The 130781-nt window shown below is 34.2% G+C and overlaps 9 protein-coding genes, 7 long non-coding RNA genes and 1 other non-coding gene across 20 annotated transcripts; 8 read left to right on the forward strand and 9 right to left on the reverse strand.

Moving 5' to 3' along the window:
- Nucleotides 1–1667: 1667 nt before the first annotated feature.
- On the reverse strand, nt 1668–2983 carry LOC103868139 (pectinesterase inhibitor 9). Its single transcript, XM_009146244.3, has one exon. It carries the CDS (start codon nt 2489–2491, stop codon nt 1871–1873), a length of 621 nt encoding a protein of 206 aa, XP_009144492.1. The 5' UTR covers nt 2492–2983; the 3' UTR covers nt 1668–1870.
- Nucleotides 2984–4171: 1188 nt separating this feature from the next.
- LOC103868138 (F-box protein At4g00893-like) lies at nt 4172–6027 on the reverse strand. The gene is made up of 2 exons (XM_009146243.3): nt 5846–6027; nt 4172–5433 (listed from the first exon to the last, which is right to left on the reverse strand). Exons 1-2 carry the CDS (start codon nt 5872–5874, stop codon nt 4326–4328), a joined length of 1137 nt encoding a protein of 378 aa, XP_009144491.1. The 5' UTR covers nt 5875–6027; the 3' UTR covers nt 4172–4325.
- A 1516-nt stretch (nt 6028–7543) lies between these two features.
- On the forward strand, nt 7544–11044 carry LOC103868137. The gene is made up of 3 exons (XM_009146242.3): nt 7544–7942; nt 9440–9478; nt 9870–11044. The coding sequence occupies exons 1-3, from the start codon at nt 7603–7605 to the stop codon at nt 9962–9964; spliced, it is 474 nt and encodes a 157-aa protein (XP_009144490.1). The 5' UTR covers nt 7544–7602; the 3' UTR covers nt 9965–11044.
- A 4220-nt stretch (nt 11045–15264) lies between these two features.
- Nucleotides 15265–16538, forward strand: LOC103868135. The gene is made up of 2 exons (XM_009146241.3): nt 15265–15435; nt 15777–16538. The coding sequence occupies exon 2, from the start codon at nt 15796–15798 to the stop codon at nt 16312–16314; it is 519 nt and encodes a 172-aa protein (XP_009144489.1). The 5' UTR covers nt 15265–15435; nt 15777–15795; the 3' UTR covers nt 16315–16538.
- A 14329-nt stretch (nt 16539–30867) lies between these two features.
- On the forward strand, nt 30868–33328 carry LOC103868134 (flavonoid 3'-monooxygenase CYP75B137). 2 transcript variants are annotated; one of them, XM_009146240.3, is made up of 3 exons: nt 30868–32046; nt 32209–32840; nt 32909–33328. In XM_009146240.3, exons 1-2 carry the CDS (start codon nt 31120–31122, stop codon nt 32830–32832), a joined length of 1551 nt encoding a protein of 516 aa, XP_009144488.1. In that variant the 5' UTR covers nt 30868–31119; the 3' UTR covers nt 32833–32840; nt 32909–33328. The 2 variants fall into 2 exon arrangements, with proteins under 2 accessions (XP_009144488.1, XP_033141506.1); XM_033285615.1 differs by having other exon boundaries at nt 32209–32975.
- Nucleotides 33329–41658: 8330 nt separating this feature from the next.
- LOC117132087 lies at nt 41659–43810 on the reverse strand. Its single transcript, XR_004455579.1, has 2 exons — nt 43639–43810; nt 41659–42787 (listed from the first exon to the last, which is right to left on the reverse strand). It is a non-coding gene; the product is annotated as an uncharacterized LOC117132087 (long non-coding RNA).
- A 1407-nt stretch (nt 43811–45217) lies between these two features.
- LOC103868133 (primary amine oxidase) lies at nt 45218–48049 on the reverse strand. The gene is made up of 4 exons (XM_009146238.3): nt 46600–48049; nt 46358–46471; nt 45679–46241; nt 45218–45596 (listed from the first exon to the last, which is right to left on the reverse strand). The coding sequence occupies exons 1-4, from the start codon at nt 47938–47940 to the stop codon at nt 45383–45385; spliced, it is 2232 nt and encodes a 743-aa protein (XP_009144486.1). The 5' UTR covers nt 47941–48049; the 3' UTR covers nt 45218–45382.
- A 9719-nt stretch (nt 48050–57768) lies between these two features.
- Nucleotides 57769–62261, reverse strand: LOC117132092. Its single transcript, XR_004455585.1, has 2 exons — nt 60697–62261; nt 57769–60613 (listed from the first exon to the last, which is right to left on the reverse strand). It is a non-coding gene; the product is annotated as an uncharacterized LOC117132092 (long non-coding RNA).
- Nucleotides 62262–63451: 1190 nt separating this feature from the next.
- LOC108871915 lies at nt 63452–65226 on the forward strand. Its single transcript, XR_004455575.1, has 7 exons — nt 63452–63492; nt 63577–63701; nt 63922–64002; nt 64092–64203; nt 64282–64439; nt 64508–64628; nt 64690–65226. It is a non-coding gene; the product is annotated as an uncharacterized LOC108871915 (long non-coding RNA).
- Nucleotides 65227–70880: 5654 nt separating this feature from the next.
- On the forward strand, nt 70881–72024 carry LOC117132090. Its single transcript, XR_004455583.1, has 2 exons — nt 70881–71560; nt 71799–72024. It is a non-coding gene; the product is annotated as an uncharacterized LOC117132090 (long non-coding RNA).
- Nucleotides 72025–72114: 90 nt separating this feature from the next.
- On the reverse strand, nt 72115–73210 carry LOC103868129. Of its 2 annotated transcripts, none has more exons than XR_004455576.1 (2): nt 72784–73192; nt 72115–72554 (listed from the first exon to the last, which is right to left on the reverse strand). It is a non-coding gene; the product is annotated as an uncharacterized LOC103868129 (long non-coding RNA). The 2 variants fall into 2 exon arrangements; XR_632806.3 differs by having other exon boundaries at nt 72118–72554; nt 72731–73210.
- Nucleotides 73211–77549: 4339 nt separating this feature from the next.
- On the forward strand, nt 77550–79454 carry LOC103853481. Its single transcript, XR_630253.3, has 3 exons — nt 77550–78315; nt 78388–78460; nt 78691–79454. It is a non-coding gene; the product is annotated as an uncharacterized LOC103853481 (long non-coding RNA).
- An 8139-nt stretch (nt 79455–87593) lies between these two features.
- On the forward strand, nt 87594–91323 carry LOC103853482 (UDP-glucuronate 4-epimerase 5). Its single transcript, XM_009130381.3, has one exon. It carries the CDS (start codon nt 89672–89674, stop codon nt 90959–90961), a length of 1290 nt encoding a protein of 429 aa, XP_009128629.1. The 5' UTR covers nt 87594–89671; the 3' UTR covers nt 90962–91323.
- An 8692-nt stretch (nt 91324–100015) lies between these two features.
- Nucleotides 100016–104085, reverse strand: LOC103853483 (methylsterol monooxygenase 1-1). Of its 2 annotated transcripts, XR_004455574.1 has the most exons (6): nt 102078–104085; nt 101673–101995; nt 100985–101132; nt 100855–100887; nt 100663–100769; nt 100016–100530 (listed from the first exon to the last, which is right to left on the reverse strand). XR_004455574.1 is itself a non-coding variant. In XM_009130382.3 (5 exons), exons 1-5 carry the CDS (start codon nt 102411–102413, stop codon nt 100713–100715), a joined length of 897 nt encoding a protein of 298 aa, XP_009128630.2. In that variant the 5' UTR covers nt 102414–104085; the 3' UTR covers nt 100293–100712. The 2 variants fall into 2 exon arrangements, 1 of the variants encoding a protein (XP_009128630.2); XM_009130382.3 differs by having other exon boundaries at nt 100293–100769.
- Nucleotides 100199–100271, reverse strand: TRNAK-CUU. Its single transcript has one exon. It is a non-coding gene; the product is annotated as a tRNA-Lys (tRNA).
- Nucleotides 104086–104360: 275 nt separating the features above from the next.
- LOC117132088 lies at nt 104361–112033 on the forward strand. The gene is made up of 2 exons (XR_004455580.1): nt 104361–105282; nt 105388–112033. It is a non-coding gene; the product is annotated as an uncharacterized LOC117132088 (long non-coding RNA).
- Nucleotides 112034–112882: 849 nt separating this feature from the next.
- Nucleotides 112883–114011, reverse strand: LOC117131967 (malate synthase, glyoxysomal-like). Its single transcript, XM_033285230.1, has 3 exons — nt 113946–114011; nt 113807–113852; nt 112883–113545 (listed from the first exon to the last, which is right to left on the reverse strand). Exons 1-3 carry the CDS (start codon nt 114009–114011, stop codon nt 113130–113132), a joined length of 528 nt encoding a protein of 175 aa, XP_033141121.1. The 3' UTR covers nt 112883–113129.
- Between the last annotated feature and the right edge of the window lie 16770 nt (nt 114012–130781).

Consider the following 130781-nt stretch of genomic DNA (forward strand, 5'->3'; position numbering starts at 1 on the left):
GTTGTAAGAATTAGCTTCATTCGAGGTGGTCAAAAAGGTAAAAATAGTTAATTTGAACGATTCAAAAATATAAAATTCCCAGCATATATGTTCATTTGAAAGTATATATCCTCTAGAGGACGAGCCAATAGAGTTCAGGCTTTATCTCAGCGACTCAGCCCCCGGAGAGTTTTAGGTTAGTTTTAGGCATGTCCCCAAAAAATTTCTCCATTCTGCATAGATCCAAAAGTATATGTATTTGATTACTGAGATTACAATTCCTATTCTAATTGTTAACTCAAATATGAATATATAAATGGAATAAAACCGATTAGATTAAGAAAATTGTGCAATTATGTTTCCTAGTTGTGCAGTTATGTGTCCTAGTTTGTAGGATTGAGTATCCTCTTATGTTTCATTTTTGTGTATGAAGACCTCAATGCCAAGGTAATGAGTCAGACTTAGTTAAAAGTAAACTTGTTATATTACATAACTTGAAAACGGCCATTTCATATCCAATATATCGCAACATGTTCAATTCATACCGACTTTATCACTGCACAAAAACATACCTAAACTTTCAAAATTTTTAAAATAACATACATGTTGTTTATCTTTTTGGCGAAATCATACACAGGTCTTCACATTAGCTGTCATGTCATCTAATTTTGCTAACGTGGATGCTAAGTCATCTAATTTTACTAACAATGATACCACATGTACAATCGTTTTCCAAAAAATAACAAAAATAATCGTTTTATAGAAAAAAAATTAGAAAATGTAAAATTTATAAAATTTTATATTTAGTAGAAATAACAAAAAGATAACTACATAATAAATTTTAATCTTATATGAGAGATATGTTTGTAAATCTTATATAATCAATTTACATCATAAATTCATTAAATGTAGTGTTCGGGTACCCGTTAGGTTCAGATCGGATTTTCTTCCACATCTTAGAAATCATAAAGTAACACATCCTACGACTCATACTGATATTTTTGTAAGTATGGATCGAAATCGGATATAACACATCGGCTTGGATCGGTTTTCTTCCACATCTTAGAAATCATAAAGTAACCATATATTATTCGGATTCGGGTTATATCGGATCAACTCAGATCACCCAAAGTAAAATCTAAATTTTTTAAGAAAATCATAAAAAACACTTATGAAGAACCAATAGCATTGCATTTGAATCATTACAATATATATATATAATTCTTATAAGGACGATATTGTGATAGGATCATAAAATTTACAAATATACCGCTTGTATAATATTAATATTTTTTATTTTTTTAATTTAACTAAATAATATAAATTTATAAAAAATTTTATATTTTCTAATAACTTTTTTTTATAAATTAATTATTTTGTCTTTTTTTATAAAAAAATTGTACACGTGGTATTCTCGTTGGCAAAATGAGATGACGTAGCGTGTGATGTGTCGACTAGTGTATGATTTCAGGAAAAAAATAAATAACATGTATGTTATTTGAAATTTTTGAAATTTCAGATATGTTTTCGCATGGTGGTATAAATTAAGTATTAAGTGAAATGACATATTGCGATATATTAGATATGAAATAACCGTTTTACCACTCACTTTGTAGCATTGGAAACAAAATGTTTTAGCAAACGGTATTTTAAATATCGAAATATTTTCTGTGAGAAGTAAACAAAACTACTCTTAATTTGTGGCCATTTTTTCCATAAACTCAACATATATAATCGTTATCTCTACTCAAACCATGACAAAAGCATAATATTGCAAGACTACAAATAAATACAAACTATCATAAAGAAACAAAAGCGAAACAGAAGAAAAAGGAAGATATGACAAAAAGTAATTAAGGACCGAATACTCTTTTGATTTTTTTACTTGAATCTATGATTTATGACGAGACGCGAACCGGTTTACAAGAGCCAATGCATTACCAGTAACTCGAGCCACATGCACCACTCGTCTTCTAATCGCCATTTTCACCACACCATCCATAAACTTCCCATCAAAGCCATCAAGACACGTTGTCTCATCTGTTAAAGCAGCGCTAACCCAAGTCTCAACGTTACTCAGCCGCCACAAGAATTCTTCCCGACCACGACCGGATCGACCCACTCGTTTCATTTCCCTCATCGACTGAGCCAACATCGTTAAGCCATCTCCAAGATTCTCCACACAATCTTTCACTGCTAAGTACTCTCTGCGTTTGACACGTCTTGCTTTAGTCAGCTTAGCTAAGTAGGCCGTCGTGGACCGAACCCGGACTAAAGTAACGGCTAGACCGGTTTGAGCTAACCGGTTTTCGTTACAGCGGATTTTGCTGGCGAAAGCTGCGAGGCATTTGACGCAGAGAGTAGGGTAACGCGTGGTGCGGCATGAGGATACGATGAAGTTGATATTGTTGCTATGGTTTGGTGATGATGAAGGATTGGCTATGGCGGATTGAGAGAGTAGTGGAAGAAAAACTAGAAGGCAATAGCAAAGATGTGTCAGCTTTGGTTCCATTGTGTGTGTGGGGCTTTTCGTTCAATGTGTGGAGTGATTAAGACTTTAAAGGCATGTGTGTGGTATTATTTATAGACTACTCTTATTTATAGGAGAGCCTCATCTATTGTTTTTCTCTGTAGATAGTGTTTACAAAAACGATCCATTAAAATATATTAATCAGGATTTTAATTTTTTTTCTTAATATAGAAAATTACTTTTATTCTAAAATATCAATCGATCTCGACATAAACTGAGTGTAATACAATTTATTGTTGATTTTGTAGTACCATAAGGTTATACGTAGGCCTGAACATTTTATCTGCATCCGATAATACAGATAGAGGTCTAGATCTATGCTAAAGTACATGTTGGGTCATCTTTTTTTAGACCTGCATATCTTGGTTTGGATTTAGGTTCTATCTGAGATCCGATCGGATACACGAACTGCTCTAAACTTATTGTATATAGATTAGATATATTTGAGTATTTCAGTATATTAATTTTTATATACTTTGGGGTAAATTTTTTGATTTTCAGAAATCAAATTCTGGTGTTCAAGTAAAAAATTTATGTATTTTCAGGTTTTTGGATCAGATTTCGAATATTTGGGTATATATTTTCGGGTATATAAATATATCTTTTTTGACCTTTCACAACCGCATCATGTAATATAATTGTATTAGTTTTGTCTCAAACATCACTTTACTATGTGACCTTTAAGCTCCGCATGTAATGTTTTTCCAGTTGAGATAGCAACACTAAATTTTTTTCCTCTTCATCTTATCAACTGCAATACTTCAATGAGAATAACACCATCCTGTTAGTATCCAGGCCAGACTCGGGAGTAAGATCATTTACAAAATGTATCATCAATATACTCTAAAAATCAAACGATGAGGAATAACTGAGGGATACATTACTAATCTATTTCAGAGCAAACTAAAACTCATCTCTGAAGTTAAAAAATATAATACAGTATAGAATAATTATGTCTATCTCTCTACCACAAATATATGTAATAGGGGATATGGTGGTCACATGTCTTCTTTTTGGTCCTTTAATAGCTTTTGAATGTTTTATCATCTTTTCGTATCTTATTTAAGTGCTTCTAATATCAGCTTTATATTTCAGACAAGAACTCTGATACTACCCGAGATCTACTTTTTGAGTAAACACTTTCATAGTTCCGTAAGTGATGTAGTGTCAAACTTTTCCAAGTTTACAAATTGTGATATATACCAGTAAGATTTTTCTCATCGTAAATTTATATGAACAAACGATTCATATTTGACAGAACCACAATTTATAGTCTAAATATTAAGAGTTTTAAAAAGTAAAAACGAAGAGGTGGTTTGTATTTGGAAGTCATACAAACGAGTTATTGGGTGTGTAGTAGGTATAAAGCTAAGGTCTCTTCTTCACACGGGAACAGCTGTCGGAGACTACCTTTAAATATTGTATGTTATTGCATTGTCAAATCCACTACAACGGCTTCAGAAATTAGTGGTGAATTAAAAAATAGCATATTGCGTAACTTTGTAGAAATATATATTGGTCATGACGTCACCTTGGAAATTCAAGAAAAGCAACATGCTCAAATCACTTCCAAACTCCAGAACTATCACTGGTTCTATGTCTACCATCAATGGTAGGGACAGAAACGGATATGTTCACCATTACCACAAGTTTATCACTCAGAGAATAAAAAAATCAAATCTTTATAATTAGATTAAAAAAAGTAGATAAACATAATAAATAAAGCAAGTATCTCAGCTGGTCCAAAGCAATAAAAAAGAAGAGAGAAACGTCTTAAGATAAATGAAATGATCTGACACTCACCATTGCGCTAGCTTCACATGTACTCTATAGCTTTCTTATGTGGCCTTATCCAAAGATTCTCAACAGGACATAAGTCCTCCTGTTCCTGCCACTGCTTACGCGGGAAGTACCTCTCTTCATCAAACGAATACGATACACAACACTTGTTGCTTAAACGAACCTTCGGGAAGTAAACACTATGCCTCATCCATGGGAGATTAACTCTCATCTCATAAGAATAAAGACTCGTGAAAATTGTCAAGCCATCAAGCGTAGTACTATTGATCTCCTCCCAGTCCGAAAATTTATCCAGTTTATACACCATAGGTTTCTCACCTCCGCATGTATATATTGTAAAGAACACTCCTTTACGCACCGCCAAGAAAACTCTTTTCTTCTTTCGCTCATATCTAGCAGAGATATAAGGACACGGCGGTGAATACGTGTAACTAAAAGACCATTCTCGAGAAGACGGTTCAAAGTAATATAAGCGTCCTTTATCGTCTAGGCAATAGAAGCGACGGTTTGCATAGACAATATTGCTGTGCTTAAGTGAATCACTTCTATAACGAAGATAACAAACTAAACCTTCAGTAACCCACTCGGTTGCTTCCGGATGGCAAGTGCTCGTAGTGACGGTACCATACTCAACATTCTTAAACGCTAGCACAACACAAGTACCTGATGTAGGTGCACACGAGAAAGCAATTGCATCGTATGATAACTCAAGCTTTGGTAAGTTTATGAGCTTACGGGTAAACGGATTGAAGAAAAATATTTGGTGTGAAGCGGTCTTGCGCATAAGTAACCATCCGTCTCTTGAGTAACACACTGTGGATTTAGATAGCTCAGGTAGATTCAGTGTGTACATCTTCTTTTGCAATGGGTCGTACATTTCAAACGAGTTGCCACGTTTCGGTAAGTACATTAGCCAAGGAGGCTTGTCTACTAACCGGACATATAGACCGGCTTCGCGCCATATTTTGCAGGCAGCGGAGGCGCGTATGTTATCTTTTAAGTCAAGTTGAGATATTATTACTTCCAGGAGGCATAATGGAAGGTCAGCAAAACTTGGATTTGCTGCTTCTTTGCTCACTTTCTTGCGCTCAAGAAACCCATTTCCTTTGACATCTACGGTTGACCTATGGAAGAGGTTTTGATCAAGACAACAGTGAGCTTTATTAATCTTTATGAGTAAAGAATAAGACATCCAAGTACAAAAATCTATGCAAACCAAAGTTAGCTCGAATTGAAAGCTGTGATGTGTAAAGGGTTCACAGATCAGAGTTAAACTGTGTTTTAACAATATAATGTCAGGAATCTCTATAACATTTCAGGTCCTATAAACCTGATAATTTTCACAAAATTACACAGAAATGAAATATCACAAAAGGTTCTATAAAATCTTATGGATGTCCTAATTATCTTTAGGTTAAGATTCCCCCCAGTGTGTGCATAGCTTAAGAAACGTATAGCATCTCAGAACTTCAAAGACGCTTGAAAGGAACCCAAGAAATGTTTCATGATCAGAGTATAAAGAAGATGGAAACTCACGAGTAAAGCGTCCCTTTCCGGCCAGCCATAGTGATAGACGAGAGAGACGAAGGAGTTGAATATTTGTAGCACGAGCCATATATTAAAAAAAATAACAGCAAGCAAAAAATGCAGCATCCAGAAGAAAGGCCAAGTCCACTCGTAGCCCTTATATATTACTTCAAAAACCCTAATTGGTGCGCAGGGGCGGAGCTAGAGAAAAAGTTTGTAGTGGGCATAATTAAAACTGTTCATAAAACTAAGTACAGATTTGTTAAAACAGAGGGGCATATTTAGAATTAGTCAATACTTTACATGGGATTTTCAAAATGAGTTGGAGGCAGATACCCCCTGTTACTCCATGTGCCTCCGCCACTGTTGGTGCGACCAAATCAAAGGAGCCATCGGCTAAATTGTTAAGTCCGGTTCGGCTGACTTGGCAAAACATTGAATGCGCCCTTGTAACGGGCGAAATACGAACGTAAAGTGTCAACACTAGGTCCCATCATTTATTATTTTTATTCAAATGTTATTATTTCAATATAAATTATAAAAATGACTAGATTGGTGACCAAAGAAACGTGAAAGAACACTATATTCTTTAATATTCCTTAATTTTTTTACCATTCATGAGGAATGGATTTTCCTTATTATTCCCTTTCATTCCTTTGTTAGTAGAGAATTATAGAACAAATATATTCCTCATTAATTTTGACAAAGAACCATCATTCCTAAACTTTTATTCCTACTCATTCCTTTCCTATCCGTTCATATTGTTCCTATGATGGTTACCAGTCACACAAAATAAACTTTAACATTAACTAAACCACCTCTTCTTAGACCAACCCTTCTTTGATTAATAAAATGACATTTTGATGTTAAGAAGAAATAACATAACATAACATAAACCAAACCAAATTATGTTTATATTATGATTCAAAATTAAGTTTATATTATGGTTAGAAAATATCTTCAAAATTATTTGGAAACTTAATATTAAACCTAAACAGAAAATATATTTTAGCAACAACATGTACCCAACCAAACAAAGCAATCACGGTTGAACCATTCCAACAAGCCGGCCCAATTAATAAAACAATGCATATCATTTTGTTGTCTAAATATCTAAAAGCAATATACTAACACAATATAAACATAATCAAAAATTATGATCAATCTTAATTTGGTCTTTGAAAGTAAACATTTACTCGTGCGGACACATGTCAAAATCTAGTTATAATTAAACTTCATCTCTCCTTTTTTTATAAATAAACTTTTAATTATTACTCTTTCAGTTTCAGTGTTATTTTAACTTTTTTTTTGTTACAAAAAAATGTCATTTTAGAATTTCAATACAATTTTCAGCTTAATATTAATTAAAAATGCATTGATTTTATAACTAATTTCATTTATCTAAAATACTATTTATTGAATAAGTGTAATTAATAAAAACTTAAATGCATTTCAATCATTTTCTTAGTATGTGTGGAAAATGTCAAAGTGACATTTTTTATGAAAATGAGAGAGTATAAATTAATATGTAGACCGAGTTATTCAAACAAATATTTCCACTGGATACATATCCATCATAGAGAAAACTCTGAAATATTAAAATGTACGTGCCTATTAGTGTTACTCCACGAATAAAGGAATAATTATTTGTTAACACTGATTATAAAAAAAAACGGAATAATTATTTCCACGGTTGTGTTGTATATATAAAATACCGAGTAACCAAAAAAACAGAACAATAATAAACAATCCTACGGCCAGAAATCATGGCTCAAACCACCACCGTGATCTTCATCCTAGCCACATTGTTAGTGCCCGCTACGGTTGTTTCAGGACAGACACCACCTAGTCCCGTAGCTCCTAGTCCTACAATAAACGAAGCTATGAACTGTGCAGCAGGTTTGACTGTTTGTTTGCCGGCATTTGCTCAAGGAGGAACTCCGTCGAAGGAATGTTGTACGGCGGTGAAAACGCAGCAATCGTGTCTTTGCGGCTTTATCAAGGCCCCAGTGCTAGTGGTCCCTTTCAATATCACTGCCTTCAGTGCTCTTATCTCCAAGTCTTGTGGAATCAATACCAATCTCAACTTGTGTTCAGAAACTCCCGGTAAAGTGTTGCCTTTAGCCCTCTTATTTGCTAAAAAAAAAAAAAAAGACTTGCGGGAAAATCGCAAGTAATCTGTTTATTAAAAAAATAATAATCTGTATCTCATTTTTTCCAGTAACAAAGAGTTTTCGAGCATCCTTAACATATACTCCCTCCGTCTGAGTTTAATTAGTTTTGTAGCATAAAATTTTTGTTTTAATATAAATATCGTTTTAAAATTTTAATGCAAAATTTATTAACAATATTTTCTAATTTATTTTTTTATTGGTTGAAATATGGTTGGGTGTATAGGTAATTATGTTTTTATTTTGAAAATATGTAAAATTAAATATTTTTATAATCTGTGTGAATAAATCTAAAACGACAATTAAAATGAACGGAGAAAGTACGTTATTGTTATTTGATCCGATAGCAAGTCAATTAACGTTAATATCTTGATGTTTGTTTAAAAAGAAAATTTTCATGGTTACCATTTTTTTGGTACTCTTATTCATATTTACCACCACTAAAAAGACATTTAAAAAAAAAATATTTTTCATTAAGTGGCAAAAAATCTATTATACCCTTGTTCTATATATATAATAAATAATTAAAAATAAAAAATAAATTTTTTTTTTGATGTTTTTGAATTATACTTTTCAAATTTGAACTTTTTTGTAAAGATTTTTTATTTTTTTTTCAATTTGGTTTTTTAAAATCTAAAATTTTTTTTGAAGCTTTTTTTTTAAATTGTTTTAAGTATTTATTTATATATTTATTAGAATTCTAAATTTCACATTCTAAAAACTCTACCTCACCCCTCAACTCTAAACTCTAAACTCTAAGTCTAGATTAACCCAATAATATAAATAATTTTTACCATTCATTAAAGATAAATTCCATAAAATAGCCCTTTTTAATTTTTTGTCACAAAATAGCCCTCAATGAGAAAAATGACAAAAAAGAAGTTTTATTAAAGAGTAAAAATGCATTTATACCCTAGGGTTAACTAATCTAGACTTATGATTTAGAGTTAAAGGGTAGAGTTTTGAGGATAGGATTTTAAATTTTAAAAATAAAAATAAATATTAAAATTTTCAGAATAAAAATGAGTTATTTTGGTCATTTTTTTTATTGAATGTCATTTTTGTGGCAAAAACTTAAAATAACTATTTGAGAGGATTATTCTTCATTAAAAATGAAGATAAAAATGGTTAGTATAAACATGAAAAGTGGTAATATAAATGTGATATTTATATTGTTGGCAATTTTCCTTCTTTAAATCACACATAAAATATTATTTATCCACGGTTTTGTCATCTTTCGTTTGTCAATTCAAGATGAATTTTTTTTTTCAACTGCTCAAAGTTTAGTGATTTTTATATAGACTGAATAACCATACATTGTGAATATATTTTAATGTGTTTTAAATAAAACCAAGATATAATACTTGATAATCAGATCAAAATATAATATATTTTTTCTATAGGCAATTTGATTCTTTCTTTTTTTTCCTAGCTCAAGCTCCATTGCCGCATATGACAGCACCACCTTCAGGTAAGAAACAATTAAAGTTTTTTTTTTTAAGGAGAGGGAGGGGAGGTATAATAACAATTCTGGCGTTCCAACTGAAAATTAATAAATATTGTAACGAATAATAATCTTAGCAATTTTTTTCTATTTTTTCCTTGTCGCAAAAAAAAATCATTTTAACATTTTTATATGAATTAAGAATAATTAATTATATTTATTTAATCAATATCATTTATTTGAGCATTAAATTTAAAATAAATATAAATTATCTTGGAATTTTAAAATAACACTTTTTAATGTAATAAAAAGTGTCAAAATAACTCATTTTGGTGGAAAGTATAAAAAACTGAGGGTTTAGAAATATTTCTTTAACTACTTAGTATTTCGTAACTAAAATTTGATTCATGATTTCTAGGTGCACCCAAAACTGACAAGGATGCTGCAAGCAAACCCGCAGAAACTGGTTTGGTCGGAATCGTCCTGATCATGATCTCTGCGTTATTTTATTAACATATCCATGTAAAAGTTAAAATTGGTTTGGTTCGTTTTGATGGCTTTGTAAGTTGATTTTTAAATTCAAGATTACGAGTTTTTGTGGGATTCGGCTTCTATTCAATTTTTTTTTCTTATTTTTATTGTGATTTTCACAACTTTTTGGTTACGAAATTTATTTTCTACAAGTTAAAGTACTATTTTCTCACACTTATAAGAAAATATTTGGTTTGAGCTTCTCTCTAAAAAATGTATGAGCACATAAAGTTAAAATTTCTTAGTCAAAAACTTATTTTCAAAAAAATTGGCTAATTATGAGTTTATGACATATCCAAATTAAACTTGTCCCCTTATACATTTGGATCTTTTTTTTATTATCACAAAACACCTTTGAATTTAAATATAAAATTAACCCTCTAACCCCTATTTAATTAGATAAATAATAGATTAACATTACATAATTAAATATGCATATAGTATGTATTTAATTAATTAATAAAATGAATCCTAAATATTTAACCTCTCACTCTCTCTAACAAACATTTTTTTCTCTTTCTCAAAAACTATGCATTTGGATTATCTATCTATTATTCTGGTCAACTCTCTGGCGATACCGACCAACTATCTTCGGCCACTCTCGTTGTTCTCCTATTAGTAGTTTTTTTTTCTCCTCTTTCAAGAATTGTTCCTGCGCTTCTTCTCATTCATTTCTTCAATTGTTTTGCCTTTCTCTTCAACGATTCCTTTACGTTCCTCAGTCATCATCTTCATCTGTCTGCCTAATCTTCCATTACAGTTGATTCACAACTTCTGAATATAACCTCGTTGAATAAAAAAAATTGAATTCAACATAATTCAGTGTAATTCAACGTCGAGATCAAGATAAGTTTAAATAAAATTAGTTACGATTGCTTTCAAGATTTTCTCAGTTTAAAAAACATAAAGTAACCAAAAATATAGAATACATATTCTAAAATGATAGATTACTGACATAATGTTAGAATACAAATTCTAACTTGTCTAGAGCATAGTATACATGTGTAAGAATTAGTTGTTTTATCTACGACAGATGATAGAGTAAATGATAGAACATAAAAAGAAATGAAAATCTTACTATATGTATTGTATGTTAGAAATACAAACAGTTTTAGTTAGAATCGAAGCACACATATTCTATATTTAGACAAATTATTGAGAAGATTTTACAATACGAATTTTAAACCTTCATAAAACGTAGAAGATAAATTGGAAGATATATTTTATCTTTATAAAAAGGGTTATAATATATATTCTGACAAATCTACATTAACATATATAAATTATTTTTTGAATTCAATTATTATACGACAAAACATGTACCATTTTCTCATAGTTGTATTGATTTTTTTTTCATATTTTTCTGGGTTAGATTCAATTTTTAATAATTATTTTTGTTATTATAAAAGTAATTATGTCCAAAACTAATCAATTAATGCAAAAGTACAGATAGACAAATACATTCTTTAATGTGAACTATTTTTTAATTTTCTCTTTTTGTTTTTTTTTTTTGTCATCAACAAAACAGACTCATACTAGCTCTCTAGACCAAATCGGGAGCTCCGCATCCATGTAAATGGCAAAAGACGTATGTTTCCCAACAGTACGTGCTAGACTATCCGCCTTTGAATTTTGCATTCGTGGTACATGAATGATCTCTGAGTTTAGGAAGCTTTTTTTCAGTGCATTGATATATTCCAAATAATTTACAAAAGCGACCATTCTTCTGGTTCTGAAACATCTTCACCAATTGAGAAAAATCCGTTGCAAACGTGACCTGAAATTGACGCAAATTCCTCATACACTCCATTGCCCAAAGTAACGCTTCCACCTCCGTATGAAGAGGGGAGAGACTAGCCCCGACATTTCTTGCCCCGATCAAACCATCAAAACTTTCTAGAGTACTATACCAACCTTGTCCTGAAAAATAAATAAGACAAATTCTATCTGTCTACAAGCAAATTAATTCATGAAAGAATATGAAGTTCGATAATTTGATCACACACTTTTGTCGATGATAAAAAGTAACACATTGTAAATTTGAAATATAATTGAATTTTACAAATAAAGTAATCATGTACTTTAACCGGGGCTTCTAGCTCTAGTGGTAAAGGGCTTACAGCTGTGAGTACCGCCACCTGGGTTCGAAACCCGACCACTGGGAAATTAACATTTCGGCATCGCCAGGGACAGAGGACCGACACGTGGCAACATGTGACTAGTCTGGATCACTTCTGTGGGGCCAGGATACCTCTGTATAATTCAAAAAAAAAAACGCGAATCAAAATCTAGTCTAATGTATTAAAAAAAATTTGGTTTCTTTTCTTTGACTTTTTGTTTACGAGATTATTCTTGAGTTATTAACACTTAGAGGCAGTTTTCATGTTTTTATTACAACGTCATAAGGCAGTTTCAGCTACTAAGATATTTTTTTGTAACTAAAACCAAACAGTTGTTGACTAAGTTAATTCATGTGACTAAGATGGTCCAGCAACTTGGATTATCCCTCTTCTCTCTCTCTATCTGATTATTACATCATTTTTCTTCTTCCTTTTGACAAATTTGTTTGGCTTCTTCTTTATTTTACCATGTAAATCACATTCTTTTCTGTAAATCATTTCTTTTTATACATCATAATTTCATCTTCTCTTTTATTTTCTTTATCACTAACTAACTTTTTTTTTTTATTGCAAATCTACAGATCTAAAAAATCAATGCAAACTTATATGCTTTCTCTCTTTCCGCTTCCCAGATATGTGATGAAACGGTGATACATCGGATGAACGGATCTTCTTTTATCATCACCATCAGATAACTTTCTTGGAGAAAATGAAGTTCTAGACCCAGTATACCCAAACTCCAAGCTTTTGCTTAGCAAGTAAATGCACCTTAGAAGATATGTCATCTTATATGGCAATTAATTACAGGGCATGTAGCGGCCACAAGGAATCTAGTCCGCCGCAATATGTGATGTGATAACTATTGTCCAAGATGTGGAGAGCCAGAAGAAATCGTTACTCATGCGATCTTTGAATGCCCACCAGCCTTACAAGCATTGCCATTATCATCTACTCCATCAAGCCCGCAAACATTCCTTATCTTGAGTATCTATGCCAATATGGACTATCTTTTTGGAGGAAGAACAATATTCTAAAGCAGGAACATGATAGAGATCCTTATCCTTGGATAATGTAGTATATTTGGAAGGCTAAGAATGATAAGCTATTCAGAGGACCCATCGGAGCTTTTCAAGAGAGTGAGTGTCAGGCTTGGTACAATGCAAAGGAAAAAATACATGCTCCCCCACAGGCACAAATCGTTGAAGAACCGCAAGTCTTAAGCTTGGGTAATATTTGTATGGTGAATGGTTCATGGACCTCTACAACTCAATTCAGTGGAAGTAGATGGGTATGGAAGGATAGTATGGGAAAGATGCAGCTTATAGGGACACAAAACTTAAGAAGCCGTGAGTCGGCATTGGATTCACAACTGGAAGCGCTAAGATGGGCAATGGAGAGCATGCTACAACATTCGACATGTCAAAGTTTTGGGACAGATTGCAAGGACATGATTGCAATGATAAAGAACCCACAAGCTTAGCCAAACTTCTCAACAGAGCTGGAGGTCATTCAAACTCTTCATATATGCTTCCCGGACTTCAAGATCTCCTACATTCCAAGGGCGCAAAACAAAATTGTTGATTTGCTAGATAGGACTGCTCGCTCATTTCACATAAATCTTTGTTTTATTAGTTGTTCTATTCCCGTCTGGTTACTAAGACCACCTCAAGTTTGCGTAATAGAATAATTGTTTCCTGGCAAAAAAAAAGAGATAAAGATTGCAATAAGACCTCACCTTAGCATAGATCTGCGAATCAAAGGATGAACAGAGTAGATATGTGTTCTACGGCTCCGCACGAACCAGATCTACAAATACAAGGGTTGGTTTCCATCCAAACCCTAGATCAGAGATCTAGAAGAAAAAAGAGACAAAGAAGAACAAAGAGAGAGTGTGATTAGGGGTTTCCTTACCTTCACTAGTAGCTGGATCCAGAAAAAAAACGACGAGAAGGGATCGAAACACGGCGAGATCTCCTCTCAGGTGAGACTTCACGGTGGCTGGCGGTTCTCCGATGACCCATGGTGGCTCTGGTTGCTTCTCCTCCATCACGGCTACTCTCTCTTCATTCGAGCTGGGTTTTACTACGCTTTGCTTCTCTGCAAAAACATTTAGGGGCTACCTCATTTTTATTGAAGAGAAAAGAGAAAACTTTAGGGTTTTCTTATGAGCCAAATCATCATAGGCCTTCTTCTCATTCAAGATTGGGCTCGGATCCGTGATGTGACAAATCTTCTCGTAACTGATGGTAGGACTTCGTGGTGATTTCACGGAAGACCATGACCATACTAGTCTTGGTACATGTATTGCAAGGGACTTTGGGTCTTACTCAACGAAATCATCGAGGACAGTGTCGAGATATGATCACATAGCTTGTCGGGATGTTGCTTGTTATAGACTTGGAGGTAAACACCAAATATTCCATTTTTCGTCTGATTCAAAAACAGAGAAACAAAAATTGTATCAATGAGAGAAACAATAGGCTCAAGTTGGAACTAAAATCAAGAACTAAAGTTTGAAATATTTTTCTCTTCTAAGACATTTATCATTTTGAAACAGATGGAGTATATTAGATAGATTTGTGCTGACTCACTACAGTTTGTATAGTAAAAAATTCAAATTCAATAATATATATTTCAAAAATATAAAAATATTTAATTTTATTTATTTAAATAATTATTTATATTTATAAATTAAATGTATATGGCTATTTAACCAAAAAAAATTGATGATATTTTGTGAGTTTTTTTTTGGTAAAAAAAAATCTATTTTATTGATATTTGAGAAAATTATCCTATTTTATATCAAAAGATTCAAAACATCTGATTATAATTTATGTTTTCGTGAAACCCTCCTTAGTCCAGTGGTTTGACTAAGGGTTCACTAATGCTTCTACACCCGGAGTTCTGGGATTCAAATCCCAGAAAACACAAATTGTGCAAATTACGGAGAAAAAATGTTACAAGAGATCTTCAACATGGTGTATGGCGTACTATCAGATGTAGATTTCATAGGGCGGTTCAGAGTAACGATGGTAGAAGTGTCAGCCGTAGATTCATCTATATATATTTTTCATCGTTGTAACAGCATAATTAACCGAACATTAAAAAAAAAAGTATGTTTTCAGTTGACCCAAAACTACAATTAGGGCCTTATAAGCCCATTAAAATAAGTTTGGGTTCAATTTAATATTATATGCCCACGCCTTTTCGAATCAGCGTCCTATCGCACGAAGTTCCTCTCTCGTCTTCCTTTTCACAGCTGTGACGAGAGGATCGCCGTCGCCGTCGCCGTCGCCGTTCCCCTAATCCTTGTCGATCTTTTCCTACTATCAGGTATCGTCTCCGTCTTTGTTTTCCATGTCGATTTTGGTTTTGGATGCTTCGTGTAAGATTCTAGGGTTCTTAGCCTTGTATCATCCACAGCTTTCTTCTTTTTCCAATCTCGAAGAATCACCCGTTTTTGTTTCTGCGCGATGCAGTTGTTACATTCACATATTGCTATTAGCCTATGAAAGGCTGCTATCGTTTAATTTCATGTCTATTTGCTTTCGTGTATCGATGTTCTGTTTCATCGATTTGAAGATCTTGAAATGCTCCTTGAGTCAGTATTAGATTTTGACGATATACTGTTGTTTACTAAGTTTGTGTGATGTGATGTGGATTTCATCTTCCAGGTTGTTCAAACTCGTTAAAATGGGCGATTACACAATTCAGATAAGTTCAAGGCTGATCAATCAGTTAGCTGAAGGCGACAATCAACCAAAGAGGAAGGCCAAGAAAACCAAACCCAAAGTCTCACCACAGAGCAACGCAGACCAAGCGAAGACACACCACGATGCCGAGAAACCAAAGCCAATAGCAGAACTACCGACGCAGCCACCATTCTTCTTCCCAGTACCGCAACAAGCAGCGGCAAACACGGAGCTGGAATCGATAAAATCCATTTTGAGAGAGGGTGAGAAGGTTCTTGAGAAGGTGGAGAGGCAAGAACGGAGCATCGTTCATGAAGTGACAGAGAGAGCCAAAGATCTGAGGGAGAAAGAGTTTAAGATCCCGGAATCGAAACCAATGCCTTGCTCTTCAGATCACGAAGCGTGGAAGAAATGCTACGAGGAGAATGTTGACAACCCTTTGAAATGTAGCAGTCTGGTTATGAGATTCCAGGATTGCGCCCGCCGGTTCAGACAGCAAGTGCGTTCTAAGGAAACGTAGAGACAACAAAGATTCAAAGAAAAAAAAACATTATGAGATAAGAAGAGAACGAGATGAATGTGTAGAAGAATTGAACTTGTTTCCTTTTTTATCATTCGAATAAAAAAATAGGAGGAACCAATAAGCAGAATCTGTGATTTACATTCATGAGATCTAAACTGTGCTCTTGAATTCTTTAAATTTTTTTCTTCTTTTTTTTTGGATGAATGTGAAGTTTTTTTTTTTTTGTCATCCAAAACATTCATTCCAAACTTAAAAGGGTTCATACAAGCTAGCCTCTATAGCTAGCCTAATCGGATCCTTTACTTCATAGAAGCTGAAGCATTGCTCGCGTGCTCGGGCCTCTTTGGCAAGAGTATCCGCACGGACATTTGCTGATCGAGAGATAAACATAAGAGATAAGTCTTTAAAGAGAGCATTCATAGCTTTAATTTCGTCCAAAACCGGTTCTAGAGCAGGCCACTGTTTCTTCCGTTGTATTATGTGCACGAGCTGTTGACAATCAGATTCAAAGTTTATGCGCAGGCATCCCCGGTTGTTTACTTCTTTCATCGCCCAACATAAGCTCTCGGCCTCTGCGTGTAGTGGCGTCTCTGTTTGTGGTCCTTTGCACCGGCCTCTTAATACCTCCACTTCCTGTTCAAACAAGACAAAACCCATTCCTATTCCATCGCTTGCCTCCACCCAAGACAAAACCCATTCCTTTTGGATGAATGTGAAGTTAGTTTCACTAATTTACCTTTTCAATTTCACAAAAAGTTCTACTTTGACATTTTTCTCACAAATTAAAAAAAATGATTGAATGCATTTATGTTTTGGGAAAATTGCATTAAATACATTCAAATTGGAATGCACTCATATTTTAAACCTTTAGTTATTTGACTACTCATATTTTAAACCTTTAGTTATTTGACTATCACTTTTAAGTTTTAACTTTCAAAGTAGCATTTCTATAAAAAAAAAGACATCGAAACTAAATTGCTTTTAAAATTATTATATAAATAGTTAATGATTATAGGAGTAGGAAGTAATGTTAACTTTGTTAATATTTCCATTGATTAACCTATAATTATTTTGCTAGTTGAAGAGCTAATGTCAAATATTTTTTTTTTTGTAATCAACTCCAAAGAGTTTCGTAAAAGGTTAATAGAATTCATTTGTTGTGCATATATTTTGATATTTTATTAAACATTATCCTAAAAAGAACCATAAGTATTTTAATTATCAATAAATAGGGTTTAGGGTTGTTTAAAATAAAAAGGAACATTGTTAAGGATTTGTGTGTTTGGGGTTAGAATACAATAATGTTTTGTGGATTCAAAATAAGTTTATGTGTATAATGAAACTATTTCGCACCATATAGATGAAAAATATATTAAGAGTTGGTTTTTAAACCGATAATAAATAATTGTGTAAAAGAGTTGGTCCACGTTTTGTATTTAAAATTTAACTGCGCTACAGCGCCGCTATTTGTTTTTAGTTTTATATACATACATATATATTTATTTTAGACATTTTTAACGTTAATCATATATTTAAAATTTTATATAACTATTTCAAATAAAATAATTTTATAGTTAACATATTGTAATAATCAATTGTTTAAAATCGGTACATGTATTTATTGCTTTTTATTATATATTTATCTTATTGTATTTGAATTTAATTATCAAACAAATTAATATGTGCATGAAAAAACATATTTGAAAATTATTTGTATTTAATTTATGCTAAATTTTTACCTGCCCTTCAAAACTGAATTCTTTTTAGCGATATTTTCTACATTTATTCATTTTGTATATACAACGGTCTAAGATATGTTAATTTTTATACATGTATTATATAGTTTGCTAATATTAAGTTGTTCTGTCATCGTATTATATTTTTAATATAAATATTTATATTTACGAAAATAAAATTTATAAATTTATCAATATAATATAATTTTATCATATTTTTTTTTTAAAACTGACATATCACTATTGACTATGTTGGTTTCTCACATAACCCTTAACAATGAAGTTTTTTGACATATCTCTTACAATTCATTGAAAATGACAGCATATATGTCAATAATGATATTTTTAACAACCCTCATCGTCAACGATGATATGCATAACACATGCTTTACACTAACTTTAAAGGATGGAATGTGGCTTTGCTGGTTGTCAAAAACATTTTTATTTGTCAAAACATCGTTATTGACATATTTTCCATTTTAAATGATGGTTGTCGAAAATATCGTTATTGCCATATCTATCGTCATTTTTAACGATGATGATGTCGGAAACTACCATCAAAGATATGTAAGAACCACTAACAATGATGGAATTCATGAGATTAATTTTATTCAAAAAAGTTGTAGCCTTGTAGGTGAAACAATATACTCAATGCCATTGACCAGGAGAAGGACTTGGAGACTAGTTTGTTGTTTGTATAACAATATATCTATCTATGTATCTATCAATTTAACAAAGTAAATCGTATGGGCTTTCCAAACCTTATAATTTTTTAAGACTTATTCTTAGGTCCACCCCTTAGGGTGAACTTATAGGTTCACCAACCAATAAAATTGTCTTATTTTATATTCTATATTTTTTAAAAAAGGAAACAAAATATTGTTAAATTATATTATGTTTTTAAAATTAAAAGATAAAAAAAAAAATTACAAAAAAAAATATTTTACGTCGTCACCATAACATTAAACCCTAAATTCTAATCCCTAAACCCTTAATCCTAAACCTTAAACCCTTGGATAAACCCTAAACTCTAGGATAGATCCTAAACTCTAAGATAAATCCTTAACTCTAAATCAAAATCACTATACACTAAAACATTCAAGCGTTTAAGGTTTAGGGTTTTAGTCATTTTTTATTTAGAGTTTAGGATTTATCCAAGGGTTTAGGGTTTACCCAAGGGTTTAGGATTTACCCAAGGGTTTAGGGTTTACCCAGGAATTTAGGGTTTAGGATTTAGGGTTTAGGGATTAGGATTTAGGGTTTAGTGTTTTGTTGACAACATTAAATTTTTTTTTTTAATTCTTTTTTCTGTAACTATTATCTTTTTTTATTTTTTTTTATTTTAAAAACATAATATAATTTGAGAATATTTTGTTTCCTTTTTTAAAAGATATCGAATTTGAAATAATGAAATCCTATTGGTTGGTGAACTTAGAGGTTCACCCTAGGGGATGAACTCAAGAATGACTCATTTTTTAATCTCGTATTAGTTGTGAAGCAACTCAGGTATTTAATTAATCATCCCTCCTTTCTTTTGGACCGAGTTTTCAAGGGAAGATATTTTTCTCATTCAAATCTGATAGATGTCTATAAAATCAAATTAATTTCCTTGATACTAGAGTGTGGGATGAACTATGGATTCCGTAGGTTCGGATGAAACCAACACGTTGTAATTAAGTGATCCATATCTTCATGTTAACAAATCTCAGCGACGCAGAGAATGATAATCCAGCGATGTAAGGCACTAGAATATGATACCACGGTTCACAAATTATCAAAGAATGATATTTTTATCTAATATATTAGCACTCCATTATCACATGTTCTGTAGACAAGGACTACATATAAATTTTTCAAAATTATCATTTTTTTTCTTCAGAAAACGACCGATACCTATTTTACGACTAATTATAACCAGACAAGTAAAATCATAGTCCTCTCGCAAAATATCTTATTTTCGAAAGATGTGTCTTGTCACAACTTTCAAATGCCTTGTATTTATGGGAATCTTATAGCATGTCATTCTTCAAAGATCTTTGAGCATATGGGTTCGACTTCTTGTGCCCCTATAGCTGAGAAAGAAATTACTCCATCTGTTTCATAAAAATGTTTTTTATGTTTTTTATTTTGTTTCAAAATAAGTGTCATCTTACAATTCCAATGTAAATTTGTACATTAAACTTACTATTTACCCATTTGAATAACCAATAGATTTTTTTTTAAATTTATTTCATTTAATTAATCATACATTAAATGATATATATTTGTCTGTTATACAATTTTTTTATTCTCCGTGAAAAAATCAAAATGATACTTACAGTGAAACATATGGAGTAATAATGTCGACATGTATCTATATAGCACAAGAAATTGTCTTTCACAATGTAGGCAAATTAAATTATTTCAAGACTGAGTACTTTAAGGTCCTGATAACTTATTACCCAAAAAAGCAAGCCTGATTTTTTTTTTTTTTTTTTTGACAGCAAACATTTACAGACTCATATTGACCCTGTAAACCAAATTGGTAACTCTGCATCCATGTGAACGACGAAAGACGGTTGTTTCCTAGCACTCCGTGCTAAGCTATCCGCCCGTAGGTTCTCCGTCCGTGGTACATGAACGATGTCTGAGTTGAAAAAACTTCTTCTCAAAAGCTTTATGTCCTCCAGGTAACTTCCAAATGATGGCCATTCTTCTGGTTCCGAAACCATCTTCACCAATTGAGAACAATCCGTTGCAAACGTAACCTGAAACTGTCTTAAATTCTTCATACATTCCATTGCCCAAATTAATGCCTCCACCTCCGAATGGAGAGGTGAAAGACATGCCCTTACATTCCTGGCCCCTAGTAAACCATCAAATCCTGGTAAAGTGCTATACCAGCCTTGTCCTGAAAATAATTCCTTATCCTTCCATGAACCATCTATGAAGCACCATCGTCCTAAGTTCGGTTCTGTGGATCTGTTCTGGACCTGATGTTCCCTCATTTGATTCTTGGCTACCTGTGCCTCAGCCCACAGTGTCGATTCCAATTCTGCTATTTTCAATGTATCCGTTGGGTCAATATCCAGATTGCTAAACACTTTGTTGTTCCGACCTTTCCATATATACCATAATATCCATGCAAACTGGTGGTCATCCATCTTTGGATTGACTCTCCAGAATAAATAATCCATATTGGCGAAAAAAGAACTACTAGGGAAAATATTGGGATTCGATGGTATCTTAGATAAAGCCCAGACTTGACGTGCTGGAGGACATTCAAAAAACACATGGTTGATTGATTCCTCCGGGTCTCCACAGCGAGCACAACATATATCTCCTTGTATTCCCCTAGTTTGTAGATTTTTCATCACCGCTATACATCCTGAGATAATTTGCCATAAGAAATGTTGGATCTTCGGGGGACACCTCACTTTCCAGCAGAAAGCTTTTAATATATCCACCGTAGGTCCAATCAAATCTGGTGGTTTTTCCCTGTCAGGATAGACTCGTTCCACTTGATAGCCCGATTGAACCGAGTATTTCCCATTTTTTGTGAAATGCCATCCATTTCTATCTTCCATCGTAATTCTACTTAAAGGTATACTTTCTATGAGTTTTACATCATTAGGATCCACCAAAGCCCTGATTGCCTGTAAATTCCATGTTCGGGATTCCGATATAATAAGAGAATCCACTGTGAGGTCTGGGTAACTGTTTTGAAGGTTTTTGTTTGCTGGTCTCGGGCGAGTGGCTGGGATCCAAGGATCATTCCATACTGAAATAGATGAACCTGTTCCCACCCTTTTAATTAGTCCTTTACAAACCAAAGATCTAGCAGAAATCATACTCCTCCAGCCATATGACGGAGAGTATGAACGGATCGGTTCCAGGGGTGAAGCATTCCTGTAGTACCGTCCTTTGAAAACTCTTGAAAAAAGAGTATTTGGCTTCTCAATCAGCCTCCATAATTGCTTTCCAAGCATCGCCGTATTAAAATCCATCAGATCCTTAAAGCCTAGTCCACCATTATCTTTAGGATCACATAATTTATCCCAAGATTTCCAATGCATGCCTTTTGTGTTTCCTCCTGGACTCCACCAAAACTTAGCTACTGCACTAGTTAACTTTTTCACTGTAGCCTTTGGTAACCGATAAACAGACATCACATGGTTTGGTAATGCCATAACTACCGATTTGATAATCACCTCTTTCCCTCCTTTAGTAAAGAAACGGAAGGTCCATCCATTAACCCTATTATTCAAACGCTCTTGTACAAAGCCAAAAACTTGTACTTTGGATCCTCCAAGGCTTTCTGGTAAACCTAGATAAGATCCCATTCCTCCTGTATTCTGAATGCCCAAAATATCTCTCAATTCTTGACGGTTGGATTCTTCAATTTTATGTCCAAATTGAATTGAGGATTTCTGAAAATTAATTTGTTGTCCTGAGACCGTTTCATATTCCTTTAGAATCCTGAGAATGGTTTGACATTCCTCCTTATTTGCCTTACAAAAAAAAAGGCTGTCATCTGCAAATAGCAAATGCGAAATTGCTGGACAAGCCCGTGCTACCTTCAAACCAGTTAATTGTTTCATTCTTTCCGCCTTCTTAATATTTACAATTAATGCCTCAGTGCACATGATAAATAAATAAGGAGACAAAGGGTCTCCTTGCCGCAATCCCCGCTGGGGAGTAATGAGACCTCGTGGCTGCCCATTGAGAAGCACCCTATATTGAACTGACGATATACACTCCAACATTATATTAATCCATCGAATATCAAAACCCATTTTGTGCAGAAGAGCCCCAATAAAACTCCATTCTATCCTATCATACGCCTTGCTCATATCTGTTTTGATCGCCATAAACTTGTTTTGGCAAGACTTATTGGTTCTCAATCCATGAAACATTTCCTGCGCAATAAGAATATTATCCGATATTAACCTGCCTGCCACAAAAGCCGATTGTGTCTCCGAGATTAGTCTTGGTAGATAAATTTTTAATCTTTGACACAAAACCTTTGAGATGATCTTATATCCAACATTACACAGGCTAATCGGCCTAAGCTCTGTCATCCTTGTAGGTCTCTCCGTTTTCGGAATCATACAAATATTAGTAATATTTAATCGAGGATCCATTTCTCCTGTAACCAGAAAATTATTAACCATCTCCACCACATCTTCCTTAATAACATGCCAGGAATGTTGAAAAAAGAGAGCTGTCATTCCATCCGGCCATGGCGCTTTCTCCGGATGCATCATAAATAGAGCTTGCCGAACCTCTTCCTCCGTTGCTACTCTTAATAAAGTTTGATTCATTTGAGGAGAAATAGATGGAACTATCTCCTCCAAAAAACTATCAAATTCCGTTGGGCTAGTAGTACGAAACAAATCATCAAAATAATCAACCGCCACCTTCTCAACTCCGTTCTCCTCTGTTACCCAATTCCCCCTTTCGTCATGTAGGCCCACAATTTTATTGCGAATCCTACGTTGCTTTGTTAAGGCATGATAAAACTTAGTATTAAGATCCCCCGATGAATACCACATATTTCGGCTTTTCTGGTGCCAATATTCCTCCTCATCCTTATAAGCCTCTTGTAACTTTTTGGAAACCTCAAGAATCTCCTCTTGTGTTCTATTATTATCCATTTGAACTTCTTCCAGTGCTTGTTGAAGATCTTTAATTTTGTCCTTCCCATATGGTTGGTTATCTTTTCGCCATGAAGATATTTCATGGCGGCACTTGGTAATTTTTGTAACTATATCCACCCTTTGTTCTCCTTGATTTTCTGTCCAGCCTGCCACTATTGATTCCATAAGACCCTCCTGTCCAACCCATCTCTTATCAAATCTAAATTGTCCCTTCCTCTTTTGTGATAGATTATCCTCCAGCACAGCGACTACAGGACGATGATCAGAACCTACCATCTTTAGGTACTCTGTATAAGAGCATGGAAAAAGTGTATGCCATTCCTCATTTGCCAATGCTCGATCCAGTCGACATCTGACCATCACTGCTCCTTTTCCCTTACCCCTCCTTCCTTGCCAAGATAATTTATTACCTCGAGCCGGAAATTCCAGTAAACCACTATTTCTTATCATGTTGTTAAAAGGAATGAAGGAAGTTGTACATCTTAGGGCTCCCCCATCCTTTTCATGATTCCCCGTAATCTCATTAAGATCGCCAATAATAAACCATGGATCAGATCGTGATAAACCAAACCGAGTTAGTCTCTCCCATACATGTTTAATTCTTGTACTGGATCTCCATAGACAAAAGTAAGGAAAACTTGCTTTCCTTTGACCACCGCCTCGATGTCTATCATCCTATTACTAGAATATAAGATTTTAACTTGATATTCATTGTTATAGAAAAGAGCTAAACCACCACTCCTCCCATTAGGGTCCACAGTAACCAAATAATCATATCCAAAGTGTGCCTGAACCCCTTGAACGAATTCAAAATCCTGTTTCGTTTCAGATAAAAATAAAAATTCTGGTTTATGTTTATGCCAAATCTCCCGAAGATAACTTATTGTCCAATGACTTCCTAGTCCTCTAACATTCCAACTTAGTATCTTCATATATAAAAAATTTGAAATGGTCTATCGAGCCATAGAATACAGGTTTAATGAGACCCAATAATATTCTAACATCAATACCCCACCACCACCATATCAGAGCCACATCCACGTATTGGCCCACAGATCCTCTTCCTACAATCCTTCTTTGTAACCTGTGGAATTTTACCCACAGATTGTCCACTCTCCTCGACTCCTGCCATGTAAGGACAAAGTGTCTACGAACATATACAAGCTGAAACAAAACTCCGTTTATGGTTACAGATATCTCCCTCTTCCATTGTCCACATACCATTGATTCCATATTACAATTAAAAGCATTCCCTCTATATGAATCACCAGCATGTTCAAAGTATAATTTCCAAATATAAGAACCATCACCAACGACTAAACCACTGACTCCATAAGAACCAAAACACCATGAAAACCAAGAAACATTATTATTCCAAAGCATGAGAACACAGCGAAATAAAAATGCAAAAGCGACTTCCCTTCTACCCACATAATTAAATAAATCCGCAATACTCAAATAGTTTATAACTCGCACCAATAAAACACATCGACTACAGCACTGCCATCTCACGTAACGAGGCCTTATAATGATAATTATAAATCTATATTGATCGAAGCTAACGTCACAAACCATAGATAACATAGTTAACTCCCTAATAAAATAGCACACCTTAATTTCCCGAGTACACTCTATTGAAACCAACCACGATGCAATTTTACATGACTTATCCTCAATATTTTTTATTGGATTATGAAAATTCACAACGTCAGTAAAAGTACATTTCTCAAGTCTCACCACCATTATTAAAACATTTGACCCATATCTGGAACCCTTAGGACTCCCGTGACCAAAGTAAATCGTACTATAGGTAAGCCCACTCCAACTTGCAAGAAACTTGTACCATAGCCTCCCTGAACTTCCCAAGCCAACTGCCATCTCTTTTGTAGAACAAACCATGAACAGAACTTTCGTAACACTCCTCACCACAGCTACCTTGAACCACACCCTCTCAACCACTTGCTTACCCAAATAACCGAAACCTAACGCCCTGTTCATCTCCAGTTCTGCTTTCTGTAACTGGTTGGAAGAGACCAGTTTAGGAGCAAGCCTCATAATACACTGACCAAGCCAATCGATCCAAATCTCTAACCAGGTACCCGAGCAAACTCCTACACCAATGTTCCCATTATATAACCTGAAGTGATCGCAAAACTCAAGTAAAACTACACCAGTAACCAAAAGCGCTTTGACGTCTTGCTCCATCGGGTTCATGCACCTCCCTCTCAAGGTCTTGGAATAACTCTTAATCAGGTCAGAGTTATCGGAGATCTTCAGTCGTTTTCGGTTTCCTTCCCCATTCTTCATATCACCGCCATTCCCAAGAAGCTGACTTTGAGACATCCTCACCAAAACCAGAAGAGAACAGAAAAGATTGTTAAACTTTTGCAAGAATAGATTGGAAGGTTTGATGCTACGCTCAATACTCTCACGATCTCTTTTATATTGGTTCCCGAGACCCACATCCCCACGTAAAGAATCCAAACCATGAATGCAATATCCTCCATCAGTGATTCGAAAAATCATAATCCCAGATTCAACAAGACCAGCCAAACTTTCCAAAAAACCACCAAAAATCAAATACATTAACCCAATAATCCCCTCATCATAATGAATCAATCGGATCTGATTAACCCAAATCCCTAAAATAATCGAGGGAGGTCTCGCGTTGATGAAAACGAAAACCGTACCTCGAATATCTTGTACAAGATCCTCTGGATTCCGCATCCCTTTCGAAGAGCTTGGTGAATCTCGAATCCTGCCAATCCCGACCCGAATAAACCCTTGCAAATCCTCAATTAAACTTTTTTCCAAGATTCCTTTTGGAATCCATATCCTTATGATCGTATCTTTCCGGTAAACACCCGATCGAGTCCTTGAGTCCCCGAGAATGCCCGGATCCCATCCTCGAAACAGCATCGAAAAACCCTAGTGTTTTGTCGCCATCGCCAAATATTACCTTTTTGTCATTAAGATGAACATAAAAAGTGTTAATAAAAAGCAAGCCTGATTTTTACCCAAAAAAGCAAGCCTGATTTTTACTAGCAATCAATCTTGCCATACAAAGTCTCTTTTCCAGACTGGGTCCACGTAGAGAGTTTTTTATGGCCTTAAAAAGTTTCAAAATTTGTGACCATATGTACAGAACTACAGATGCATTTAATTTTTATGATTTAAAAAGATTTTTCTTATAATTTTTTTTGAGATATCGTCCGATAAAACTTTCTCAAAGAGTTCCAGAGATGATCTTTTAAAACGTTTACTAGATTTTGACCCGCCCTTTCAAAGGGCGGGATTTATGTCCTTTTCAAATTCTATAAATTCTAAAATTTTAAGTTCTATTATGTCATAGGTAGCTAATCTTCTCAACGGCTACACAAAGCCATGCCTAAAAGTCATTCTTCTCATGCATTATTTTGGGGTCACAAATTTTTAAAAATTATAGTTTAATGGTTTAGACTTTTTGTTGTAAAAAACACTTCGAGGAGAGTTCAACTAATTCACTTTCTGAAATTAACTATTTTATCTATATGATATAAGCATATTTATATTATAAAATTATTTTTAACAGTTTTAGATTTGTGTATTTGGTGAAAATGATATATATATATATAAGTTATATATAGTTATAAATAAGTTTTTTTTTGAAACTTGCCTTTAAGTCCTAAAATCATTCTCATGGCACTGCGGCTAGGTCTCATGTCTTCCGTAGGAGTGACGGTGAATGTTGCTTCGATCTTCTTGAAGAAGTCCGAGATGTGATTCCAAAATATGCTCATCTTCACTGTTCTTTTCTTAAAATACTTCGGTTCGCGGTTTAGAACCTCAACTCCACTACTATGAAACATATAAATTAATTAAGGGTTTTCATCGTTGATCAAGAAACAAAAAAATGAAAGTTGGAAGTTAGTTAAGGGTCATTTACCTGCAGTAAATGAGAACGAATCATGATTGTAGGCTTGTAGCACTTCCATTCTCTCTTCCTGGTAAATATTTAATTGATTCGTCTTCAGGAGATTCTATGTCAGCACCTCCATTAAAAGAACCGTGTAGCATTGATAGAAAATATATCGAAGATTTTAACACTGCCCTTCTATATGTTTTTGTAAGTACTGTATATGTTTTGTGGGTTTGATTATAATCCTCTATCGATGAATGTGTTTATATAGAGAGAGACTTCAGTGCAATTTTCTTAAAATAATGGTCAATATATTATAGGAATAGAATCATTTAGTTTAGGAAGTCCCTATATTATTGGTGATACAATATATTTTAAAATAGCTTAAAATATAAAACTAATAATTGATACTAATCTCATGAGCAAAATCATAACTACTATATATGGTTTCAAGTTACTATAAAATAGGAACAGCGATATTTAATTTAAATATTCCTACAGTATTTAATGGTGTAGTTAATACTTAAATTGTTACCCAAGTTGAAAATCGTGGATTTTAAAACGTCTTGTCTATGATTGGTCGAATATATAATTGTAATATTTAAAAATACATCTAAAAATGGCAGTGGCATTCTATTGTAAATAACTTCAAAAAATAAGGGTATAATCCTATTAGGGATTCTGCTTTAATAGTATAGATGGCCTCAGCTTCTGTTTTCAATATGCTCTTAATCTGTTTTGTATTTCTTTTTACCAACTTTTTGTATATATATTTTTTGGTCAAACCAACTTTTTGTATTTCTTCTCTTTTTCATGCTTTAGTAATTTGTGATTTTCAGATCATAATGTAATTTTCAAGATAATTAGTTAATTAGATGATAATCGAGTGATTTTTTTTAAATATATTGTACTTAAATATTATAAATAATATACATTTTCAGATCATAGTGTAATTTTCAAGATAATTAGTTTACATTTGATTAGAAGTGAACATTCGAGTACCATTTGGTTCAATTCAGATCTTTGAAGATTTGGTTCGGTTCAGATCTTTGCGGGTTTGGTTTCGATTTGTTTTTCGATAACCTATTTAAATTTTTTTCAAAAATTAAAGTTCATATATACTTTAAATTTTTCAAAATCTAAAAATAAAAATAATATATAACATATAAATTTGAATAATATATGTCAAAGAACTTAAACTTAACATAAAAATTGGTTTAGCTTAAATATTTGAATAGGAAACCAATAGATATTTTAAGTATTTTAGGTATTGTAAGTATCATTTAGCTATTTTAAACATGTACTTATAACTATTTGTATATATTTCTAAGTATTTTGGACAACTTAAAAACATCTTATATGTGTATTATTTTAGATATTAAATTTAAAAATAATTAATATATTTAAGTATATAAATCTTGTTCAGATATATTTGGATACCTAAAATATTACGGTTTGGATCAGGTTTGGTTCTGGTTCTCTAGATACCAAAATTTTAAACCCATTCAGATATCTAACCAATTTTGGTTAAAGTCCAGTACTATTCTTTGGATCGGCCTTGGTTCGGTTTTTTGGGTTATGATTTTTTGTCGAACCCTATTTTTATTATTGTGACAAAATTTTAACGAAAATGATGATGGTTCATATTGATTTTAGGTATGCAACAATTTTTAAACCAAGACACATTTTACTATGTATGTGCCCATTTAGTTAATTATTAAAAAGTGTTTGTGGCCCATTTAAGAAAAACAATGGGCTGAACTTTAAAAAAACGTTACCATTTCAGATTGTCAATCGAGACTTCCAAATATTATATGTCGGTGTTGTGACGAATAGAAAGGGGATTAGGTTAGGAAAGAATATTTGTTGTGCAATCCATGTTCTCGCTAGGTTGATTTCAATAACTTCTAAATAAACCTTAGTTATATCGATCTCTTATAAGATTTTTGAACAATATTAATTAATAAAATCTTGCATTTGCTAAAGTAATCAATTGTTTCTCAATTAATATATAGGAGATTATAGTAATCACATAAATCAAAATAGTACATCTTGTTTATTTACAATATATTTATGGTAAATAATTCAAAATAATTATTTTATTTATTTTTATGGTATATAATTATATTTCAAATATATTGACATAAATATATAGTATATTTTAATATAAATATTTATTATTGAGACTTCTTACTTATATGGTTTTATTAACATTTGTATATTTGATGTAACAAAAAATTTAAACCATTAATTTCAAAATCTTCGATGTGGTATTTTTCGATGCAAATTTTAAAATTAAAATATTAAGGTCTCAATACTCTTTCAATGCAAATTTCAAAATTAACTTATTTTTGTATTTTTAAATGGTACATAGTTTAATTTAAACGATAATATGTATATATATATATTTAACACGAATATCTATTAAATAAAAAATTTATATTAATACGATTGTATGATCATTTTGATCTTGTTATAACAAAAAATTAAGCCATTGACCACAAAATTTTCAAAAGGATTTTTAACATTTTTGTAATTTAAAGTTGTTTTAAAAATTCAAAATATAACATATAAAAAAATCTAATTTTTTTTATTATTATATGGTTAATGTGATTGTTTAATTTCTTTTAATAATATAAAATTATACAAAAATGAGGAAAGATGCAAAAATTGTTATCAAATTTTTATTATTCATAATTATTAATCGACATATATATGTTAATCATAATAGGTAACTTCATAGCTTTTATTTAAGGAAAAAATACATGGTTCTTATATTTTGGGTTAATATAATGTTCGCTAGTAATTAGATTTTGGACCAATATCTTTTTCAATTGATTATTAAGTTGACACGTAAGTTCAATTGTTATTCTAGTTAAGTGACACATAAACAAGGTTTCTTTTTAATTAGTATAAATTTAAAGTTACAATTTTTAAATGATTATCAATTAATATTTAGGGGATGAAAACATTTATAATAAAAAAATAATTTTTTTTGTCACAACTATATACATTGCAACTTTTGATTAAAAAAAAAAGACAATGGAGACTAATATTATCCGCTCAAATGTTTTTTTTTTGACGTCGAACGATCATTCTATTACTCAAACTTGAGGTAGTTTGGATAACCAGACCGGAATACAACAACCAATAAAAAGTAACTCCCTACGAAAGGTTTTAGTAGTCTTAGCTAAAAAATCTGAAAACTGATAGCGCACTCGTGGCACATAGGTGATTTCAAAGTCCGGGAAACAAATCTGCATCGTCTCTATCTTCTCTAATTCTGTCGTGAAACTTGACCACTTCTGGAATTTTTTTACTATTGTAATCAGCTTTTTGCTGTTTGTTCCAAAGTTATGGTATGGTGAGTGTTGAAGCATATCCGCTGAGATGTTATCATATTCATTTCCACTATTATTATAATAAATTATCTTCTTGTTGTATGTAATAAGATGATGCTGTAACCGTATATAAAAACATTATACCAGTCTTGACAATCTCATAGTTCGTACGAACAGCGGTAGAAACAATGTCTCTGATATCGGATCTCCTCGCCGACAACACAGCCACTCTTACTCCTTATGCAATCCTCATCCTCACTGCTATATTTACGGTTCTCTGGTTCCTCTTCAAACGCTCGCCGCAACCGCCTCTACCGCCTGGACCGCGAGGCCTACCTATTGTCGGAAGCCTCCCGTTTCTTGACCCAGACCTTCACACCTACTTCACAAACCTCTCTCATGAACACGGTCCAATCTTCAAACTCAATCTTGGCTCAAAACTAACTGTTGTGGTCAACTCTCCATCGCTGGCTCGAGAGATCTTCAAAGATCAAGACATCAACTTCTCAAACCATGATGTCCCACTCACGGCAAGAATCGTTACCTACGGTGGCCTCGACCTTGTATGGCTACCATACGGTGCCGAATGGAGGATGCTTAGAAAAGTTTGTGTTCTCAAGCTTCTTAGCCGCAAAACTTTGGATTCATTCTACGAGCTTCGACGCAAAGAAATCCGAGAAAGAACGAGATTTTTATACGAGAAAAGTCAACAAGGATCGGCGGTGAACGTCGGAGACCAGTTGTTCTTGACGATGATGAATCTAACGATGAATATGTTATGGGGAGGGTCGGTAAGAGCAGAGGATATGGAGAGTGTTGGAAAAGAGTTTAAAGGAGTTATTTCTGAGATTACTAGGCTTTTGGGTGAGCCTAATGTTTCTGATTTCTTTCCGTGGCTAGCGAGGTTCGATCTTCAAGGGCTTGTGAAGAAGATGCGTGTGTCTGCTCACGAGCTTGATGCCATATTCGATAGAGCTATCGAACAGATGCATAAGCTAAGAAGTAGCGACGATGGTGAATGTAAAGACTTTTTGCAACATTTGATGAAGTTAAAGGACCAAGAAGGCGATTCGGAGGTTCCCATTACAGTTAACCATGTCAAAGCCGTACTCGCGGTAACTAATGGTTTCAGTTTCGTTACTTAGTTCATGAGAGTGATTTGGTATCATAGCTCTTTAAATACCAAAAATATAATTTATATATATATATATGTTTGTGGTTTTTTGTTCGTGAGAGTGATTTGATTAAAGTGTTTGTTATATACTGTATATGTGAAGGATATGGTAGTTGGTGGTACCGAGACATCTACAAACACAATAGAGTTTGCGATGGCGGAGCTTATAAGTAACCCAAAGTTGATGAAGAGAGCGCAACAAGAGCTAGACGAAGTTGTTGGAAAAGAACACATTGTCGAAGAATCGCACATCACTAGACTTCCGTACATACTAGCCATTATGAAGGAAACACTTAGACTTCACCCAACCATTCCTTTGTTAGTCCCTCATCGTCCAACTGAAACTGCTGTGGTGGGAGGTTACACCGTCCCTAAAGACACTAAGGTCTTCATCAATGTTTGGTCTATTCAAAGAGACCCAAACGTGTGGGAGAATCCGACGGAGTTTTGTCCCGAGAGGTTTCTTGATAATAAATCTTGTGATTTCAGTGGAACCGATTACAGCTTTCTTCCGTTTGGATCAGGCAGGAGAATTTGCGCGGGTGTAGCACTCGCTGAGAGGATGGTTTTGTACACTCTCGCCACCCTATTACACTCGTTCGACTGGAAGATTCCAGAGGGACAAGTTTTGGGTCTGGAAGAGAAGTTTGGAATTGTCTTGAAGCTCAAGACCGCTCTTGTTGCCTTGCCCGTTCCTAGGTTGTCCGGTTCGAATCTTTATCAATAGAAGCTAAGGTCGTTACATTTGGTAATTCATATATTATTCCCAAATATACTATCGTTATAAAAGTTTTGTAATGCAGAATACTTATCAAGGTATTAAGAAAGAAGCCTTTTGGCTTTGGCACTTCCATCTATGAACTTTGTAAAGAAAGGAACTGAAGAATGCATACTACCAGTGCGGGCCCAGTGAATATAAGGGCCACAAGCCCCGGAAAACTATGGACTGTTTAGTTAAAATAATTTGAAGGATAAGGAGATTGGATACCACTACCATTAGGTTACAAAAAACTATTGTCAATGTCAGGACTAAGCAGCGTTTGAGAATATTTCGAGTTCACTCTCTTTATAAGTATTTAATGTCAGTGTCTTAGATCTCATTCTAATATTTATAAGTATGGGTTTTACCGTTTTAGTCATATAATAACACTCCAGTTATAATTTGTAATACATCCTAAAATTTGTAAAGTATATGCCTCAAAAAAAAATCCATACAATAACCATATATGTGATTCTATTTCTATATATATATATATTATTAGTATTATTAGTATTATTATTATTATTATTATCATAATACTAAAAGCCAAATATGCTCAACATATAGACTGTCCACGTCACTTAATTAAATAGAACTATTCCTTTTGCCATGTCAAATTATCTTTCACTTTAACGGGCCATTCGTGTAGATGCTAAAGATTTCAAAATAGGCCCATTCAACTAGGTCGCAAGCTTGACTTTTCCGCTTCGTAGTCAATCATCATCGTTTTGAATCTCTGCATAATCAATGATATTCTTTATTCTATTATTTATGATTTCTTCCATCTTCCTTTGTTTCTCCTCCTATTTAAGTCTCTTCGTCCAATGTTTGGTGAAACCAAAACCTACTACCTCCACAAAAGAAGATAAAATCATGGCCATAAAATCTGTTAGATTTACCGTGAAGTCTACCTTCGTCTCCGTAAAGTTTCCCGTCTCCGACAGCTCTATTGACTGCAGCCTTCCTATGAAGTATCCAGAGAAACTCCACTGACAAAACACTACAATTGATCTTCCTCATCTGAGTGTACCGTGAATAGCTTAAACATGGCAAATCCTTTTGTGATCCGTCACGAGGAGTGACTTCGATTGAGGCAAAACGATCTTGCATGTTTGGAAACCGGAAGCGAGAAAGAGGTATTGCATCGTACAATCTGTTTAGTGATCCTTTCATAATATATGGGCTTCACATGTTTTTTTTTCTGCAGCCTTTGAAATAAATGATTTTGAGTATTGATGGTTACTTTGAGCTTGCTTAATCTGCTGTGGGTACTCCTGGCTACTTTTAGGAACATGTGCGTACTAATCTTGGTGTATGCATATCTTTTAGTCAATAGAATGATTTGTATTGGACTGGGTTTGTTATTGAGTCAGGAAAAAAACACGCTATACAAATCTATTTCTGCATAATAACTATGTTTTAATTGAACTCATTGTAGAAATTCTATCTTTTAATGCTGAGCAATCTCAGGTGAGAGACTGATCACTATGTTGCTTCATGTTAATACGTTTTGTAAGGTCTTCAAATGTCGTGTAATTTTGGGTACTGACTTCTTTACACCTGTACCTATATATGAAATTATTAGTTATGTTTCTATAAATAGTTCCTTGCATATGGTTCTGGCTTTTAATATCATCCCGTGACAATATCAATCACACGTTGATGTTGGGTTTGATTTGAATTATTTTGCTTCTTTTTGTTGTTGTCTGATTTTTTCTTTTTTTTTTCTTTTCAGTTTATTTTTGTTTAATAGTATTTAGCAATTTCTTTAATTACATATGTGAGTTTATTTAGTTGAACAATTCATTTAGCATGATTAATGGTCCAGGTGCAATTTTCCCTAAATGAGTATTTTCCAGTATCATTCTGAGTTTTACTACCGCTTGGTTTTTCGATCAATTATTATATCATGTGTTTCCCCTTCACATTTGCAGTAATTATCCAAAGAAAATTATTGCTGGGTAAATCCTTTTGTTTCTCAATTATGTTATACACCTAATATTTTGATATTAAAATTTCACATAATTAACGTGTTGTAGTCTTTGCTGATTTCATCTGCTTATGATATACTGAGTTCTAGAATTAATAGGTTCATTTTGATTCAAAAAGTATCATAGATAATTCAATAGAAAATATGCTTGGAACACCAACAGACGTTGCTAATGTCTATGTGTTAACCATCCCTCCAAATAGAGTGGCAATGTTGCACCGAACCCCATGTCTTCATCAAGAGTTTTCATTGACAAGGATGTGCCTCCGACAATTGATTACCTCTCTTGGTATGTGTTTCTGTGGCAATGAATTTTACACTTCAAAACTCTTATCTGATTCAGAGTTCATGTTCCAGGTTGGCTGAGAAGTGAGGACCCATATGTTGCTTCCATGTTTATTGCATTAGAGGTCACCAAGGTTGAAACCCTTACTATAGGTGAGATCGATGCCTTCCTCAGACAGGAACCTATTCAGGTAGTTTGAAAACTGTTACAACACAAATAACCATCAAAATTTACTATAATTAGTGCTTGCTCTTAACCAAATGCAGGTAACCTTTTTAACTGCATGCCTTTTATAACCATGGATCCTCATCATGAGATGGCAACTCCACAGTGGCTGTTGGATACAATTGGCCAAACCCACAATGTCAAAGTGAAGGTTTCTGACCGCAGCTTCACTGAAAAATACCATAACTGTTTCAAAGGTTGTATGTCCTCCAGTCTTGCCAGATGTAAGAACCACCTGTGCAGATCAGTCACCGCAGACATTAAAGGTGAGCAATTTTCTGGGCCAATTGTAACATGTAACTCTGCCTTTGGTGAAACCTTTTACATTGGGTCTTCTTATGGTGGAAGTGTTCCAACTAATGACAGTGAAGTGGAGCAGGAAGCCAAGCATCCAAGATTTAGTAGCTAATACCTGTCAAATCTCAGCTCCATGTTGCTTTAGTTCTGCCATTATCTATGTCGCTTAAGTTTATGTACTTCTCTAGGATTTCCTTCTGCATATCCGAACATAATCTTTTCGTTTTTTACCCGTTGGAAATACATAACTTACTTTGAGTTGAACTTATTTTACTTAAAGCAAATTCTCTCCAGATAATGTAAGCATTTGATAAACTCTTATTCTGACAGATTGACACAGTGATTGTGTTTGGTTTTTTGGGTTGATAGATTCACAGATCTGATTACCTATACAAAGGTACTGCTCTGCATCTCGCGGCTCAAATAGACATCCTTGATGTAGCAGGATATTGCTTTCCGAGTGTATACCAGTGTCTCAATTGCTGGAGCCCGTTGATGGATAACAAATCCTTAGTTGCTGGATTTGTTCAAAAGGTTTTGATAGTGTTTAGAAAGAGTTAAAGCTTATGGCTTCAGTTCTCATGATTAGCTGAAGATGTCTTTTAACCACAAAGTGATATTTAGAGCATCAGATGGAGGAACAACACACAAAGAGACGTTGCAGTTACTCATGAATTTGGGAACTTCTGTTGCTCAGTTTACTGTGGAAGATGGAACCACAATAGATCTTATAGGTTATTATCATATTACCCGATTGATGCTGAGATTCTGAAGGGAGAGGCTAAACTCTAGCTTATTGTTTCCCTTTGTCTCTTTCGTTTTGTATTGAAGGTGCTAAGAGTACAATTCTCCATTATGCTTCATATGGCGGAGACATGTCTCCAATGCTCAACCAAATAATGGAACAACATGGTTACTCTTTCTGAAAGTTCAGTGTAAAATTCAGATATGAATTCGTTTGCTATTTGTATTTATCAGCTATGATCGACAAGAGTACCTCTTTGGCTGCCATTAACTCTAATAGGTTCACTTTTTCTCTGTTTCTATGTCTGCCAAACTCAATATAACAATTTATATAATACCACATTTTCTTTATTCATTTCTTTTTATTGGTTTCAGATAGACTCCATGGATGGTTTCTTGCTCATGGCATCAGAACTAGCTCGAAGAAACACTAAACCCAACCAGAGAACAGGCACATAACCATCAACACATATCTCTACTAAACCCAACTGCTGGTGGAAAAAAAAAAGAATTGTTAAACATCAATGCTGAAAACGAACTCATTAGAACTCCTAAATCCTGAAAAAAAACCTCATAAAAATAATATTTAACTGAGAACAACATATAGAAAAATAACATTTGGTAGACATATCTGGTATTCAAGACATATAAACTTCATGAAAACCATTTTATTTTTCTCAACTTTTCAGAAAATATACAACAAGCAATTAACTGTCTACCTTTTATCAATGTATTAAACCAGATTTTTTCTGATGTAAAACTATTTTGAATAAGTATGTGTGTTTTTATTATTGTTTACGTTTACATTCTAATAATTTAAACTTCATTTTAATACTTTTTATTTGTCATTGTTTCCAATATATATAAGTTAAATATACCAATATAAATAACTTAATATATAAAAGCAACTACAGTAGTTTGATAATATTTAGTAAAATTATATCTAAAACGATGTAACAATTATATGAAATATAAAAATATACACCAAATAAAATAATAAAATTATTATGAAATTTAAATTTCTAAAATTTAAATAATGTACATATGGTAAAGTCAAATATTTTTTTATTTTATAAATAAAAATATTTAAAAATAGAAAAAAATTGAATAAGAAATTTTTCATAAATTATTATTTTTATAAATTAATAAAATTTCAAAATCCCAGCAATATTAATTTATAGAGATTTTACTGTAACAATTTATAAACTAAACCCGGGCGTAGCCCGGAAAAATCTCTAGTTATTATTATTATTATTATTATTATTATTATTATTATTATTATTATTATGTAATAAAAGGAGAATATAAGTCTCAGATAGGTTGTCCACGTAGGATATGAAAATCAACCAATAAGAAAGCTCGAAGTTGCCACGTCATCTCATTTATTTTTTCGTAAAAAATGAAAAAACAATGCGAAGGAAATGATCGAACTCATGTTAGTATGACATAAATATATGGCAGTTACCACTAAGCCATTTAAACTTTCTTGGACACATATACAAGAATCACTAAGTATGTAATCACAAACTTTTATGTACAGTTACAATAATATGAATTCAACTTTTTCAAGACTCCGATACTTTGTTTTGTAAAGAAAAATAAGTAAGTGATTAAGCTAATATATTCTTTGAAAGTGTGAGAACATTGACAAATATGAAAAAGCATAGATTCTTGTTGTCGTGACAAAGTTAAGAATTTTGTAAAAGTAAGTTTAACATATAAATTTTCGTGACAAATATGAAAATACATAGATTTTTGTACAATTTTGACAAAACAACTCAAGCCATGGTTCTCTAATGTCTTATTATTTAAGGATGCAATAATTAAATATATCAATTCAGTAAATTTTGTAATTTATAGACAAAACAATAACACAAAAAAATTAGAAACACTTGTTTAACCTATCGATTTCTTTTCATGAGAATCTAACTAAACAAGATAAAAAAAACAATTAGATTTACAAATATTTAATTACCATTTTATACAATTTTGATTAATTTCAAATTTTAATAATTTATCTTTTTGAAGTTACAAAAAATAATGTTCTTTCTTTATTACACTAGTATTATACTCCCTTTGTTTCAAAATACTTGATGTTTTAAGTGAATACACAAGAATTAAGGCATACTCTTTTTTCTAAAAAGTAACATTAAAAATATAAAGTAAAACTAATTCAGCCAATCATAAAAATAACTATAAAACATCATTGGTGGCACAGTTTTCTGTAAAATTAAAAGTAATATAAAAATATCAAAACATCAAGTATTTTGAAACATTTTAAACTCTCCAAAACATCATCTATTTTGAAACGGAGGGAGTATATGGATTCTATATACATAAATAAATATAATATAACAACATAAGCTTGTTTTTCCCGATTCATATAAACATTTTTTAAGTTATCCACCAACGCAAATTAATTAAATCAATCAAATTGTTAAAATACAACAAATTAAAATATAATTTTATTTTAAATTAAATTATTTAAAAAGTGTATTTTCATTAAAAACAAAATAATAAATAAGTAAAACTGATTTGATAGTAATTTTTATGACATATATATATATGGAAATAGAAGCTTAATATGGAAAAAAATCTTAAATAAAAAAAACTCTATAAATTAACAAAAAAACTAATAAAAATTAAACTATGATATCACTTGAAAGCTTCTTAGAAAATATTAATAAAATATTTAAGCGATAATTAGACAAATTTGATTTTTTTTTTGCCAGCCAAAAGTTTATTATTAATTAGCATCAGTTATTTCAAGATGTTTAAAAAATGATGGACAAAAAAAATAGGATGAACATAAATGATATATGAACTTTGAATAGTACTTTGTAAAGCTGACTTAGATAACACATCTGCACATCCATTTCCAGTCTTTTTTATGCCTAAATTCAATTTCTTCAGAGCCGTTATTCCACAAAGAGATCGTATGAGATATTGTTTGATATTCAGATATGTTTCTTGACTCTTAAGAAGATTCATAACTGTAAAAATGTCTCCTTCGAATAATATGTTTATAACCGAGTTTCCAAGTCGTATCCCATTGTATGCCTCTTTCTCTTAAATTTTTTTTTGTAACCTCTATACATCCTAATACCAATTGCCATAAAAAGTGTTTCATCTTAGGTGGACATCTACTTTCCAGCAGAAAGCCTTCAATGGAGCGACCGAATGACCAAACTCTGGTAGCGTTCTTTCTCTATCTGGGTACACTTGTTCTATTTGATATCCTGATTAGTCGTGTATTACCATTATTAGTAAAATGTTATCCTTCACGGTCTACTGTCGATATTCGACTTAGTGGTATACTATAAATTATTTTCACATCATGATGATCCACCAGATTCCGAATTATTTTCACATCAGGATCCACCTGATTCCGAATTACCAGTAAATTCCATTGATGAGAGAATCTTCTGTAAGATCCAGGTAAAGATTGTGTTGATTTTTATTTGCTGGTCTCGGGCGAGTGGATGGGAGTCAAGGATCGTTTCATACTGAGATAGATGATCCTGATCTCACCCTTTTACTTAGTCATTCGCTAACAAGAGATCTAGCAGAGACAATACTGCGCCAGCTGTAGGATGACGAGTATGATCTAATTGCTTCTAGGACTGATGTCTTCCTGAAATATCTTCCTTTCAACACACGAGAGAAAAATGTGTTCGCTTTCTCTATCAAACTCCAAAATTGCTTACTAAGCATAGCTGTATTAAAGTCCGCGAGGTATTTAAACCCTAAACCTCTTTCGTCCTTAAGACTATACTAGAGATTGATCTGCGCACCCGCACGAGTATTGGTACTTACATTTTTATATATTGATATTTATTTTTCATAATTAGTGTTATATATTTTAAATAGATCGTAATAGAACTAATTGTATTCAAAAGATCTGGATCGAATCGGGTAATATGGTTATTTTGGTACAAATATCTGAACCCGTTTCTGATACATTTTTTATTTAGATATTTTTAGGTTCATATACATCAGAACCAAACTCATCTAGATCCAGAAGGACCCAACTCAAAATCCACACATAAATTTATAATATCCAAGTGGGGCCTAATTTTATAACAAAAAAAAATGATACCCAATAAAAACAACACGTACCTAAGTGGATAGCTAATGGTCATGCCTAATTGATTTTATAAACTAATAAAAATGACTTTTTCTACGTATTTTGGCTAAATTAATTGAAATATAAAAGGTTTTTAATTTAGTAAAATAATTATATGGAATGAAAAATGGGGTTTTTGTAAATATGACTCAATATTTGAAGTCAAACATAAAACCAACCTATATTTTTTTTTTGAACTTTGACTTGCCTCTTTCATCCCCAAAGTTCAGATAATTCATGAAAATGTCATCACTTTTTTTTCTTTTTTTTTTGAAAATGCATATTTTACTCTATCACCCTCATCTTCCTCAAGTATTCACAATATTGCCATTGCCATCAATATACCAACCACCATGAACAACCAATTTGAAGCTCTTAATGCACCTAAAAATTGATTTACACTCTTTCTTTGTCAATTCTTATGAACTAAAAACAATATCTCTTTCACTTTCTCTCCATATTCATCCAAAAAACCCAAGATTTTGATTCTAAATTTTTTTATGGTTCATAGAGCCATTGAAGCTTACGATTCTTGGTGGCTCACTTTTGTTTGAGATCATGAGTGCTTGGAAAAGAATTATGTGTGCTAAACAAGTTATCTCACTGGTTGAAACTAGGAAATCAGCTTTTTTTTCCCAGATATGTTCGTCCAGAAAACTTACATGTAAGTCGTCTGGTTGTAGACGACTTACATGGAAGTCTTCTGGTCAATGCAGATGTTAGTTTTGCAATTGACTTTTAATTGTGTTTTTATAAACGACTTACATGGAAGTCGTCCATCTTTGTTTGTTAAAAAAAAATTCGAGACGACTTCCATGTAAGTCGTCTAGGGTAAACGAGTAAGTTTTGAATTTGACCGGATTGTGTCAGAAATTTGAGTTTTCTTGGACGACTTACATGGAAGTCGTCTCAGGTTAGTTTTGCAATTGAAAAATAAAACAAAATAAATATTTTTTTCTAGACGACTTACATGGAAGTCGTCCGTCCGACGACTTACATTGAAGTCGTCCATGATTTTATTTCGAGATTCTGGTCAAACCTTGCTTATCTTGGACGACTTTCATGTAAGTCGTCGGACGGACGACTTCCGTGTAAGTCATCTAGAAAAAATATTTTTTTTGTTTCATTTTTCAATTGCAAAACGAACCTGAGACAACTTTCATGTAAGTCGTCTAGGTATAAAAAAATATTGTTTTTTTAATCTTCTATTGGACGACTTACGTGTAAGTCGTCCAGGAAAAGTCAAATTTTTGACACAATCCGGTGAAATGCATAACTAATCCGTTTTCCCTAGACGACTTACATGTAAGTTGTCTCGAGTTTTTTTTTTAACAAACAAAGATGGACGACTTCCATGTAAGTCGTCTAGGTTAAAAATCAATTGCAAAACTAACCTAAATGGACGCTACTAGACGATCTACGTAGAAGTCGTCTGCGCCAATGTTTAATAAACTTTCTTTTTTTCTAAAACTATAAAGACTTTTTAATTTTTTTTTGTTAATTCATGTATATTAATCAATATTGGGGCTACTGAATGAAATTTATAACTTAATTGGTGATATTTATGAGGTTACCAACATTCATGTTTAGTGAAGTTTCTACCTAATTGTGAAGACTTTTGTAGAAGTCTTCTATGTTAGTTTTCGTAAATTTGTTAAGTAACTTTAAGATATGTTTATTTAATTTTCAAAAGTGTTAAGTAATTTCAAGAATATCAAGTAACATGGTTTAATGTGTCTTCTCAGATTATAAGATATACTTTTTACTTATGTATCTAATGAAAGTGTTATAGCTTTGAACTTATGTAATGTTTTATTTTTTGTGAATTTGACTAAGTTTTCTTGAGAATTCTTCTCCATTAATTGTAATAAATTTGATTAATTTTTGTGTTATTGTGTTTTTCTATTGAAGTTGTATCAATAAATTCAATTATGTCAAGTAACTTAAGCAAGATAATATTGTGGAAAATGAACATATGTACCAAAATTTTTCATTAATATATTTTCAAACTTACAAAAAAAAAAAATCACAACTAAAGGAGTACACATGCAAATCACAAATCATACCACAAACAAAACTATTATAGATCATTCCTCTACAAAGACATGCTTAGACTCCACTTGATATGGAAGAAGACCCGTCAGAAGACTTCCTGGAAGTCGTCTGGAAGTCTTCTAGCGCATTATATTTTAGAAGACTTTCGAGAAGACTTCCGAAAAGACTTTCCATAGGTCTTCCAAAGTCTGATCCAGATCTGAAAAACATATATATCAAACCAAGATATGAAAACATGTATATCATATCAAAAAACGTTCAAATGGCTTAAAATATAGAAAATAAGTGGAAAATTATATAGACATACTTATATAGAACACACAAAGTACATATTTAAGGGGAAGATGATAACCATCTGATTAAAAATCTGCAACAAAAAGATATATTCGTGAGAAAGACATGAGTCAAAAATAAAAAATTCAGATAAAGTTTAGTGTTTTTAAGTCAAAGAGATTAGAGTGGGTTTGGAAAGTTTTAACTTGGTAAAAGGTATGAACTTTATGCAACATGAGGTTACCAAATGAAGAAAAATCAGACATAAAAACTTACCAAAACACTCATAATTATTATTTTGATTTAAGTTATTATTTTATTCACAAAAACATGTCTTTGAATTATATTTTTGACTACATAATTTTACACCGATTGAAACTAAAATAAATAAAAAATTATTAAAACAAATTAAACAGAACGTTTAACCATATAAGAATCCACTTATTTTACATTTTTTATTTTATAATTGGCACAAAGTTAATGTTGATTAACTAATAAATAAAAATCTACTATTATTATTATGATAATATAATTAATGATTTGATCTATTGTTAAGATAATATAATTAATAAAATTGTTAAACTCAGTGAAATATGAAAAACAATTAATGTATTTATATTAATGAAATTACTAAAATGATATTATATATATTTTATACCGCTATCCATGTTTCTAAACAATTCTCATTTATATTGTTATCTATGTTTCCAAACAGTATCAAAAAGTACTTCTGTTTTAATAATATAGATAGTTTATCTCATGATTTCATGTGCATACCTTTGGTATTTCCCCTGGTCTCCACCAAAATTGTGCCACTAGACTTGTTAGCTTCTTCATCACCATTTTTGATATGCGGAAGCAGAACATTACATGGTTTGGTAAAACCGTTACCACAGATTTTATTATCACATTCTTTCTTCCCTTAGTAAAAACCTTGAAATTCCATCCATTTACTCAATTATTCAACCGATCTCGTACAAAACCAAATTGAAAAATTAAAATTTTAAATAATAAATAATATTATTTCTAATGTGAAAATTTGGTGTAATGATTGAAAATAAAAAATAAAATATAACACCAAAACATTAAATTTAGCATTGAAAACACCAAATTTGGCATAATAGTCGGAGTTGTCTTTCGTGTTTGATTTAAAAATTATCGGTTGGGTTAAAGTTTTTCTGATACAATCATTACCAAAAACGTTAAAAGGAACAAATAGGTATTTTGAGAATGTTAATTTTTTTACAAAAATTATCATTTCAGCAATTCAAAATATCAAAAGAGACAAGGTCCCATAGAAAGTTAAATTTAAAAGTATATCAACAATTATTAAAATCTTTACTTTAATCCCTTCCGTTTCGAGCTCTTTTGTGGGGACCGGCGTGCGGCGGCTTAGATAGCGCTGGCGTCGGTTCCTTGTTGTGGGTAGTGTTGTTTTTAGGCTTTACTGTTTTTATTGTTGTAGATCTGAGATTCCCGCTGGTCCTCGTTTGATTTGTTGGGTTTGAAGTTTTAATGGGCAGATATGCTTCGATTGGTGAGGGTCTTTATTGGTTTGGCCAGATCTGTTGATTTGTGCTGTTTAGCTGTTCATAGCCTGATTTCATTGGTCCTTGTATATCCTGTTTTGGGCTTTGATCTCTCCTCTTCTCAACGAGTGATTTTTGTCGGGTTTTATCTCTTTCTTTGTAGTCAGGTTTAAGAGTTCTCTATGATTAGTGTTTGACAGTTTCTCCTGCAGAATTTCTTTCCTATTGTGGTGGATGCAATGATTTCTTGTTGATTTGATCTGTTCTTGACTGTATTGATGGTGGTTTCGATCGACGAGGCTTAGTTTCTTGTGGAGTTTTATGATGGCTTCTATCTAGGTTAAAAAATAAGACGTCATGGAGTGCGTCGTAATCGTATCCGGAAGATGTGGTGGATCGTGAAGCGGTTCTTCTTGTCGGGTTATGAAGTCTTGGTTCTTGGTTACTATTGAGGATGCTATCGCTTGGCAGGCCATAGGCGGCAGCGTTAGATCCGGGTTAAGAAGACTTGGAGTCTGGATTACTAGAAGTGGATGGAATCGTTGGGCTTGCCGAGGGCAGCAGCGATTAATCTGAATCATTGCTTGCTGCTATAGGTTTGGTTGGATGCTTGGAGTTGTCATAGTCTTTGAGTAGATGGATGTCTTTTGTTCCTGTTTTAGTTGCGGACTATAGTATTTATCTGTGTGTTCAATTTAACTCGTAAGTTACCCCGGAGTGGGTTTTAGCTGCCTGTTCTTTGGATTCTTGTCTCTGGAGATGTATGTTATTCGCCAGCTTATGTACTAAACTATCGTATGAATGAATTTCAATTTGGGAAAAAAAAATAATAGTAAAAGGTCACACACACATATACATTTGCATATACTGATATACGTATATACATCCGGTTTCCAGTTTACATCTCGCAACAAACATTGTTTTGACTAATTAAAGCACCACGAAAATACAGAAGGAAAAATCTATAAGTTTTATTCCGTACTTCACTCATTTCAAGCAGATACATATTTAACTTCACAAACCGGGAGATCATGTTCGAAGTTTGGAGCGGCCCTAAGGATTGGATTGCGCTCGAAGAAATTTGCGGGTTTCAAATCAAAACTCGAAGAAACTGTAGGCATTATTGGAAAGTCTTCTTGACATGGAACGTGATGGAATCCGAGTGTGTACCACACAACTATATCCGTGTTCTCTATGTCTCTATCCCTGCATAGCACCAATATTAAATTAAACAAAACAATCAAATCTTAACTATATGATGAATAATTAAAACTTTCATTTAATTTACCTGTCTGACCAAACTGCTAGAGTATCATCTCCATGGCTTTGGTAAGTGAACAAACCGGCAGCCCATTTCTCGGTCTTATTATACGGTGTCACCCAAATTTGATTATTGGTAAAAGCTGCTCTCTTCTGCGGAGGATCATCATGGTCAAGCAAACTAGCCGCCGTGGCTCTAGGGACGATCTTGTAACCCGTGGGGTTACCGACCCGGGTGGTTTTAGCAGAATTGACAACGTGGAATTCAGATGGATCGTACAAACTAAGTTTGATCTGAGCGTCCTTTTCGGTTTTCACAATGTTCTTAACCGCTTTCATGTAACTCTTCCTTGGAGACTCGCCTGGCTCAGTCATCTGCCTCTTGAGGTTCACTTTGAGAAATGAATTGTCCGGGCCATCGACGTCGAGGTCAAGGTAGAAAGTGACATAGTGATCATGAATTACTCCTATTATATTTTCAGCCAGAAGCGTGCCGTGAAGCTCTTCTTCGTTACCTTCTTTATCTTTATTCACTTGATTTTTGTTTTGATATGATGTCCCTTTCACCATTAGAATTCCACTAAGTCCCACCTAGTCATTGTCCATACATTTGTGTGGTTTGTGACAAAAACGAATATTCATTGTTCCACGGAACTTAAAAAAAATCTTTATTTTTGAAAGATATTGTAAAGTAGAAATTATAGTACCTTAGCTTTGATTAGCCCATCAGTTTGGAACTCATAATCAATGATGTAATCATAGTTACCTACCGAAGCTGCCATTCGTACCACTAACGTCACCTTTGGTCTCACTTCCTTTATCTATTTAATCAAAATGTAACTTATCTTAAGTGTAAGTAACACCATCAAGTTTTTTAATTGAATCATTATAACCATAAATTATTTCTACGTAAATTTTGAATTATAAACAGCTAAGCAAATGGACTAACCGGTAAACCGCTGATGGGGCTTTCCGAGTGACGCCAACCAATATCTCCGGCGTAACGCTCGAAGATACAAATCATATTCTCTCTCACAAACGGCGTTCCATCAGCCGTCGTGAAAACTCCGTCCATATAGGCTGCGTTTCGTGGACAATCATTAAGCGGTACAAGTGGCATGGCTTGTAAACCAAACCCGTATTCACCTGCGTCCATGTAAGTCTTGAAGTACCACGCGTCCGATGGATCCATGTACGGAACAAAAAGCTCCGACACGAACCCTTGGTACATCACTTCACGTGTCTCTTGTGTGTCAGGATCATGTACTCTAACTTGTGATAATACCACACCTGCTCTCGGGTCAGGCTTTAGATGAAATTCCCAATTTGCCCATTTCACTAGATGGTTGTCTTCTATTACGAAGCTTGGACCACGTGGCTGCTCGATCGAGATCGGGTTAAGACCTCGTGTTTTGTCAGTGGTCCCTAGGTTTTTGAAGCGGTATTCAGTATTGGCTGAACCGGGTATGGGAATATTCGGACCGGTATCAACTATCTCGATCACTTGCTTTGTATCTAAATCGATAAGAATAGTTAAACCTTCGATGGGTCGCATGTAGAAGTTAGCAGTACCTTGGCTTGAGTAACACTGACTTTTAATAACCCTTTTATTTTCTTCTTTTCTACCGTACCAGCCACTTGATAACGGGAAGCAATACACATCCGTCAGATTAACTCCACCAGAAACAATCGTACGGTTCACATCAGCGCTTGAAAACGGTGCGAACGTCACTTCGTTCATTTCTTCTAGAGTCATCATCGGGTAACCCGAAACAGGAACCGGACTATCCACTATGTCCACCCGACCAGAAGAAAGGTCAACGGTTAGCACGTGCGTGTCGGGGCCAACGCGTGCGATGACGGAAGCTTTTCTCGGAGGAAGTGGGTTTCCTTTTTCCCATGCTCTAACGAGATTCTTCTCCGGCTCTTCAAGAACGATGGAGTGGAACGCGTGTGGTGCGCCTGTGGAGAAGAGCGCGTCAGAGGAGAGAAGAGATCGGACTTTGTTAAACTCCATGACAGTGAGTGGGTCCAGAGGGTGGTTTAATGTGTCAGACAAGTGGTCATGGTTCTTGGGTTTTGGTTTAGGATCTTGTTTAGAAAATTGTGGTTTTTGTTTGTTGAAGAGGAAGTTTCTTGATGCACAAAGAGGTGAAGAGGAAGAGTCGGTGCAGTCAAGAAGCCCCGTGGTAGACGACGGCGCGTGGGGGAAGTTAGTGGAAGTGAAAGAGATGATGAAACCGGCGGTGACTATGAGAAAAATCAAACGGAAGAAAGTTTTTGGCTCCATGTGTTGTTTTTTGTTTCTTTAGTGAGGTAGATCAAAGTAGCCATCGCATTATATAGAAGAAAAAAAGGAAACAAGTGAGCTTAGTTAATTACGTCACTGATCACCAGTATTGAAAATAGACAAATCGTCCAAAAGATAAAATATCGAACCCCTAGGAAGTAGGATCTTATCTTTGACGATGGAAGATTAAGACAAACAAAATTCGTCCACACATTGAAACTTTCAGTGTGATGTACTGTGCCGTGGTAGTGTGGTACATGCATGAGTGAAAAGTGTATAAACTATGGTGGATCGTTAGACGGGCTTTGTCGTAGATTGTTTTAACATGAAATATGATCAAGGCCCGTTTGTTGTAAGACTGAAAACCGTACTAAAAAGTTAGAGGGTCCAAGAGGTTTTTAAGACGCCTAAATCACAACAAAATTTTAAAATAATAATATATAGAAACGTTTTGAACTTCTTTAGGGAAACAAATATAGGCGAGGAGATAAAAATATTTGAATATCAAGATACAATTGTGTGATACTATTTCGAAACACAAATATACAAATTCATATTACATACTAAAGCTTAGGAAAAGGTGTGAAAAGATTTATGTGAAATCTCTAAAATAATTTGCTAGAATTAGACTAATATTATTGACAGTAAATATAATAAATACAAAGAACAAATTACAAGATAAAAACTTTTAAGTCTCAAGTGAGAAAGCCAAAAAGCGTGTATCAAATGATGGTATTAATGTTCATCTAAGTTCAACTACTCTATATATCTAAGACGCAATCGTACTTTTCCCAGAGATCTCGGCTGGTTATGTAACTGCTTGACCGCGACGTGGCCAGATCTTGGTTGTTATCGGTAGACTCGGAGCTCACTACAGCGGCGAAGTAGTCTTTTGGACCGGAATAGTTGGGCTTCACCAATGGATCATGGGGTTCATTACCAATTTAGCTTGTTTCAATTGGGTCTTTACTGGATAAGATTTTGTGTGCAAAATCCCGCTATAACAGTTGCTCCCAGCCCATTAACTGACACATAGTCATCTTTAATGGGCGGAAACACCTGAAGACGTGACTCTTCAATCTCATCTGTCGGATTAGTAATGATTATCCTTAAAGATTGACGATGCATAAGCTAAGCCGTAGAAACATCACTTTTGCGAGAGGTAGATTCCCACGGGTCTCGTCTGTGTCTTGCAGAGAGACCAGTGATTTCTTCTTCTAGGAAGCAGAAGGATGAATCACGGTGTGCGCAAATCGCTATGTGAACCGGATGCCGGTTTTTAGTGCTCTTAAGGCCGTACTATCATTTGGTTTCATGATTCGATATCTTACCTCTTTGAACATATCGATGTAGGACCTAAGCATCTCATTGTGCCCTTATATTCTTGCAGAAAGGGCTTCTCCGAGACCTTCTCTTCCATGTAGAAGGAGTAATGTTTCAGAAAGGTGGTTATAGATGTGTGAAATTATCTATGAATTTTTCTTCTAAGCAAGCAAACCACGCAAGCACGGGTTCAGTGAGATTTTTGACAAAAATCCTACAATGACCTATTTCTTTCTCCTCATCCTTGAGGTGGGCTCGGGCTATCACAAGTTTAAAAGTGCGTATGTGAGCCTTAGGGTCGGATCTCCCTAAGAACTATGAGAACTTTGTTTTCCCATTGTCTCATCGACGAGTGTTGGCTATCCGGTTTATAAACTAAGTTTGACGCAGCTATTCTATTATGTGATTTAGTTTGGGCGCTGAACTAGTGTCCATATGGATCCCTTAGTTCAGTTGCATTATATTAGTGTTGGTTTGCTTGACATATCTTTAAGAAGATTTGAAGTCAGTCGATCCATGTTCCATTGATATGTGGCAGTGGATTTGAAGTACTCAGCCGTTAATCAGAGTTGCATAAGGCAGCTCCTCATGGGTCACCTGAGGTGGTATGTTGTCTTGAGGGTCAAACTCTCAAGCGGGGTTTTGATGTGGAACGTGTGAGTTTGATGTGAATGCTGATACTTAGTGATGCTACTTCCTGTTTGTGATGCCATGGAAGATAGGTTAAGATGTTTTCGAAAAGGAGAATTAGGATCGGCCAATTAACTAGCTCCATCGACTGTCCCGCTTTGGAGTATTGGATATTGAGATTTTTGTAGATGGTGATCGTGCCTCTTGAGACAAGCCTCAAAGGTTCGAGCAGCTGTCTCATGTCGATGCGTTTGATCTTTGAGTGAGATGAGCATCCCTTGGATCTTTACTAGCTTGTTCGATGAAGACGGAAGAACAGAGATCCGTCACTTACTCGATCTGGCTACGGCGGCAGACAAACCATTGTTTTGTTTTGTATCCAAGAGTTGAGTTGATCAATAGGAAAACTTACCGGATTCAGGTTTTCTACCGAGGGAACGATTGGGAGAGTCATATAGTTGTTGAAGGATTATCTTGAGCGGATGACTGAGATTCGCGCTTGATGGAAGTATGGCTCAGCTCTCCGATGTTGATGGTGCTCTACTGAGTCGTAATGACTTCATTAGCTTGAATCGGTGCATCGTTACGGTTGGTATCACTGGTTATGAGATCCATTTTGTTCTGGCTTTTCTTAGATTGGATTCTTGGCTCGTCCTTTATAATGCTCAGCTCGCTTAACTACTCCGTGTATTTAGGCGCACGTGTCATGCTTGGCTCTAGAGATCTTGTTTTGCTAGTAACCACTTGATGGCAAGGTGACCAGGTCTTGGTTGTTATCCGTAGACTCGGAGCTCGTTACTTCAAGCTGTGAGGCAGCCCTTTGGGCCCAAATAGTTGGGTTTCATCGTTAGATCATGTTTTCATTGTCAATTTGGCATGTTTCAGTTAAGCCTTTATTGCATGGATTATTTGTGCTAAATCATGTTTGAGCACTACATTTTGAAGACTTACTTTTAGGGAAAAAAATTGCGAAAACAGAATCAACACTTTGGGAAAGTGTTGAGGCACAAGCGTTGAACATACAAAGGGCAGCACACCATGTAGAGGTTACAAATCTACCGTCAATTCCAGGGTGATGGTGTTTTACAGATGGTTCTTAGAAAGAAAATGATTTATTTTCAGGACAAGATTGGTATAGTACTCTAGAAGATTTTGATGGTTTGTTGGAGGCACGAAATGTCAGGGCGAGTCTCTCTCTTCTTCATGCACAGGTGGAAGCGCTACTTTAGGCAATTGAGTGGATGAGGAACTTACAACAGTTTTAGGTCACGTTTGCAGCGGATTGTTCTCAATTGGTGAAGATGGTTTTGAAACCAGAAGAATTGCCAGCTTTTGCAAATTATTTGAAAGATATAAAGACCCTGAAAGCAAGCTTCCTCAGCCCAGAGATCATTCATGTACTACGAACGCACAATTCTAAGGCGGCTTTTCTAGCACGCAGTGTAAATATACAACTGTATTTCGTTGTTCACATGGATGCGGAGCTCCTGGTGTGGTTAACAGAGTCAGTATGAGTCTATTTAAGTTGATGACAAAAAATACTTTTAAAGAAAAAATGAAGGATATTTGATATAAATTTTTAGTTTGTTTTTGTGATGAATAAAAAGTGTGTATATGGTAGGAGTATTATCCATCCATATCATGAATAATTTTATTTACTCTGGAATTAGAAGAAAGAAAAATTTAATATATAATTATTTAGAAGAAATTTCATAAAGATTAATTAAAATATTTTTATATCGGGATATTATGCAAAGTTTTAAGAAAAAACTAAAACGTTTTCCTAAATTGTAGATTAAATGTTCAAAATCATCATAGATTGTTATCTCTATTGGTAAAGCTTAATGTTTAAAACTTGAGATACCATGTTCGAATCTCAGAGCGGCTCCATTGTTTAGAAAGTTTCTAAAAGAAAAGAATATATTAGTACTATAATATGTCAATTACATTTTATTTTTTTAACCAATCAAAACATCTATTTCCCCCTACTTGAATGATATCAGTCTTCTAAAGTTCTAAGCAAATTTTTTGAAAAAATTAAAACATGATTTTTGTTCATCCTCTCTCATATTTTTGTTACTATTTCTTTTTTTTTTAAGCTGAGAACTCTTCTAGAATCCACTGTTAAAGGTACTCTCCGTAGCTGCAAAGAGTCTCATTTAACAACCAGCTATTATTCCTATTTCAAAAAGACGATAGACTTCGGTGCATAACTTCTTACAATTAAAAATAATAATTCAACGGTTTGAGCCACACTATGCAAAAAAAATGAGATAGAACTTGGGTTCACCCCCTAAGGTGAATTATACAATTCACCTCACTTCCCTAAACCAATCAAACTGCCACATAGGATTAATGAAAAAACGTATTAATTTTAGAAAGAAAAAAAGAAATCTCCCTATGCATTAAAAGAGAAGTCACTTTAGTAATTTTTACTGAGATGGCACTCACTTTAGTAATTTTTACTGAGATGGCACTTTAGTAATTTTTACTGAAATCTCCCTACCGTTCGGGTATTTCTGTACTTCGGGTCGGGTTCGGGTATTTTTAGTTCGGATTCGGTTATTTCGGATCTGGTTCGGATATTTAGATTTTGAAAAAAAAAATTAAAATTTTCATTTCTCAAGTTTCTTATATTTAAAAATATAACTTTCAGTTAACTATTTTTTTATTTTTAATAGATTGAATAGTTAATAGATTTGGACATAACATTTTAAAACTAAAAACGCATTAATTTAGTTATTTTTTTTAATTTTGGATGTAACTTTTTGTTAATTTTTTAAATAAAAAACTTGACATGCATTTTAAGTGAGTAGCAAATCATTTTTTTCGTAATTGTATGTATATCATATGAACTTAAAGTATGTGTAGTATCAATATAAATATTTTATATAAAATGAGAGATGTAAACTAAAAATATAAGATTAATTATACATATGTTCGGTTATCTTCGGATATCCATTCGGGTTCGGGTATTATCTGTTCGGGTTCAGATTTCAGTTCGGGTTTTTCGGATCGGGTTCGGGTGCCACTTCGGATATCGGGTAAAGTGCCCACCCCTACTAATTAGGTTGTTTGTTTTTAATAACTTACCTTTCTAATATGGATTACTTGCACAAGTTGAAATCATTAAATATGCAAATAACTTATTGACAAAATTTGTTTTTAATAACTCACCTTTCTAATATAGATTACTTGCGCAAGTTAAAATCATTAAATATGCAAATCACTTATTCACAATATGGATTACTTGCGCAAGTTGAAATCATTAAATTTTATCGATTTAGTTTACCCTTGGGCAATATTTAGAATTAAGACAAATATTAAAAACTTTCCTTATTATTCAAACGGTAAACTTGCGCATGTTGATATCATATTTATTATATTGCTTACAAAATATTTTAATATTTCTAATTAGGTTGTTTTTTTTTAATAACTTACCTTTCTAATATGGATTACTTGCACAAGTTAAAATCATATCATATACAAATCATTTTTTGACAATACACATTTAATATTTTTCTTTAAACAATTTTATTATTTATTGTGCAAAATATTAAAATCATTAATATGAGAATAAATCGACTGTATATATATAGGAGACACCCAAAGTCTTAAAATACAAACATTCTCTTTTCATTCTTTAAAGTATTATTCACAAATCTCTCCTCTCATACTATTAAGGTATTAAGAAAAATGTGTTTAGACGCAAATACTCCTCATCTTTAGAACCCTGAACTCAACTCTTTGTGTCTTGTCTCCAAAAAGCATGTCTGGTCTATCTTTTCCATGTGTTGAATACTGGTAACGACAATATGGTCTTCCTATTTTTATATGTAGACCAGGTCGTGAGAGTGATAGTGATCCAGAAAACCTTGATTGAACATGCTGAGAAGCTTCGCCAAGTTAAAGCAGTTCTTGAAGAGGTTCTTTAGTAATTTCTCTCTCTTTGTTGAATATTGTCCCGGAAAGTATTACATAGTATCATTTAGTAATACTATCTTATATCATTTTTTTTGTTGAACATACTATCTTATAAGTAAGCTAGCATTATGCATTTTTTATTCAATTCATAAGGTCATTTTCTCACAGCAGAGAACTTTTTGGAATGGCGCAGGGAGGAAATTTCTCAGGAATATACAGGAAGGTTCAACTGAAGCCGCTGAAGTGGGATGGTGAAAGCAAAGAATAAAGACCTGTAGAGGCCCTTATGATTCTTAAATACGGCGGTGTTCTAACTCACGCTGGTAGAAAACATGTGTTTACATACTATACCATTTAATTTGTCATTGTTATATATATATATATATATATATATATATTTTTTCAAATATGGAAGAATTGTTTAACTTATTGACGTTTAACGTCACTTGCCATATAATCTAACGAATATTACAAATAACAATTTATGAAAACTATTCTCGAAATTATTGAAAGATTAATAATGTTTTATTTATTACTTTTAATATTTATAACCTATAAAATAAAATGAACGAAATTTTATATAAGATAATTATAATAGTTTTATCCTCTACTTGATGAACTGTGTTCGAATATAATTATATAATAACTATTTTAAATATTACAAAATCCAAAAATGTTTATTAATATTATTTTTAAATTATTTATCGTTGTTTAAAGAATAAATTTATCATAATTTTAAAATAATTTATAAAATGCTTACAAAATGCAAGGCAAAGTTTCACTTTCAAGAGTTAAGTCGAGATCTGGATTAAAAATCCTAATAACTGGTAAAGAAGGGAAGCCGCAGACAAAAACATTGAAAGTTATCTACAAACAAGTTTTTCAGAATATTTCGTAGTCACGGTACGTAATTTTAATCTACTTTTTTCAAATACAAATTTTAAAATATATAAACTGTTACAATTATTAATTTTTTGTATTTGCCAGATGTGTTGTGATGAGTTAGGAGACCGATGACGGTATGTCAATTTAATATTATTTCATGTTCAATAAAATTTATAAATTTATAAATCTATCAAATAATGTTAACCCGTCAAATTGCTTACAAAATTTATTTAATTTTTTGCACGTTTCTAATTGAATTTGCTTTCTTTATCGAGAAATGTACTTCATAATTTATATTATTTATGGATAATATTTTGATTTTTTTTATATTTTCTTTTAATATGTCTACATAAATGTTTGTTTATTATTTATGGAAAATAATATTATTCACCTAAATAAAGAATTACGACACATATACAATCCTCCTATACATTAAAAGAGAAGTCACTTTAGTGATTTCTACTGACATGGCATTAATATAGAGCTTCTCAGAAAAATTGTTATAATTCTATTGGTCGATTTTTTTGAATTTTATTTTTCATTTATTTTAATCAATCGCTTATGTAGACAAGCCCAAAACTATTGTCGATTTCGTTAAGCCCATATATAGCTAGGGGATAATAATTATCGATTTAGTTTAGCATTGGGCAAGATTTAGAACTAAGGCAAATATTAAAAACTTTTCTTATTATTCAAACAGTAAACTTGCGCATGTTGATATCATATTAATTACATTTACTTAGAAAATATTATAATGTTTCTAATTAGTAGGGGTGGGCGTTCGGGTACCCGTTCGGGTTCGGGTCGGGTATTTTGGATTTTCGAGTATTTCGGTATAGAGGTGTTGAACCCGTTCGGGTATTTCTGTACTTGGTATCGGGTTCGGGTATTTTTAGTTCGGATTCGATTATTTCAGATCGGGTTCAAATATTTAGATTTTGAAAAAAAAAATTAAAATTTTCATTTCTCAAGTTTCTTATATTTAAAAATATAACTTTCAGTTAATTAATTTTTATTTTTAATAGATTGAATGGTTAATAGATTTAGACATAAAAATTTAAAACTAAAAAAGCATTAATTTAGTTATTTTTTTAAAAAAATTTGATGTAATTTTTTGTTAATTTTTTAAATAAAAAACTCGACATGCATTTTCGGATCGGGTTCGGGTGCCATTTCGGATATCGGATAAAGTGTCCACCCCTATTTTTTTAATAACTTACCTTTCTAATATGGATTATTTGCGCAAGTTGAAATCATTAAATATGCAAATAACTTATTTACAAAATTTGTTTTTAATAACTTACCTTTCTAATATGGATTACTTGCGCAAGTTGAAATCATTAAATATGCAAATCACTTATTCACAATATGGATTACTTTCGCAAGTTGAAATCATTAAATATTATCGATTTAGTTTATCCTTGGGCAAGATTTAGAATTAAGACAAATATTAAAAAAAAATTATATTATTCAAACGGTAAACTTGCGCATGTTGATATCACATTTATTACATTGCTTACAAAATATTTTAATGTTTCTAATTAGGTTGTTTGTTTTTAATAACTTACCTTTCTAATATGGATTACTTGCACAAGTTAAAATCATATCATATGCAAATCATGTTTTGACAATACACATTTAATATCTTTATTTAAACGATTTCATTATTTATTATGCAAAATATTGTGCGTCATTAATATGAGAAATAAATCGACTGTATATATATATGAGACACCCATGGTCTTAAAATACAAACATTCTCTTTTCATTCTTTAAAGTATTATTCACAAATCTCTCCTCTCATACTATTAAGGTATGACGACGATGCTGCTTGTGTGCTAAGAAAAATGTGTTTAGACGCAAAGGCTCCTCATCTTTCATCGACTTTGCCATCCACTTTACCTTGGAAGTATTATATGCTACTTGATGAATCGACTCTGCCACCCACTTTCATCGACTCTGCCACCCACTTTACCTTGGAAGTATTATAGAAATATTAATAATTTTTTATTTATTACTTTTAATATTTATAAACTATAAAATACAATGAACGAAATTTTATATAAGATAATTATAATAGTTTTATACTCTACTTGATGAATTATGTTCGAATATAATTATATAATAACTATTTTAAATATTACAAAATCCAAAAATGTTTATTAATATTATTTTTAAATTATGTATCGTTGTTTAAAGAATAAATTTATCATAATTTTAAAATAATTTATAAAATGCTTACAAAATGCAAGGCAAAGTTTCACTTTCAAGAGTTAAGTCGAGATCTGGATTAAAAATCCTAATAACTGGTAAAGAAGGGAAGCCGCAGACAAAAATATTGAATGTTATCTACAAACAAGTTTTTCAGAATATTTCGTAGTCACGGTACGTAATTTTAATCTACTTTTTTTTTCAAATACAAATTTTAAAATGAATAAACTGTTGCAATTATTTATTTTTTGTATTTGCTAGATGGGTTGTGATGAATTAGGAGACCGATGACGGTATGTCAATTTAATATTATTTCATGTTCAATAAAATTTAGAAATTTATAAATCTATCAAATAATGTTAACCCGTCAAATTGCTTACAAAATTTATTTAATTTTTTTGCAAGTTTCTAATTGAATTTGCTTTCTTTATCGAGAAATGTACTTCATAATTTATATTATTTATGGATAATATTTTGATTTTTATTATATTTTCTTTTAATATATCTACATAAATGTTTGTTTATTATTTATGGAAAAATAATATTATTCACCTAAAATAAAGAATTACGAAACATATACATTAAAATTCTAATTAATGATAATATAAAATTTGTTACTTCTAAAACTATACACTATTTATTCCATTTTTTGAATGAAACTATTTTCGTAAACACATAAAATATTTTGTGACGTTGCAATTATACATACACACAATATCTACCTCATCATACTGACATTACTGTGTTCCCTCTCGTGAGGTACGAGTCGAAAGAGAACACAGGGTGCGGACCGATCATGTTCTTATGCCCGCACAGGGTGCGGACCGATCACCTAGTATAACTTAAAAAAAAAAGAAACTAACGCTGTTGCCGTAGACGGCTTCTTCTTGTTAACTGCTTGAACGTTCTAATAGCTTTCACAAAAAATAATACAAGGGTTTGTCAAGTTCGGATCTCCAATCTATGCTTTCAAAATCCTATTTCAGTTTAACCTTCTCCAAGCCAAATAAAGCCATGTTCATCCATCAATTTTCTTCTTCTTCGTGCTATTTGAACATCCTCAAAGGCTTGAACGAACACTGATTTTGTACTGAGAAAGTATCAAACAAGAGGAAGAAGAAGATGGAGAGGAAGAGCATTGATTTAAAAGTAAGTTTTTTTTGGAGTTGAACCTCTGATTAAATCTACAAACAAATTGGATCTAAGAAGAAGTGCCCAAGAAGAGAACAAACGAGAGTAGCAGAGAACAAGCTACAAAGGAGAGTAGCAGAGAAGAAAATACAAAGAAGGAAGAAGAAGAAGAGCCTTGAGCCGCAAGAAACAGAAGAGTGAAGAAGAAGCGTGAGTGTGAGAACAAAAATAGAGACTAAGAGTGAGTAAACAAAAGAAACAAATATGATGAAGAGGCTGGCCGAGAGTAGTTGAGCTTGGATAATTCCTTCGCTAGAATAGATAAAAAGTTTGATGATCTTATCAACTTGATTAAAGCTGGGTCTAATTCTGTTTCTAGTAATACCATGACTGTCTTAACACACTTGTCTAGTGCCCAAAAGGTTGGAAATGTTTCAGGTACTAACATGGAAATCAAGGAACAAGAACCCAACCTTGCTGCGCAAGAAAGTCCTACACTTGATAATGTGATTTCTGAACTTAAAGTGGTTAATCCTACTTATCAAAACACTGGTATGATGCACGTGCAATTTGTTCAGAAAGTTGGCGAAGGTCTAGGTAAGGAGGAGCCACGTCCAGAGCATAGAATAACCTAATTGACTCAATATCCCTATTGCTTGTTCATATATAAACGTGATAATCAGAATATCTAAAAGAAAATCAAATATGATCATACATAGACATGATTAAAGATCTAGTAACTCTAGTTATGAATTTTGATTACACGATCAAGAGATATATATATATAACAAACAATAATTAAACTTGGGGATAATTATGTTAATTGAGTGATGAAGTAGCTCAAACCTGCAAGTTACTTGGTGAATTATTTGGGTGTTCCTGGGATGAAAAAGAAAAAGACGTCGAAGATAGAAGAAGGAGAAATCAGATCAAAACTCTTAACGGAGCCGTAACAACGTTAATTCCTTTTTTTTACAAAGCTATTTTTCATTTATTAAAAAAAAATAATACATTTTTTCATTAATCTTATGTGGCAGTTTGATTGGTTTAGGGAAGTGAGGTGAATTGTATAATTCACTTTAGGGGGTGAACCCAAGTTCTGTCCAAAAAAATGTCGGATAACTGTGTCTTTCTTTCTTCCCAAAGAGAAATCCCCATACACACCTAGATATGCTAGTAATCTATCAATATATACTAGGATTCTGCTCTTGGTTTTTGGAGTTATTTACAATGATATTCCATTTTCTTATTTAGATTTTAAAAAAATTAATTTTGACCAAAAATTAAACACACTTATTTCCATATATACTATTCTCTCCTCTATTTAAAGAATATTCCAAAAACAAAAAAAAAATTAAAAATTCTAATAACTAAAATTCTCCTATTCTACTGGAATATAAAATATCTGTTGCTTAATATATATTCTACTGGAAGTCCTCAATGAAAACTTGCCGGTATGTTTAGAAGTGGCCAGAGTGAATGTGGTGGTAACTTAATTTTATGCGAGAATCTTTTACGACAGTGGAGTTTAAGGAAGGGATAGTGATTTATAAGACCGAACTTTGTGATGTTGTTAGTATAGGTTGATTCAAAGCTTAGTCTTTTGCTTGTGTTAAGTGACACTTGTGGTATAGGTTGATTCAAAGCTTAGTCTTTTGCTTGTGTTAGGTGACAGTTGTGAAGAGATTTTGTACATCTTACATACTTGTAGATGTAAATTTGTAGTTTGTTTCAAAATTTATTATTTACAAAATCAATCTCAAATATATTTGAAATCTATAATTAAGTATTCAGCTTATGTTCAAAAATTTAAGATTGAAAAGCTACTCTTAACATCTATAACAAAACTGAAAATGACACTTCACTATGTTATCAAAATTTTAAAGTAGCAAAATTTAGTGATTATTTTTGTAGATGAGAATGTAAGTCATATTTATTATCTACTATATTTTTTAGAAGTATATAACAGATACGAGATTTGTGGATAATATATATTTAATATATATTTAGTTTTTTTTACAAAATTTAAAATAATGAACTGAATTAAATATGAGACGTTGAAATCAAATAATTTCTCAATTATAGACGTCAAACTCAAATCTTAAAATTCAAAGGGTTACATTTTTCATTTCATAAATAATTTTAACCGAAAAGTTATCCCGCGCTTTGAAAGTCCATATCAAAATATAGTATATCTTATTAAAATAGAAGTACACTTTAAAATGAACCTTTAGATTTGCAAAATATTTACAATCTAATGCCATCAAATTAATTAATAAACTTAGCTTTTATTATTTTGTTTTTTCCTGTTTTTAATACATTTCCTAAATTGATTATCAACTATAAAAATCGGCAACATTAATTATATTTGAACTGACTTCCTATTTTACGTCAGGAAAATATACACGTACTATATCATGAAAGTGAATATTTTCAAAGATATTGAATGCATCTTTGAGATCACCAGTGGATTTTAAATATGTTATCGTAATGTATTTTATGTTTAACACAATACAACTCAGAGTTTTCTATTTCTTATGATCTTAATTCAGTAAAGTGGTTTGTATATCTCTCTTAATTTCTAAACTGCTATATAATATAAATTTTTGCAACATTTTTAATATTACACCAAAGTGTAAGAAAAAAAAAAACATTTTTAATATTAGATTTGGAAGTATATTATTCATTTACTATGGCTTTATAAAAGCTTTAGACAAAAAGATCATAACCGAAGAACCGACCAAAATACCTGAATCTGAAACTGGACCAAACTCTTAATTAATGAATTGGTTTCAAAATTTATATATTAAAAATCACCGAACCGAGCCGAAGGGGTACCCAAATAAAAAAATATTAATTATATATATACATATAGCATAGCTAAATATATATATATATATATATACTTAAAAAATATATTTAAAATATTTGAAAAAGACTAAATTATTGTAAAGTATCTGAACTATCTGAACGTATCCGAAACTATCCAGATATTTTTATCCAAAGTAACTAAAATATCAGATTTTTTAATCTAAATCATCCTAATAATTCGTTATTTTATTTAAAATACATGTTATTTAACCTACACTACTTGAAATAGCGAACCAGAGCCGAAACCGAATGAGGACCAAAACATTTCGGGTATTTTTTGGTTCCTAATTTTACTATCGGAATCAATCTGAACCAAACCCAAAGCTATCCGAACCGAACCCAAACAAAAAATTGTTAAATAATAAATGGATCCTCTATCCTCCTACCCGAATTACTTGATATTCAAAATACCCAAACCGAACCGAATTGATACACATAATGCCCACGCTAGCTTATAAGATAATATTGTTTTAAACCTTAACACATTAAATATTTCATATTATCTATTAGTAATACAGTTAAAGTAATAAAACATCAAATAATCAATTTATATACTACTAAATATAAGTTAAAATAATAAACATCAAATAATCAGTTTATATACTATTAAATATAAGTTAAAATAATCTATGAATAGATTAATTGTATAATATTTACATATAAATACAAGTCTAAATCGTTTATAAATATGGAATTAGTTTATATGATATCCATGTCGGTCTAAAATACAAAATATAATTAGTCAATGTAAAATTATATGTAAATTTATACTATACTAAAAGGAAGATATACTCATCATATAGCTATGCCACGTATTACAAAATAATCAACCAATCATATTCTTTTTTTTTTACACATCAGATGGACCTCAACATGTGGGCTTCGTCCTGCTTCTGCTATTCACGTTTGGACCTGATTCTTTTTTTCCAAATTAACAAACGAACTCGGCATCTTCTTCTATGCCCTTTCGTTTTCTCCGATTGAAAAACTTGAAGAATGAGTTCAGATCTATGCTTTACTTCAATCAATTTCTCCTTTATGATAAACTTTAAGCATGTCAATATTTTGCTTCGTTTTCTTTGTTTCAATCATCCCTTGATAGTTTTGTTTCGTTTTCTTTGTTTCATCCCTATTTATACGAAGATGCCTTTTCATAGATCCCGTTCAATCCGCCGTGGTTAAAGCGAACGGCAAGACGCATGTTTCCTCTCGCTTTTGTTGCTGTCAAAGATATTTAGTATCATGTTCTTCGTATGATGTTTAAGTGATTAACCTCTTGCTTTTGTTACTGTCAAAGATATTTAGTATCAATATTTCAAACGTTGTGTCTATGAATCCCAAGGTTGAGACCCCCAAGGTTAAAGTAGACATGGAAGCAAAACTGCAAGCTTGGCTGGAATCAAAAGGCAAGACGAAAAGCTCGCATAGGATGATGGCTATACGTTCTCCGCTGATAGGTAAAAATCAAAGTTGGGTCAAGAAACTCGGAGTTTATAGATCAGCCGTTGCAGAAAATGCTAAACTTACTAGCAAAGAACAGAGGTACCCCTTTGAATGGTTGAGTTTATTAATTGTTCCATATGCTAGAACCTCTTCCCTCATAATGTACCCGTACACAGGAACGCATTTGTGAGCGCCAGGAACTTATTTGGTGGAGAAACTCCAGATGCTTCACATTTATGGGTAAATACATCTACATAACGTAAAGCCGCATGAATTTACATAATCTCTGCTTCCGTAGTCAACATTGGTTTAACTTCTTCACATGGCTCTGTTTCATATCTTTCTCGCAGGGGATTGGAGAGAAGATGGCTGAGTACATAATCGAACTCAGAGAAACAAGCCCTGTGAAATCGGTATTTCATTCATTCTTCTCCCCCAAACTTAAACTCTCTTTTGATTAACTTTGAAACCGCTTTGGAGAGCTTCTTTTGAATTTTAATTATGTTAATTCTTTTTTTTTTTCACTTACGCTCGAACTTCATTTGTTTGCAGGAGACCGTTATTCAAGGCTTTGTCCCACCGGGAAGAATCAAAAAATTCATGCCACATATGAGACAAGGCGGTCTCTACACTCTCACCAACTTCTACGGATTCAGAAACAAAGAGGTGTTCCGGGTTGCTGCTCACAGCGTGACAATCTCCTTCTCCCACACTTCCGAGTTGGCACCCCTTGAGAACAGTCCTGTGGACTTTGAGGAGGACCGTTTCCGGTTCCATTCCTATGAAGACTTCAAAGCTGGCTGTGATATGAAAGGTGATCTTTACGGTAAGTTTTCTATCATTTAGTAATATGTTGCTTCCACATACTTGGTTTGTTATTTTGTACACAATATCTCACAATTAGTAGCTAACTATCTACAAAAAACAGTATCTGATTTTAGATTAGGGTGTTATCTTAAATTCATAACTTATTAATTATAAGCTTTCTCAACAACATTCTGCTTCTCAACCTGTACCAGATGTTATTGGACACTTGAAACTGGTTAACGGCTAGAGCCTCAATATGCGTCCCTTCATTGACGATGCCGAGCTCGCAACCACTCGGCGTATATTAGTGCATGTGCAGTCGCATGCGTAAGTGTTTACGTTTACCTTTTTGTCCAAATCACACAGTACACTATGGTATTTTCCAAAACTGAAAATGTTAATCATTTGCAGGGGACCTGTTATGAAGCTCTATCTTTGGGACTAAGCTGCTGTGGATTTCTGCAAGAAGTTCAAGTCTTCTGACAACACTCCCTCCGTGATTTTGGTGACTACTGTTTACCCCAAACGTTTAGGAGGTACGCTTTTCACTATCTCAGACTGAATCGCACCTTACAATCTTAAATTCTCTGTATAGCCCATATACTTTACCTCTGTGTCATCGCAGTCGTTTAGCTTTGTTCTTTGTAGTTGTTTAATTTTTATAAATATTGCATAGAGAGTAAAAGCATAAACAAAGAACTAATATGTATATTTTCTGTTTCATTTGCCTTTGTCTATGACAACATAATACTACAGGCACACTTGCTCTCACATCCATGACCTCCTCACGGGTCTTTTTGACTACAAGGTCCAACCAACTAAAGAGTATATCAGCTGGTATGTTTAAAAATTTAGTATATAATAATTAGAACCCTTGCCAGTTACAATCAGTTTGAGTTATGAAATGTTTTCAAACGTTGGAGCAGGTTGGGAAGAAATCCATATATTGCCAAGCAGGTCAATGCAGATGTGGTTACAAAAACTGAGACATTGACTATTGAAGAAATATTCTCCTACATGAAGCAGGGAGCTGTGAAGGTATAAAAAATTATATTTGTTTCTAATTCATTGTTTAACATATTTGTACTTATCTTAATTGCTTACACATTGTCTCAGGATACTTTCTTTGTGTGCACTGCGACAATCGATGATGTTGTCCACGACTCTCCTTGATATTATATAGCATGCGGTGGGTGCAAAACAAAGGCAACCAAAGGGCCAACCTCCCTTATGTGCGCGAAATGTGGCAAGAACGATGTTGCCGGTGAACCACAGTATGAACTCTAACCCCTTGATTCAATTTTAGTTTAGCGGTGACTAACTGCTAATATTTTAATGTCAGATACCTAGCTAAGATTTATGTTTATGATAAGAGTGATGAGGCTGTTTTTGTTCTCCTTGGCGATGCCGGTCGTGAGCTAACAGGGAAGCATGCGTCGGAGTTGGTTAGCAATTATTTTGAGGTACAAACTCATTATTTACACACTTACGGTCTCAGATAACAACTATTTTAAAACATGCCAGGCCAATAGAAATAAAGAAAATGGATTCGAGGTGCCCGTTCCGCAAGTTTTGCTCAACACCATAGGGCAAACACACAAGTTCAATGTAAAGGTGACTGAGCACAATGTTTTCAGGCAGGACGCGGGTAATAACCGTGACGAAGGTCCTGTCCCAATCTGCTCCACCATCTACACAAGATCCAGTTGCTGATCAAATTAGTGGCTCTGGTAATGGAACACTTGCGACTGGGTATGACGTTATTGAGCCATCCAAAAGCCCTCAAGATTCTGCAGAGGTAGGGCTGAAAAGGATGGGTGATGGTGTTGAGATAGGCAACGCTAAACGTTCTAAAGATGGGAACTAATATGCCTCTCATCGTGGCAAAGAATGCAACTTTTACTACACTTATCTGTTTTAGCTTTCCAGTTTTTTTGGCTTTTGTTTGACTCTTTCTCCTAATTCCGCTTATTTCATACTTTTGAATCTATTTTGAAAACAATTTGTTTTTTAAAGTATGGTACTAACTTTTTTTGAATCAGCATGAGTTTCACGTTAAAAGCATGGTACTAACTTTTTTTTTTAAATTACCGGACCCAAATTAGTGCTACCAAATAATATCTAATGCCTTGATTTATGCCCCATATCAAAAGAATCAATTGCACAATTAAGTTGAATATTTTTTTTCCCATATTTGTAAATCCTTACCTTAAAAACCAGAGCCAATATATTATCTTCATAGAAGTCTATGTCACTCATTAGCTTGATTTTACTCTTAATACAAGTTTTGATTTTCATTGAACGTGGATTAAAAGTTTTATATCTCCCTCGATTAGAAAATATTTGAAAACAAAACAAAACACCTAGATTAAGTCCCCTTTGTCTAAAAAAATTAGACTATATTTTTTTGTGGAATTTTTTTCCAAAAAGACTGATTATCATAGGATAGAATTTTGTTTTTTTTGTCTACCTATTGATTTGTTTAGTTCCTGACACACAGGTTGTGTTTCCAGTGAGTATATACGAAAAATATAGAACACTAAGAGAAGCCAAACTCTGGAAAGCATAGCCTATGTTGCACCGGGACGGATACGGCCCCAAATGGGTTGAACCCTGAAAACAGAAACGTAGCGTTTCAACACTCCTAGAGGGACTGGGTTCTTTAAGCAAGAATAAGCCCCAAATACAAACAAAAGCCCACATGTATTGCACTCTCGACTAAATGAAACGATGCAGATTGATTTTATTGACACGTGGCGCGCCCAGAATCATTGATTTAGTGACGTGGCCTCTCAAAAAGAGAGTCCCTCTCTACTTCATAGTATAAGATATGTGAGCATGACTCTTTGTATATATATAACGTTTGGTACAAATTAGTTATAAGTTCGACGAAGAACAATGATAGTAGACTCTCCAACACCAATCAAAACCGTCAGATCATAATATATTTCCTGTTCAAAGATTTTTCCGAGCACATGACATACACAGACGTGTTAAAATTATTTATTATTGTTAAAATGACATACACAGACGTGCTAACATGGTTGAACAATTTATTCTTATAGTGTTGTTATAATGTAAACTACATTTTGATCCGCGCTTGAAAGCGTGGGTTTGATTTTGTTTTCCTTTTCATAATTATGAAATTTAGGGTTTGAATCATATAATTTTGAAGATTATATCACTAATATATAAGTCATTTGCGTAAGCACAATTAATTTGTATGAAATTCGATCACGTGTTTACGTTTTTGAAGTTTGTACGAAATTTGTTTGAAGATTCATTTGTGTGTAAAAATAGTATAACAATTTGAAACTGGGATAAATATAGTGTTATTAGTAACGATTTATGTTACATTTAATTGTATGTCTTTTAATTTTTTTATATAAAAGTGTCTATAATGTAAATCTAAACTACAATTTACTATTTTATAAGAGTAGACATATGTTCCATTATTAAAAGTTAGATTTAAAAAAGAATGTTTTATTCACATATATTTTTGTAAGTTATGTTCTTAAGTATTTGGGCTTTATTCTATTTTAAATTTAATGTGGGTCTCAATTTAATTATGTTTAAATTTTTGGTCTTATTAATTTGGGGTTTATCTGTGTTAGAAATTAATTGTGTAGTCGATGGTACTATGCTCCTTGTGGATGAAATGAATATTTCGATGGTTTTATAAGTGGGAGAATGAATATTTCGATAAAGTTATGTTATAATAGGTTGTGCTTTGGTTTTGGTTCATGTAATTTATTTTGTTTGGGTAGGGTGGTTTGGCAATCGATGATTTAAATGGTTAAGAATAAATAATAATGTATCCAGTTTGATAGTTAGAGTAAAAATCGCTTATATATAGGTAAAATATCTTGTCACATATAGTTATAATATATAGGAGAAGTCCAAGAAAATTAAAAAAAGAAAGAGTCCAAACAACTTTTTTATGTAGATTTATTAAAACTCCTTTCCTTTTAATAGTATTGATAGGTGCACATATGATACACAAACAATTAATATTCGAGGAAGCAATAAAATATGTTAGATAAATAAGCAGGATCAAACATCTGATCAAATTGCTAAAATTATGTGAGTTAAAGTGTATATATTACTTAATAACAATACATATACATATCATTGAAGGCTGAGTTCGAAGTGTATATATTACTTAATAACAATACATATACATATCATTGAAGGCTGAGTTCGTAATAAATCGTGAGTGGAAGATCATGTGATATTTTTTGGTTAGGTGGTACCAAACATATTGTTAGTCGCTGTTATATTACGTGGGGATAAAAAAAATTCCTAGAAAATAAAAGATTGGTCCATGTTTTCTCAATTTCATTGTAGTACTGCCATATATGAAATTTAGAGTTGTAATTAGCTGACAACTTAGCAAGATTAAAATGTAAATAATACAACATATAAGGTCATATCTTTTTAAATGATTCTCAACTAATATATAGGATATAATTCAATGTTCTAAAAATTATTAGGCAGTAACTAGGTGTTTCATAGAAGACTATCGACTAGGCGGATTATTCGGAGCCTAGGTGAGACCTAGGCGTTAGCAAATTATTTATTTATTTTATATATTTTATACATTTCTATGACATATTTTAGTTTTTAAGATTAATTATAAAATTATTGTGATGATTTATCAAATTAGATATACAAAACAGAAAAAAATAGATAAATTTGTAGATTTGTAATAATATTATTACTTAATTTAACATATATAGATAATTTAGATCGATTTTAACCAATTTTAACTGATTTAGAACAGTTTAAACAAATTTGAATAATATAAATCGGTATAAATCAGATTTTAAGAAAATCGTTTCGTATAGGACCGACTTGTCGCCTAGGCGGGGGCTTAGGCGCCGCCTAGACCGATTTTTAGAACCTTGGAATATATAATAAAGTATTTCACTATGCGCATACCGTACCTAGTCTATACTATTAAAGCATAATTTCTACTAGGATTTTGTCCTTACTTTTTGAAGTTATTTACAAACCATGCCATTCTCTTTTTTGGAATATTTTAATTTTTTTTTGCTAACTATATATTCAATCAATCGTACAAATACCTTATTAATTACACTACATATTCAATTTGGGCAACACTTTATGAATTAACTACATGATGTAATAATGATTAGTTAAGAGTATAATATTTAAATACTAGGATCGGCCCGCCCTACGGGCGGGAAGTTAATAATAAAAACTGCTTTATATAAATTTATACTAATTTTATGAAGCATTTAAAAATCATGGTAAATTGAAAACTATATTATTAAAAACAATAATGAATAGAATTCCGAGATCACATTGTTAGGGCATCATTAGTGGTAAAATAGCAAGTAGAGTACCTCATTAATATTTTTATTATTATTTTTGTACATAATTTAGTTATTAATACTTTTAAAAATTAAAATAAAAAAACCTGTAAAATAATGTCACATGTATTCACCGATTCTTTAGAAATGTATGAAAGCTCTTCTCACAGGTACCACTCTTGCTCTTTTTTTTTTTTATCTTTTCTCTTTCTTTTTTTCAGCTTTTAATATTTTTAAATTTGTTAGAGACTCATGAATTTCAACCGATGCGGATGCCTTTATTTTAATAAACATTTTTGGTTTGGAATTAAAATGACAATATCCTTCATTATTCTATTTTTTCAGAGAATACAAAATTAGCAAAATTCAATTCAGAATAATATGATATATATATATATATATATATATATATATATATATATATTATTCTTAGTTCAATTTGACATAATAAAAGAAAATATTAACTTTGAATAGATAATAGGTGAAATTTCATGTTTACCACATTCATGATACCATTATTGATCTTTACCATCACTAAAAGGGCATTTTAAAAAATATATTTTCAATAAGTGACATAAGACTCTTATATCTTTGTTCTTGATATATATATAACAAATAATTATTTAAATAAAAAACATATTTTGTTTTATGTTTTTGAATTATACTTTTTTAAAATTCATAATTTTTTTAATTATTTTTTTGTAATTTTTTTTGTTTATTTTATTTTTTAATTCTACAGATATAAGATATGTTCGGTTATTTATAAAATTTGATTCAATTCTCGTTCAGATAGTTTGTTTTTGTGGTTCAGTTTGGACAACAAAGTGGAGAACCAGCTAATATCAAAAACAAAATCGGGTCTCTTTCAGTTACAGACGTTTCAGATTATTTTGGTTAATTTGAGTAAAATTTTATTGATAAATTGTTTTTTGCCAGGAAAAAAAACAGGTGATTTAAGTTTTTTGGATAAATTATCAGGTAGTTTATATAATTTTAAATAATTTAGGGAAATGGTATTCATATAATTCATTTTGGATAGTTCAGTTTATAAATAATAAGTTTTTGATATTTGTTACTGTAAAACTAAGTTTATTTAATATTTTAGATTTATAAATTATATTTCAAGTTGAGATACTTATTGATTTTAGTTCGGTTCGGGTTTGTTTTTGATATTTTAGTTTCAGAAAAATATAGAATACATGATATATAGAAATTACCTGATTTATGAAATTTGGTTTAGTTTCGATTTTGTTTTTTATTTGGTAAGGTTCGATTCTTCAGTTACGGGTAAACACATGGCTAATTTCATGTGTGCAGAGCTTTGTAATACTGGTTAACGACACATCGATTTTAATGTTTGATCTCAAACTTTTCGTCATTCTATTTATTTATAAATTAAAGTTGGGATACAATTATTGACCATATATTAACTTAGAAAAATAAATTGGCGGATGAATCAAATATATTTTTCATTTGCTAGTTGACTATAGTAAGAATAATATATATTATTGTATAGACCCAAATCAAAGTTTAGAGTCATAAATAATAGAGCCTAAAGAGACCGACAAATAATTTAGGGATTTTTGCCAAAACTAACCCACAACTTGATTTTAACCCCAAACCTATACTCAAACTTGAATCAAATGCAAAACTAACCTAAAAGCCTAGTGAAATTACAGTTCAGCCCCTTGTGACCAAACAAAAAAACAGAAGCCATTTTTACGAATATAGCCCCAGTAAATCGTCTGAGTCGTCTGAGATGTTGGAAGTCGTCTGGACGACTGAAGTGTAAGTCGTCTGGTACCAGTTTATTTTAAAAATTATTTATAAATCTTGTAAAAAAATATTTTGATGCGTGAAAAATAAAAATCAAGTAATTATAAACAGTTTTAAGTGATATAAATTAAGATATGATAAAATTGATTTGTTTTGAAGATAGATGAGTGGAAGTAGTGAATCATGATATTCTTGGTTTAGGAGTTTGGCAAACATATGTTGTAGTATTGTATGCATTGTTAGGGTTAGATTTTGGAAAACTAAAATGTTTTTTTCAAAAATTAGTTTTCACATATATGTGTTTATTTCTGTGTATAGTAAACACTTTTCAAGTTTGATTTGATTTTATGAAGTGTTTAATTAGATAATTAAGTTTAGGGGTTATGTTTAGGGTGTGGACGACTTATATTTCAGTCGTCTGTTGAATAATTTACTCGGACGACGTATATTTCAGTCATCCACATCGTATCAAACCTTTAATTTTACCAATGTACGTTTTAACCTAACCGGATCATTTACCGGACATATAAAAGCTAATTTAGGGGTTATGTTTAGGGTCCAGACGACTTACATTTCAGTCGTCTGGTGAAGAAATTAAAACAGACGACTTACATGTAAGTCGTCCAAATATTCCCGCCTAAAATTTTTAAAAAAAATTATTTTCCCGCTTAAATAATTTAAACCAGACGACTTACTTGTAAGTCGTCTGGAAAGTCTTCTATTTTAGTTTCCCGCTAAAAATATTTAATTTCCCGCTAAAAATATTAAACTCTTCTAGACGACTTCCATGTAACAGTAATCAATTATCTATAGATAGATAACAAAAAAAAAAATCCACGGCATCGTAAACTACTTTACCACTTAAATTAGAGTTGAATAAGGCCTAAAATTTATAATTGTCTGAAACTCAAATAATGTTGTGGTAGACACGTGTCGCGTCTGCAGCGAACGACTTTCCACGTGGTAAAGCAGGAGAGATACCAACATATTTATATATATATATATATATATATATATATATAGATAGATTGATTATCTGTAACTTAATTCTGCCATGTTTCACTCTCAGATTTATGTATTTTCTTTATGCTTTAATTCAATGTTTTTTGTTCTTTCTTTTTGTAAGTAAACAATTTTGTGGTTGTCTCTCCTTTCTATTGTATTCTTTTTCATTTGTTTGTTGTAAGATTAATATTTTAAAATGTTCATGTAATCTACGTTTGGAAACTCAAACATATGAGGTTTGACAAAAGAAAAAAGGAAACCCAAACATCATCGGACAGGTAATCGTTTTCTAGAGTTGAGAGGGCATGTGTTTGGACACTTGTTTTGCTTATCATTCTTGTAAGGTATACCAAGAAACATTAGTTCCCGAATTTAGATATACCAAAATTACATGAGATCTTTGGAATGGTCATATTATTTTTCTTTATCCAAGAGGCTGTTAAGGTTTTGATAAAATAATTACCATGGTAGAATCATTGTAAAAATGATCAGGTGTTTGTCTCCTAATGTATGTAGGAACTTTTGGGCGAGTTTTTTTTGCTTCAAAATCGAAAAGATCCAAGACTGGATGTGTATCGGTTCTAGTGGTGGTATACCAATGGGCGTCTCGAGTCATCTTCTCATTCTGTCTTTTTTAGTTTTGAAACACCATTCTGTCTTCTTTACAATGGAATTTTTTGTAATTAGTTAATAGTTTGACCAACTTTCAAGAGGGAGATAAAGAGAGAAGAGCCTTCCACTATCTTGTTAAAACATAGATGATTTAATGACCCAGTTTTCATAACAGAGGAAAAAAAAATCATGCTTTCTTTTGATTGGAGAATTGGAGGAGAGGTTAAAAACTTATCTTTTCAGTTTTCAGTTAGATTAAGTGATGAGTTTCCTACAAAAGCAGACATTGATGGAGTTAAAGGGAAAGAGGTTGAGAGATACTCATATAAAGATTGAGAGATAGTCATATAGATTGAGAGAGATTAGTCGGGCACTGCATTCAGGTGAGAAGATATACGTTTTTGTCGCCTTTCCGATTACAAATATCGGCGAGCATACCAAACATCACGAAAGCTCCTTCGACATGAGCACCGTCGCTAACCGAGTAATAGTCTTGAGTTGTCGATCAATTTCTTCAAAGAGAAGTAGGAGCTCTCATCCTCATCTCAACTCCATCTCCTCCCAGATAATCTTCGCCATACACTTCCGACGAAGTCCGCTTCACACTAAACGGCAGTGGTCGTAAGGCCGCTTCACCAATAATTTTTACTACAGTAATTTCTATAACATATGTGAGAAGATAACCACTATTAGTACATCATATGGATAAAACAATATTAATCAATAAAACTCTCTAAGCACATATATATATATATATATAAAAGACCGTTTCAATAGAATCTATAAAACTATAAGCCTATATATATACAAAGGCCGTTTCAATTAGAGTAATCTACCTGGTACTAAAAGAGATGAGAGAAAAGATGATTCGAAGAGCTTAAGTACTGACATATTTATACCGTAAACACACCGCCCTGCCGACGTGAACCACACATTTAAGAGACCCCATCGTGGCCGATCGAGTTAATGGAATTAATCACAGAAGCCATCGGGCCGTTTCAGAGATCGGGGAAGCAGAACAGAAGAGGAGAGACGAACCTGATCCTAGATTCCTCCCGTAAGAACAATTAGGGTTGACGATCGATAATGGTCCACCGGGTCCATTGGGATAAAAATGTAAAAGAAACACGGGAAAATGAATAAGCCCAACAAACATAAAAAGCGATTAAATGAAACGGTGTGCAGCAAAGAAGCCTAGATGAAGTGTTGCGTTTTGTATTTTCAGGACACGTGTCGACACCATGGAGTTCGAATTTATGCGCTGGCAGCTGAGGTGGACACCTTGGGAGAGAAACAAAGCCTATTTTATATATAAAGACTAGGGATTAACCCGGGCTACGCCCGGGATTTTTATTTTTTTCTAATTTAAGTTGTTAAATTATTTATATTTAGGTTATGATATATATTTTTTATAAATCTTAAGATGCATGTCATAATTAAAATTTATTTTAAATTTTAACACGTTCAATTAACATATTTTTACTATTTAAATATTTTTTTGTAATTTTGTTGGCTATCTAATTATCATATTTAGCAAAACTATCTGTTGAGTGTTGGAATAAATGTTTTAGATATTTAATTAAACTGCAGAGTATTTTCGGATCGATCACATACTCAACAATCGATCGACCCGTAAAAAGATGGTCGATCTCCTTGGCCAGGTAAGTACAATTTTAGCAAAAATATCTTTGATTTTCAAATATTAAGTATATAAGTATTCTTTTGGATATTCTCTTTTTGAATTGTATTTTTTGATTAAATTATTGTATTATAATGTTTATGTAAATATTTTTTTGTGATGTTTGAATTTGTTTTGTTCGTATACTTAACCTAGATGATATTGATGTTTAACAATTTATTATTTTCTAGAAATAAAAAATAATGATATATCAAAATGTATCTAATACTTGTTAAATGATACTATAATGTAAATTACATCCATTATTTGAAAATAACCATTTGTTGTTTTTATTTTTTTTTAAATCAGAAATTATTTTTATTTAAAAACATTATTCATATATAATATAATAGTTTAAGTTTGGAAGATTAATATATATATATATATGAATTATGTGTATGTTTTAAAAAATAATTTAAGATGTTATATATTGAGTAACTGAATAAAATCTGAATTTCTTATCTTGAAAATCAAATAATTATATTTTTGTCTTCATGTTATACTCATCAATCCATCATTGATATTTATAACTCAGTATGCTTAAAAAAAACTTAGTTTGAAGTAATAAATGAATTTAATAAATTAAATTCATCACCTATAATGTTCTGTAAACTATATTTGAAAACTCTCTACAATTATATTTTAAGCATAATTACTATTATTTAATTTAAGTTATTTTAAGCATAATATATGCTAAATCAACTTAAATTATATTTACAATAGGACCATCCTAAACCGGTTAATAAACCAAAAACAATACTAAACCAACATGAACTAATACCTGATTCGGCGAGGAAGGAAGTGTTCCGTGATAAACGCTTGAATGGATATTAACTGTAATGGTTTGATCATGAAAGAGTTAGTATGAATATTAACAATAAAATTATGGATTAGATTAATTTAAATTTGTAAGAATACCTTTGAGTCTATGAAAAACAATTCAATTCCCATGAATAAGTTTGCCCTTTGGAAGTTGTGGGGTTCCCAACAATGAATCCACCTAATAAAAAGTTCGTTCTTATAAAAAATCTCCTTCAAGGTCATTAAAAGTTTTTGGGACGGCAAGAGTTAATGGTGGAACCATTTTTTTACTCGAGTGCTTTGAAGCTTTCCTTGATAGTGTGAGGTTGATGTTGATGGTATAATGAGTTTTATAGGGACTTTCTTGATGTAAAACTATACTTTTTTTTAATGTGGTATTTCCATTTTTATATAATTTATTACCATTTTAAGATAGATGTACATTTTAAGAGAGATGTTTAAATCTTAATATACTTTTTCCATTTTTTAAAATGTTTATTTCCATTTCTTATTTTTTTTACGTAATATCTATATTTTATATTTTAAAATAGATATTTAAATCTTAATGTACTTTTTCCATTTTTTTAAATTGTGTATTTCCTTATATTATATATTTTACATTTTAAGATAGATGATTAATGCTTAATGAACTTTTTCCATTTTTTAAATTTTGTTGTGTATTTACTTGTTATTATATATATAATTCATATATTATATATTTACATTATTTACTTATTATTTACTTATTATTTATTTTCCTGTATATGTATTTCTATTTCTTGTACTTTTTATTTACTTAATATCTCTATTTTACATTTTAATATAGATGTTTAAATCTTAATGTACGTTTTTCATTTTTTTTTAATTGTATATTTTCATTTGTTATACTTTCTATTTACGTAATATCTATATTTTAAATTTTAAGATATATTTTTAAAACTTAATGTAATTTTCCATTTTTTTAATTGGGTATTTACTTATATTATATATTTACTAATTTTTTTTATATTGTGTATTTCTATTTCTTATACTTTCTATTTACTAATAATTTTATATTTTAAGATAGATTTACATTTTAAGATAGATGTTTAAATACTAATGTACTTTGTCCATTTTTTAAATTGTGTATTTCCTTTTCTTATACTTTCTATTTGCGTAATATCTATATTTTACATTTTAAGATGGATGCTTAAATCTTAATATACTTTTTCCATTGTTTTTAAGTTGTGTATTTCTTTTTCTTATACTTTCTATTTACTTAATATCTATATTTTGCATTTTAAGATAGATGTTTAATATTTAATATACTCTTTCCATTTTTTATAAATTGTGCATTTACTTATTATTGTATATATAATTTGTATATTTATAATATTTACTTATTATTTATTTTTCTATATATTGAGTATTTCTCTTTCTTATACTTTATATTTAGTTAATTTATATATTTTATATTTTAAGATAGATGGTTAAATCTTAAAGTATTTTTCCATTTTTAGTGTAAAGCGGCAATGTTTAATAGAAGAACTTAGACAAATAGTCAAATAGTTATATTTATGTTTTTTTTCTTTTTTTATATAATGGTAATGTTACATTATGGAGATAAGCCGTTTTTTTAGTGAAAATTGTAAGCTTACATATGTTTAATGTAGTTTTTCTATTTTTTTTATGTTGTGTGTTTACATATTATTGTTATTTTTAAATGTAAAATGGTAATCTTACATATGTTTAATGTAGTATTTCCATTTTTTATGTTGTATGTTTACATATTATTTATTATTTTCGAAATTATATATAATGTTTTTTTACAAAATAGTAATATTACATTATGGAGATAATCCGTTTTTTTTTAGTAAAAAATGGTAATCTTACATATGTTTAATTAATGTAGTTTTTCCATTTTTTATGTTGTATGTTTACATATTATTATTTTTAAATAAAAATGTAAAATGGTAATCTTACATATGTTTAATGTAGTATTTCTATTTTTTTATGTTGTATGTTTACATATATTTATTATTTTTGAAATTATATATAATGTTTTTTGTTTTTTTTATAAAACGGTAATGTTATATTATGGAGATAATCTGTCTTTTTTTTTAAGTGAAAAATGGTAATCTTACATATGTTTAATGTAGTTTTTCTATTTTTTGTGTTGTATGTTTACATATTATTTATAATTTTAAAAAATTTGTAATATTTTATGCCACGTGTCATCTTTCGAGAGAAGTTTTTTTTGCTGATGTGGACGCTCTATGGAGCCTCAAAAGGTCCCTTTTATTAGTAGAGATTTCATTTTCTTATTTTATAGTAACTTGAAACCATATATGGTTTTGATTTCGATCAAAAGATTTTTATTCTCTCTGTTTCATAATAAGTGTCATTTTAACATTTTTTTTGTTATAAAAAATGTCATTTTATAATTTCAATACAAATTATATTTATTTTTATCTGAAAATTAATAAAAACTGCATTGATTTTATAAATAATTTTATTTATCTCAAATACTAATGTCAGAAACATATAATTAATAACAACTTACATATATTTTCGTCACTTTCTTAATCTGTGTGAAAAAAGTCAAAGTGATACTTATTTAGGGTATGACTGGTTTTTCCGCTACCACCCGCAAACGCAGCTTTTGCGGTTGGTAGCGGTTGTTGGCGTTTCGCAACAATCGCTCAAACCGCTCCAAACCGCTCCAAACCGCTCTAACTCGCTCTGAATCTCATAAATTCAAAAGCTGGTTCCAGCTAGCGTTTGCGGTTGCGGACGGTTGCGGGAGGATAAAAAAAATTTCTTTTTTTCCAAAACAATATAAATACAAAAATAAAAATATTCAATAAAAAAAATAAATTGGAATTATAAAAATGCTAAAATATATCTATTATATTTTAATTAATATTATAAAACTCTAAAATAAAAATATTTTCTATATTTTAAAAAAAATTAAATTATAACTTTCTAAATATAACTTTTATATTTATTATAATATTATTAATTTTGATATTTTTATAATTGTATAAAATGTAAATATTGTTAATTTATTATCTAACCGCTGCTGCATTTGGTAGTTAACCAGTCATAAGTATCCCGCAAACGCACCAATTTCTAACCGCAGAACCAGTCGTACAAATCTCTTAAAACCGCTTGAAACCGCAACCACCCGCATCCGCAAACTTCCGCAACCGCAACCGCAACCGCTGCGGTTGAACCAGTCAGGCCCTTAGAAACGGAAGGAGTATTGATTATCTATCTATCTATCTATTATAATAAAGTTGACTTGTCTTTTTCATCATGCGTCCACGTCAGCAAACAAGGAGGGGCTAATCATGCCAAGTGTCCTCAGCTTTTCATGAACAAAAAACCGGACTTCGTTCTCTTCCTTTTTAGAACGAACACACAAAACTTCGCTCGCTTATAAATGTCTCTATAATGTCCTATTGGGTTTAATTATTGTTTTCGAAAAGCCATATAGCTTCTGAAACATTCTTCTTCCACCTTCTGCTGTCTAGCCGGATGACTCTCCTGCTGCCGACTACAAGAAACAAAACGTCATCGGTTACAAATCTCGAGAAGGAACAATAATTAGAGAGATTTTATTTCAGGATAACTACCTCATGATAAAGAGAAGAGGTTGAAGAGTCATGTGAACGCCTTAACAGAGAAATCTTCATAATAGAGTCGAGAGGAAACAGTGATCTCATGGCGTTGAAGAGGACAGGAGGAGATAGAGTAAAATTAGGATCAGTCAGGTTCATGAGAGGATTATAGAGTTAAAAGGATATCGATTTTAAGCAGAGTTGCGGATCTCTGTTTAGATCGGCAGTTGAGTTCCAGACAACTTTGTTGCCGCCAGCGAAGAGACAACGAATCATTACGATGAACGTGCCTTGGTCTTCTTATAACTTTTGCATTGAATCTTTGACTCAAAAACTTTTGGTAAGCTTATTTTAGTTCACTTAATTTTTTAATCCTATTCGTTTTAATATTAACATCCTTTTTCTGTTACAGATTCGAGTGATTTGTTGTGTTGATCATCAGTATCTAATAAGCATAAACATTATATCTAATCAAAAGAAGAGCCGTAAGTTTCATTATATCCATGATATCTTTTCTCATTTTGATTGCTAAAATATTAATATTGCGAAACTGACTCTGTAACAGAGTTTGATAGCAAGATACTTACGTTTTATATACACCAAATCGAAAGAGACTCAACCTTTCTGAAACCTTTTATGGCTACTCTCTAATGTTTTTGTGGCTTTGTTTACTTGAAAAGGATGGTGATTATTTATGTTTATTGTTTGCTTTCAGTGCGCTAAGTGTAGCTACACGCCTTTCCTCTTCTTGGACTTGGAAACTGATTGGGTGATGAGGAGAAGGAAGTCATTCTTAGAGGTGTTTAGCACCAGGTTCTTGCAAAACTGTAACACCATTTTATGGAATGATGGTTTCACCTGCAGGCCATATGCAATCGCAGAACCTGGCTTCAATATGCCTTGCAATTATGCAGAAAATATTATAGGCAATGAGCCCTCCAGTTGTTTAAGCAAAGAATCTTCAGTCGCAAACTTTTGCATCTCTCTTCAACATTTGATCCATACCATAAATAAAAGACACCTGCTTTTGGAATTGCTAAAACATATAACCGCTTGTCAGTTTCATGCCAACTATCCACAGAGACACATTTAGCTGACTACTTCTTGGCACCGTGTCAAGTAATAAAAAGATCATCTGCATTTATAAACTGTGTTTATTAGCTTCTTATAGTCGTAGAAAGCTTCTGTTATACTTCTTTTGTTTCGTGGAACTACATTATATTTTCTATATCTTGCAAGTACGGTGTTTAGATGATGCTACAGGCCTTTTAGGTCTTATTGTTCAAATTACCACAGAGAAAGGACGATATGTAGCAAGAAGTTATAATCCTCGGTAATAACTATGTATGCCATCTTCTTACTTCATCAATTTATTCAATTTATCCATACAGTGAGTTTATGTGTATCAAGCCAAATTTCTCAAGGTCATATATTGTTTTTGTAAAGAAATTAAAAGGTGTATATGAAAACACTTTTACTCTCAGGCAGCTTAATACATCTACTGCGGTGCTCTTCTTTTTGAAATCTTTCTAACACTTGATGAAAAGGGGAATCGCAAAAGAACAGCTTCTTTCTGATAATCGAATAATAGAACACCAAGCTTACAGGTAGGGGCTACTCACCGAGATTACAAGTCGTCAACTCTCTATTTCAGCTGATCCGATGCCACATCAAGTGGCAAACACATCTCCCCCACCAATCCTAATACCAATATGGAAGTTCCAAGTTTTATCTTCTTCTGAAAATAACAAGAATATAGATTATTTGTCAACATAATTAATGAAGGGAGAATTTGTGAAATAACCAAAAAAAAGCCAAAATTAAATTTTTAGAGAGAGGGGTGAGAGAGATAGGAAGGGAAAGGAGGAGAGAGATGAGGATTTTAGTTACTTAGCTAATTTGAGTTTTTTGTTTGGTTATGGGATGCAATTTCCCATTAATGAATCTGTATATTAATGGACACTGTATGACAACAATAAAATAAAGGCAAGTCTATTTACATTTCTCTTCTGAGTCAACCAATTATTTCATGCACGTACAATCAACAGACAGGTGGCCTTTCCTACCGTTTTATATATGTTTGTTCGATTGTTACATCAAGTTTGAACACTCTTTGCAAATTCTAAAAAATGTTGTATTTCATGTACATAACTGATTTCTCATACTCGCCAATTCTAATATTTCTATAGCTATATTTTTTAAAAATAGTTGTGTGGTGTTAAAAGATAGTTCATTTTTTGGGTTTCCGACGCTCAAGAAGAGATTATATTGGTATTAGTAATGTCTAGCAGGATGAAGAAAAAAAAAAAGAGATACAGAAAGTGGAGACAGTGTAAAAATTTGTTTTAACAAGTTATCTCTATATATAAATAATAAATTTTGGATAAATAATAAAATATAATAAATAAAAAGTATTAATTAATAAAACGCAGTAATTTCATAAAATATACAATAAATTAATTTTATTTAAGGGAGTTAAAATAAAATAATATATATTTTAAAATTAATCATAACACCTATTTTGAAAATTCTAATAAGTTATTTAAGTATGGTTTATTTTTTTCAAAGATAGTAATATATAATACACTTATTCATATATTTGCCCAAGTAGTAACAACAAATATTATGTTTTCATTATGTCTACCAAATTTAAAATAATCTTCTTTACATCTATTTTTTCATTCTTTAAATTAGTAATTATTAAAATGTATAAAAAGTAAAAGTACCAATAAATTTTTAAAAATATATTTGAAAAGAAAATAAAATGTGAAAAAATTCCATCCTACTTACTATTATAGTAAAATAAAACAAACATTTAAAAATCTAAAATAATTACATCATGAAAATATTTTTAATATTGAAAACATATAATTTCTTAAATGAATAATAAACAACAAGTATAAGAGAATAACCTGAAGAAGATTAGTGAACAATAAATATCACTTTCCCTAGATACGTTCGGGCCACACCTACTGACGAATGTGATTTCACGCATTCAACATCACAAAAACTATTGAACAACTGAAAAATGATTTTTTATAAAAAAGTTAAATAACATAATACGTATAGGACACAAATACATAAATACAAGCCTTCTTAAAACAAATTACTAATTTACTTCCTTCATATACACGCCACGCCTTGAATTGTCCTACTTTACATGTATTCTCATCACCACAAAACCAGAAACCAGTATTTTCTGCTACTACATGACAATGTCATAAACTAAAAATGTTCATTACAATAAAATAAAGAAGGAGAACGTTAAGATGGTACACACGATAACATCATATAAAACAACACAACTAATTAAAGTATTTTCTTTGTAGGAACAGAAGCGATGATGCACAATAGAAGGAAGCTGGATCCTTTGGAAAGAAGTAACACAATGAGTAATTTAGAAGAACAAGGGGAGCTGAACTTGCAAAGATATGTGAACATGTCCTTTGCATTAGTTTATTAATTTTATTTTCAAGTTCAACGAAGTCAGAGCATTTCAAGTCTTTTTTAAAATAGATGCAGGAACAAGTGTGGTGACAGAGGATGACACTTTCTACCACCGACGAAGCTAAAGTGTTTCAGGGAGCTGTGACATAATCAATAGACCAAGAACCCAGCCTTGGCAGGAGAGTAGTGATACTGAAAATTAGATTCTGCAGTTCTGTGAAACACTCCGGACGCAACAAATTATCTTTATTTTCAGTGGAAAAAGACTGGAGGATAATCAGTGGCAGGTGTAGAGAGGTTGAAAAGGGGGCAGCTGTCCCATATGAATTATTGAGAAAAAGATTATTTGCATTTTATTTTTTGAAAATTTTATAATTAAGTGTTAAATTTCTTTTAATGCCCCCATGATTTTAAGGTTGAACTTTATATTGTCTTTGGTGAATCTTATGGCTGGCTCCGCCACTGAAAATAATAGTTGTTCGTCGCATATTACTCAATGATTCTACTACCAGGATCTTAAATTTGCAACATCCTTGAAACGTGAAGAAGAGAAGGTGCATATGTATCCAATTAGTTCATTTTAATTTTCAGATTATTAAGGGTTACACTACATTTAAGATATTTTAGCTAAATTACATAAACCAATCATATTATAGTTTTAGTGTAAATTCACCCGCCCGTAAGACGGACCAACCACTAGTTATTCTTATATTCTTGGCACTTTTATACAATATCGCCCAAAATTTTAAGTAAACGATTCTAATCCTATTATATTGACATACGCTTTTTTGTTTACTTTCCTTTTCTTTATTTTTTTTTAAGGCCAAAGATCGGGAAGTTGTTGTTTGTTGGGCAGGGTTTCACAAACCTATAAATTTTGTAGGTTGTTCAAATTGAAACCCATTAAGTTTTAGACTAAACAGTAGAAAGGCCATTTAAAAAAAAATGTTAAACAGAAATATTTTATCTAAATATTTATTTCTATTCATTTCCTTCAAAAATATTAAAATATGGTATGAGAAATAGATTTGGTAATATATTTGTAAATATAATAATTTAAAATTAATTAAAACGCTAATACAATGAACTTATAAATAATAAATCTTCAAAATTAGTTCTTAAATATTAGTATATAAATACAGAATTTTAAATTATGTCTCCACATTTATGACAATTTTAAGAAAATTATATATCAAGACAATTACAAAATATTAAGTTATCAAATATTTAGCACATAACCTTATAATTAAAATAATAACAAAGAAAAAGGGAAATTATATTGAAATTGCCTACAAACATAAAATCTATGAAAATATTATATTTTACAAATATTCATTATTTTATATGAAGATTTACAAGAAAAATGATCCCGCGCAATCTAATTTGATCTTAAACTAATAAGATATTCAGAAGTTAACATCAAACTGCAATTTACTTTTCGGGCTGAAGTTATCTTTCTCCGATGCAATAAATTTTGATTTTGACTGAAGTTATCATTATTAAACTAATATATTGCTTGCAACCGAATCATGAGAATCTGGTTAACAAAGGCTTCGAATGGTCTAGCGAAGAAAGTGCAGATCATATGTACATGTAATTCTTCTGCATTGCATTCACCATTCAACTATTTCTGATTTTACATTGCAGATAGCAGAAGATTTGCATGCAGTTTATTTTTTTTCTGAAAAAAACAGCAGATCTCACCGAGCGAATATTTAATTTTAAAATATATTTATCTATTTTTATAAGTACAATATTTTTATTCAATTTTACTTACAACTTTAACAATATAAACACTATCATCGACTATATATTTCTCTTTCTATTTTTTCATATAATTTTACATTTATTTAAATTATTATATTTATATAATACTCTCTTTGTTTCATAATAAGTGTCACTTAGACACATTTCATGCAGATAAAAAAACTAACAAAATATACTAATCTATCATTTTTTATTATACAATTATTTAAATAAAAATATTTAACTAAGATCTACTGGTCATCTAAAAAGGTAAGAAAGTGATTTAATGAGAAACTTACATTGGAAATGTAAAATACACTTTAAAAAAAAAATAGAAAAACTAAAATGACATTCTTTATAAAACAGAAAGAATATTTGTTTAATTATAATATGTATTATGCAAAGTATAGTAGTATAATTTAAATATGTATACTAGTGGAAGATATATATATATATATATATATATATATATATATATATATATATATATATATATATATATATATATATATATATATATATATATATATATATATATATATTTCACTAAATTTTAATGTTTTTATATTTTGATTTCAAAATTGTAGTAACATAGTTTTAAAGCGAGATTTATTTATGTATTATATTGCTATATTATGTGTTTTGATATATTTTATTGTAATTTTTGTTATTTAAATATATATTTATTTTATTTCAACTGTTTTATTATTCAGAACTATAATAATTGTTTGATCTGCTTGATTTGCCAGCATGATACACTTGATCTGTATTTTTTCTGCATGATCCATTTGATATGCACTTGTTCTGCTAGATCTACATGATCTGCTTAATCTGCAATGCTTGAACTGCTTTTACTAGCCGAAACTTAAGTTTGTAGAAGTTTTTTAGGTTTCATGTGAATTTTGAACCATTGTTAGAGACCAAAATTTTTTTTAGGGCATCTCCATCCCCACTCTATTTTTTCCTCTAAAATGGAGTAAAAGTGAATATGAAATAAGAAATACTCAAACTCAAATCCATATCACACTCTATAATAAAATTACTCCATAAATGAAATAATCTATTTTTTGTTTGTTCATCATTCCATTATGGAGTGAGAAATAAACTAGGGTTGGAGCAGTTTTATTCCATTTTTACTTTTGCTTCATTTTAGAGGAAAAAAATGGAGTTTTACATTGAAGATGCTTTTAGTTTAGATTTTAAACCAAGTTATGTTCTTCCTTTTTATTTTCTTTCTATGACCATTTATATATACAAGTATTATTATTATTTTATTTAGACATTATTTTCAATTAATTGTGGGCATTTAGTAATTATAAACTAAAATATTACAGGCCATTGGTTCAACTAAAGCAACAGGTCAATAAGACTAATTGATATTGGCACTTGAGTCATATGACCATTATTACATTTTTCGAAAACTGAATAAGAAAGGAGTAGTTGCAATGCAAGTAATGTAACACGTATTATATGGCAATGCTAAATGTTTTTTTTTATGAATGCACTGGGTGCATGGGAGGACAAAACAGAAAAGGACGGTAAGAAGAACTTAAACATCAATCAAAGGTTGCGTAGAAAAGAAGCGATACTAATTAGTAATGCCCACTGTCATGAGAAGGTTACTTTTCAGAAGTTTAATTTACTCCTTTTATTAGGACATCTCCGATCGCACTCTATTTTTCACTCTAAAATAGAATTTAGAGTAAAAATGTTCTAAGAGCATTTCCAATGTATTACTCCATATTTTACTCTAAAATGGTGCAACACCAAAATAGAGTAAAATTTTACTCCAATGTATTACTCTATTTTCTACTCTAAAAATAATATATTTTATTAATAATTGTAATAATACCTTATACTTACAAAAATTTACTAATTAACTCCAACTAGTTTATGTTTACAAAAATTCTTTAAAATATAATTTATTTAAATTAAACATTTATTATTAAAAGTACAAGAAATCATAAAATAAAATAAAAGACTATATATAAGTTGATTTAATAATGATATTAGAATATTTTTCTCACAAATGATCAACTAATGCATTTCGTAATGAAACATAAGCTTCTGTATCTTTGATATTTCTAAATCGATTTTTTTTTTGAAATCGGACATTTTCATCTTCTACAATTTCGGTATCTGGAAGTGGAGCTTTTCTTCCAAGTTCAGTTGGTGCATCAAATTCACACTCATCCTCAATTATCATGTTATGTAAAATTATACATATAGTCATTACGTCATGTAACACTTTTTTTTCCAAAACCGAACATGTCTTTTCACAATAGCAAAATACAACTGTAGATCCTTTTATGTTATCTTTATTTTTTGTTATTATTATTTTTTAGTTATAGTATATATTTTTATGTAAAATTATTAAATAATGGAATGTCTTATTAATTTATGTTATTGTATCATTTTAAAATATTATTTAAGTAAGAAATAAAAACATTAAAGATTTAAAGGATCATTTCACAAATAAAAAAAGTTCTACACCAAAATAGAGTAATGAGTAAGATTACTCCATGGAGTTGAAAATGGAGTGGGGTTGGAAAAGATTTTACTCCAAAATAGTGTTTAGAATAGAAAATGGAGTAAGGTTGGAGATGCCCTAATGATACTATATTTCTCACTCTATACAGTGAAAAATAAATTTACTCTAAATATAGAGTAACTTGTTTTTTTTTTGTTCATCACTCTATTTTCAACTCTAAAATAGAGTACTATTAGAGCAAACTCAAACTCTATTATAGAGTTACCCTATTTTAGAGTAAAATATAGAGCAAATTATTGGATATGGTTTTAGTAAAAACAAAATTCTTTCTAACCATGTTTCTTTTTTTTGTGAACTTTAGTCCAATGGACTTGTACATCGAAACATGTTTACAGAAAAAATAAAGAAGATTCAGTACAAGATAAACCCAAAACTTAATCGACTCCATATTTTTCATCAAGTCCACATGCTTGACGGCAAGAGCATTTCTGTGACACGTGTAATAACACGTGGTCATCATGCAGTATCAACAATTTCTTCCACCGCCAATGTTCCTCCGCCGTAAGCTCCTCCGAAGTTGATCTTCTGTAGTTTGGTTCCTTGTCTTTGAGATGATTTGATCCCACTGCAAAATCCTCTTTTGCTTCTTCGACGTCAATTAATTGAACTCTTGCTATTTCAGATATTAATAAAGTGATCACTTAGTCGATACAAAAGAAGATCTTTTGTTGGACCGCTATGAGGTGCCAAATTCAGCTAAATCTCCTATGAGAAAACTGGATTTGATCTATCACCATCGTCATCCTTCCCTTCGGAAAGCTTCGCCTTGTTACCCACTTTTCCAGGGAACCTTCAAACCGGTGAAGCTGATATCCTAAAGAAAAGAACTAAAGTATATCGTTAGACCATCTCCAATGGGACTCCATTTTCTCCGCTAAAATTTACACCAAAACAGAATAACTCTATTAGAGTATCTCTAAAAAACACTCTATAACTTCAAATATGGAGTTTTTTGTCCTTTAAAACGAAACTTCAAAACTTCAAATTTGAAGTTTTGAAGTATGAAACTATATTTGAAGTTTCACTATCCAAAACTTCAAATTAAAAGTTTCATATTATTATTGCATTTTGGTCCCTATAATTATACATTACATTTATAATTCCCAAATATTTTAAGTTTTAATACTTAAAATTTTTATATCTCATGAATATTTCAAATTGTTTTTATAAATTTAAGTTTTATACATAAAACCTTAAAATAAGATTTAAAATATTTTAAAACTAGATTTAACAACAACAATACACAAAAGAAACTTAAGACTTTTTTTAAAGTTACATGAAGATATAACTATTAAAAAAATTTAAATATTACAATAACACTAATAGTTAGGTAAATTTGATCAGGAACATCCAAAATTTCCTAAATATTGTCCAAAAGTTTTTGTGTAGCCGAAAAAGTTTGTTGTTGTTTTTTTTATGTCTTTTCGTCTGATTCTTTCTTGTTCAGATTGAATGTACTCACGAGTATTAATATCATCGTTAGAAGTTAAATATTTTAGCATTACTTTATTTTCCTCTTTTACTTTCTTCTTCAGATCTAATATATTTACAAGTATTAATATCACCCGATTTTAACAAGTTTTATCTCGTAATTTACAAATTAAAATGAAAAGAATCATTTTTTAACTTTGAAGTGCACTAGTTGATCATATATGAATTACATAAATAATTTTTGGAATAATATGGTGTTTTACTTAAAGTTTAATACTATTAATTATGTTATTTATATTTAAAATTTTATATTTAATATAATATTTATTAATTAATATTGTTTAATCTTTTTATATATGTGCTAGTTATTTACAAAAAAAATATGAATACAAATTAATTATGACAAATATAAAGACCATAGTATAAAATATAAATAATTTTAAAGTTAGTTTTGAAGTTTTGCTTTTGGAGTAGAACACCTTTAAACTTCAAATATAGAGTTTTGGAAACTTCAAAATAGAGTGTCTTTTTGGAGATGCTCTTATGGAGTAACTTTTGCTCCAATGGTGTTACTCTATAATAGAGTTACTCTATTACATAGTGAAATATAGATGAATCTCACTTTTCCACTCCAAATATAGAGTAAAATATGATATTCTTCTATATTTCACTCTAAAATAGAATAACTCTATTATAAAGTAACACCATTGACGCAAAAGTTACATTATAATATAGTTACTTTATTTTAGTGTAAATTATAGAGTTAAAAACAGTCTTCTTGGAGATGCCCTTAATAGAAAGATAATAACGCATTGACAGTTTGGGATAAAGTTTAAACACTCGAAAGAGATACAAGGCAAAACAAAACAAAAAGATCGCCACCTCGAAGATTATAATCCGCTAGACGGAACTTCTAATCGATCCATAGATCAAAGTTTATATATGTTTCTAAAAGAGACAAATTCAATTCTTTCCTTTTGAAAGATATTTGTTTGATAAGAAGTAAAAATCGAAATGATTCTCTCTTCTAATCGTGTTTCTATGTGTCAAATAATCATTGTCTTAGATTTTTAATATAAAATTATACGTAGTTTGTAATTGCGAGTCAAAATGAATAAAAATGAGGATAATACCAAAAGTAAAAAGAATTGATACTTAAAATTTTGAAAAATAATTATTTTAAAAAATAGTTCTAAATTTTTTTCTGAGTCAATTGGCTCATAATACAAAAAGAACATGGGTATTAACAATCTACCTATAACAGTAAACTTTGGTGTCTAACAATTAAAGTACCATCATGTACGGAATTTCAGGTATTCACCTAGTTAAGAAAAAAAATTGTGTACAGAGTGCAATTTCTCTTTTTTTTGGGTCAAAAGAATAATTCTAAAATAACACCAACAGTTACAATTAAAATCGCTATCACAGAAAAACAAATTGCAAGTCAATCTTGATTTTGATATCCTAATTGTTGGACCCAGAAACAATTAGGAATGAAATAGACAGAAGGCTCAAGCCCATCAACCTTCTTTATCCAATAAAAACGACGGGTCCGGCTCTAATTCTTCATGCAAAGAGAGTGGGAGGAGAACCCGATAGACAAGAGAAGATGAGGTCAACGAAGTTCCTAACAACCAAAGAAGTAGTTGAAGAAGATCCGGAAGAGCTAGATTTATAAGAAAGAAGCTGGATCGAGGTGAGGAGACACGTGAAACCCTAGAGAGAGACCTAGCTATACACATCGACCTCACCATAAGCTCGATATAGTTCATTCTTGTATTCGATCTCAATTGTAGGCTCGATCTCATTCCTTTATTGTATTCAACTCTGCTTAATCAATAAAAATCTATTTTTGTCAACCGAAATCTGATTATATCTTGTATTCTAAAGATATTGTTGTCCACATCTTTTTTATTTTCTAGTTTTTACATTAAACACTATCAAATACTCAGTGTGAGTTTTAGGATCCACACTAATCTACCAGAGGTAAACTAGGATCAATTGGATATGGCATAATAAATGATTTTGCTATAAATGATATGATACATTAAGGATTTGATACAAAAGAGTCAAGTTTAACAATATAAGTTGATATATATCAGTTGCAATATTATTAAACGAATGGCCAATATTAGTTTTACTAGTCTGTCTTATTAAAACAGAAACTTTCATTTCATCCAATAGTTTTTTTTTTTAAATACTAGTTAGGTGAGATATATCAAGCATGAACAAAAATAAAGCAATCTTTAATTTATTACACGCTTAGTTCCGTCAAGAAAATACAAAATATAGTAGTTAATGGTACATGGATGATCGATTGATTGATCAGTTATAGAATGCGATAGGAATACATATGTCAACAATCTAGAAACACCTTGAAATAGAATCAAGATTCAATAGATACTACTATTATATCTCTGACAGCTTATCTGATTACCATGACTTCAAGATTAAAACAAGTAAGATACACTTTTCATCACTACAAGTAAAAAAAGGTCGACTCTTTCTTCTTCCCCGGAAAATGTCTCACCTTGACGATCTTCCTTCCACTCCCGGAAAGTACAAAGTTGTGCCGTACGGGGTTCTCCACAACCACCGCTACCTCCGCCTCTCGAAACTCACGCTCTGGGCTTCTCTCTTCCTCGCCCTCTTCCTCTTCTACCTCGTCTTATCTCCTCCGGCGTCTCCTTCTCGCCGGAGCCTCAACGATTCATCCGTTAAGTACGGCGGCTCTCACTGGGAGAAACAAGTCCGTAAATCCGCTCGTCCGAGGTCTCGCGGCGGCTTAACGGTTCTAGTCACCGGAGCCGCCGGATTCGTGGGTACCCACGTCTCGATCGCGCTACGGAGACGCGGCGACGGGGTCCTGGGTCTCGACAACTTCAACCGATACTACGACCCGAAGCTGAAACGAGCGAGGCAAGGGCTTCTAGAGAGATCAGGAGTCTTCGTCGTCGAAGGAGACGTAAACGACGCCGTTTTGCTAAGGAAGCTCTTCGACGTCGTCCTCTTCACACACGTCATGCATCTCGCCGCTCAAGCCGGTGTGCGTTACGCGATGCAGAACCCGGGCTCGTATGTGAACAGCAACATCGCTGGCTTCGTGAATCTCTTGGAAGTCTCGAAAGCTGCGAGTCCTCAGCCTGCGCTTGTCTGGGCTTCGTCTAGTTCTGTTTACGGTCTCAACACTAAAGTACCCTTCTCCGAGAAAGACCCTACGGATCAGCCGGCGAGTTTATACGCAGCTACGAAGAAAGCTGGTGAAGGAATAGCACATACTTATAACCATATCTACGGTTTATCCTTAACCGGTTTGAGATTCTTCACGGTTTATGGACCTTGGGGTAGACCAGACATGGCCTACTTCTTCTTCACTAAAGATATACTCAAAGGGAAGACGATTACAGTGTTTGAGTCTCCTGATAAAGGTAGTGTTGCTAGGGACTTCACCTACATTGATGATATTGTGAGAGGCTGTTTAGGTGCGCTGGATACTGCTGAGAAGAGTACTGGTAGTGGTGGGAAGAAGAAAGGTCCTGCCATGTTTAGGATTTACAATTTGGGGAATACTTCTCCTGTTCCTGTTACTAAGCTTGTGACGATATTGGAGAAGCTTTTGAAGATGAAAGCTAAGAGGAAGATCATGCCTTTACCGAGGAATGGGGATGTTGAGTTCACTCATGCTAATATCACGTTGGCGCAAACAGAGATTGGTTATAAACCTGAGGTTGATCTTGAGACGGGTTTGAAGAAGTTTGTGAAATGGTACATGGGTTTTTACACAGGCTCGAAGAAGAAGAGTTCTTGGTGAGAGATCTCTCACTCTCTCTGCTCTAGCTGGCTGGCTCCACTGTTAATGGACAAACATTTGGTTTTTTCTCAAGATAAAGCTATCTGCATTGTTACTGTGTTGCTAGATTATGCTTCATTTATTTGTTAGTAGATTTTGAGCAATGTACAGCTTCAGGACTTGGATGTTTTTTCAATGGTGGAAACTCGTCTTTTGGATATTGTTGGAAGAATACGGTAGCTTGGACTTTGATGCATATACACTCTCTAGTTATTCAATCTACTTTGTTACCTTGTTTCTTGTGAATCCAGACCTATCTTTATAATGTTACACAGCCCTTAACCATATGTTGTTTTGAATAAGAAATAAAATTACTGCAGACACACTTTGAAGAATGCTTCATTAATTATTACATGTTTCCTTCAATTTTGGGATTTGAATGTTTCGGGTTCTATCAGATATCCATTTTAATTCGGGTTCGGTTCGGATAATACCCATAATCCGAAAATATCATAAAACAAGATCCATTCGGTATTTATGTTGGATTCGGGTCGGATTCATTTTTATCGGATCGGTTCGGTTTGGATTTTTGGGCTCGGTTTATTTGCCCTAGGCCTGGGCATTTGGGTCGTCGGGTCGGATTCGGGTCGGGTCCTTTCGGATCCGGATCTTTCGGGTCTAAGAATTTAGGACCCGATAGGGTAATTTTAAATTTTCGGTTTCGGGTCGGTCCGGGTCGTGCCGGGTCCGGGTCGGGTCGGGTCTTAAATAGTTAGACCCATTCGGGTAATTAGAATTTATCGGTTCGGATTCGGTTCGGTTTCGGGTCGGTTTCGGTTTGGGTTCGATATAAAAAAGACCTAAAAATACAAAAATATATCTGAAAATATTTATATATCCGAAAATATTCAAAATTTTATTCAAAATTTGTGTTTTTATTATATTAAAATGTGTATATATACTAAACTATGCGAGATACAACAACAATTCGTTGTCTTCTAGTGGTTGACCCCCATGTTCTCTAGACAAATAACCCGTCTTCGATTCCTCCTTAATGCATTTAATTTAATTTACATTATTAATTCGGGTACCCATCGGGTTTCGGGTTTGGATCGGGTCGGGTCCAAGATCCGCGGATCCTCTGCAAAAAGACCCGATAAGGTAATTTGATCGGGTCGGTTCCTACCCGAACCAGGTTTTTCGGGTCAGTTTCGGGTCGGGTCTTCGGGTCCGGGTAAAATGCCTAGGCCTAATTTGCCCAGCCATAATATAAAGAAACAAGAACTCTTGCTTTGTCTGTCAACTTACACAAAATGGGAATACAAGAAAAAAAAAACAAAACAGATCAAGAAACCCAAAAGTGAAAAAGAAGTAATAAAATAATAAAGAAACTATTAGATGATATAGCATGTCGGTTTATTATGGTTAAGAGATAACCATTCTGGTTTAAGTTTCCTTTAGCTTATTCGGAATATTTAAGTAAGATGTAACTGACTTTGGATGATGAAAACATTAATTCATTTCAGTTCGATAGAAACACTAAACCGATTGTCTGGAGATGAAACCACCGCAAACCAAAAACCAATGTACAGTAACACAACGTGAAAAGCACACAGGACTGATAAACTTCACCAGTGATCAATTGCATTACTATTAACTTTTGCAACTTGATAGTGTTTGTAAGTAAAGGTGGATTATTTGAGTTTCCTGAACTTTCTGGAAATGTTGGTGGTTGATCTGAAGGTGCATCACAAAAGGCGTAGAGATCAGTACAAATAAGTCATAGTAACGCCATTGCTTTTTCCCAAAGTGTGGTTAAAATGCACACTTATAAGTCTAGAAGATGTAAGACCGGTCATACTCTATAGCATGTCGGTTTATTATGGTTAAGAGATAACCATTCTGGTTTAAGTTTCCTTTAGCTTATTCGGAATATTTAAGTAAGATGTAACTGACTTTGGATGATGAAAACATTAATTCATTTCAGTTCGATAGAAACACTAAACCGATTGTCTGGAGATGAAACCACCGCAAACCAAAAACCAATGTACAGTAACACAACGTGAAAAGCACACAGGACTGATAAACTTCACCAGTGATCAATTGCATTACTATTAACTTTTGCAACTTGATAGTGTTTGTAAGTAAAGGTGGATTATTTGAGTTTCCTGAACTTTCTGGAAATGTTGGTGGTTGATCTGAAGGTGCATCACAAAAGGCGTAGAGATCAGTACAAATAAGTCATAGTAACGCCATTGCTTTTTCCCAAAGTGTGGTTAAAATGCACACTTATAAGTCTAGAAGATATAAGACCGGTCATACTCTATAGCATGTCGGTTTATTATGGTTAAGAGATAACCATTCTGGTTTAAGTTTCCTTTAGCTTATTCGGAATATTTAAGTAAGATGTAACTGACTTTGGATGATGAAAACATTAATTCATTTCAGTTCGATAGAAACACTAAACCGATTGTCTGGAGATGAAACCACCGCAAACCAAAAACCAATGTACAGTAACACAACGTGAAAAGCACACAGGACTGATAAACTTCACCAGTGATCAATTGCATTACTATTAACTTTTGCAACTTGATAGTGTTTGTAAGTAAAGGTGGATTATTTGAGTTTCCTGAACTTTCTGGAAATGTTGGTGGTTGATCTGAAGGTGCATCACAAAAGGCGTAGACATAAGTACAAATAAGTCATAGTAACGCCATTGCTTTTTCCCAAAGTGTGGTTAAAATGCACACTTATAAGTCTAAAAGATGTAAGACCGGTCATACTCTATAGCATGTCGGTTTATTATGGTTAAGAGATAACCATTCTGGTTTAAGTTTCCTTTAGCTTATTCGGAATATTTAAGTAAGATGTAACTGACTTTGGATGATGAAAACATTAATTCATTTCAGTTCGATAGAAACACTAAACCGATTGTCTGGAGATGAAACCACCGCAAACCAAAAACCAATGTACAGTAACACAACGTGAAAAGCACACAGGACTGATAAACTTCACCAGTGATCAATTGCATTACTATTAACTTTTGCAACTTGATAGTGTTTGTAAGTAAAGGTGCATTATTTGAGTTTCCTGAACTTTCTGGAAATGTTGTTGGTTGATCTGAAGGTGCATCACAAAAGGCGTAGACATCAGTACAAATAAGTCATAGTAACGCCATTGCTTTTTCCCAAAGTGTGGTTAAAATGCACACTTATAAGTCTAGAAGATGTAAGACCGGTCATACTCTATAGCATGTCGGTTTATTATGGTTAAGAGATAACCATTCTGGTTTAAGTTTCCTTTAGCTTATTCGGAATATTTAAGTAAGATGTAACTGACTTTGGATGATGAAAACATTAATTCATTTCAGTTCGATAGAAACACTAAACCGATTGTCTGGAGATGAAACCACCGCAAACCAAAAACCAATGTACAGTAACACAACGTGAAAAGCACACAGGACTGATAAACTTCACCAGTGATCAATTGCATTACTATTAACTTTTGCAACTTGATAGTGTTTGTAAGTAAAGGTGGATTATTTGAGTTTCCTGAACTTTCTGGAAATGTTGGTGGTTGATCTGAAGGTGCATCACAAAAGGCGTAGAGATCAGTACAAATAAGTCATAGTAACGCCATTGCTTTTTCCCAAAGTGTGGTTAAAATGCACACTTATAAGTCTAGAAGATGTAAGACCGGTCATACTCTATAGCATGTCGGTTTATTATGGTTAAGAGATAACCATTCTGGTTTAAGTTTCCTTTAGCTTATTCGGAATATTTAAGTAAGATGTAACTGACTTTGGATGATGAAAACATTAATTCATTTCAGTTCGATAGAAACACTAAACCGATTGTCTGGAGATGAAACCACCGCAAACCAAAAACCAATGTACAGTAACACAACGTGAAAAGCACACAGGACTGATAAACTTCACCAGTGATCAATTGCATTACTATTAACTTTTGCAACTTGATAGTGTTTGTAAGTAAAGGTGGATTATTTGAGTTTCCTGAACTTTCTGGAAATGTTGGTGGTTGATCTGAAGGTGCATCACAAAAGGCGTAGAGATCAGTACAAATAAGTCATAGTAACGCCATTGCTTTTTCCCAAAGTGTGGTTAAAATGCACACTTATAAGTCTAGAAGATGTAAGACCGGTCATACTCTGAGCAAATGACACTCCCCCCCCCCCCCCCCCCCCCCCCCCCCCCCCCCCCCCCCCCAAAAAAAATTCCCATTTGCTTTGATGCTGAAACAGATGCACCCAGCTTAACATATCATGACTTTCTCAACTAAAACTCTAGAAAATGTCAGAATTATAGAGCCATTCTATCAAATGAAACAAGAATCACAACATCATGATTATAGATCTCAAAGAAAATCTAAACAATGCACTAAGTGCATCTCAGGCTACTCACAGATCAAATATGAACATAGTAACTGTTGGTTATGTGCATTTGGTCTGTATTTCATCTACGGCTTTCAAGTGCCCACTTTATAAACATGTCTTCATCACTTTGTTGTTATAGGGAAATCGGCGAAGTTGCCTAGAGCACTGAAGTGACCACTTCAGAAAGACTGCATCTTGCACATTGATGCTCTAGGAAAGTTGTTATGTTCGGGCCTCAGTATTTTCGAAGCCCATTAGAGCTAGGGTTTTGGGAACACAAGATACCACTATATATATCTTGTGCCTCCTCTAAACCTAAGAATCTAAGCTACGCCAAGCCAAGAAAGATGAGAAGACAAGAGAAACTCCACAAGATCTAGAGAGAGGCAAGCAAAAGGCTCAAAGGCAGTCAAGAAGGATCTCCAGCTGTGCAAAGAGCAAGAAGGAGACAAGAGAGAAGTAGTCAGAGAGTGAGAAGCTACTAAAGACAGGAGAAGAAACAAAGTTTGAGTCTTTGTGTTCTTAGAGTGTTTAGGTATTGTACTCTCCTTCTGTAATCTCCTTTGTCATTCTCAAGGAAGTGACAAGTGACTTGAACTTGTAAGCTTTGCTTGTTAGTGGAAGTTGTGGGAGAGAGATCCCACCCCATCGGTACCGCATGGGACTGAGTGAAAAATCTTGTGTCTTTAAGTTTCTGTTTTCAACACAAAGATCCAAACTTTAACACTCAAAGGGTAGGGAAGTTAGGTGTATAGGTAAACCTAACAAGTAGTATCAGAACTAGCAAGTGATAGATGTTTGATTGATACAAGGCCAAGTTGGAATTTTCCCTCACAAGTGGTATCAGAGCTCCAGGTTCAGAGAAAGAGTGTTAGAAGATTCTCCTTGAAGATTCAATGGCGAATACAAGGATAGAGGTGGATATGTTTGATGGAACATGGGATTTCTCCTTATGGAAGGTTCGCATTCTAGCTCACTTTGGTGTTCTAGGTTTGAAAGATATTCTAACAGATGAGAAGTTGTTAAAGGATTCACCTAGTGAACGGGAAGAGTTGGTAGCTGCTATGAAGGATCCACAGAAGGGGTTAGCAGGGGTGTTAGATGCTGGTCTAAGCATAGATCCAGTAAAGCTCGAGAAATCAGAAAAGGCTAAAGATCTGATTGTCTTGAATGTGGGAAATCAAGTGCTAAGGAAGATCAAGCACTGTGAAATAGCAGCAGCCATATGGTCAACATTTGACAGGTTGTAAATGGAGTCTTCATTGCCAAATCACATATATCTACAGCTGAAGTTCTATACTTTCAAGATGAATGATGCGAAGAGTATAGATGAGAATGTTGATAACTTTCTCAAGCTGGTAGCAGATCTGAACAATCTGGGTGTAGATGTGTCAGATGAAGTCCAAGCTATTCTGATGCTAAGCTCATTGCCCCAAAGGTATGACCAGCTAAAGGAAACTCTCAAGTATGGAAGGGACAGTCTCAGCTTGAATGAAGTATGGAGAAGACAAGAGAAACTCCACAAGATCTAGAGAGAGGCAAGCAAAAGGTTCAAAGGCAGTCAAGAAGAATCTGCAGCTGAGCAAAGAGAAAAAAGGAGACAAGCGAGAAGTAGTCAGAGAGTGAGAAGCTACCAAAGACAAGAAAATAAACAAAGTTCGAATCTTTGTATTCTTAGAGTGTTTTGGTATTGTACTCTCCTTCTATAATCTCCTTTGTCATCCTCAAAGAAGTGAAAAGTGACTTGAACTTGTAATCTTTGCTTGTTAGTGGAAGTTGTGGGAGAGAGATCCCACCCGAGAGGTACCGCAAAGGACTGAGTGAAAAATCTTGTGTCTTTAAGTTTCTGTTTTCATCACAAAGATCCAAATTTTAACACTCAAAGGGTAGGGAAGTTAGGTGTATGGGTAAACCTAACAAGTAGTATCAGAACTAGCAAGTGATAGCTGTTTGATTGATACAAGGTCAAGTTGGAATTTTCCCTCACAATAACATTTGACTAAAACTAACATGTAGACAATTAACCAAAGTATTAATTGAATATACTAAACAAGACTTCCCTTTTACAAAAGCTCAAGTCAAGTAAAACCAGAAAGAACATTCATAACTTGATAAAATGTTTCAATCCTAAATTCAAAACCAAATTATATGAAATTTCAGCTGTATAAGCCCATATATGTATGATGACGATAAACGATTAAAACCCATAAACGAAAATAAACATATTGTTTCACCTTTCGAGCTTGAGATTAGAATCAATTGCCTATATAGTCCTCCCTCCAGATTTTTATTCCCATATACTCTTCTCGAAAATTCATTTTCTTTCTATTTATTTTTAATTTAAAACCGAGGTGAAAACCCAACTAAATATCTATTTACGGTTTATGCCATTTACTACTTTAAACCTAAAATCTTTATGTCTCCTTTCATTTTCATCTATATTCTTCTTATGAATTTTTTATCTTCTTCAGTTTCGTTCTCCTCTTTTTAACGATTTCTTCATCCTTTTTCGATGTTTTCCTTAATTTTCTTCGATGCACTTCTCTTTCTTCGATTTTCTCTTCTCTTCTCTTGTTCTTTGATTCTCTCTTCTTTCTTTTCTTCTTTCTTTTCTTCTTCTTCTCTTTTCTTGTTTTTTTTTATTTTCTCTTCTTTCCTCTTCGATTTTCTCTTCTTCTCGTTATTATTCTTTTGTTCTTTTTTGAACTTTTTTCTTTGATTTCACCCAAGAACTTTATGTTCCATCTTGTTCTTCGATTGTTTTCATTTTATTCTTCAATTTTTTCCTCTTTTTTGTTTGATTCTCTAAACAGATACAAACATTATAAAACGATTATGTATAACTACAACAAAGTTATACCAAATTGTACTATTCTTTGAGTACAACTTAGTAAAACTAAACATAGTTATAACAAGTTCTACCTTTATCTAAGTATAACTTGGTAAAACTAAACTCTAGTTATATCAAGTTGTACTCGTACAAATGGTACAACTTGGTATTACTACAACTTAGTTGTACCAATTTTTACTCGGATAAAGGTATAACTTGGTATAACTAAGCTGCAGTTTCACAAAGTTGTACAAAGAAAGATAAAATTATAATCAGAATTTTTAAAGTCAAAATTTAAATTTTGAATTTTGAAATTAGAGGGAAAACATAAAGGTAAATTTGGACCAAATTATCTTAATTCATTAAAAATTAAGAGTATATAGAATAAGTAAGAGTATCTCAGATTATATTTTTCTCATTAAGGGCATTTCAGTATTTGGTCCTTGAGATAAACTTAGGAAATGCAAAAATCAAAATTTCAAGAAAGTCAAAGCGAGGAATTAGAAGAACAAGAGACATACATTAATCGTGTGAAGAGGAACCTGAGATTGAAGTAGACATAATCTCCTGGCGCCGAGGAACGTGCTTCACACCGAGATCGGAGATTATCTCCAAATCCGATACTCCGATCGATCAGTCAAAATTATTGATATAAATATATAACAGGAATCTAACATAACTTCCGAGATAAAGTTATTCAATGCCTTTCAACGTTCACGCCTGACAGTAGCCGTCATTATCTCTCTCTTTTTTTAACACTGAGTACATTATTATATAATCTCTATTAAAAATGATGATAAACTACAGGTAACATATGCGATAATGATGAGCAACTTTACGGATAATTTCACGATGAAGCTCTAACCGTGACTCTTGGATCGATGTACAGTTCTGGATGTATGACATCATATATGGAGAGGCTATCTCCGCAGCACAAGATCAAAACGAACGGCTCTTCATACGTAACTCTAAAACCTCCAACAAGTTTGCATCCTATATAATCTGCAAGAAATTTCATCATTTGGGAATCAAACCCCAGATCTGGTGCCGCCGTCATTATCTAATTACAATGATCATCATGATAACTCATCAGTGTCACATGGTTGATTCAGTTTTGGTTATTCCTAGGGTATTTCCTGATAACTGTCACAAATATATTAAATGTTTGTTTGATTGATTGTTATGTTGTGTGTGTGTTGTAGAGTAAATAATGGTTGGTCCATTTGCGGAGAGAAATGGATCGGTTGGAGGTGAGTTTTACATTCCTATCAATGTCCGACCCAGTTTCAGGATAAACCTATTTAATTTGTTGACCTTCAAACCGAGAAAGCCCGGTTCGCTGAAGGACAAAGCAAGATAGCGAAAGCGACACGACAAGCTCTTGCCCATATATACTCAAGATAGACATGTTGACTGGTCAAAGAGTATGGAAGATGGAGTGATTCACGTTCAAATTCCTTGGGACGAAACGAACTAAACCCACATCTTAGAAAATATATGACCTCACCTGAAAAAGACTGAATATATAACCTCATTAACAAAGACGGCGAGGTTTCTTTTGTATTATCCGATCTAGCCTTCGACAATAAAAGAAAACTTAGTGACCTCGATCTTTATTTGTATAGCGAGCTTTATTCGAAAATCGAACTCACCTCGCAATTATAACCACTTTTGATGTCGATTTACTTATAGTATAGAATTGCGCTAAAACTAGGTGATGGGTCAAGTTCACATCTTTCTTTCACTTTATAAACTGTATTTGTATTTAAAAAAAATCAGTAACATGTTTGCTTCTTTATATTTGTGGGTTAATCTATCTTTTCAGGAACTCAAAAATGTCATTTGCCAAAACAAAACTACCCTTGTATAGTTAAAACAACCTAATGGATTTGCCTTTTTGAAGCCCTCTCGGAGTTTGGGATTCTTACAAGGATAGTTTTCTTTTTTTGTTCACACAATCCTTAACAACCTATAATGGATTTGCCTTTTTGAAGCCCTCTCGAAGTTTGGTACAATATCAAAGCAAAAAAGAGTATCGCCCACCGTGGGGCTCGAACCCACGACCACAAGGTTAAGAGCCTTGCGCTCTACCAACTGAGCTAGACGGGCTTGATGATTGTTATGGATATATAACTTATATATTATTACTATTACTATTTAGCAAAGTAGTGATAAGTATTAAGTACGAGCAAAGGTTAATCAAATACATTTTAATAAGAAGAACACACACGGCTTTGATGACATATTCTTCCTTCTCCAACACGAAGCAAAATAAACCAAATAAAATGCGAGAAAAGAGCAAAACCCGGTCCCGACACACTTATATATCATGACCCACATTTGTCGGAAGCAGCAGGTTTCATGTGAGCTTAAGAAAAAAAAGTAGTTAGTAACAAGTTTGAAGACGTAAGAGATAAGACACACACGCCTGAAAAATATTAATTAACCGCTACTACTACTCCCCTTATCTTTCTTTTTACGTGAAGCTGACTAGATTTACCTATATCTTCTCCAGGCGTAACTTCTTCATCAGAACCATATTTTCATTTACTAGTCGGACTTGATTCCTCCGTTATGCTTGTTGCTCTTCTTGGACGACTCTTTGATCTACAAACAAAGCATATTTTGATAAAACAATACGGTCTATATAGCTTCTTCTTCTAGAGGTCAGGAAAAGACCAACTGGGCTTACCTGCTCAAGAAGCTTCTTTTGGAATCGGTAACCCTAATGAGGAAGAATAAGATGTTACCACATGGTTAATGTTTTAAAGCTAGAATTGGTGTATCAATTTGGTTAATTTTGTATACGTTGAAAAACTTACCTTGTCAGTTCCATAAATGTAATCACAATAGGTAAAAACTGAAGCGAAGTTGCTCTGGCTTTGTCCTCCAACGTAGTGATGGTAGTCATGGTACTCAGCACCACCATAGAAAGGGATGTATTTTGTTGGACTCCATGGAAAATCATATCTGCAATGACAACAAACAAACCCCAAAACTTAACATTTTTACCCAACAAATACAAACAAACGCCATTTTTAAGGTCAATCGAGATACATTGCAAACTTTTCAAGCAAGCAAGAAAACACTTCAGTAAATCCTAGAGACTAAGTGAGCCGAGTTTCCTCTTACCGCACTTGTCTCTTGCTTTAGATGTTTTGGGTTACTTACAAAATTAATTATAGAAAAATAGAGCCTATCTAATTGTTCACCAGACAATTCACAATAACTTAAGAAAGCCTAAAAAGTTAGAATAAAAAACCTAATACCTAACTTAGCCCAGTTGTAAAAAGGTGATCCACTATTGTATCTACCACAGCGTGGCCTCTTTTATATATAATATATATATACATAAACTAACTAAGGAAAGATGTAAGAAACAACTGATATGATGCAGTCACTTATTAATATAACGAAGAAAAAGTGTATAAACTGCAAAGTAACAACAAAAAAAAAACAAAGCAAAGAAAAGAGATTTGTTATTTGATTTCTTTAAAACCACGCCCTTACCCACTGTGAGTCTCTATAGCCTCAATTTGCCTTAAGGCTATCCACAACCAAAAGGTTATCATGTGACCAGGAGCAATCGCTGGTCCCATAAACGTTGGGATTCCAAGAAGCAACACTTCAGCCCAATGTGCATAAGGTGCAGCGTATCCAATAGGAGCTGTGTATTCGTGATGAACACGATGAATGTTCTCGTATCCCCACTTACTGTGGAAAAATCTATGTACCCAATAGTTTGTGTAGTCTTCTATCAAGAAGTAGACGAACAACTGTGGCAGCATCTCTGAAAGTGTTGGTAATGGTAACCCAGATCGTATCCCAATCATCTGTATTTCAAGAACAAGAACGTAAATGATGTGATGAAACATTCAGGATTCTGTCAATATCAGATTCAAGATTCAAGATAACCTGAATGGAAGGATAAGAAACGAGTTGTAATGGACCAACGACGAGGATGAACATCTTCATGACGTCTTTGTAACAACCGAACATGTCGGACAAGGAGTAGTTTACTTTGGGTTGGATCTTGTACCGGTCGAACCACCCAGAAACGGATCGAGCCAGTTCGACGAAAACCAGAGGGATAGGAGCCAGAGAAAAGACGAGGAATAGGAAGAGAATGTTGTGGCAGTAGAGATAGTAGTCGGACTTTGTGGCGGAGTAATCGAACCAAACTGTCTCCAACCACGTGAGGTTTCTTCCGAGCGCGAAGGAAGCTTCCTCAACCGTTCCGTACGGAATCATGATGGTAAAGTTTCTCGGTTTCTCCGGCGAGTTTGCGACGGAGTTTTGCTGACGTGGAGATTTTATGATCTGGGGGAGGGGAGGTTGAGAGATGAGAAGAAGAGAGTGTTTGTTTGTTATATAGTTGGCGAATATTTTGGATTGAAGACGTGATCAGTTATTTTATAATAACTAAATTGCCACAAATATTTTTAAATTGGATTTCCTTTTGTGTCAAATGTTATTTTTCCATTGGAGATTTAATAATTTGATATACATATATATACTTTCTTATGGTAAAATTGAAAATAATTAAATTTATTTATTGGTGTACATTTTTAAAAATGGGCTAAATAATAACCAATAAGTAACTAAAATTTAATATATTTTTTGTTCATGCTTTAGAACTAAGCCAATGACTTTTTTTTCCAGATATCTTAACTTCTTCAAAAAAATCTTTACAAAATTCAGAATAATTCCATCTTTGTAAATTTATATAAAGTTTACCTTTTGTCAAAAGTTTGTTTTTAATTAGGAAACAATATAAAGATGACACAAATAGTCAGACTAAGTGATGATTTCTTTCTCTTTTTTTTGTTCTGTCATGGAAAACAATATATTGTATTTTTTTTTAGAATTATAAAGCAACATCTATATGACATCGATTTGAGATAGCATTTAGAACATTAAAGCATATAAATTTACCAAAATGTCATATGAATCAGGAGATGATAAAAGAGTCTTTTAGTACCACAGAACAATAGAAGAACTAGAGAAAATCAAGAGAAATCGAGACTAAAAGATATTTTATTGATGAATTGAGTAGAAACTACAACGTTTGGTGTATAAACCTTAGTTCTAGCCGCATAGCTCTAATCTCTTAGTTTCTGAATGTCGATTCCTTGTTCTAGGGTATAGGCTCCCTTTATATAATCTTGTATAGGTCGGTCAAAGTAGGTTAAACTCTTTCATATTCGAAAATATGGAAGAATCCATCTTAGTAGAAAACTTTCATTTTACCTGGAGACAGGGACAAAAGCAGGGGCTGAAACCTGGATCTTTCTCGGTAGAGACCTGGACCCTGCTCAACAGGGACCTGGAGGCCGATGTCCTGCCCAGGACTTGGGAAATTATTATATCGGAGTATTTTTCCCCAACAATAGTGTATGGATTTAAGAAGGATTTGAAGGGGTTTAATCTGTAACTGGTAGCTGTTCGAATTGATAAGGAAGAAGATGAAATAACGCTCATAGAACTCAAGCTACGCAATGATGTGGAATGACAGAGAAGTTTCATGCGTAAAGCTCAGTTACGGCTGAATCATTTGGCCTATTGGGCCAGTTTCCAGAGCCCATAAACTCATCGTCATAAAGATAATAGATAAAGCTCAATACACATTGAGTCGCGAATTAATGAAGCGTTGTGTTTTGTATATAAAGGACACGTGTCGACACAAGAGACTTCGACTTTCTGAGGTGGAGGCTTTGGGAGTGAGCAAAATTTTTTTTATAATAATAGATTATTAGTTTAGTCTTTTTAATCATAAACTTAAAGTATTTATGAAAATAGTTGACATTTGAAGAAAATTTTAAAATAATATCAAATTTGCATATAATCAGAATATCCCCAATATTTTTCCGTTGAAATTAGAAGGATTTTTAACATAAAACCCCCTCAATTAAGTTTATTTCGGGTATAAACCCCTAAATTAAAGATTCAACGGAAAAACCCTCAACCTAAGAAATGGTAACGAATTGGCCCCTCTGTTGCTTAGCCACGTTAAAATTTTGAAAACCTCCGTTAGTCTGAAACACATCGTTTAGTGTCAAAAGAAAAACGACCCGTCTTTCCTCTTCTTCATATCTGAGACTCGAAAATTTCCAAATATAAATTAGGGTTCTTCAAAATTTTGAGAGACACCGGTGTTTCGTCGTTCCTTGCTCCGACAAAGTTTCCTCCTCCTTGCTCCGACGTTCGGAGACACCGGTGTTTCGTCGGTGTGCGTTAGCTCCGGGCGTCGGAGGTGCTTCTTCTCCTACATCTCGTTTTTATTTTGCTTCATCCCCTTGTCTCTCTTCTCTTTCGACATGTCAACTCTCTGGTACGACTTTGAAATCGGAACCCTAGATCCTCCCGGGGGGTTATAGATCCGGTGGCTAAGGCCCGATCTGGAGCTGAGACGAGGCGGAGAGGGTTGCAAGATGGCTGGAGTCGGCTTTTGCGGTGGAGTCTCGCCAGATCTACTTTTTCCTTTTTAGATCTGGTCGTAGCCTTCGGCGGTGGTGGCGCGTGGGTAGTGATATTGACTCTTCCGGCCCGGATCTTTCTGATTCCAGCTTGGTGAGGTGTAGCAGTCGAAGGTTTCTCTCCCTAGCCTTGGTGTCTCGGCGTGGGCGCACCTTCTCTCTGCTCTCAAGGTGGGCTTGGCGCTTCTTCTCCAAGACGTGCGGTGGTGTATTTTCTGGTGGCGGTGTCACTTGACAAATCCCTCTGTCGTGTGCGAGGATATGGTCTGTTCCGGCGTTCGGGGAATGGTTCTCAGGCGTTGGATTTCCATCTCTTCTCCCGATCTTTGTCTTGCCTCTCCTGCGGTCCTGTCTAATGGTGTTCCTCCTCCGGGTTTTGCGCATCACCCGGTGTCTTGGTTCGAGTATTGGTCTTCAAGTGGTGTTTGGCTCCGTTTCCTTCCGACGGAGTCTTCTTCTCTCTGCTTCAGTAAAGAACTTACTCTAGTTCTTAGGGTAAGAATACGTGTGGAGTCTGGTCTTGCTTCGCGAGTCGTCGGAGCCGTCAGTTCCTCGGTTGTGGCGTATTTTGGTGTTCATCCATCCCAGTGGTGTAGCGGTCTTATGGCTGCTTTGCCAGGATGAAACCTTTTCTTTTAGTGCAGGTACTCTCCCATCTTGGCATGACAGCTTCCTCAGCAAACCCACTTTTAGCGGGATTTGGCTCTTTGGTATGACCCTAATCCCTTCCTCCATTGCGAACTTCACAGTGACAGCATTACAGCAAGAAGGCGAGGTTGGTTGCGAAAGCACCAAACCTGGATTAACAAGCTAAGTGGTGAAGTTGATGTCTGGCCCGGGGTTGCTAGCCACAACTCGACTGTGTCGTCTTTCGGATTCGTAACTACAAAGCATGGTTGTACCAATTTTACTCAATTTTGAGTTGTAATGTTCTGTTGTAAAACCCCCTTTTGGGAGAAATCAATGGAAATTGGACCTAGAAAAAAAAAAAAAAAAAAAAAAAAAAAAAAAAAAAAATTTGAGTTTATATCTGTTCCTCAAGTTAAAGCTTATGTTTTCATCTTCCCCAGTTAGGTTTTAGTTTTCTTAATTAAACGTACGGTGTTGGTTTCAACTGATTTTGTTCTCGAAAAGTTTATGTTGCTTGAGAGTTTTAGAACCAAGTCTAAAAGTGATACTGCGTGTTGTAGCTTGCGTCTTTTAACATCATTGTGGTTCAAGGACTGTCATTGTGGTCGTAGCTCTCAAGATTGAACTTTGATTAAATCCTTCAAGAGAAGAAGTGGAAGCAAGGAAGCTTGCCACACAAGAAAATGAACAAGAAGAAGAATTGACCAAGGAGTCCCGTCGAAAAAGAATAAAGAAGTGGAAGCAAGAGATTGCTTACCACCCAAGGAAAGAAGAAGAGGAAAAAGCCAACTAAACTCTCTTCTCTCTCTACATAAACACAAAAGAAACGTGAAAGAGTAAAGAGAAAGAGCAAGCTTGTGTTAAGATGAAACACAAGTAAACAAAAACAGAGTGTGAGTGATGTAAAACAGAGTGAGGGTGAGAGAAGCTCACCAAGTATGAACAAGAGAAGAAAGAGAGGCTGGCCGTGAGAATTATGCAGTGTGAGAGGCCAAGCCAAGAGAAAAAGTTCAACAGTAGCTTGTTCTAGGACTATCATCATTGTGGTTTAAGTGACGTTTTTAACTGGTATTTATGACATTTGATAGTGTTTCAAGTGTTGTTTTTAACTTGTTTTTCTACTGTTGTTGTGTTTGACGAGTTGATTAACAACATGACCCTGTAAGAAAATATGTCTTGCACTTGTCGTTGGAAGAAACAAATAAAATGACCCTTCAAGACACATAGCAACAAGCAAACATAGTTCACTTCATTTTAATGGTTCTAACGACCATAACCTGAGCTATAACAAAACACCAAAACATGGTAAAACATGGTACAGATGAACTTAATCGTAGTTAATCTGAAACACCAAAACATAGATTCTAAAGCTGAGTTCCAAAATTAAAAACAGAAAAACAGCAAGTTCTTAGATGAGCCAACTTCAAGTGTGCTAAGGTGATGTGAGTTCAGTGGCGATCAAAAGTGTAACTAGGATTAAGTTCATTTGAAGTTTTGAACCATATATATACATAACTTCAACTCTGTCACCAGACTATAAGTCACCCTCTCCCGAACTTAGAGTTTCTCAAACTCTCACAATCACCAAATGAAACTCAAAACCCTTCTCTTTAAACAATTAGGGTTTATCATCCTATTCTCTCGTGGAATTTTTAAGACACTTAAGAATGTAAAATTAAATGATAAACAACATGACATTTTGTTTAAACATCGTACTGTTTTATTGACAAATCATATTGTTTTAAGACATTTCCAAAAGCGGCGTTTGGTTTTAAAGTGACGAGTAACGGAGGGGCCAATCTTAGGTTGGGGGTTTTTTTAATGAATTTTTAGTTCAGGGGTTTATACCCAGAATAAACTTAATTGGGGGGCTTTTATGTTAAAAATCCAAATTAGAACTACAACATTAACAAATTGGTGTATTGTGAGAGTCCCTTAACTATATTTGGGAAGTGTAATCTATAACCGCGATTTTATGGACGAAACCCAAAGTTTCCTAGACTTTTATAAGAGAACAATAAAAAAGCATTAACATTTTTAATTTTAAAAAGCTAATCGTTTATTTATCACGAAATTGTAGTTATTTCTGTCACTGAACTGTAAACCTCAGTTTTAAAATGTTATTATGCTTTTTGAGCTCAACACAATTATTTCAGTTGATTGGAATAATTGAAGATGCTTATTGACAATGTTTTATCAGCCATTATTAAAGCCCGAAGCTGTAGCCAGTCAAGAGAAATCATTGACAATGTTTCAGATTCGGACTTTAGTTGGCTACATTAATTTAAATTTACAAAATGTCATATTTAATAGATATCTGATCTGCTCTAAATTTTATACTGGTAGATTTTATACTGATAGATGTATCTATAATCAGATATCTGTAAAATACAAAGTTCACAAATACTAAACAAATACGGTATTGTAGATACCGAAATACTATAACATTTTTAATTATACTGATAGATGTATCTATAATTAGATATCCGTAAAATACAAAGTTCACAAATACTAAACAAATACGGTACTATTTGATATGTGCACAGCTCTAACAAGGAATGAACATATTTTACATTGTTGGTTATTAAGGTTATTATTTATAAAGAAAATAAATTGGGAATTGTGGATATTCTTCTAATTTATCCATAAGCGAATTTTCTATATTATCAAAATTAAAATAATTGATTTCCTTTTTTTTAGAAAAATTTGTAAGTTACTTTAGACACCGTTTTAATTCAAAACATATATGCACTTTTTTTTAACACTGAAAGATTTGATTACATTAACTTGAACAGATTACATAAGCCGGAAATTGAGTTAATCCCGGAATCAAAGCCGGCTGACAAACACATCAGTCACCGGAATCATAAGCCCACACATGGAAATCAACTTGAAAGACAACTAAACTTAAAGGCTACAAAACCCAAAACTAATTCAAATATATGAAGATCAAAAGAAACCCAGACATCTTAGAACAACTACGCATGTTGATTCAAAGAAAAACCTTTGTGAAACACAAACGGTGGAGTCACCACAGGACCAAAACCACCGAGAAGGACCTCCTATAGTGAATAGCCCAGAAATTTCAAAGAACACAGCTTCAATCACCGGCAAGACAGAACAACATACTGTTCCTACGCTTGACCGGAAGAGACAGAGTCGGATAACACGACATGCAACGCCACAAGGAAGCTTGACAATAGGATAGATCTCGATCAGATCTGAAGATAAATGACAAGGAGCCAATCTAATCGACTCTGTATTCAACCGAAAGGCAGAAGATCGATACAAAGCCGATACAAAGATACCTCAAAACCAACATGCAGAATCATTCAACCCGAAGCTAGGGCTTCAATAAAATAGATCTCATCTAAAATGATTAGAAAGGGCATGCACCAACAACCGATTGAAACGCAGGATGATCAGCTCCAACTTCGATCCCTTCGGAGAAGAGATCTACTGTTAAGTAGAAGGAGGCAAAGGAGAGATCATCCTCGATCATCATGGAAGAGACAAAAGGATTAAACCTGACTCCGGCTCTGTGAACGCCGCCGGAGTCGGAGAACGAAGATCTGATTTTGTGACTTTCTAGAGAGAAGGCAGAGGTTATAGAGAGAGAGAGTATCAATTATTTCTGACTTATTGAAAAACATATATGCACTATTCCTATACATATGTACCTTTATTATGTTTCAATTAGTATGCATGTCTGGTTACCCAAACTAACTCAAGCCTGAATTATAAAATGTTTTTTTTAATGTAAAATGAAAATTTAGTATGCCGTTTTGATGTAAAATGAAAAATTAGTATGCATAGGTAGAAATTGTCTGAATACAGCATTTACATGTTTATTTGCTTGTTTATGAATTAACTGTTTTTATATTTCTTATATTAAATTAAATTAATAAAATTTTAAAAGTGAAGAAACATTTTCGTTATATACTTCTTTGTAGAGATTATTGACCTAAGATTATTTTCTGTTCAAGTACACTTTAGACCTAGATTAAACTTAAAGTACAGAAAAACACAAGTAATTTAATGAATTTTCAGCCTATAGCCAGTATATTTCGTGGGAGAACTACTATTCCAAATTTCAATAAATCAAAGAGATTACACACACTAGATACCTTGTGATTTAGACTTAGGCTCAAGCTATTTTATCTATTATATCGTTGTCTCATTTTTTCTTATGCTTTTTGTCTGGTTCCTAATGTGTCATACTTGTAAGTTTTTTCTTTGCTACATGTTTCAATTTACCTAATTTACTCAAGAACCCATACTACATGCATGAGTTTCGGACTGGGATGTCATAAACCTTGTTTTGGGCCATCACAGCTAAAGATGAGGTTCAACCTTGTTTTTTATTCGGCTGACACTGGAACCATGGCCATCTCAAAAGGGAGGACCAGCAGTGCAATGGCCCAGGGCCCATCCCAAAATCAAACAAATTTAATTATAGAAACGGGTCCAATATTTTTTTGTTTTCTAGCAAGGACCCATAATATTATGTTTAATCATCTATAATTAATTAAAAAAATATGTTCAGGAGACCAGTAAAAGTTTAAGCCGGCCCTGACTGGAACACACACAAAATATCCACTATTTTGATGCAGCCCAACATGGCCCAACTCTGCCCAACTCTTAAGCCGACAGCCTATGAAATCTCTTTTTCTTTCTCGGGACTGAGAGAGATCAGTCTAGACACTTCGTGTATCTCTCTTCTTTCCATGCGAAAGTTTGGCTCTCAACTAGCGTTTTCCCTCTCTTTTATAGAAGATTGTTTTAATCCATACAGTGATTTTTGGAGTAAGCACACTTTGTTCTCATCTCTTATTTTTGATAAAACCCTCTGGTTGGTTTACTAGAATCCTTTCCTCCAAGCTTCCATGCAAGAAGGCAGTTTTGACATCTACATGTTCTAGCTCAAAGTCTAGATTAAGCCTTACAGAGAAACCCTTTTAAGTTGGCAAGGCGATACATAATTTCTCTCTCTACATTTGTGACTCATTCTTGTAAACGATGCGATTTCCATGTGTTTAGCCATTGAAATTGCTAGGACGTTTTTTCCCTCCAAAAGTTATTATATTGATTTGGTAATTTTATAAATATGTATGTCGCTCGTAATTTTTTTACATCAACTGAATTATTAGATTATGGTCACCAAAAACATTTTTCAATTTCTTGGAAAAAGGTGGTTTGAGATAAAAAAAAAAATTAAAACAAGTTCTTATAGACATGTTTAAAAAAAACATGAAAAATTTCATAAGATAGCCCTTTTAGTTTATTTTTATAAAAAAATAGTCTTCAAAAAGAAAAATGACCAAAATAAATTTTATTAAAGAATAAAAATACATTTTATTTTGGATGAAATTTCAAATTTATTGAACTATCAAAAGAATGTTATGTACAACTCAAACCCTTTTAAGAACTGAAAAAAAAAAACTGTTCTATAAATATGATATCTACTTCTATGCTGTTACTTCAAACCATCTTTTCAATAACTCTTCTAGCTTACGGTTTGGCTTGTACTTGAGTGAACAAATCATGTTCTTCATTGCCTTATATATGACCCCTCACAAGCTGTCTGTGGAAGCTCTCGGCTTCTGGTGTCTTCTAGCATTCATTTCTCTCCAAATATGATAGATTGTAGTCTGGAAAAAGAGTCTAGCCAGACATGAATCCATTCCTTTCACTCACATTCTCTGCAAGCGCTGCAACGTCCACTGCCAGTCCGGATTTATTCCACTTCCTACAAGATTCCGATCCAATATCTTCCATACTGTATAGGTGTAAGGACATGCAAAGAAAAATGTGGTATCTCGTCTCATTTCTTTCTCCACATAACTCAAAGAATAAAAATACATTTATATCACAGAGTTAACTAATCTAGACTTAAAGTTTAAAATTAAGTGGTAGGATTTTGAAGATAAAATTTCAAATTAAAAAAAAATACATTAAAAATTTAAAATAAAAAGTTATTTTGGTTATTTTTTGTTTGAAAACTATTTTTGTGACAAAAAATTAAAAATGACGATTTAAAATAATTGTCGTTTAAACATTGATACTTGATGCATGTCTGCATCATGAATCTTTGATGGTACATACTAAATTTTTGTGTTGTTATACTAAGATAATAACTATTAGGTTCAATGTAAATTCCTTTCAATGATTGATTTGTCGTCACGCTTATTCGAATCCCTATTTGAATTTCAACCGAACCACGCAAATCATTAACTGGTCTAAAGTGTTGATTAACGTAATAATCCGAATATCTCTTTGCGGCTAAAACGATTTTCTATTACGCATGCAAATTGCGAAACTGTGATTTTACTCTGTTCATAATTATTGGTCAAATACCTTTGGACCATCAATGTGACTTTTGTAGCGCGATAGATATTGCCGACAAAAAAAAAATTTATTGTGAAAATAATTAAATTAATTAACTTTTGTATTGTCGAATTAAATTGCTTATCAGATTCATTAATACCCAACTCGATGCTTTAATAGTAATCAACTCCGACTGAGAAGAAGCTTCACCTTGACCTGACAATGCTGAATTAAACGCATATGGGGGAAACTGAAGGAATCACACTGGATTAGCAAAAACATGTATATTGCTAGAAACACTTTAAAAAGGATAATTTGTATTATTTATAGTTTAACATAATACAATGAAATCAAGAGAAAAAAATACCACTTATAAAAGGAATAGTTACTTAATTAGTTTTTTTTTAAATTAAAAAAAACAGAGATAAAAAAATAAAAGTTTTCATGATGAAGGCAAACCTTAATTTATAAAAAATAAAATTATAGTAGACATTATTAAAATTATGAAACTATTCAGTAAAATCTTATATTCTTATACAATCTTTCATCTACAAATAAAAGTTTTTCAATGTTTTCTATCGAATTTGATACCTGCAACACTAATACAAACCAGTATTTAAGATGTTTTTTGTTGTTGCTAAATTATAAATATCATTAGAATGGTTAAAAGATTTTATAAACATAAAACCTTATAGCTGGTCCATCTCGGCAAAAATAAAGAAAAAACAAGATGGAACAAAACAAATGGCTGCAAAATATAGTTGACAAAGATAAACAATTAGATATATATATATATATATATATATATATTAAAATGACATTTGTAAATATTTATTGAATGGTATGTAAAAAACTTAAAACTATTTGATGCTATTATATAAACTAGGAATCGTCAACTCCGCGCAAGCGCGGAGATCTGTGTTTGGTGTATTACAGCAGTTCATTATGCTTGCAATTGAAAGATAATGTGTGTATGTTACTGGTTAATTTGTGTACATTTTGAGCTACGATTAATGTATTCACATATATATATATATATAGTGTTATTGTTTTTTTGTTGCTTATTCAGATCCGTTATTCTTCTCCTGCAAAATATTATGTTGTGTATGTCATCAACAGTCATCTTTCTACGATATTCTTTCTCAAGAGTCAGGACAACACTTCAATAATCAGGCAATTAACTTGCAAAGTTTTTACATTTATCATTCATATATTTTTCACGGTTATAATAAAAACCTAGCAGCTCCAAAGAATCAGAAGATCAAAAATAGAAAAAGAAATAACAAACAGCCAATTGTATTTTATATATTTTGAACTCTATAGATTGTTTAATATCAAAATAAACAATGCTATATAGCCCCTTACACATTATAAGCGATGTTATAGAAACATTTATTTCATATTGGAGATAAAAACATCAAGTTCATCCAATATACAGACATATAGAAAAAAAGCAAATGAGAAACAAACATAGAAGACAAAAGTACAACACTCATATCTCAAACTCTCTCTCCCAGCATCTTCTTTTCTTCTCTCAGGGCCTTGACACATTGTTTGGGTAGTGAGCTACAATATGATCATAAACAGCAAGTGTAAGAAAATCATCAAGCTCACTTGCAGTACATTGCTTTGTAAACTTCTTGCAGTTGTCCTTATACATTCCTTTCTTAAACTTATCTTTACCAACTTCTTTCTCGATTCTTTCCATCTCTTCTTCCACAACTCTCTCAAACAACTCTTTGTTCACCCTGACTCCAAGCCCATCTCCGTCCAACTCCACTTCATACCTAATCCATTGCCAGTTCTGGACACGACTTATCTCAGCTGGAGCCGCATCTTCCATCAGGTTATAGCGTGGGACAGATCCTGATCGTGTTAGCCACACTGCTAAGTATTCGATCCCCACACGTCTGTTCAGCCTTAGACCCTCTGCTCTGATCTGTACTGTTTAAAATAAAATAAAAACATTCCAATCTGCATGGATGCATTCACAGGCCACATGGGCAATTATCCAAACCAAATAAAATCCACGAAGCATCTGCAATAACAAAGCACAAATGAATTTGTATAGCAAAATCCATGAGCGTTACATTCGTTAATTTTTTTTCACTTGACATATCATCCATACTCTTGCAAACTATACAGTTGTTAAGGTTTTAAAAGAGACCACAAATGAATTAAGTGACTTAAGCCATCTCCTAACTTCCTTACCTGAATGTTCATCGGCATGAGAACCGGGAGACACTCTGATATCAACCTGAACATAAGTAAAAGGAAACAGAAACAATCACACATATATAACAAATGACCATTGAAAAAACTTGTCTTTTTACTTAAAAGGATAGTTGACCTTATAGTGGAGAGGCAAGCATTCTTTAAGCTTAGTTCTCAAACGCATACCAAATATAGTTGCCATATAATCCGTATGGTCGGTGTAAACGTTATCGTGAATTGATCACATAACCAAAACCCACAAACTCACAAATCATTAAAGATCATGTACACACAAAAAAAAGCCTCACACTTTTGGATCCAAAATTAAACTTTTTTTTCTCACTATCATTGGGACTACACAGTGAGATCATTAAACAGAGGACTAATAATACTCACTGGACGCGATTAAGCTTGTCATCGAGAGTGATGGAGTCTTCAGACAGAACACTTAGTTGCTCCAAGGAGTAAGGGTGTTCCAGATCTCTTATGTCTCTTACATACTTTGTCTATTTTCGTCAAAGAATCCTAAATAGCTCAAAAATCCAAAAAAAAGAAAAATATCAAAAAAAACTAATCTAACCGAAGTTAAAAGGATATCATAGATGTCGAGAGGATCAAGTGCAAATCTATTTGCTCAGAGCAAATCTCCTTATAAAAAAAATTCTTAGGCCGAAATCCGATCTACAGAATCAGTTACGACTTGAAATTCAAAGGCGAAAGCGGAAACTTTACCGTGTTCTTCTGCTGCTGAGTACTTCTTGATTCTGGCAGCTCTAAGAGATGGGGATTGTGTTATATGTGGACGTATATTTATAGGATTCAACTGAGAAGCTTCTGAAACGTATCGATGAAAGTTTAGTTGTAGTTGTTAGAATTAAAGGCTGATATATGGATTGATTATCTTCGCTAACTGAAACGGTAAACGTAGGGGCGGGATGACTATGACATCATCGTGCTTATTTAGGTTTTTGTCAACAATTTATGTTGTAAAAAAATTAAAAAAATTGTGGAACCCAAAATATGCCATGTGGACACTTTTAGAGGGAGAGAATATGTAATGGGCTCCGACCAATACGTAAAACCAAGAGAACATGTAATGGGCTCCGACCAATATGCCATGTTGATTTTTTTTTAAATTTTAAGTCCAGTCCAAAATGACATGGCATATTGATTGGTTCTCAATTTTTTGCCTATGTGGCAAGGTTTAGGAGAGAGAGATTTAGTCCCTTTTATATAGTAGGATTTTTTGATTTGACAAAGATCAAATATTGGTAGACCTATGAACTATGATATGATTCGACCTTTCAAATCATTGGTGCGTCACTATTACATTTCGCTTCATCTTTATCCCGGTTTACTCAATTACAAATGATTAAAATTAAAGAGAAAGGTAAAGTAAAGATTTAACATTATAACGAACCAAAAAAAAGTCTTTACCACTTTCTTTTTCTGAAAAAAGGGGGATAAAATTAACCTCGTTGAATTCATTTGATGACACGATACTAAGAGTAGGGATGGCATGGCAATCAAGGATTTGAACCGTGGGCCTGATCCGTAAAAGTTTGCTGCAGGGTCGGATTGGACCTCCATCTGGTAAGTCCGCAAAATTGCGGATCTCGCGGGACGGGTTCAAAGCAGGACGGATCGAAAGCAGGACGGATCGAAAGCGGGATGGGCTTAACTTGCTGAAGATCCGCAACCCTAATGTGAGAACTGAAATTCGCACTGTCGATTTTCGTTTAAATTAGAAAACTAGGAAAACCCTAATTTCCCAGAGGTCTCGGATCACTGCGGAGCCAACGACAAGTGACCAAATAGATGCGAAAAATATGAAAAGATAACAAAACGAATTTTGAGAAAACAATAGATCTTATTTCGAATCCGCGTAACAGCGATCATTACAAGAGATTATAAAAGCTTTGGCCGTAAAGGCTGTCAGTGAGTTACCTAATTCTGGTGACTTAAAACCTTAAATCTAGTTGAGTCGCAACTCGATAACAAAAGATGAAAAAGATACAAAAAAGGTTTTTGATTGATTTCAAATTGAACCTTATTAAAGGCGGCCTACGTACCCCTTTCGAGGATCAAGCCGAACGTAGTTAAATTGATAGAGCTGAACAAGAGATCGAACTCCCTGGACGAGTCCGTCTAGTAATTGAGTGCCAGTCATAGAAACCGAACTTGTCGAGAATAAAACCTAAAGTTTCTAAGTGCAGAGAATTCTAAGTCTAAAAGAGTTCCCCCTTTTTGCCTCTCGCCTAGGACTTATTATATACTTGCTCCTAGGTCGGTTTGCACTTTCTCCTTTCTGAGTCTAAGATGAAGTTTTGTCTCTTCTCAGTTTTGCTTGCTTATTTTCCCTTCTTCTTCTCGTGTATGTTCGCCATTTTCGATATTGGTGTTTTATCCTTTGAAACTTGCCATTTATCTTCCGAACTTGACTGTTATCTTCTCCTTAGAGACAACGTCAATTTTTATAAAAAGGTTCAATGTAATCGTATAGTTGAGGCGGCTAAGGTGCTAAGTTAACCGTTGCCGTTTTATACATTTAATTTGAATCCATGCGAAAAAACAAATCTTTGCGGGTTTTTTTCGTAAAGTTCCAATGGTAATCTAATCGAGACAACACAAGAGATTTTTCGATTGAGATTCGAAGGAGAACGCAAAGATGGAGGTAAGGGCGAGCAAGCCAAGGAGTTTAGACGAGTCTAACTTGTTTCCGTCGTAAAATCTCAACGGAAATTCCAATTGAGACGAAACAAAAAGCGTTTCAATGAGGATTCCAAAAAGAACGCAAAGGAGGACCATTTTGAGGCCTGACAGGTCGCTACATAGCGAGTTGGAGGTCTGACAGGTCGCTATGTAGCGAGTAGGAGCAAGCTAAGAAGTTTAGACGAGTCTAACTTGTTTTCGTCGTAAAATCTCAACGGAAATTCCAATTGAGACGAAATGAAAAGTGTTTCGATCGGGATTCAAAAGAGAATGCAAAGGAGGATCTTTTTGAGGCCTGACAGGTCGCTACGTAGCGAGTTCGAGAGTTCGGTCGCTGCGTCGCGACCGAGTTGTGTGCGTGCTCGGTCCCTACGTAACGACCAAGCCGTGTACGTGCTCGGTCGCTACGTAACGACCGAGCTTGGCTAGAGCTTAGTCGCTACATAGCGACCGAGCTGTGTGCGTGCTCAGTCGCTACGTAGCGACCGAGCTGTGTGCGTGCTCAGTCGGTACGTAGCGACCGAGCTGTGTGCGTGCTCAGTCGCTACGTAGCGACCGAACTTTTAGCAACCGAGCTTGGCTAGAGCTCGGTCTCTACTTAGCGACCGAGCTGTGTAATTGATTTGCTACGCTTTCTTTTTCCGCGATTAACCTAGGGGTTTTCCGCGGTTTATGGGAGAACTAGTTTTACTTTTTCAAAAAGTTTTGGTAAAACCCTTACGCATTGAGACTTCTTTAGCTCGGAAATGAACCAAACTTACGGGATTTGATAAAATTTATCGTTTCTCTTTATGTTTAGACAGAGAAATCGCAAGCTCGTTTCGTAGCACTTCCTGTGGCGAAAAGTCGCGGCTAGATTTTTTGATTTTCTCAAGAACTGCGGCGTTTGCGTAGGCGTTGGCCATAGGCGCAGTGGCGGTTGGAGTGGTCTTACCAGCATTGTGGCGAACTGCAATTTTGTCTTTCGTATTTCCAGACAATGTTTTGATCAACCGTTTTGCGGCTATGAGATAGAGTAATCCGTACCCCTCCTTCTAGCGCTAAACTGTGAGAACAGAAATTTGCACTGTCGATTTCTGTTTAAATTATAAAACTAAGAAAACCCTAATTTTCCAGAGGTCCCGGATCTCTGCGGAGCCAACGACAAGTGACCAAATAGATGCAGAAAATATGAAAAGATAACAAAAGGAAGTTTGAGAAAATAGTAGATCTTATTTCAAATCTGCGTAAGAGCGTTGCGATCATTAGAAGAGATTATAAAAGCTTTGGCCGTAAAGGCTGTTTGAGAGTTACCTAGTTCTGGCGACCTAAGACCTTAAACCTAGTTGAGTCGCAGCTCGATAACAAAAGACGAAAAAGATACAAAAAAGGTTTTTGATTGATTTCAAACTGAACCTTATTAAAAGCTGCTTACATACCCCTTTCGAGGATCAAGCCGAACGTAGTTCAATTGCTGGAGCTGGACAAGAGATCGAACTGCCTGGGCGAGTCCGTCTAGTAATTGAGTGCCAGTCACAGAAACCAAACTTGTCAAGAATAAAGCCTAAAGTTTCTAAGTACAGGGAATTTTGAGTCTAAAAGAGTTCCTCCCCTTTTGCCTCTCGCCTAGGACTCCTTATATACTTGTTCCTAGGTCTGTTTGCACTTTCCCCTTTCTGCCCTTAAGCCGCATAGCTCAAAAATAGAGATATTCCATTTTTCCCGATCTTCGTGATTATTTTCGGAAACTTTACACTTATCCGCGGAAACTTGATATTTATCATGTCTTACGAACCAAGCATAAACCATCATAAGGCTTATGGGTTCTCGGTTAAAAAATCGTAAGTGGGCTTCGAGCTGCGTTTTAGGTCTCTTTGGGCCGTCTTTGACTCGAAACGTTTATTACGGTTTCTTCGATAAAAATGAACTTCCTGCGGTTTTTGTCGTAAAGTTTTATTGATGACTTCGAGCTATGAGAAACAAAGAATTGTTTAGCCATGGCCTACGGGGGCCAGCATTAAAGAGTAGACGAGAATGCATGGATTCGTGTAGTATCGACATTTTGAGAGAGCTCGGTCGCTATGTAGCGAACAAGCCGTGTACGTGCTCGATCGCTACATAGTGACCGAGCCGTGTATTTGCTTGATCGCTACGTAGCGACCGAGCATGGCGAGAGCTCGATCGCTACGTAGCGACCGAGCTTGGTGAGAACTCGGTCGCTATGTAGCGACCGAGCCGTGTGCGTGCTCGGTTGCTACGTAGCGACCGAGCCGTGTACGTGCCAGGTCGCTACGTTGCGACCGAGCTGTGTGCATGCTCGGTTGCAACGTAGCGACCAAGCTTGGCTTGTGCGTGGTCCGATGGCCATACTTGAGCTTGTCCGCGGCCGATTTGGATATGTGTCCGTTGCCTTCGGAAAATTAGTATTTAGTGGTTCGGTTGAGATTGGAACAATAATTTACCACAAGACTCTTTGTAAAGATTATTTTTACGAAGAGTAACTTTCGTAAAAAATGTTCGTACTGATTTCTTTGGAGATTTGGATGTTAACTTCATCGTGACCGTTTTTGACCCCAACACCTAAGTCCCTATTTCTATTTTCGCCTAAAATGTTGAGAGATAGAGAGAGAGAGAGATAGATAGATAGAGAGAGAGATAGAGAGAGAGAGAGAGAGAAAGAGAGAGAGAGAGAGAAGAGAGAGAGAGAGAGAGAGAGAGAGAGAGAGAGAGAGAGAGAGAGAGAGAGAGAGAGAGAGAAGAGAGAGAGAGATGAGAGAGAGAGAGAGAGAGACAGAGAGAGACAGAGAGAGAGAGAGCCTTCGATCTGCACCGGTGGAGCTTCTTCGAGTCATCATAAGAAGTTTGACAACTCACTTTCCACCGAAGAAGAAGATCTAGTTCCCGCCATAGGTTCTTAATAGTTTTGCCTATATGTATTTGTTCACATTATCATACATTTTGGAGTTTTAGGTTTTAATATATCTTTAACTAACTTCTATTATTCTTATTTGCAGAAGATGAAGTTGATGGTGAAGAAAAGAAATTTTCATCTTTTTATCGCTTGTTGGTGATAAAGATGAAGAACAAGAAGTGTGATTGGTGTTTTCTTTTTATTTATTTTTGGAGTTAGCATCTTTGATTTGGTGTTGGTTTCATTTAATTTTGGATTCAGAAAACTAAAGCATTTGTTATGAACTTATGAGTTATAATATTTGGATTCAGCAACTAAAGTATTGTTTATTTTCAAAATGTTTGGAGTCTAACAAAAGTAAATAAACTAGTGTTTTGATCCAACTAAAATCTTCAACTAACAAGTGTATTGTCTTATCCAATTCAATCCTCGACTAAACTCACTTAGTGATGCGTCATGAAACTGATAAAGCGTCATGAATCATGTTTTGAAGCGTTGCCATATGTCCGTTTGTAATTCTATGTCCGGTGGGTCGATCCAAAAAGGCCTACATGTTTTACGGTACGGGTTTGATCAGTCATTTTGAAGACCGTAGCCTGCGCGGACCTGACCTGCCGTGACTCGCTCGAAGACGAATCCGCTGCGGTACTGGACGAGACGGGACGGATCAACCTGTTTGACATTCCTAAGTAGGAGCACGATCAAACCGAAAACTATCTCTCTCTTCCTCTCTAAATTTTTTCGCTTCTCTCTAAAAACTATTTTTCCGACTGCGTTTGGTGACCGGCGGTGGCTCATCTGCCACCAGGTATCACCCTTTTTGGTTACGTTTTGTTATTTGACTAATGTCGGTGTGTATATCTTTTGATGTGTTCGAACGTTTTGCTTCCGTCGCGGATATTATTTTCCGGTTACGGATTCTATTTTAGGTCTAGAGTTCTCTTTCTCTTCTATTTTTAAATTAGTCTGGTATACTAGATTTGCTGATCAAGTCTAAGGGCTTTTCTACTCTGTTGGCCATCTTCAGTTTCATTTTGTGGAAAAGTCAATCTTTGTTCTGTGATATAATTAGCAAAGTATTTACTCGAAGAATTGAAAGTTGAGTTTTCTCGTGTCCCTTCGGTGAGAACCTAAAAATAGTCATAAACCATTTCATCAAAAACGATTTCCAACAAGTACAACACTTACTCATGAGAACGGATAGCACGTTTAATATTGGTTGAGTTGTCTTTTAGAGTTTTGTATTAAGAGATACCTACTTTAATCTGATCTTGTTTGGCATTCCTTAACATTTGAGAATCTAGAGTAGTCTTGCTTTGCTAAAAAACAAAATGCAATTATGAGCCATTGTAATATATTATCTATATAAAATATCATTTGACAATATTTGCTTGATCAATCCATATTTGTAACTCAATCGATCCATGTCTTATTTATAAACTCATAAGTGCTATATATAGATTATGGAAAGTGATGATTCTTATTAGAGGCCTTGTACAATACTTATACACGTTAGAAGAGAGTACTAGGTCTAGACTAATTACACATAAGGATATCAACTATCTATATTTACATATATCTTCAATATTCCCCCTCAAGATGGAGGGGACTTGTGCACTCCAATCTTGTTGCAAGCTTGTTGAAAATGATTCCGCGGAAGTGGTTTAGTCAGGGCATCTGCGAGCTGATCACGTGTAGAGACATGTGAGACACGGAGCTGGCCAGCCTGAATCATGTTCCTGGTGAAGTGATAATCAAGTGCAATATGTTTCATGCGGGAGTGGAATACCGGGTTTGCACACAGATAAGTGGCACCCACGTTGTCACAATATATAACCGGAGCGGTGGGTATGTCGATGCAAAGATCAGAGAGCAACGAGCAGAGCCAGGTTACCTCAGAAGCTGTATTGGCCACAGCTCGATATTCAGCTTCTGTAGAGGAGCGTGCAACTCCTTTCTGTTTCTTGGACGACCAGGAGACCGGATTGCGACCAAGATAAATGATATATGCGTTTGTAGAAACATAATCATCCATGTCGCCGGCCCAATCAGCATCAGAGTAAGCGTGTAAGGTGAGAGGAGTGTTCTTGTGAAAGAAGATTCCATGACTGCGAGTTCCTGCGAGATACCGGAGGACCCGTTTTGCCGCCTGCCAATGCTCCATTGTTGGTTTGTGCATGAATTGTGAGAGACGTGCAACTGCATATGAGATATCAGGTCGCGTAAATGCCAAGTATTGGAGACTGCCAACAAGAGAACGGTATGGAGCGACATCGAGGAGAGGTGTGCCACCGTGGAGAGTCAGTTTCGGAGACGTAGGAAAAGGAGTGGTGACCGGTTTGGCATCAGTCATGTTCTGCTTGTTTAACAAGTCATTGATGTATTTCTGTTGCATGAGGTGAAGTCCCTGTGATGTCCGGATAGCTTCTATCCCAAGGAAGTAGTGGAGATCCACAGGGTCTTTTATGGAGAATCTTTCAGCAAAGGATTTGAGAACTTTATCAACGACCATCGAGTTATTTCCTGTCACAAGGATGTCATCCACGTAGACGAGAACATATGTGATGGTGCTTCCACATCGATGAACAAAGAGAGAAGCATCAGCCGTGGAGTTGATGAAGCCTGTCTCAAGAAGGTGTTGTCGCAGGGAAAGGTACCAAGAGCGGGGAGCTTGTTTGAGACCATAGATTGGTTTGCGAAGACGACATACGTGAGTAGGCTTATCTTTGTCGACAAAACCAGAAGGTTGTCTCATATACACAACTTCAGTGAGCTCCCCTTGAAGAAAGGCATTGTTTACATCCAACTGCTTGATAGGCCAAGATTGTATGACTGCAACTTCGAGGACTAAGCGGATGGTAGTAGACTTGATGACCGGGCTGAAGGTTTCCGAGTAATCTACACCATACCGTTGCGTATAACCCTTGGCGACTAAACGCCCTTTGCGACAACGGACTTGACCATTTGACAAGTATTTTGTGGTGAAAAGCCACTTGCAGTCAATGACATGCTGGTCTGGTTCGGGAGGTTCAAGATCCCAAGTGTGATTCACAATATGTGCATCAAACTCTGTGATAGCTGCTTCACGCCATTCAGTCTGCTTCATGGCTTGAATGATGGTCGTTGGTTCAGAGGGAGTGATTTTGTTTCCTGCAACAGTAAGAGTTAGTTTCTGAACAGATTTAGATATATTATTTTTGGCTCTAGTTTTCATTTTGTGGACATTTTGAGTGGTCTCAGTGACTGGATTTTGTGGTTCAGTAGGTTGCAAAGACAAGGCCGGTTGGGTTTGTGATATATTTGGTGTGTTTGTGTTCTGAGTTGTGGGTTGCAACTCATTTTGAAGTGGAGCAGTGGGCTCATGGGAAGAGGGGTTAGTCTGAATCGGGTGAGATTCATTTTGAGAAGGAGCAGTGGGCTCTTTTGGAGGGAGAGGAGATGAAGGTTCAGGGTTAGAAGGCAATACATGAGGGTTGGTCTGCGGGGGTGAGTGTTGGTCTGCGGAGGTGAGTGTTGGTGAAGAGTCTCGCGCAAGGGTCCCATATCTCGTTGAGGTATAGCAGTGAGAGGTGTGGCTACAGAGGTTGGAGCTGATGTCGTGCTCTCTGGCTCTTGTGGAGGAGCTGCATTCATGGAGGGGAAGGGGAACTCTGATTCCACAAAGTGAACATGTCTCGACGTGTAGATACGTTGTGTAGTTGGTTCAAGGCAAAAATATGCACTCTGCGAAGTAGAGTAACCAAGGAAGACACACCTCTGTGATTTGTCTTGAAGCTTGTGATTGTTGTATGGTCTCAACCAAGGAAAACACAGGCAACCAAACACCCTTAACTTCTCATAATTAGGAGGCTCTCCAAAGAGTATTTGATACGGTGACCTCATAGAGAGCGTGTGTAAGACCCGATCCTGGATTCCTCAATCGAACCAGACCGCGGCCTCACCAAACAATGCAACCAATTCCATCTTTCATATTCAAGTTCAAGTGTTAAATAATTCTAAGTCTTTTTCAGAGTTTTGAGGTTCTAACATTCACACTTAAACAATCAAGCATCAACTAATGAAAATAGATACTTCTTAGATATTAACCAAGGTTCATACATCATTCATCATCCTAAATAATAGAATACATACTAGAATCGCATAAGTTCACAAATTGCACAATAGGCTTACAATAATCACACAATTTTCAGAATCAACCCAATCACCACACATCTTCCCATGGCCGCGGTCCTCATGGTGCTTTTCCCTTACCACGGTCCATTTCTGGTCCTGGATCCAACACAAACAACCACACAATCACAAGGTTAGATTACAAAACAAGAATCAAATCACATTGTATGGTCAGATCCAATCTAGTCAAGAACAATCATCAAAAATGTCAAATCTGACCCCTTTAAAAAGAGATCCAAATACCAAATAAAATTCATGATAATTCATGATAATTCATAAGAAAAATATTCCCATAAACAGATTCAAAAGAATCGGCTCAGATCATAGTGATCTCGGCCATGAACAGCCCACACAAGAACAAGGGACTTTCATGGGAATTTGATCAGGCCAAGGCCTTAGGATCAATGAATCCTTTCCTGTAACAACATAAAACATTCCATAGCACAACATATAAAAAGAAACAGAGTAGAAGAAGTCAGAGTAAGGAGTATCCAATCGATCCAAGCCGGCCAGGCTCACACGGCCATCATCCGCGGCCTTGTCCAGTTACTCTTGGCCACACCTCTCACCTTAGGAGTTCGGTCTCCAGGGGCGACTTCCTTCTCTTTCTCCTTTGCCTTCTCCTTGTCTTTCTGTCTCAAATCCATCTTCTTGATCACACGCCCAAACACACCAGGAACACTCAAGAACAATCTCTTGGATCAAATCGGCCGATCCAAAGTTTCTGTCTCTCTTTCTCTCTTGAATTTTCTCTGTGTTTCTCTCTGTGTGGAATGAGTAAAAACCGACCAGAATGATCAGAAATGAGAGAGAGAAGACGATTTAAACTGTCCCCAACCGCCTGGGCGAACAGTTACCAAAATCCCTTCCTTTCTTCCCAAAACCGTCCCATAACCGTCCCATAACCGCCCCTTGGCGGTTTCTCTCCTTTTCTTCCTTTGGCAAATCGATCACTGAGCCTCAGCTCACACTCTGGGAGCTTGCCCGCTCCCTATCCCAAGCCTAAGACCCATTTGGTCGAACCGTCCTGCACCCGGACCATCGGCTCGCCCAGTAACCGTCCCGGACTCGCCCACACTGATCCGAACCAGAACGCACCGTTCACTGGATTGAGCTGACCCCCAACTGTTCCCAGCTGATTGAGCTAGCCCACCAGCTCCTGTGAGCTGAACAGATCATGGTGAACTGATTACCAGCTGAACCGAGCTGATTGAACTCAAACCAACACTCGTCCAGCTGCCTAAACACTCACCCAGCCCCTTTACCCTTATTTCCATCGTATCCTGGTTAAGTCTCAGCTGACTGATGCCCTTAACCTTCATTCAGGGCCATGATACGCTTGTCTCAAGGTCTAATGACCTGACTGGTGCGTCTCCCCGCACCATGGCCCGTCCGGCCGATCCTATCTAGGATCGGGGACATGACAAGTCTCCCCCACTAACTTGGGATTCGTCCTCGAATCCATGTTAAGTGTTTCATCAGGAAGAAATTGTCTGTACCACTCCGGATACATTGTTTTCATCTTTGTTTCTGTTTCCCAAGTGATGAGGTCTTTACCATTGTAATCCCACACCACTTTGATCATGGGAACTGTCTTCTTCCTCATAGCTTTCTCTGACCGATCCACAATCCGAACCGGCAAGGTTTCCAAAGTCAGGTCCTTACCAAGGTCAGCAGGAACCTCAGGCAAGACAATGTCTTGTTCAGACAAGCATTTCCGGAGTTGGGATACATGGAACACATTGTGGTATGCATCCATTGCCGATGGCAAGTCCAACTTGTATGCCACTGCACCCACTCTCTCTATGATCCTGAATGGACCCAAGTACCTAGGGTCCAGTTTCTTTCGTCCAGAAATCCTGGTCCTACCCTTAAAGGTAATCATCTTGAGATACACCAGGTCATTGACCTCAAACTCAAGATGTTTCCTACGCTTGTCCGCATAGCTCTTTTGGCGGTCCTGCGCCTCTTTCATCTTCTCTTTGACCATCCTGATCTTCTCAGTGGTCTGTTCTACAATCTCAGGTCCCAACATGCTACGCTCCCCCACTTGGGTCCAGCATAGGGGTGTCCTGCACGGCCTACCATACAAAGCCTCATATGGCGACATACCAATGCTTGTATGGAAGCTGTTATTATAAGCAAACTCCACTAAAGGTAAGTGTTTTTCCCAAGACTCTCCCCAGTCTAACACACATGCCCTTAGCATATCCTCTAAGGTTTGGATTGTCCTTTCAGACTGCCCATCCGTTTGAGGATGATAAGATGTGCTCATATTCACTCTGGTTCCCAAGGCCTTTTGGAAAGCCTGCCAGAAATAAGATGTAAATCTTGGATCCCTGTCCGAGACAATGCTTGCTGGAACACCATGCAACCTCACTATCTCGTCTAGGTACACTTGCACTATCCCCCCATCCCCTTTCTTGATGCGTAGGAAATGAGCCGACTTGGTCAGCCGATCAACCACAACCCATACCGCATCTTTCTTATTCCTGGTCGTGGGAAATCCAGTCACAAAATCCATTGTGATGTGATCCCATTTCCATTCTGGTATGGGTAGGTTCTGAAGTAGACCACTGGGAACCTGATGTTCTGCCTTCACCAGTTGACAAGTGGGACACTTAGCCACCCACTCTGCAACATCAGATTTCATCCTCACCCAATGGTAGTACCTTTTCAGATCCCTATACATTTTGTTCAGTCCAGGATGAACTGAAAACTTGGACTTATGAGCCTGTCTCATAATCTCTTCTTTGAGTTCCTTATCATTAGGAACACTGACCCTACCATTGACCAAGATGGTACCATTGTCAGTTGTCTGGTACTCAGTCTTGTCATTGGCGGCTACCTTCTTTAGATTTTCATCCAGGCCCTGAGCTTGCCTGATCCTGGTCAGGAGATCGGCCTGGTTCACCGCCTCCAATCCCAGTGGCTCATCTGAACCAACCAAGGTATTGAGGTTCAAGGACCTAATCATCCCTTCCAGTTCATCCGCCTCCCTCTCAGATGACACTTCAGCCCTTCTGCGGCTCAAGGCATCAGCCACTAGGTTAGCTTTCCCAGGATGATAAGCTATGTCCAGATCATAATCTGCAACAAATTCCATCCATCTCCTCTGCCTTAAGTTTAACTCAGGCTGAGTGAATATGTACTTCAAACTCTTATGGTCTGTGAGTATTTGCATCCTGGCACCATAAAGATATGATCTCCATATCTTTAATGCAAATACTACTGCAGCCATCTCCAAATCATGGGTTGGATAGTTACCCTCATGCTTCCTTAACTGCCGGGAAGCATAGGCTATCACCTTCCCATGTTGTGTCAAAACACAACCAAGACCAGTTATGGATGCATCCGTATACACCACATAAGGCTGATCAGCCTCAGGCAACACCAGGACAGGTGCATTAGTCAACATGTTCTTGAGTGCTGCAAAACTTTTCGCACACTCCTCAGACCATGTGAACCTCACGTCCTTGCCTGTCAGCTTAGTCATAGGTTGAGCTATGCTCGAGAACCCCTTGACATATTTCCGGTAATAACCAGCCAACCCTAAGAAGCTCCTCACTTCCGTAGCATTCTTTGGCTGTGGCCATTCCTGGATACATTTGATCTTATCTTGATCCACTGAGACTCCTTTATCAGACACCACATGCCCAAGAAATCCAATGCTCTTCTGCCAGAAGCTACACTTGCTTAGCTTAGCAAAGAGCTTCTGTTCTCTCAGGCGGCCCAACACCGCCCTAAGGTGTCTTTCATGGTCCTCCTTTGTCTTGGAATACACGAGTATATCATCAATGAAGATGATCACAAACTCGTCCAAGTATTCCCTGAAGATGCCGTTCATCATCTTCATGAATGCAGCAGGTGCATTGGTCAGTCCGAACGGCATGACCACAAACTCATAGTGACCATACCTAGTTCGGAATGCTGTCTTCCTCACATCACCTGGTGCAATGGGGATCTGATGATACCCAGAGGCCAAGTCAATCTTGGAGAACCACTTGGCTCCACGGAGTTGGTCCAACAACTCATCAATCCTGGGTAAAGGGTACTTGTTCTTCACAGTCACCCTGTTCAAACCCCTATAATCAATGCACAACCTAAAGCTACCATCCTTTTTCTTAACGAATAGGACTGGTGCTCCCCAAGGTGATACACTAGGGCGTATGAACCCCTTCTCAAGCAACTCCTCAAGTTGCTTCTTCAGCTCTGCCATCTCAGCTGGTGCCATTCTATATGGACTTTTTGATAACGGGGCCGTTCCAGGTTCCAATTCAATGATGAATGGGTCAGCCCTATCAGGGGGAATGCCCTGTAGTGCCCCAAACACATCCTGAAATTCTCGAACCAACGGTATACCCTCTGGGTCACAGGCCCCTACAACCTCATCAGTGTAAATGGTAGCCAAAAAGGCCTCACAACCATTTCCAAGCATCCGTTCTACTTGGACTGCTGAAACCACCAAACTACAAGAGGTTGGCTTGATTCCTTGGTACTTGATCGGGGGTCCAAACTCATTCTCAAGTTGCACCCTTCCCCGGTGACAATCTAGAGTTGCCCGATACTTTCCCAACCAGTCCATGCCCAAGATCACTTCATGATGCTTGAGGGGGACAACAATCAGATCTATAGGCATCGGCCTATCCAAGATCACCACAGGGATGTCCTTAACCAGACCGAGTGAGTTCATAACTTGCCCTCCGGCCGCACTCACTCGTTCAGGACCATCCCATGTTCCATACTGGAACAAACCTTTTCCTATCATACTTGGACTCACAAAACTATGTGTAGCTCCAGTATCAAATAGTGTGTGTGTTTCCACACCACCAATACTTAAGGTCCCTACACAAGACCCATCAAAGTATATCTATCCATCCTAGATTCCATACCATGCAATTCTACTGGAATTGTAAAAGTAGTAGTCTAGAGTGTTACCATTGATCGCTTGGAAAGGCCGTGCCCCATCCACATCCTTGGATAGCTCATACACACGAGGTGTGGAGGTCTGGCCTCGTCCCTGAACTGGCCTGCTAGCCTCCCCACGTCCCTTACTTTGGTTGCCTTGCAACTTAGGGCAGTCCCTGCGGTAGTGGCCCTTCTGGCCGCAGTGGTGACAGGTCCTGGACTCACCCAACGGACTTGGACAATCCTTGGCTGAGTGATCCATCTTACCACATCGAGTGCAGGCACCCATGGCCTTCCAGCACTCTCCACCGTGGTATCGTCCACACTTAGGGCACTCTGACCTACCACTTGAGGTTTTACCCTCCTCGGTCGAGTCCCTCTTCCTCTTCTTGTCACCACTCTGACCCGAGGATACCACCACACTCTTCAGCTTCTGCTTACCCTCCTCGGTGAGGTTGGTCTCCAGCAAGGCCATCCTCTCAACCAACTCAGAAACCGTGTGGAACTTACAAACAGAACAGTAGGTTCGAAGTTCCACCCTTAGGCCTCGGATGAACCTTCGGACTTGAACCTTCTCATCCTCCAGTTCTCTTCCCACATACCTTCTGAGTCGGTTGAACTCTTCTTCATACTCACGAACAGTCCTCCGTCCCTGAGTCAAGTCCAGGAACTTGGACTCCAAACGATCCCACGCCTCAGCAGGAAAGTACTTATGGTTGAACTCAACCTCAAAGTCAGCAAAATGCTCAATGGTGCCATTGGTACGCTTGTCCAAAGCTAACCACCAGTTATGTACATCTCCCTCCAGGAAGTGTACTGCTATGTCCTTCTGGTAGTCCTCAGGACAACGCGTGGACTTGAAGTTCCGAACCAACCGGGTTCTCCACTCGTCCACCTCCATAGGATCAACACTTCCAGCAAAGTGTTTGGTTCCCAACTTGGAGGTATGCTCCAGCACCTTCAGGTAGTCCATACCATGCACTTGCCTGACCGGTGGGTCTATCTCAATCACCTCGGCCACACGGCCAGCACCAACATCAGTCACTCCAGCAGCAACCCGAACCGGGGGATTAGCCTGTCCTACGGACGAGTTCACCAATGGTGTGAACGCCTATGTCAAGGAGGCTATCTGAGCTCCCATGACCTGCATAGCTTCCACCAAGCCCCTTATGGTCGGCTCAATGACCTCCTCAGCACCAGTGACCCGAACATTGTTTGCATCAACATTCTGGCCACTCCCAGCACCAACGTTGGATGACCCAGTATCTTCTCCATGGACTTGCTCTTGTTGCTCGTCCACATTAGTTTCATTAACCTCAGTAGGAAGAGTTGGACCCACTGGGAGTCCGGTGGCATTATCCACCTGCTCCACCAGAGCCGGTAGCACTGTGGTTGGAATGGTTCCAGCTGGTAACACTCCGGTCTGTTCAGCACCATCCTGCCCCACTGCTCCAGACGCCCCAGTCGCCTCCTTTCCTTTCCGAGATTTATACCTTCTTGCTCCCTTAGGAGTTACAAACACAAACAAAAGGTTAGTCCACAACTGAACACACAAACCTCAATCACTCCTACGTTAATCAGTAGAAAAGATTACTTAGAACCCAACTATCTCACCATGAGTCCAAACGGCCAAGTGTGTGGTGAACCAATAACCCAACAAATCCTAAAATCAAGAATGCTCTGATACCAACTTGTAAGACCCGATCCTGGATTCCTCAATCGAACCAGCCCGCGGCCTCACCAAACAATGCAACCAATTCCATCTTTCATATTCAAGTTCAAGTGTTAAATAATTCTAAGTCTTTTTCAGAGTTTTGAGGTTCTAACATTCACACTTAAACAATCAAGCATCAACTAATGAAAATAGATACTTCTTAGATATTAACCAAGGTTCATACATCATTCATCATCCTAAATAATAGAATACATACTAGAATCGCATAAGTTCACAAGTTGCACAATAGGCTACAATAATCACACAATTTTCAGAATCAACCCAATCACCACACATCTTCCCATGGCCCCGGTCCTCATGGTGCTTTTCCCTTACCACGGTCCATTTCTGGTCCTGGATCCAACACAAACAACCACACAATCACAAGATTAGATTACAAAACAAGAATCAAATCACATTGCATGGTCGGATCCAATCTAGTCAAGAACAATCATCAAAAATGTCAAATCTGACCCCTTTAAAAAGAGATCCAAATACCAAATAAAATTCATGATAATTCATGATAATTCATAAGAAAAATATTCCCATAAACAGATTCAAAAGAATCGGCTCAGATC

This window comes from Brassica rapa, chromosome A02, assembly GCF_000309985.2.
Source record: "Brassica rapa cultivar Chiifu-401-42 chromosome A02, CAAS_Brap_v3.01, whole genome shotgun sequence".
Taxonomy (NCBI): Eukaryota; Viridiplantae; Streptophyta; class Magnoliopsida; order Brassicales; family Brassicaceae; genus Brassica; species Brassica rapa.

Bases quoted from the DNA above. Each gene is read 5' to 3' on its own strand.
- LOC103868139 (XM_009146244.3), bottom strand. From the start codon at position 2,491: ATGGAACCAAAGCTGACACATCTTTGCTATTGCCTTCTAGTTTTTCTT.
- LOC103868138 (XM_009146243.3), bottom strand. From the start codon at position 5,874: ATGGCTGGCCGGAAAGGGACGCTTTACTC. The intron at 5,434-5,845 runs GTGAGTTTCCAT...CCTCTTCCATAG, and splicing joins CGGAAAGGGACGCTTTACTC to GTCAACCGTAGATGTCAAAG.
- LOC103868137 (XM_009146242.3), top strand. From the start codon at position 7,603: ATGGCTCAAACCACCACCGTGATCTTCATCCTAGCCACATTGTTAGTG. The intron at 7,943-9,439 runs GTAAAGTGTTGC...TTTTTTTCCTAG, and splicing joins CTTGTGTTCAGAAACTCCCG to CTCAAGCTCCATTGCCGCAT. The intron at 9,479-9,869 runs GTAAGAAACAAT...CATGATTTCTAG, and splicing joins TATGACAGCACCACCTTCAG to GTGCACCCAAAACTGACAAG.
- LOC103868135 (XM_009146241.3), top strand. From the start codon at position 15,796: ATGGGCGATTACACAATTCAGATAAGTTCAAGGCTGATCAATCAGTTA.
- LOC103868134 (XM_009146240.3), top strand. From the start codon at position 31,120: ATGTCTCTGATATCGGATCTCCTCGCCGACAACACAGCCACTCTTACT. The intron at 32,047-32,208 runs GTAACTAATGGT...GTATATGTGAAG, and splicing joins ATGTCAAAGCCGTACTCGCG to GATATGGTAGTTGGTGGTAC.
- LOC103868133 (XM_009146238.3), bottom strand. From the start codon at position 47,940: ATGGAGCCAAAAACTTTCTTCCGTTTGATTTTTCTCATAGTCACCGCC. The intron at 46,242-46,357 runs GTACTATAATTT...GACAATGACTAG, and splicing joins ATGGGCTAATCAAAGCTAAG to GTGGGACTTAGTGGAATTCT. The intron at 45,597-45,678 runs GTAAATTAAATG...GGTGCTATGCAG, and splicing joins CTAGCAGTTTGGTCAGACAG to GGATAGAGACATAGAGAACA.
- LOC103853482 (XM_009130381.3), top strand. From the start codon at position 89,672: ATGTCTCACCTTGACGATCTTCCTTCCACTCCCGGAAAGTACAAAGTT.
- LOC103853483 (XM_009130382.3), bottom strand. From the start codon at position 102,413: ATGATTCCGTACGGAACGGTTGAGGAAGCTTCCTTCGCGCTCGGAAGA. The intron at 101,996-102,077 runs GTTATCTTGAAT...CTTGAAATACAG, and splicing joins TTTCTTATCCTTCCATTCAG to ATGATTGGGATACGATCTGG. The intron at 100,770-100,854 runs GTAAGCCCAGTT...CTTTGTTTGTAG, and splicing joins AAAAGAAGCTTCTTGAGCAG to ATCAAAGAGTCGTCCAAGAA.
- LOC117131967 (XM_033285230.1), bottom strand. From the start codon at position 114,011: ATGGCAACTATATTTGGTATGCGTTTGAGAACTAAGCTTAAAGAATGC. The intron at 113,853-113,945 runs GTCAACTATCCT...ACTTATGTTCAG, and splicing joins GCTTGCCTCTCCACTATAAG to GTTGATATCAGAGTGTCTCC. The intron at 113,546-113,806 runs GTAAGGAAGTTA...TTATTTTATTTT, and splicing joins TCATGCCGATGAACATTCAG to AAACAGTACAGATCAGAGCA.